General features: G+C 47.0%; 2 protein-coding genes across 2 annotated transcripts in view; both read left to right on the forward strand.

The window, feature by feature from the left end:
• Nucleotides 1–24,325: 24,325 nt before the first annotated feature.
• On the forward strand, nt 24,326–97,467 carry LOC147216376 (plectin-like). Its single transcript, XM_086178414.1, has 6 exons — nt 24,326–25,173; nt 84,594–84,655; nt 91,109–91,198; nt 93,291–93,395; nt 95,941–96,018; nt 97,163–97,467. The coding sequence occupies exons 1-6, from the start codon at nt 25,080–25,082 to the stop codon at nt 97,325–97,327; spliced, it is 594 nt and encodes a 197-aa protein (XP_086034540.1). The 5' UTR covers nt 24,326–25,079; the 3' UTR covers nt 97,328–97,467.
• Nucleotides 97,468–101,476: 4,009 nt separating this feature from the next.
• Nucleotides 101,477–143,687, forward strand: part of LOC147216377 (microtubule-actin cross-linking factor 1, isoforms 1/2/3/4-like) — a 107,037-nt gene continuing 64,826 nt past the window's right edge. Inside the window, exons 1-47 of the mRNA XM_086178412.1 lie at nt 101,477–104,234; nt 109,062–109,228; nt 109,324–109,436; nt 109,857–109,963; nt 110,835–110,954; nt 112,508–112,603; nt 113,007–113,134; nt 113,357–113,450; nt 113,562–113,716; nt 114,073–114,367; nt 115,144–115,272; nt 115,362–115,439; nt 115,615–115,776; nt 115,935–116,039; nt 116,395–116,490; nt 116,579–116,704; nt 118,912–119,064; nt 122,980–123,134; nt 123,229–123,355; nt 123,451–123,634; nt 123,729–123,895; nt 124,145–124,323; nt 124,934–125,072; nt 125,158–125,351; nt 125,430–125,589; nt 125,706–125,789; nt 125,928–126,035; nt 126,105–126,203; nt 126,316–126,438; nt 126,945–127,036; nt 127,548–127,683; nt 129,686–135,289; nt 135,786–135,941; nt 136,092–136,307; nt 136,394–136,567; nt 136,724–137,011; nt 137,735–137,884; nt 138,926–139,159; nt 139,244–139,429; nt 139,518–139,691; nt 139,786–139,953; nt 140,914–141,105; nt 141,213–141,386; nt 141,483–141,606; nt 141,712–141,911; nt 142,007–142,324; nt 142,599–142,765. Coding sequence (XP_086034538.1) covers nt 103,137–104,234; nt 109,062–109,228; nt 109,324–109,436; nt 109,857–109,963; nt 110,835–110,954; nt 112,508–112,603; nt 113,007–113,134; nt 113,357–113,450; nt 113,562–113,716; nt 114,073–114,367; nt 115,144–115,272; nt 115,362–115,439; nt 115,615–115,776; nt 115,935–116,039; nt 116,395–116,490; nt 116,579–116,704; nt 118,912–119,064; nt 122,980–123,134; nt 123,229–123,355; nt 123,451–123,634; nt 123,729–123,895; nt 124,145–124,323; nt 124,934–125,072; nt 125,158–125,351; nt 125,430–125,589; nt 125,706–125,789; nt 125,928–126,035; nt 126,105–126,203; nt 126,316–126,438; nt 126,945–127,036; nt 127,548–127,683; nt 129,686–135,289; nt 135,786–135,941; nt 136,092–136,307; nt 136,394–136,567; nt 136,724–137,011; nt 137,735–137,884; nt 138,926–139,159; nt 139,244–139,429; nt 139,518–139,691; nt 139,786–139,953; nt 140,914–141,105; nt 141,213–141,386; nt 141,483–141,606; nt 141,712–141,911; nt 142,007–142,324; nt 142,599–142,765 — 13,694 coding nt within the window. The 5' untranslated portion in view covers nt 101,477–103,136. The remainder of the gene's footprint in view (nt 104,235–109,061; nt 109,229–109,323; nt 109,437–109,856; nt 109,964–110,834; nt 110,955–112,507; nt 112,604–113,006; nt 113,135–113,356; nt 113,451–113,561; nt 113,717–114,072; nt 114,368–115,143; nt 115,273–115,361; nt 115,440–115,614; nt 115,777–115,934; nt 116,040–116,394; nt 116,491–116,578; nt 116,705–118,911; nt 119,065–122,979; nt 123,135–123,228; nt 123,356–123,450; nt 123,635–123,728; nt 123,896–124,144; nt 124,324–124,933; nt 125,073–125,157; nt 125,352–125,429; nt 125,590–125,705; nt 125,790–125,927; nt 126,036–126,104; nt 126,204–126,315; nt 126,439–126,944; nt 127,037–127,547; nt 127,684–129,685; nt 135,290–135,785; nt 135,942–136,091; nt 136,308–136,393; nt 136,568–136,723; nt 137,012–137,734; nt 137,885–138,925; nt 139,160–139,243; nt 139,430–139,517; nt 139,692–139,785; nt 139,954–140,913; nt 141,106–141,212; nt 141,387–141,482; nt 141,607–141,711; nt 141,912–142,006; nt 142,325–142,598; nt 142,766–143,687) is intronic.

Genomic DNA, 143,687 nt, shown 5'->3' on the forward strand with positions numbered 1-143,687 from the left:
GGGGAGAGGGGTCTCATCGTGGTCCCCCCTCCCTTCACCTCCTCTACCTCCGGGGCGATTTTTGTGAATTGAAATGATGCCCGACAATCGTAACTCATATGCTCCGATATTACTCAATTTTCCTTTTTTTTTACTTTTTGAAAATTATTTTATTGGCGTGATGACCGCGGGGAACCTCGTCCCCGTTCTCGTGATCGGCGTGCCGGATGGCCGGGCTGCGAGGCACCGAGCGGACACCCAGACTGGGGGAGGGTGAGGGTGGTCGGAGGTTGGAGGGCGGGGGTGGACTCTTCAGCGTCCGAACCGGGCGATGCATGTGCCTGTGTGCGTGTGTGTGTGTGTGTGTGTGTGTGTGTTGTGCGTGTGTGTGTGACAGTCCGCTTGTCCGCAGTCCCAATCCACAGAAAGGAATGTGCAGCGCCGCCCGACTCTGTGGCTGCAGCCCGACTCCGTGCAAGTGCGTGACGCTTGCACACGCACGTGTACACACGCACCTGATTTATTGATCCGTGCAAGCCTTCCCCCGCGCCCCCACAACCGATTACATCTGGAGAAGAGCCTCCATCATCACCTTCACCTGTCAGACAGAATGAATCCATCACAGCTGTATCAATGTCTGCCTGTCCATCTGTCCTTCCTCTCTTTCTGTCTGTCTTTATGTCTTTATGTCTTTCTGTCTTTCTGTCTCTCTTTCTGTCTGTCTGTCTGTCCTCCTGTCCTTGCTTCATGTCTAACTGTCCGTCTGTCCTCCCTGTCTGTGTCCGGGCCTCCCCTCCTGCAGCTCTGTACCAGATGGTCAACCCCACCATCTCCCTCCAGCCTTATGTTGGACCCTCAGCTTATGCTCTGTAGCTCGGCGCCACACAAACCACCGTGCACATGCACGTGCATGCAACCCCCCCCCCCCACCCTCATGCACACAATGCAAGTCCATTCTCTCCCGACCAAAACGTCCCCCCCTGGACTGACCTTAGACCCCCCCCCCCTCCAGCCCACCTCCACCCCTGACCACCATTGTGCGTGTGATGGAGGAGGGAATCCAACCCGTGTCTTCAGGATGCTTTTCCATATTTGCACAATTCCACCAATCAGGTTCAGGATATCCCCCCCCCCCCCCCCCCCCCCCCCCCCCCCCGGCGAGGTTGGAAGCAGCTCCACCTTCAATTGGACGGCGTGCGACGGTGCTGTTTTGTTCCTCGCCGTCCCTGCGGCTGCTTGGTATTCACGCCGCATCTTCTCAGCCGTGAGAGAAGAAGAAACCTAGAGAGAGACGGAGGCGCCGTAATCTCCTCTAATTGTCCGGATGGGAGTGCATAAATGTGTTTATTAATTTCTGTTACAAGAGATTTTCGGGTCATCGGTCTCAAAATAGTGTCGTTTCAGCCGGTCTCGTTAAGATCAGATGCTTTATTACAGGGGTCTAACAAATATGGAGCCCAGCTGTAGAATCTAAAAATATTCCTTTCAGCGGAATAGAGGGATCCCTCAAAGAACATGAGTGACTGCTTTTATGAGTCATTTTTAGATTTTATATTCATTCATTCATTATCCATGCTGCTTATCCTTCAATCGGCGCGGCGGGGTTGCCGGAGCCTATCATTGGCGTCATTGGGCGAGAGGCAGGGTTCACCCCGGATCGATCACGGGGTCACGTATAGAGATGTTCAACTTCTCACCATCTCATTCTTACATTATATAGAGAAGTGACGTGTTGGTAGATTCATGGCTTGTGAGGCACTGACTTCATCACAATCAGATTTACAAACATACGAAGTCGAGTGCAGCCCGTGCTCATCACTGTATCCTGCAGACGAGGAGTCCCAAGAAGAATCCTTGGAATCATGAGGCAGGAGAACTGCGTGCCTCACTTAGTGGCTCTTGGCAGCTGTTTTATGATCGCTCGGCACAAGAAACTACGTTGGAAATGTAGTTCATAGAGCAAAAGTGTTGAAACATTGTAATAGCGACGTTCAAAGAGACAGCAATACGGTCTGAGTGCAGAGCATGCCAGCTGTCAACCGTCATTGATCGATGTACGTTGAGGCTCAACAGTCCGCGGCCTCACCGCAGGTCTTTTCTCAGTATTTGAACTATCAATGTGAAAATCCAGCGATTTTGAATAAAAAAACAATCTACAACTGATGAAGTTAAATGAAAAACATCTTTATAGTGCAAATCACTGATAAATATAACTACTTAATTCCTTTTTTCTTTTGACGTTTTTTTCTTTCCAAGATTGTCAAGTGAGGCACAGCCTCTCGTGCCTCCCCTGACTATAGAGACATAAAACCATTCACTCACTCTTTCACATATAATATAGAAACACTGTCATTCAACTCTGAGCTGTTAGTATTGACCTATGTGTGTGTGTGTGTGTGTGTGTGTGTGTGTGTGTGTGTTTGACGATACATGATCTTCTCTGTCCTGCACAAGAAGCACCAAGGGCGCCATTCTGGCTGCTTGCTCACCTTGATCTTGTCACTTTAAGTGGGAGCTGGGTAGTGACAACTGGGCATGCCTTGCGTTTTATGAGCTACACGTTGTGTGTCAATCGCCATGCCGACTGGCGTGAACGTTTATCCCCAAACCCGTTGTCCCACGCTTTTTCACGTCAAACCTAAGACACCGTCCCTGGAAATCGTTTTCGATTTCGCCGCGCTAGAAACTTGAATCTCGACCAATCTGTTCATTTTAGGTGAAAACTTGCACGGAAAAGCAAAGTTGATCGCGTTGGACAACAGATGGGGATCATCGATGATCATATCTGTCCGCGAGAATGGACCAAAAGTTTGAAATTGTGCGGTTGCTGGACGGCGGGTCAGTCACAACACAATATTTGAAGCAATATAATTACACCAACGATGGCTGTCGCGTGGACTATGATCACGTTTGGGATCATGAGTGGCTTTCCTGGGAACACAGAAGCATTTGTTTATGCATAAAGTAGAACACACAATAGATTCCAATATCTCCTTTTCCACTGCGATGTGTCTGGGACAGGTCGTGTAGCTGGAGCAGTATTTGTACGCTATTTTTTAGTTTCAGTCCATATGTTGCTCATCATTCGTCAGATTCTAACTCCGTATCTGTCGGCCCGTTGATAGAAAGTTTGTCGAGTCTGTAACGATTGTGATTTTGTGTGGTTACTTGTTTACATTCGGGCATAATCGAGATATTGTGGGAGAGTCAATGAATAAACTATTGACTAGCGCAGCGGTTAGCGCTTCCTCCTCACTTTCTGTGCGGGGTCTCCATGTTTCCTCCCGGTTTTCTGGTTTCCTCCCACAGTCCAAACATGCAGGGGGTTTATTTCTGCCCCTAAATTGTCTGGACATATGAATGCGAGAGCAGTTGCATGTCTGTAAATGATATGCAAATGAAAGAGGGAGCGGTCGTATGTCTCTATTCGTGGCCCCGTAATTGGTTCAGGGTGAACCCGGCCTCTCGTTCAATGACGGCCGGGATAGGCCGCAGCAGGATGAGCGGTATAGATAATGACTGAATTAATAGCGGGAAGCAACCTGACACTTATTTCGTTGCCATGGAAGTGGCTGACCAATACATTGGTAGATAAAAATACCAAAAGGGTACTGAGTACTAAAAACAAGTAGTGACCTTAGTCTCATCTAAGCTGATATGTATGAAGTTTTCCTCTGCAGTTCCCACTTGTTTACCATGTTAATGCGTTGCTAAGCTAATTAGCAACTGTCTGAGGCTCAGTGCTCAGAGAGACACCAGAGAGCAGCTTGAAATTACGATATAAGAAATTCAGCGACGAATGTGAAGCTGTTTCTCAGAAGTCCGGGAGAGGATGTTTAGACCGGATGAGAACTAATATCTTGTGTATTTTTTGAAACGATGAAAGAAATCGATGCTAATCCGAGAGGGCTCGTCGCTAGTCTCGAATTGCCGTGCGAGTGATGACCGTAAACGCGCAAGGTCAAGCGTTTTATCGTGTCAACGGCGTCCGCTCGTGGGATTTAATCCGGCGTGAATCTGAAATCGGACCGCGAGAATCACGAGTGTTTTTCCGCGCAGGTAGCTCCGAACCGCCCAGTTTTGTCAGGCGGAATCAGGCATTATGTCTGTCTGTTGAACACCAGTGTCAGCGAAAACCCCCCGTCACCGTGCAGGAATGCTGCTCTGGAGTGACACAAAGACGAGCGGCGACCGTTGCGGCCGTTACTCGGCTAACGTCTGTTTTTCTCTTTCTCCTTCTCTGGCTCTCCTTCTTCCGTCAGCTCGTCTCGGAGCTGCGCGTTTACACATCAGGACTTCCAGCTCGTGCACGAACGCTCGTAAGCGTCCTCGTAAGCTCTGATGCGGCGCTTGAGATCCTGTAAAATGCTCCCTTGTGAATACACTCATTATTAGCTTTTTTATTAGTTTATGAGTTGTAAAATAGCTCAGAGGCCTGCAGAGGAGTCATTAATAAAACTGTACCTTGTTGAATTATATTTTTGCATATTGAATGGTTGCTAGGATTTATCTCCTCATTCATGTACATTGTTTTTGATACAATCCTCACAGTTTTTTATATTTTTATTATGAATAGGATAACCAGTACGGACCATCCACGAATGGATCGTAACAACAGGGCGCGCTTGTCGGTGCCTCGTGGCAAAAAGGTCCCTGATTCGATTCTGTGTGGAGAGACATACAAACGTTTACCGTCTCATTCGCACATCATAAACAGACGCGTAGCCGTTCGCTCCCTCATTTGCAGGGACTCTAATTTACCCGGTGTGTGAATGTGAAAGAGAATAGTTGCATGTCTATATGACAACGATTGGTCTCTATATGCGGCCCTATTATAGTTCCAGGGTGAAACTGGCCTCTCGGCCAATGAGAGAAAGGACAGGCATTCCCGCGACTTTCAAAACAGGATAAGCAGCATAGGGAACAAATGAATGAATGTACGAACAAACAAACTAACAAACGAACGAACGAACGAATCTTCGGAAACGTCCTTTATGAGTTTACCCAAATGAGGTGGGAATTCAAAATGCTGTTGCGGCTCTTCTTGATAATCTGAATGAATGAGTGGATTATGATGTATTGTGCTGGTGATGTCTAATTTACCAACTTATTTACCAACATGCCATATAACTTGGAACTGTTAACAGTAAGAGTGTCAAGAAGAAAACCTAAAAAATACCCATACAGTTCATCTCATTTCCACCCTGCACTCTTTTATAGCTATTGCAGATTTTTGTACATATTTTTATTTGTATTTATACTGCCTATTTTGTACATACCGCTATTTGTATAATTTCCTTTTTTTTTTTAACCTACAGTAACTTATTCCTTTCCCTGTACAGTGAGCAATGCCAACCGGGTAACAATTTTTTCAAATTCGGCCCATAAAAAGCGATATTAGCGGCGTGTGCATCACGTGGTTTACCATCCCTGCCGTGCACAGAGGAGGAAGCGTGAAGACCTTGTAAAAGGATGCTGAGGTTGTCAGGAGGTTCTGGAGCAGTGGTTCCCAAAACTACGGCTCGGGGGCCGGATACGGCCCGCCTCCACATTTTTCTCGGCCCCTGAACAATACCAGAGATGCATTATGATTTTTTTTTTCACGACTTGTACATGGATAGAACGTAACATTCTATTCCATCCTTCTGCAGTCTGTGCCTTATCTGAAACCCCTCCCTCAAAATAAAATCTTGGACACACCCCTGTCAAATAACACGGAATGATGGTGAAAAGATTAGGTAAGCGAAAAAAAGATTCAGAATGCAGGGTATTTAACCTGCAGTGGACAAACGATTTTTTTTTTTTCAATTCAAAGAAAAGGCTGTTTGTCTCATCTGTCAAGAGATGAGACAAAGACATTATTCATTAATAATGTTATTATTTATTGTCTGATTTTTTTTTTCCTGTCATGATCCCAGAAAGGGTTCATTTTTGGTTATGTGTGTCTTTCTGGAAAACAATAAATGTTGACGTTTAGACACCTCTGCAATCGTCACACTTTTTGTTGCCTGGATGGATCCGAGCTACTGAACAGCCCGGCCATTTGTGGAATATAGACTTATAGTAGTTCATTAATAAACGCCATTCAATTAGTAGGTTCGACGGGCTAATTCAATGGTGATAATAATCAACGCGTTTTTTTTTTTGCCGCCTGGTGAACAGCAGCTCAGAAAGCTGGCTTGTGCAGGATGTGGATGTGCACGCGTGAGTTGGCTTGCCTGACATTGAATGCGTACTGGACGCGATCCTGCCGCCTCTCTCGTTTCTTCGCGTTATAGCTTATTTTTTTCTTCCCCCAATTCGTTGTAAAGCTCCTCTCCCCCCGTCGTAGAGCTGTAATAACACGGTGCGCCTCGGCAGCCTTTTTCTATTTATAAAAGCCTTCTTTGCAATGACTCTGTGTCATCGAGCGGCGCGGAAATTGACTTACACACACAGACGCTCCGCCGGCACCAGTGAGAACCTCAAACACACCACCAGAGAAGCGGAGAGGATTCTGGGAAATCTTTAACCCCTTCCCGGCAGCGTTGCCGTGGAGACGAGAGTGGATGGCGGTGGGGAGGCGGGGGTTGGGGTTCAGGATGTGGCCTTATGCCAGCGGTCTACCCAGGGGCCAGCAGCGGGAGGAGGATGAGGGTTTCAGATGGAAATCCCAGGCGTTTTGTTGGACACACACACTTCACACAGATGCAGGCGTCGCTGAGGTCACAGTTTAGTCTGCCGCAGCCTGAGGGTGAAGAAAGACGGCGTCCCTGGCAGCCGAACCGCCGCGTTAATAAAAACAAAGTATCGGGGGTAGACTGTCACTTGGTTTAAATGAGCTTCGTGAATCACTTTTAATAACAGAACGAGAAATAAAGGGACATTGACCCCGAATCGGCCATCTATAAATGAGAGGGTGAATGGCTGTATGTTTATATGACTAACGGGATGAATGTTACTTTATCGCATCTGATTGAATGCGTGAATGGTTATTTGTCTCAATATGATGTGTGAGAGAGTTTGTTTTCTAGATCAGTGTTTCCCAACCGCTGTGCCGCGGCACATCGGTGTGCCGTGAGAGATCATCAGGTGATCAGCTGATCGGTATGAAAATTATTTATCCAACGCAAATAATGTCTTCCTATGTCTATGTGGGCAGTGCACCCATTCGATGGCAACGGGTAGTGAATTTACCTGTGCATCTGTGTATCGGAGTGATTGGTGACGCTTTGCGTGATACATTTTTAAAATAAAAAGCACTCGTATCTGCGTAAACAAACAGGCAGGATTGTTGACAACTACCAAGACGAGTGAGAAAGCAGTGAAAGCTGCTACAAAGTTGATGAACTCATCTCTAAATCCAAACAGCCACACATAGTAGCAAAACATTAATACTACCTGCCGGCAAAATCATTGTAGAAGAAATGCTCGGCTCTGGCGTTGATAGAGAAATAGCCAGAGTTCTCTCAAATAATACCATTTCCAGATATATTGATGACATGTATTCAGACATTGAAATAAGTGTTCTGGAAAAGTTGCATATCAGTGGGAAATTTGCATCGCAACTTGACGAATCGACAGATATTAGATACATTAGATTTCACACTAAGTAAATTGAGACTACGGTTTCATTCTAATTTGTTAAAAACTGTTTTTGACATATCTATTTGGTGGTGTACCGTGTGATTTTACTAATGTAAAATATGTGCCGTGGCTCAAAAAAAGGTTGGGAAACACTGATCTAGATGACATGTGAAGGATGGAGTGAATGCTTATATGTTTTGGATTTTGTTTGTGTTTATGGAGTGAATTGTCCAGCGACAGCCGGGACAGGCTCCGGAGTGCAGGACAAGGGTTATCGATAATGAATAATTGAATAACGTTATACGGTACTATCTTGCAGGATAAGCTAGATAATGAATGAATGAGTGAATAGTTTTATTTAGTACAATCCTACATCTTCTGACTTTGTCAACCTCTCCTGGTTGGACTGTTCTGTGGGAGCAATATATTCCTGTCTGTTTCCTTGTTAAAGAATAGTTATTTTGTCTTGATATATTTTGTCTGGCTTTTGTAAAACGGCAACTTTTTTGTCTCGCCGTGTTTGAGCCCAATCCTGTAACCTGCTCTAAGCGGGGGTCAACGACCCACCCGACCCTTCTGGTGTTCTGGAAAATATGCAGACTGCTGTGGATCATGGAATTTGCTTAGCAATGTATATATTATATTTCCTCATGAGTTCAACGTACTTGACATTCATAACATGTACACAAAAGTACTTGCTACAGTTCTCTAACAAATATACCGATCCTACAGGGCAGTGGTCCCCGGACCAGTATCGGTGTGTTTCGTGGCCCCTGGACCAGTACGACTGTTTCCGCCTTAATACTGCCGCTATTGTAATTGCCTAATATAAAGTGTAATGTTATATTCAGATTAAATACTGTAAACTGACAAAGGTTTTATCATTTGAACCCTCTCACCTCACACATAAATGGCCCCTAACAAAAAAAGAATAAGAATAAGAGTAAGAATAAGAATAAGAATAAGAATAAGAACAACTTTATTTATCCCGAAGGAAATTGTTGTGCTAGTTTCAAGTAAAACATAACAACAATAAATAATAGTAGGAAATTGTATAAACTGTAAAAAGAAAGGGGTGGAATAAGAAATACAAATAAAACTATAAAGTGTCAAAGTCAAGGCTATAAAGTGTTTTGAGGTCTGAAGTGCAAAGATTTGAAGATTCCCTGCAGCTGAAGGAAGAAGGTTGAGGACCGCTGCTATAGTCTGGCCTTTCCCAAATTTCCAAGAATCCGTTAACCCCAACTCTGAACAAGACACTAGCTAAACCAACTAATGAGTTAATATAGTCAGAAATATCAAATATTTATCACTTGAAAGTATCCATAAATACGCATAAATGGGTTCTAACCATGGATACGTACCGTTCCCCTTGATTCAAGAACAGCCTCAACTGCTTTTCCTATTTTCTCCTCATTCGGGGAAATATTCCACTTGTAAAGGAGGTTTAGGAAGATTCATTCATTCATTCCCTGTATCGCTTATCCTGCAATCAGGATATCCCTGCCCATCCCTGCTGTCATTGGGCGATTATTGGGTTTCACCCAGGATCCGTCGCCACTCAATCACGGGTTCGCATATAGAAACGAACCGTTCGCGCTCTCATTCTCAAGTCATAAAGAGATATTAAATCGTTATCGTACAAGTCATGTACGAGACTCCTGCATGTCTTTCGGATGGCGGTAAGAAAGTGAAAGTGAAGTTCCCGGATATTTACGGCTCCTAGATAAAGCGTCCCGTCGACCTTTGTATCGACCTCATTTCCTGCTGATGATGAAACAAATCCACGGTATCTCATAAACAGCACGTTTGTTTATCCATCGATTCTATTTTGTTTTCGGAGACACCTGCGCAACAGCTGTCCGGCTTTTTTCCGATGCGCGAAAAAGCTGAAAACGGTTCCGAAGCCGATGTGACATAAATCAAAACGGTGCGGAGTCGAACGTTAACGTGCAAGAAAAGCTGTGAGGGAATCTGCAGCAAAGGTTATCTGTGTGGTGAAGTTTGGGCCGGGATATTGATTTACTGATGCTTTGATGGACAGATCAGGACATCAGGGCCCCCAGAGTAAACACACACACACACACACACACACACACACACACACACACACACACAAACACGCATGCAGTCTCCAGTGTCTGGTTTCAGCACATATTTACTGTTGCATTTGCGTTGAACTGAATGCCGATAAAGCGTTATGGGAATCGGAGGGCAAAGACTGATTAGTAGCCGATAAGCGAAAAATAAAAGAGCAGACGGAGCGAGAGGCGGCTGAGCGGAAGGGCGGTGAGGCCAGAATCGAGTGTTCTTTCCCGTTTTCGCCGGCGTATCGACTCCTTTTGGCTTAAAAATAGAAACGTCAGACGAGTTCTGAATCTCTTCCGCTGTCTTTAGCCTGTCCTTCGTCTCCGCTGATAAAGAAATCCCTCCTCATCGCCGGCTTTTACGACGCGTGGGAGTTCTGAGCTAATAAAAGTCTTTTCATTTGACGGAAACTACCTCACTTAGTTACTAGGCGTGAAATAGCAGTTACAATAACTTTACAACAGCTATTCCTGCTAATAACTAGGGCAGTGGATTATAAATAACAGTTAATAATATAAAGACTTGTTGTGTCATCACTCACTTCATGTCAAGTATATACCTGTATATATATATATATATTTACAGTATATATATATACAAGCATATGTGTATATATATATATATATATATATATATATATATATATACAGGTATATATATATATATGTATGCCACAATGGAGTTCTGATATAGTAATAATAATAATAATAATAACAATAATAATAATAATAGTAATAATGATGATAATGACAACAACAATAATAATAATAATGATAATAATAATAACAATAATAATAACCACAACAACAACAATAATAATAATAAAAATAATATAATAATAACAGTAATATAATCATAATAATTCATATTATTTGAAAAAATAACAATTAAAATAAAAACAATAAAAGTGAGAGTGCAGTTGGTGTCGGATGGAACAGGCTGCTTTGTGCAGATGTGTTTTGAGTTTGGGGGGGGAATGAATCGATGTTTTCTGCGTTGGGATGGAATTCCAGCAGCAGAGCTGCCGAATGCTCTGCTCCCCTCAGGAGGGAGCAAGGCGGAGGGGGACAGATGGAGGAAGTGCAAATGCGGAGGAGGACGGACAGATATGGCGGGGATGAGGTCGTGGATGGCCTCGACTGTTAACAGGGTGATTTTGAATTGAGCGGTTGGACGGAGGGGGTTCCAGTGATGCGTGCAGCTGAAGGATTCCTGAGATGTGTTTCGTCCTGACGGGAAGTGATGAGGCTGTGGACGAGGATGGCGGCGGTTGAGGGAGGGGCGGAGACGATTAATGGTTTGTAGACTGAGCTGTCTCAGTTGAAAAACTGAGACAAGCTATCGGCTTTTGATGTTGGATTTAACACCAGTGAGGAGAACCTCGGTTTTTGCTACTATTAATTTAAGGAAGTCTTAAATTAGTGGATGAGGGAGTGGATGAAGGTTCCGTGGTGAAGTGTTGTCCGCGTAGCAGTGGAAATGAACAGCTGGGGGGTTCATGGGGAAAGTGATGTATCTAATGCTGGCTTTGCATCCAACAGTTTTCCAGATTGCAGACTTAAAGCTGAAAGTTGGAAGGACATTTTTTGAGTCTTATGCAGTCACAGCTAATGGATAGGATCGGGAATGAGTCTATCAGAGGAACAGCACATGTAAGATGTTTTGGAGAGAAGGTCAGAGAAGCCAGACTGAGATGTTTGGGTCATGTACAGAGGAGGGATAGTGATTATTGGTAGACAGATGCTGGAATTGGATCCGCCAGGCAGGAGGTTCAGAGGAAGACCAAAGAGAAGATTTATGGACGTAGTGAGAGAAGATATGACGGTTGTTGGTGTGAGAGAGGAGGATACAGAGAATAGGGTTAGATGGAGAAGGTTGATTCCCCTGAAGGGAAAAACCCAAAGGAAAAGAAGAAGACTGCAGTCACAGCGTGCTCTTGTCAACTTGGTCATAGTAGTATAAGGTGGTAATCTGAGCAGTCTTTCCTAGTCTTGTGTTTATGACAATACCAAATGTGTTTGACGTTATCGCAGGTTTTTCAGTCTTGATGGTAGATGAGCTCTCACAAAGCTAGAAACAGGAAACCTGGTAGACAAATAATCACCAGAGCGGTGTTGGCGGCAGAGACGATTTGTTTGCTGTACAGATGAACAGGAACGGCAAAGGACGTCCGGATCTAGTATGGAGGATCTAGAAAGAGGAGCTGACAGTGGAGAAGGAAAAGCAAAGGAGTGAAATAGCAGCGGCTCTGCAAACACCCGGGGAAAACATGGCATGGTGGGAACAGATTTCTGAAAGAATCTAGTTGTAGTCTGGTAAATAAAGACCCTCTAAGATTCACAGTCTTTGTAAAATCTAAGTCTTGAAACTCCAAGAAATAGTCTTTAGCTGTGAGCAGGCGTGAGATCGTAGTTTTACACGAGTTTTTTTCCAAATCTTTTCAAAGTGTTCATTCAGAAATCCATCCATTCAACATGTAATCCATTTATCCTGCATTCCCCTTTTTGTTTCCCATATAATCTTCTCCCATATTTACCATTCACTAATAAATATTTCACAATATGTCCCGTCATAGATATATAACCTTAATTGTCTTTAAATGGTAGAATAGAGTAGAATATTCCTTTAATTGTCCCACAGCGGGAAAATTTCAAACACTCGTGGCAGAAAGTGATAATCGCAAGAAAAGAAAAACTAAGAATACACAATAAACAGTGTAAACAACATATATAAACAGGTAGGGCTTGTATTAACAAGTCGCGTCTAAACAAAATGACAATTTATAAACAGTATATACGGCGCAAAAGTTGCGACAAGCAGCAAACAATGGCGATAAAAACATATTTGGTTTCCGAGTAGCGGTTTTGTTAGAGACTGAATGAATTCACACTTGAGTAGATGAATAAAAGAGTGAATGAATGAATAATAAAGAGCAGAGCTAGGTAATAGGCTACTTTAGGGTTGTCAAACGTACGGCCTGCGGGCCACTACTGGCCCGCCAGGGGGTCCAATGCGCCCCGTGGAATTCATATACAATCTGAAAAAATACAACAAAATGCTTTTTAAAACTAAAAATGCAGTTTTTATATTGTCTGCTAGGGGCGCACTGTTTTAGTCACGATGTTACGCCAGCTTCTGGGTCTGTAAAAAGCATTTTTACTTCTTATGTAGATTTTTATAATCGACCTGTTCTCCTTTACATGAAAACAATGACTTAATGTTACTCCTAGGCAATTACGCTATGATTTTACTGGTTTTGCCCCATGACATTAAATTAGGCCCAAACGTGGACTGCGGACCAAAATGAGTTTGACACCTCTTGGCTACTTAGAAAGTGCTTTACAGTAGATAGCATTCATGCATTCACACACATTCAGGACACGCCAACCTTCCGTTTGCATCGGAGAAGGCGATCCGAACACCTGTACGTGCTCATTCCACATGTAACCGTGAAGCTGCCAGGGGAAGGGAACATCACTATCGCAGACTCGGGTCTTGCCAACCAGCTCATTCTGGGATGGAGGCGGTTTAAAAACGGCACGCACCAGTTCCCAGAGTCACAATCGGTCACCCCGTCCTCCTCCATCTTCTGCCGAGGGGTCGTGGCCGCGGCTCACTGAACTTTACGATTCTAGTCTAGACTTATTTAACCGTCTGGTTTCTTTCCACCTCCCGATTATCGCGTCACTCCTGCTGTTTGGTGAAGCTGCATCATTCATGACCGATGACGTCCGGGCGGCCATGAATTATACATCATCTCCTCCTCTCTAAAATGCCTCCTTCTGCTCTCCTTCTTCTCCTGCTTTCTTTCTTTCTCCTGACCTTATTCTCTCCTCCATCCTTTCGTTCCCCCTACAGCCCCCGAGGTGAGATGGAGTCGTCGGACGACGACACTTTAAGCGAGCGCTCCTGCGTCAGCGAGCCGTCCTTCCGCAGCGAGCGCTCAGGGGGGTCGCTGTCGCCGTGCCCCTCCGTCCCCGTCGGCCTTCCGGGAGACACGTTGCCGTGGAACCTGTCCAAGCACGAGAGGAGGAAGAGGAAGAGCCAGGATTCGGTGCTGGACCCTGCAGAGAGGGCGGTGGTGCGCGTTGCAGGTAAGACAGGAGGTTGAAAATCTAAATACACACACACACACACACACACACACACACATGCAGTCATTGGGGTCAACTGAGGTATCCATTGATCTGTTCATTGAAGCCTTTATCAGAGAATGTCTGTCACTCGTGTTGATGAATTATCAACTTATCTCCATCCCAGAATGTAATGCATATCATGTACACGTTCACATGTTAAAGGTCCCCGACCGTCGAGTCCAAAGCAGCTCCCGATGTAGCTGTAGATATTTTTTTAATCCTCACTTTCAAATAAGGCTACATTCATGTTCCCCTCTGCTTCTTGCCTCCTGGTGTTTTCAAATCCCTAAAATGGGTACTTCTGCAAAACTGGCTGGAAACGGTAGTATTCCTCCAGAGTTTACATTAGCTTATCCAGGCCAGCCTGCGTCGGCTGACAAGCCGGTCGCCTCCTTCTGTACGCTCCGTTGGCTCGGCCGACGCAATTTCTTCTCCTCCACTGGCAAAATATCCATCCATCCTTATTCTGACATGCACTTCCTGTTTCCGCTGCCCTTGTAGTTCAGACGCCGTCCATGTAGACTTTGGGCACCTGTGTTCTTTATGCTCACGTTACAGACGTCAGCCTGGACTTCCGCTGTTCAATTCAACACGGAAAGAACAGATGAATCCCATAGACGAGGTTGTTTCTCTTAATATCATGCAGATTGAAATGTGTCTGAAGCCGTCTGGGCTGGAGATGAGCTGTTAGTAGGTGCACCAACATGGATGGATGGATGGATGATAGATAGGTACAGAGATAGATAGATAGATATACATATAGACATATAGATAGACACACATATATGAATATATGCATATATATCGATACACACATATATACATATACATGTAGATATATCAATTTATACATGGACATATATCTATACATGTATACAAATACACACAGACACATATATATACATACATATGAGTACGTATATTTTCACATATAAGTACATATAGATAGATAGATAGATAGATAGATAGATAGATAGATAGATAGATAGATAGATAGATAGATAGACAGACCCTATGTCGGGCAGGAGGCCTAGTGAAGATTTTCAATATAGTGAAAAAGGACAGGAAGTCAGTTGGTGTGAGAGAAGAGGATGCAGAGGAGAGGGTTAGATGGAGGCAGGTGATTGGCTGAGGGTTAGATGGAGGCAGGTGATTGGCTGAGGGTTAGATGGAGGCAGGTAATTGGCTGAGGGAAGTAGCAGAGAAGCAGAAAAGAAGAGGAGTTCTGAATGGAAAAACAGAAGACACAGTAAAATGTCCCGCCAACATTATATTATTTCCATACGCGTCCTACTGATCCTTCTCCCTAAATCGATATACTCATCTGCAGTAGCCAGGAGAGGAAATACGCAGGTTTATTAATCGACGCTGCCCACCCACCTCTCTCCCTTTTTCTTTTTCTTCCTTTCCTTTCTCATCTCCTCTCACTGATGCAACCCGGAGATGGAGCAGAAATGTAGGTTAGCCGTTCCTCCAGAGGAGCCGGGGGTTTCCCTGACAGCTCGTTGGAGCTTCCCCTTCCTCGTGGACGGGGCAGTGATGCTTTCACTGTTTTTATCGAAGGCTTTTTTTTTTTTTTTTATCCTGCGCCTGACACAGAAAGCGCATGTCGCCGAAGATACGTCCCAGGCGGCTGTTTCACAGCGCACCTTGCAGCGGACGCAGCGACAGATGAGTTAGATGACACAAAATTACTGTCGGAAAATCAAAATGAGTAATTGACATGAACATTTTCGGATATTTATATTAATAAAGCATATACCACCGCGGGATGAGGACGCGTTCTGCAGCTCTGGTCTTTAAAAAATAGATGTTTATATGATATTCAGGTCACAGACTCAAACCAGATTGGAAGACATTTGAAGGCTTGAATGAGATTACACTATCAAATGTTAAATCTTTTATGCGGGGTTTGTAGAAACAAGCAGTCCCTATATCAAAACGTATTTATTACTTTGTTTTTGCTTTTATTCCCTGATTTAGTCCCTCAAACTGCACTCAGGGCTCACCCCAGACCGGTCGGCAGTCGATCACAGGGCCACATATAGAGACATCAAACCAATCACCCTCTCATTCATACCTGGACAATTTAGGGTCTCCAACGAACCCATTGCGGGTTTTTGGATTGCGAGAAGAACCACCCACGCAGACACGGGGAGAACATTTAGACTCCACACAGAAAGCCCCGCTGTTTGAATTAAACCAGGAACCTCCTATGCCTTTTTGTAATACAGTAAAAATATACTATGTATCGCCCACCTCCGTTATATATTAAATCAAAAGCTCAAAATGTTTATACGTCTGTGTTTGAATGGCGGTGGTGTGGGAAGCCGGGAGGAGACGGCAGGATCGGAAAGTCCTGCTTGACAGGGAGAGGACTTGCATGTGGGTCAGGCCAGAAAGACGCCGCAGAGTCTTCGCAGAGTCGCAGGGGAAAGTGGAGCGGCAGTAAGGGGGGGGGGTGCACGGCGGTTACAAGAAAACTCCCGGTTCGATTCCAGCAGGGGAGCTTGCTGTGTACCGTCTCTGTTTTCTGCATGGGTTTCCTGCGGCTTCTCCGGTTTCCTTCCATAATCCAGAAAAATGAATGAGGCTGATCGGAGATCCTAAACCGGCCAATGGGGTGAAAGTTTGCGTGTGATCGGCTGGCGACCGACCCTGTCGTCCAATGACCCCTCCTCACTCTCCAGTTTGACAAATACAGAGAATGAATATAAATTTGGAATATCTGAGCTGCGATGTATTTTATACTAAAGACACAGCGATCATTAACTTTGGACCTATAAATGACAAAATAATCACCGTTTGTTGCGCTGCCCTCTTCAAATCAAGCAATATTGCACACATTTGCTCACACATCCTCTTTATCTTTACACATTTTTTTCTTCGCTCGTCTGGTTTACGTCATCTGGATGGAGGTGCGGTTGAAATCCACAGCGGGCTCGCCCTTGGAAGTGTTCTGGATGTGACTCCAGTGTGTGTGTGTGTGTGTTTGTGTGTGTGTGTGTGTATGCAGGATAGTTGTGAAACTGAATGAATATAAAAATGAAATAGATATCATGCTGCTTTCACCTGCTGGTGAAAACTAATCCCCAGCGAGTTTGTGCATCATCTCTGAAATATGTCAAGGCTCCAACCATAGAAGGTGAAATGAGGCAATGGACATGATCTGCGTGAAAATTTGGGGGCTAAAAATGTATCACCTTCTGAATAGTGCATCCCTCAAGTAAACTGGTTAAACAGATTTATTGTGGAATGTGCAGGATTTAATCAGATTAAACTTAATGTCATAACGCCCTCGTGGAAGACACTTTGCTCCCCCAATCCAACAACATGCAGGAGGTTCAGAGGAGATCCTTTATTGCCTGGAGTAAATAGTTGTAAGTCTCTGGATGATGTATGAATGAAAAGGTAAAAATGCCTTTTTTGCTTGTTTTGATTGACTGGTGCCAAGACCAGGGTGAACCCTGCCTCTTGCCCCGATGACAGCTGGGACAGGCTCCAGCCCCCTCACGATCCCGACCAGAGGACAAGCGGAATAGATAATGAATGAATAAATAAGTCCAAGATTGGGGAAAACAATAGTTTCCTGAATCGGTGCGATGGAAAGCGTTTATTGATTTTGTGTCGCCTTGGTGGGTCGGATGCTGAAAACGTGACTTTGTCACAAAACAGTCATTTAACTTGTTTAAGAGAGACGAGTTAGAAAGTTATTCTTTCTTGTATATTTTGACCCTAACAGTAATATTGGAGTTGAACATTTTAAATTAAATTTAGACTTCTCCGTTATTGTAACCTTGCCATTTACATCCATGATGCCTCTCCAATAATACGTCCGTGGACGAGAAGTGGGACCTGGATGCGCTCTTGGTTTCCGGACCCCGACAGGACGGGACTTTGTGTGTATGTGTGTGTGTGTGTGTGTGTGTGTGTGTGTGTGTGTGTGTGTGTGTGTGTGTGTGTGTGTGTGTGTGTGGTGACGTGTGACACCGCCAAATCCTCTGTGTAAGCATTAGGCTTCGTGTTTTCTGGCTCAGGTCCCGTTGCAGGCTCGCTCAGGCGTGACAGCTATTGTGATGATATCACATTTTACATAATGTGGCCCAAGTGTTTACATTGACCCGAATTTCCCTTCAGACAAAGGCCGGAATGTGGGAAATGAATACACTGGGTCGGACGGGCAGGAGACGGAGAGCTTCGATTAGACGGTCAGAAACATCACAAAGAAGGTGGAATAAATAGTGGTGAGACCGACCCTCGGGTTAAGTCGGGTCAACTCGGATTTTATTAATCCGGCGCAAAATCACAACACGGTTGTCTTGTTACTCTTTCCATTTAGCAGCAATGCTATACAACGCATTTTCCCAGAGCCGAGACCTTGGACGGATCCAGCTCAATGTGGGCGGCCGTCTGCCTCGACCGGAAAATAGAGTGAGTGCGATAGAAAGAGAGGGGGTATGATGGGACAGCCACAAATGATTCTTAATTATGATAATTGTAGCGCTAACAGTTACATGCTAATAGCTGACATGATACAATAATAGCTTTAATATTCATTAAAGGAATAACAACGGCGGCCGGCCGGCAGGAACGCTGCAGTAGATGGAGCTACGCCCCCTGGGGACGTGCCAAATAAGAGACCTCAGGAGAAGATCTGAGTTTACCATCGTGCAGCGATGAAGGGATGTGAGTGCAGATGGGGTTGGAAGAGTGGGAGGAATGAAAGAAGTGCATCACCGGGTAAGCCTATGGCAGCATAATTAGGGGTTAGCCGAGCACTAACTATAAGCTTTCTCAACGAGAAAGGTTTTAAGCCTATTCTTAAATAAAGGAGAGAGTGGTCGCCCCCTGGAAGGAGACTGGAAGATGGTTCTAGAATAGGAATTGGATGCTTGGGCTTCCATTGTGCTTTTAGAGACTCCGGTGACCAGACGAAGCCCGGAGTCCCGGGATTATAGAGATGTAACCGAGTGGTGGGGTTAAGTCCGTTTTTGGCTTGAGTATGAATTCTGGTCAGAGAAAGCGCAAAGAGAAAAGTCTTTTTGCCAAACAGACAGCAGAATTTTGGGGCGGGAGTAACAGAGAAAGGCATGAGATGACTTGCAAAGAGTTGAGCGCTGAGTTCATCCCGGAGTGATGCTGGCGTCCCGACCGGACGGCCGTGTTCGGCCCCTTCCGCCCGCCCGCTGAGCGTGAACGTCAGTGAAACCTCCTGACAGCTGCTGCCTTTTATTCTCATGTTAATGAGCAAATCGGGATTTCAGAAACGGCAGATTCTTTTAAGAGAAAAAGAGCCCTGGAAGACCGGAAAGCAGAGATGTTGGAATGCGAGTGAATATTTACTTTTAGTCGTGCGCTTTAAACACGTGATTGTGAATTTCTTGGCGTGACGATCCGGGTTGACCAGAATTTACGGGCGGATGAAATAAATAGAAGCGGAACCGGATTTAGAATATTTAAGAAATCCTGCTGCTTTTCACATCAGAATAGAATAAAAAACTGAGAAACCAGCGTGTGTGTGTGTGTGTGCGTGCATGCCTGTGTGTCCCGTAGACATTCGTGCACGTGAATGAGGACCCCAGTCGCCTGTGCCTGCATGTAACTTAGGCGTCCGCGCTCCCGCCTGCTGCTCTCCCTCCCCCATTTCTCCACAGGCAGCTCAAAGGAAGGCCCTGCTTATCCCCCCCCCCTCTCCTTGTTGCCATGGTGACGTGGCCTCCTCTGTCTCCATGGTTGTACAAGGCGAGCAGAAGCAATGGCGTTGAGGCGCAGACGCTGAATATAAAAGGGGGCTAAACAAATAGGGAAAGAGAGAGAAAATATTAATTCCAAGCAGGAGAAAAGAGGGAGAGGAGTGAAGGCGAGGATAAAAGAGAAGGCGACTTTTGGCTGCAGAGAAAAGAGAGTTTAATAGAAAGAACTAGAAAACTTGGGGGGCAGGGGGTCCCCAACCCAGTTCCAGATCCAATATCTCCACAGTATGCTTAGAAAAACACCGCTGTTAAGGAGATGCAGCTTCAACGGACTGGTTTGCGGCGCTTCACCGTCGTCATCGTCGTCCTCGTCGTCGTCCTCGTCGTCGTCCTCGAGTCGACCGCCTCCCCCGTTATTACGCTGAGCTAATCCAAGTCACGCTGTGGCTCGCAGCAGATTTCCTCCAGTCTCTCGGCGGTCCGGAACACCCGGCTGCTTTTGTGAGGGCCGCGAGTCAAACCAGAAATGCAGACGGGGATAAAAAGATCACGTCGCGTGATGTAATCGGGGTTATAGCTCATTAATTATTCGTTTTCCACGAGGGACGCCACGCCCAACGCGCTGGCTCGCTGTGCAGCCCTGAAGTTGCTAAAGTCCAGTGGCCGCAAAGGCGTTTTCTTGCGCTGATGTGTCGAGGACTGTATGTCCTTTTGGCTCGTGGAGCGCATTCATAGTGCAGCTGGACTCGGCAGAACAGCGCACTCACAGCAACACACACACACACACACACCAGAGCTACGCTAAGTCACACAAAGATGATCACATAAACACAGAGAACAGAAGCCACAAACTGATGTGGGGAGGGGTTTGTTACAATGCAACATGCTGGACATTGTTAATACACAATAATGCATGCAAAGCGTATTACTCTGCACGCTGAGACATGGCATGGAGAGAAAAGGCCAAAGAAAAACAGCAGAGATTTGACAGTCGGCCGGGGCAGGTCCAATCATAGCTGGGTGCAGTTTCCTTTATTCACCACTAGATAGCGATAGCAGGGCAAGCTGTCCATTTCCCACACAGGCTCACTTGCTGGTTATTTCGGATTTCTCGTGTAATCCCAATCTTTCGCGCGTGTAAGAGCTAAACCGGGTCTCCTGTGTTTTGAAGTCCTGCTGGGAACCGTCCCGATGTGTCACAGAGACCTCGAAACCGGGGTCGCGGCGACATCCTTCCTATTTGTTTACGCGTGTAAGCTGTGTGCACGGGTGCCTTTTTTGTCCATGTGGAAAATGAAAGAAAAAACAACATGTCCTTTAAAATCATGTCATTTTGTGTGGAGTCTTCATGTTCTCCCTGTTTCTTCATGGGTTTCCTCCAGTTTTCTCCCAAAATGGTAAAGGTTGTTCTGTATATGAGGCCCCGCGATCGACTGACATTGACAGGCTCCAAAAGCCCCGTGACTCTGACTGCAGGTATAGATAATAAATGAATAAATGAAATATACAGTAGGGTATGTAAACCTACACGCGTAACAAACATTAAACCACAAAAGTTAAAAGTTTTTTTTGTCCATTTAGCAAATTGATTTCTTGGATTCCATATTGGTATCGACGAGGCAGGGAAATGTCACAGGTTTAAATAAAATGTAAGTGAACGTGCCGTTTTGGCTTGGCTTAGTTTATCTTTCAGTCGTTCATATATTATCTGCAGTGCTTATCCTGCACTCGGGGTTGCGGGGCAACTGGAGCCTATCATGTCATTGGGTGCGAGGCGGGCTCACCATCAACCTGTCGCCAGTTGATCAAAGGGCCAATTATGGAGACAAACAACCATTCACTCACTCATTCGCAGGGTCTCCAATGAACCTCCTGCATGTTTTTGGCTGTTTTAGCTAAATCCAAATTCATCTTTGATTTGCAATCAACATTACTTTCAAGCTTTTGTGGACATTCCCTTCTTAGGTTCCCTATTTCAGGTGAATGTGGCAGGTGATCCAACAACATGTGTTTTTGATATGATAAGAAATCACGTTTTGAAAAAAAGAAAACCGGGTAAACATAATATTCCCGACCCACAAGGTGACTGTATTTGCGTGTTGTGCTGGCGGTCCTCCATATGTGTCTGTATGGGATTAATGACTTAATCCCTCGACCATTGCAATAAGGTTGCTTTGTGTGTTTTGCCCTCCGGACGATGATGTGCTCAGATTATCCAGTGGTTACTTTTTAACCAGTAGGACAAGATAGACTTAAGAGGCAGGATCCGTAACATCAAATAGGCCACTGAGGCTGGACACGGTCGTTCTGCACGTGTGTTTATGTGCATTAATTCAACCTCAGAGATTAACTTTCTATCCATTTGCCTTTAGACTGCAACATAGAATAGATTAGAATAATATAGAATAAAATAGTATTTAGTTAAGCTAACAGTTTCCTTACACTGCAATTGATGTCCTTTTTATTATTATCATTATTTTTGTTATCATTTATTATTTTACAATACACACTTCAGCTTTTCCTTACTTTCAACAAGGCTACATAATCTGACTTTGTCATGTAGTTCATTGTATCCATTACGCCTGCCTTTTTTTTTCAATTTGCTAATTTTTTGGGGGAAAAAGAGGAATTTCCAATAAAAAACAAACCAAAGCAGAAACTGGACGCTCAACACATTGCTTTTTATCATAAATCGTAAACCGCCGTACCATAAGGAATATCAATCTGTGTAGAATTTCGTGAAATTAAGGGTTGCCTACTGAATCTGGCTCATGCAAATTTTGAGTCTGAGTGATTTCATATATTAATATATATATCGGTTAAAAATACATGTCTGGCTTTCTGGCTTTTCAACTGACTTCATAATTATAAAATGCAAAACATGTATGTTGAAAAATTTACTGGCTCTCACTCATAATAAGCATAATGAGTAGGTATTTTTACTATAAAGTACACAAAACTGCCCCGAGGGAGTATGCCGGGGATTACATTGTATTTTCTTCAGTTGTCGGTTGGACCGGCCAAATCTTAATTTTGGATTTTCCTCCCTTTGTTTTTGTTTTTTTTTACAATGTGTCACTGCTGTCACTGTTCCTACAATCTTCTGGCTGTCAGTGACTTTCTTGAAGATTGGTTTTTCAGTGATACATTGGAGGTAAAATCCTCCAAAGTCATTTGACTTTCAGCCACAGCGACAGCAGACACATACCTCCTTCGAGATTGGATGCTGGGAAATAGATTGCCTAACGTATCATTACTCAATTGTTTGTCTGTACTTGCCTTTATATGTATGGAATCCTAAACACTGCATCGGTCTTTGAGAATGTGTTTATTCCTTCTCATTTACAGATATGAATGAATATCAGAATTTTTTATTATATTTCCACTGCAACGTATCTGTGATACTTCGTGTAGCTGGAGCAGCAGTTTGTGCAGAATGTTGTCGCTGCTCATTTGTCAGATACTCCGTACTATTGGGCCGTTGTCGGGATGTTAGCGCGCAATGTTTGCTTATTTTATAATTGAGATACTGTGGGAGAGTCAATGAATGATCTATTGAATAGTGGGTTTCATGCCGACATGAGGGCCTTCTTATGTGGAGTCTCCATATTCTGCAGTATCCTTAACAATAATGATCTTCTAAATGTCATCAATTTTTATTCGCCATGCATTCTTTACAAAGTTCTATATGGACTAGAACTTGTACCAATGAATGAACGGATGTCTGTCAGTGGCTCCACTGCACGAGTGACCAGAGCCACTGTTGGAGGTGACGGTGACCCCTTCTTTGGTTGGACATCTTTTTTACAAAAAAAAAAAATCTGTCATTTAAGAGATGTGCTTTTTGTGATACCATCCAACCCTCAGTGACAGAGTGCTCGAGTCTTGCTACATTGAAGGAACATAATAAGCTATGCTATGGCTTAAGCTGTGGCAATCTGCAATATACATCCATGAATACTGTCAGGATCTGTTTCCTCCCCGTGTAGTGATGTTTTTGTCTTTTCTGCTGTTTTTTGGTGTTTATATATATATATATATATATATATATATATATATATATATATATATGTATATAAAATCTCAAAACTTTTGGCCATGCCTGCTGAGGCATCCGCTGATGGAAATTAGCTTGTGGTGTACAGACCCTTCCCTCATATAAGATTCAGGTTCTTGACTCAGAGTTTAGATATTTAAAGGGTTTATTGTGCATATTTCCCTGTACAATAAAATTATTATATTGCCCTCCACAGTGAAGCCAGATAGGTAGCACAAAACCCCAAACGATAAAAATGATAAGCATATTGTAGCGTTTTAGTCAGGGAAACACCTGTGTTATGGTAAAATGTCTGTTTAATGAGCAATAGCTGGTGTGGGCCACAAAAGCTTGCGATACAACAAACTGTTCCTGCTCAATTCCAGGTAAAAAAAACAAACAAAAACAAAAAAAAAACAGAATTCATTGCACCCCAAAGCACACCCACAAAATTCCCAGCAACCCCCAAAATCACAGAGAACAAGCATGAACATAAACCCTAACATTTGTGACTCGCTACAATATCATTGGCACAATATATCAATACATCCAAATAGTAAAGTAAAAAAAAAAAATCAAAACACAACAGTTTCTTCAAGTCAGTAAATGTCGGTAAATCCAGCAGTCACATTGTATTTGTTAGAAACAAAAACAAAAAGCTTGTTTGTAAATAACTGGTGTTTGTTTTTCGACAATCCTGCCACTGACCGGCAGCCGCCGGAAGGTGGGGCCGTAGTTTCATTTTCCTCCTCCAGCGCCTGATCGCCGTAAGTGGGGGTTTTTACGCACCGGCTTTCCAGATTCCCGCGGAGGAGGTTCCTGACGTGGCCGGTAGAGAGGGATGGAAGACAGAGCAGGGAGAGAAAGGGATCGGAGGAGAGAGAGAGAAAGAGAATGTGAGAAAGAGGAGAGCATTCAGTCAGACGCGGCGAACGGACGGTGAAGCCTGGAATAAACACGGCCAGCGTGCGTGGATCTCGACCCGGCTTTGCTCGGATCAAAGCCCGGGAACAGGAAGCCCTAGCCCGGATACAGATTCGCTCCGAGCCCGCCCCCTCCTCCCTACTTTTCCCTCCCTCCACCCGCCGCGCCGAATCAGGGTGGGAAGCGGACACGTAAACCCACCCAGCCCACCGGTTACGTCCGCTAATCTGGGGCGTGTGTGCTCGTTCCGCGGCTCCCTCGGCGGCACAAGAGGCTGCCGCGGCCGGGCGGAAGGAGACACTCGCCGAGCGATGCGGCTTCGCGTTCCCTCGCTCCCTCACGCCGAGACGCCGACTATGGATAGATAGCGTTTATGTAACCGACACTCTTGCGGGAAAAAGCACTCGCTTTCGGCTTTTGTTTCGCCCTTACCCTCCCATTTTTTTCCATTTTTAAATGATAGTGAACAACTCTTTCCACCGCGAGCCGCTCGGAATAGGAGCTAATGCGTTAGCCTGACGGAGGCGTCGCCGATACCGGACGCCGGCGAGGGAGGGGAGTTGACAGCGGCGGGCTCGGGGCTCAGCGTTACCGGAGGACTGCGGTCGTTCAGCAGGCCGAGCCTCTCCGCCGGCGAGCGGGTTAACGGGAGCCGCCATGGCCGGCTTCACCCCCGGGCTGCTGCCCACCAACCATTCCCAGGAGAAGGAATTCGCCCAGGCGTACGAGGACGTGCTGGAGCGATACAAAGGTAAGCAGGCGGCCGCGGAGGAGGTGTCACTCCCCGGCGTGGAGGAGGTGTCACTCCGCGGACGGTGGGGGGCACTAAGTTTCACTCGTGAACTTGAAAACCGCGACACCGGTCTCAATTTCACATATTTCTCATTTAATTTATCCATTTAAAGTCAGAAATAGGGACATTTGAGACGAGTGCTGCGGTTTCTTGTTCCGGGCCAGGAAATACCAGCACCAGAAGCTTGTTTAGTTTCACTGTTAATATCTTGGATAAACAAGCTGGTCCCTGTGGCTCTAATTGCACTTGAAGCAGGTATTTTATTTGTTGTAGTATTTTTTAAATATTTCACACGGTTGTTTGTAAACACTCGTGTGCCGTTGTTGTTTTTGTCTCCAGAAACAAGCAGACAACAGTTTTATAAAGTGTCCTGACTTATAGGAGGGGGGTAACACACACCCACCCCCCTCTTAATTCCTTTGGCCTCAGTGTTTGCTGTTTGTCCTGTAAGTGTGTGTGTGTTTTCTAAAGGTTGAGCTTGTCAGGATATTTTGAGGAGGGGGTAAAAAAAAAAATCCCTTTCTGTTTCCCCCCTGTAGCTATGCTGTTACCTCCAGATGATGTTTCATAATCCTCAATGACAGGGGTGCTTTAAAAATGAATGCCTCTACAGAAATGGACTGGGCTTGGGAAGGGTTGGGGCTTGGTGTGTGTGTGTGTGTGTGTGTGTGTGTGTGTGTGTGTGTGTGTGTGTGTGTGTGTGTGTGTGTGTGTCAGAAGGATAGAGAGATGGGGGTGATGGGGGTGGTGGTGCAGGCAGCCAACAGGCTCAGGTCACATCTGTGATGCTGGCGCTGATGAAAAGAAGGTGGCTTTTAATTATTGATCGTCATAATGAAACTAAACTCCCTGGGTTTTGGGACCGACCCAGCCAGCTCTGGGAGAAAGGGGGGGTGATTGTGACACCAGAGGAGGCTCAAATGAGTTTCACGATCCAACCAACCATCCATCTATCTATCTGCATCTCTAAAATATGGCACAAGCATGAAGATGCTTCCGGGGACAGTTTCATTGACACTCCGGCGTTTTTGTGCTTGTAAGCCTGAGCCTCAAACCCATTGAAGGAGAGTCAAAACGGGACTTTAGGGAAATGAGGAGGAAAAAAAAAAACATCAAAATATTTAGAGCCAAATTGCAACAGATATCAGGATATTTGTAGGTATGAAAACACTAGATAAATAAACGTGTCTCCATCAAAATTACCTTGATTGTTACCTCTGGGTGCAGCGGTTGTCATGAAATCCGGTGCTGTCACTAGTCACTAGCCGGTGCTGTCACTAGTCACTAGCCGGTGCTGTCACTAGTCACTAGCCACTAGCCCTTTAAATGCATAATGTATATATTTTTTAATATTGCCATAACTGCTTGCCAATTAGTTGCCTTTCATTTGTTATCAATTGGTAACATTTCCAAATTTTTTCTGCAATTTTCCTGCAAATTTTCTGGTTTACCTTCAGTAACTTCAAGCTAAGGTATTAAGCTTCAGCTTCAATTGCAGTAAACTTTGCCTTTTTGTTGGCATGTGCTGCTTTTCTTGTCTTTCATCCTCATTTTGTCGCACTTGTTTCTTGGTAACCTTTTCCAAAAGTTCTCCCTCACTGTCAGACAAACAATTGCAGATTTTTAAAAAAATGACACAAACACAGTCAGACTATTTTCAGTAAATGTTGCCTTTATTTCAATTGTAGCAAACATTCCTGGAATTTCCCGTTTTGTGAAACCCAGCACATCAGTCAAATCTCTTTCCTGCAACAGGAGGTTTATTCAGGGCCCCGGCAGGCATGAGGAGTAAGAGGCAGTAAATAAAGTTAACAACACTTTTATACAGGGCGAAAGCAATTCCCACTACGTACTTCAGTCTGGGTGAACAGATGCTTGTATCTTCCTGACACATGGGGAATTTAGACGGTGTCTGGCGTTAACAGCTCATTAAATGCTTGAACAATCGAAATGGTAAAGGTGTTGAACTTCTACAGGAGATCCATTAATCCTTGTTCTCTTCATCACTCTCTGTGTACCTCTATCGCACAGGATTGTACATTTGTCCTCACCGCACCAAATTATCTCAATCGATCAAGGTGTTTGTCGTCAATAGCCGCTCACCATATTGTATTTGTTTGTGTCCTGTGGAGTTTCATCCATTGATAAACAGCGCGTTTTATTATAGCATTTCCCGCAGGAGAGCCCAGTCATGTTTGCAGAGTTGAATGAGGGTCTCCCGGGGCCTGGCGGTCTATTAGAAATCTTAACATATGGCGGCAGAAAAACGAGACGGATGGTCAGTCGGGCCTGTCGATAACCTCAGGCACCAGCTGCCGCCCCTTCGTATGGATCTTGCGATCAATATATCGGAAAGCCCCCGGATGCGTTTAAAGGGTAAACACAGGATCCCCCACCAGGACCAGTAATCCATGGGTGGTTTGAGGTTGGATCCAGATGTACCTTATTATGTAAAGCCAAGTCACTGTGAATATTATTCTAGAATGAGGGATCTTCTTGCAGCTCTGCAAAGTCAACATGGCGTTGATGAATTCCGCCATCACTCATAAAATCTAAAGTCAGACTGTAGGCTTCTGGAGTGAGATACAGGTCAGAACACAAACTGTACGAAGAGATCCGTCATTTTTTTTCCCGAGACGCTAAATCCTGATAGACGACAGAAATTACTGAAATGTGCGGATGAACTGCCGAGGTCATCAGACATACGGTCTGTTTTCCGAGGCCATATTAAGCCTGTAAAGCTGTCAGATGTGTGTGGTCTCCCTGAGTCACTCCTCTTCAGCAGCACATTTGATTTGTTGTTTTGTAACGCGGAGTTCACTGCTCACGTTTGTTGGTAGCTTTCCTCCTGTCCCTCTCCTGCTTTCGTACCCTCCCATACGACTTTATATTTACTTATTTTTCGCCATCAGCATGACCCGTAAACCGGTGTGTTTGTCTCTGAGCTTTCTTTACCCTGTCAGCTGTGCGTGAGTCACTTGTGGCAGTTGTCAGGAAGAATAGAGGAAGAAATGTGAACTTGGCGTCCCGCGTGGAGGATCACTTGACTGTAAGAGGAGGAGGGACATTTGATAGAGCTTAAATCATTCACGGGGGCCGGGGGGCTATTTGTCCGTCTCCCGGCTCGCGTGCTCTCGTGTCGGTACGCCGAGCCGCTGTGCAACAATGACAGGATATCGAAAGCAACAGTGACGGGGTCACATGGAAAAACACTGGGACCTGACTCACTCACTCACTCACACACACACACACACACACAAACATGCTGGAAGTCAGTGGGACAGCAGATGGTTTGGGGCAGATTGACAGCAACATTTGAGTGAAGCCTTAGAACCCTCAAGTTGCTCCATAATTATTACAATCACACACAAACTCGCCATCATTTTTTTTCGTAAATGATCCGAAGTCAAAGTATATTGTTTTCAGTTTGTGTGCATTCACTGCCCCGAAGGAAACTTGGCAGGAAACCGAACAATTGTACATTTATGAGAATAAGAAACCAACCGCCATAACTTTGCCCTTCTCAAATATAGACTCGTGTGTGTGTGTGTGAGATTAAAGTCAGCCCCTCGCTGGCAGATTGTTAGCATAAACAGGTTTTCATTACACTCATTAAAACCCAGTTAATTTCATGTTGGATTTGCGTGCCGATATCTTAATTCTAAGTCTGGATAAACTCAGGATATAGATGGCAAACAGCCATCTATAATACATGTTATGTGTGCGTGTGTGTGTGTGTGGCCAGCAGGGTCGACCAATGTAGCAAATCTTTGACTGAGAAAGGCTTTACGGTCGTCTGTCTGTGTATTTAACACCTCAGCTCATCAGTCTACCCGCAGTGCCAGCTTCAGCCAGATCACGCTCCGTGTGTGTGTTTGTGCGCGTGTGTGTGTGTGTGTGCGGACTCTCTAAACTGCTATGGCAGTGAAGCAAAGGAATCATTCTCCACCTCTTTTTTTTTTTTTCTCTGCCCATCTGTACCGTTGGAAAGTGGAGCACATTAGTTCATGTAGACACACAGGCAGTTTTAATGTAAATTAGCACGGATGGCCCTGACACACACACACACACATACAAACTGATACTTCCTGACAGAGTTGGACCTTTATGCCAGCATTACTCTTCTAAAGAGATTGGTGTCTTCTCAGAGGAAGTGTTACAGACTTTAAACACCCTGTGATAATGCTTAGAACAAGTAAAGAAGTAAATAGTGTCTTTCTAAAGATAACATTCAGCAAACAGTACTGTTTTATAGTGTGTAACAACCAGCTGCGCAAAAAGCATTAACTTGCAGTAATGTCAGTTTAACATCAACAGATGTTACTTATTAAGTGCCAGTGTTGTCGCTCAAAAACTGACTTTGGGACTCCAAACTGAAATATCATCTGTTAATTCTGCACGGTTGTGTGGAAATACGCAGGGCAACTGAGAGTGAGCAACTCAGCATCTAGACGGCCCCGTGTCAGATAAGATATTCTATATGAGGATGTGTTTACTTTTCACAAGTGCCAGTTCACAATGGTGACCGCTGAGGTGAAAGCCTCCGGCTCTGACACTCCGAGGTCAGCGAAAACAGGAAGGATGCAGAGCGGCTGACATTTGTATAGAGACCGGAAACAGCAGGGAGTCTCTCCCTGGATCTCCAGGTCTATGTTTATACCTGTCCGTCCTGATCCTGCTTGCTCAGCTGACCGAGCGTCCCCCGGTTCTATCGAAGATGCGTCTCCGACTTGGCCCGTTTGCCGGCATGATGTCAGATCTTCGCAGCCGTGATCCGGTTCAGAGGAGATATTAGTCCTTGAGATTATGGAAAAACTGCTCCACGCTCGGGCGGCCTGTTATTGGCAGAGATCGTCTGTGACATTGGAGGGAAGAAAAGAAATATTAGGAGTTATAGGAAGAGGGGGTTTAAAAAGGCTTATGCTCTGCAGCTGGAGTCTCAGTGGAGGAAATGATGAGAGACTGAAAGAGCCAGAGAGAAAAAATAAAAAGGTTGAAATCAAAACAACTTTCCTGCATCTTGGAGGGAAGACAGTGTTGAGGCCAGTGGCGCGGAGAGAGATGTTCACGCAAGCTAACGGCGGGTCGGAGAGCTGGATCGTTACAGCTGGATTTTTCCATGTGGCCTAGTTTTTCCACTTTCAGCTCCCTAGCCCCGGCTCTCATCTCACAGTAGATCTTTGCCTCCAAGAGCACAACTTCCCCTCCTCCACCTCCATCTCTTCCTTGGTTTCTCCTTTCTGTCATCTGGCACAGTCACACCCATAAGATTTCCGCACTTGTATCATTCGCCATCTCAACTCTCTGATCAGCAGCCTATAGTTTGCATGTCCTCCGTTCGCCTCATTTCATGATCCCTTCATTATTGCCTCTCTCCCAGCCTTCCTCCTTCCGGTTCGGTCGCATTCTTCGGCAGCACCTGACTGCGATGTCAGGAAAAGCAAACGCAGCCAGAGCTGCGGCACGTTCCGCGGGGGGAGGGAGGCAGCAGAGCCTGCAATGACGACGACAAGAGGAGGAGGAGGAGGAGGAGGAGGGAAAAGGTGAACCAAATGTCTCTCAAGCATGGGAGATTTCCTGAGCGGGGACGTGCTCGCATCCCTGCTGGGACAAAGTACTTGTTATTGATGCAATTAAAAAAAATTGACGTGATCGGAACAATAAGACAAGAGGGAACCACAAATATTAATGCACAGGAAATCAAATGAACATTACATCAAAAAGAACTGACAATAGAGGCCAGTGTCATCGACAGCCACAAAAGGTCTCGGAGACAAAAGAATAGTCATTTTTAAAGCTAAATATTCATCACCACCTCCAAATTATAATTGAAATAATGGCAGTTGTGATAATACCACAGTGAGTGGAAGGGAAATAAAAGACCCGGCAGACCATAAATAAGAGTATTATTAATTATTTTCAGAGCGGATCTGCCATATTCATATCGGCTAAACGTGAAAACAGCAGGGGCATGTACAGTAGGTAATAAGAAGTTAGTCTTCGGTTGGGATGTCTCTATGCCAGGTCTCTCCTCTCCCCCACTCGCAGCTCACAATGGGCCCCCACTCTTCAGCCTTCCAGCTTCTTACATAACCAGCACCCAGCTGATTTTTTTTTTTTTGTAAGATAATCAATGCGCGTCATTGTCCGTGTTCGTGTGTCAGAAGAGAAAATAGAGTTGAATGCGAGGTCCTGAGCCATCGAGTGTGAAATATTCACTTCAGTGTGTGTGTGTGTGTGTGTGTGTGTGTGTGTGCAACAGCGGTAGCCCTCTCCTCTCTCAGCACCAGACAGGGGGCTGCATTCACAGTGGCCACTGGGCGTAGACTGTAACAGTGAACGCCGCACGGCTGACCCACATCTTTGCTGCTTTCCTCCAGTGATGTGCGGCGGCCGCTGACTTTCCTCCTCAAATTTGCATTGATGTGCAAAGTTTGATCCAAAAAAAAAAAAAAAAGTGTAACCGTTTCGTACTTCTGAGCCTCTGTCTTATTTTTGGTTTGGAGCTGAACCGCCCCCTTAAGACAGATACAACCACAGTCTGTTCAGTAAACCAGGGTCTGACGCAGCAAAGATAAAGGCGACTGTTAAATAAGTTTGTATTTAATTCCAGTGTCCCAAAATTAGAACTTTTTATACCACAACAATTAAAGTTCATAAAAAATAAACACGGGACAAATATTCTAAGGCAATGAGCTCTGATCCCCTTCATCACCCTCAGGGGTCATATTTATGTAAAGTCCATCTGTGTGTTTGATACAATGTCAATGAAGACCAGACTGCTGCTCAGCCAGAAAGTGTTCTTTCAAATCGTCGTACGAAATATTTGAGCAACCAAAGAACCTCTCAAAAAATATCCTGCCATTGAGGGTCATCCGCTTAAACTGTCAAGAGACTAAACAAGTCAAGAGTCATTTAGAGGTGACCGTGGAGGGCCAGGTGACAGAGCTGCATTGTGTAAACACACAGGCGTCTCACTACCGAGCGCTTTGTTCTCCTAATCCGTCTGTCCTTTCCGCACAGTCGCTGGTCTGGCCCAGTAACCCGCTCGCCTGCTGGATCATGGATGCGGTGATTGCTTCCACCCCCCCCCCCCCTCACTATTTATACACAATACAAGGCGTAACAACATTGCAATATTTCCTGTGGAAAGTGCAGCACAAGGTGTGACACTGGCCTTTTTGTAAAAAAGGCAGCTCTGCACTCCGGTGTGTGTGCGTGCGTGGCTGCAGCAGCTTGGACACTTACACTGCAGGACACCTCAACTCTGATGAATATTGTACCTTATGCTTATCCTCCGCTGCTCTTTTTATGTTTTATTGATGGTTATTTATGTCGAGGCTTTGTAACATTTGGATGTAAAGGATTGGAGGTTACTCCTACCAGTGTTCTTCTTATGTACCTGCACCGGGGCCAGACAGGTGGACTAATATTGCAGTTCACGGACAGTGTACTGCAGACCAGTAGACCCCTCTTCGCTCTGAGAACAACTTCCCCACAGGAAAATCCAGTCGATGCACTTTTATAATCTGTTTTTTTCTTTTAAGTCACCAGTGATTTGTCTCTGGAAGGAATGCCTACCTTTTTAAGCACAATCACATCAAACCCGCTGTCGAGGCAACTCTTGAGTGGTTCAACCTCTTTGCGATGGCCGAGTCGAAGCCCGGACCTCAATCCAATTGACTTTTCCCAGGAATGACTTAAAGATCGCCGCACAACGTGGAACACGCCCGTCTTAAAGGACTCAGTTTTCACCAGCCCTGAAAACGGGCTGAAGTTCCAGCGATTGAGTTGTGCCAAAAGCAGCAGAGGTCAGCTTTACAAAGTGTATTTCAATTACCTAAAATAATAATTTGTCTAAATCCTTTTCCCTGTTTAACAGTGAGAATAGGAAACTGGGTGGAGAAGGGGGTTGCAGGGCTTCTGCACGTCTTACTTGGATCAGTTGCACGGCTCTCTTAAAGAAACAGCAGAAAGACAATAATAGTGGGACCTCTGCGAGACAAACACACACACACACACATACACATCAAGCCAGAAACAGTATTTTTGGAGTACATATTTTGGATTAGCTCAGCTGCGAGAGACAGCATTGCATCGGTTACTGTATGTCCCCTCACCACTTTCAATCTACAGACAAAAATTTATGACCACAAGCACCGCGTGTGCTTGTGTGCGTGCGCATGTGCAGTCATGTCAGCATGTGAAGACAATGCAGTGTAAGCAGATATGAACTCCAGGCTTGTCTGCTGTCTTTTTTTTTTTTTTTTTTTTTCTTTCCCTTTCTTTTAGTGTAAACATTGCACACAATGGATTCGTCTCGGACCGCTGGCTTAGCATTGTCCTACGCAATGAACTGAGATGTGAATAGCATGGACTAATTATAGTAACTGGCTTCTGGCTGTTTTATTGGCTTTATCGTTGAGAAGTATCTCCTCAGATGGGTATTTGGTGATGGGTGTGATGGATATTAAATGCTGCAAAGCTGTCAAGATGAAGAGAGACACAGGAGAGGGAGTGAGAGGACCAGTTGATGAATTAATCATGGATGCTGCTCTAAAAGCAATACAGGAGGCAGCGGTCAGCCTGCACAGAGCATCGATTACTCAACACACACACACACAGACTGAAGCAAACATGCATACACACACACTGTTTGGCGGATTGGTTCCCTCAAAGGCGACATGGTCTTTTGGGAAATTTGTCATTTTTACTGATTTGACGGTTTCCACGGAGAGTTAATCAATGCCATTTTTGGCAAATCCTCGTAAAGTATTTAGCGTTTTGTTTTATTCCCAACGGAGTAGAATTAGAGCTTAATTTGCAGATGCTGGGTGTCTTTCACGATTAATCTGACTCATTTCTTTACCCATTTTTATATTCTTTTGTTTATTCATGCATTCTCGACACCGCTTAACCTACAATCGCGGGAGGTGCTGCATTGACTCTCTAAGTCACTTGTCACATAGAGACAACCATTCACTCTCTCATTTACGTGTCATGTACAGACACACAACCTTTTTGAATGCCTGGGCAATTTAGGATCTCCAATGGAGCTGCTGCATGTTTTTGGACTGTGGGAGGAAAGAATCCGGAGGAAACTCGCGCAGACACATGGAGACTCCACACAGTGAGCTCTCTTCACTGTACTGGACCAGGGACCTTCTTGCTTTGAGGTGGAAGCACTAACCCTGTTGCCACTGTGGAGCTTGTTTTATTATCTATCTGATTTTATATGAAAGCGTGTGTGGCGCTCTCTACCTGTATTTGTGTTCCTACTTGGATGAATGATCGAATCTCATTGAATTAACTTTCATCAGTCTGGGGGAAAAAAAGTCACGTAATTCTATTTCAGCTCGCTCTGTTGATTTTTTGATAAGGTCACCATCACAACTCCGGGCGCAAATATTCGTACCGGGCCGTGTTTTGAAGCGGTCATTAAAAGGCCAGGTTTCTTTGCCGCTCCTAAATCCCACGAGATGAAAGGATGTGCTGAGTGGCTGTGAGAGTCGACCCCGGCTTGTGACTGAGAGGCAGAATGACTTTTAATCTGCTCCAATTCCTTCACACTGTGACTCTCAGCTGACTGCACTCACTGTGGGACACTGGCTTGCACAGTAGGGAAGGACTCTGAGGTATTAGGTTCTAGTACGCCAGAAAAACTTGGCGCTTCCAAACTACAGACGCTCCTTTCTCTATTTGACTAAAATTACGCAAATGAAATCAAATCAGCTCATCAGGGAACCAATAGGCTTGGCGTTAGGAAAAATATTTCCGCATGTAACTGTAGCCCAATGACTTTCCCCAACTATAAAAGTTGCTTAAACCAAACAGGGCTTGTTTCAATAGGCTAATTTTAGCACTGTAGGCCAGACAAAGTCATGCATTGTACAATGACGTCTGCTGGCAGCTCAACACGAATACCATTACCCGCACTAAACTCTTCACACACACACACACACACACATACACATTCACACAAACTATGTCGCTATGTGCATGGGTGTGTGTGCATTCAGACCCGTACATATAAAGGGTCACTCATGTGGCTCCTGCAGGTATTGCAAGTGACATTTGTCTGTAAATCACCCGTTCTGTCCCAAGCAAAGTACTGTATAACTTACTGTTTCACCTTTTGTGTTGTTTACAGTTCAAAACTGCCTTTTTCAAAATGAAAAAAAACATTATCAGCAGGTATGTCCAGCTCAGATATTATGGAAGAAGACAGAAATCCACTGGATACAGGACTTTTTTATTTAAAAGAAAAAAAAAAGGTGGCGGCAAACTGGTGATCTCTCGAGACCCTGTGAGCTCTGCTCTTTCCTGCTGTGTTGCACATTTATATCATTTAGTAAAGGGGATTTAAATCTGATGCATATCTCCTTTACAGACATATTTCCGGTAATAGCTTTAGCCTATCCTCATGAAGGTCTCCTTGGTGTGTGGATCCGATGCGATCGCTGGATAGTGAAACCAGGAACTGTAAACTTCACGATATTGTGGCGGTGTTAGGAGGTTGTGGTCGAGGAGTGGAAATGATTTGTGATGCCATGTGGGGGAAGGAAAAGGACCCGTTCTCTTTCTTAAACACACAATGCAAGGGAAAGACCTGAAGCTGTGTGTGTGTGTATTGGGTCCGTTACCTTGGAGAGTAGTAATCAATAACAGATTGCACTTCCCAAAGTAAAGTCTCCACACGGTCTCCAAATGTGTGGACCCACTAAATTTGCCCAAAGTGATGACAGGCGTTGTAAACTCAGGCATCTCGCATAGACGTCGGCGTTGCTGTCAATGGTTTCATTCACTCGCCATTTGTGTAATGCACCGACTGGTGCGCAGCAAAGAAAAAAAAAAAAAAGGCTCACCTCCAACCCTTCAGATGATGTGCTGCTTCAGGTCACATGCTATTTATGTTGCTGCTGTAATCAGTTAACACGGGCGCCGCAATGAAAGCCAGGAGTTTTACAGATCCAGGCTGTTTGTGAACTCTGGGTCACGGCCAGTGAGCTCCTGTTACTCATGACATCCGACCGGCGCTCCTGAGAGCTCTGCGAAGGCCCGGTCCCTATTATCTTCAGCTTGTGTCTCAAGGTTTATTATTATTATTAACAATCCTTAGGTTTCAACGCGCTAATGGTCTTGAGTACTTTTGTCGGTTCATCTGTGTTAGTTCTATTCCCGCTTAAGGCTCTGTCCTAGTTTGCTCTGAAATCAAATAAGAATGTTTACGCGCACCTTCTCTACGCTCTGTTTGTCACATCACACCCTGCAAGGCCTTTTTGTCAATAAGTGTGTTCGCGTGCCCACATTGGTGCTAGGATGCAAGGATTTTCTATGAAATCTGGCCGCGAGGGGGGTAATCTGGTCCGTGCCGGCGGGACGTCACACAGACGAGGCCCCATCCTTACCCCAGCAGGGGCCCAGCCCTAATCCCATTCCGCCACTTTACTATACCAACATCATGGCGTGGAAGCAGACCGGCCCCCCGCCGTAAAGGCCCGCTGCCACTCGTAGGTACGTTTTTACCTTACTGATTGAGACCGTCTGGCACGTGGGTTTTGTTTTCTATAATTCCACTCTAGGAGACACAGAGTGTGATTGAATCTCTGCATGAAATGACTGCCGTCCAGATTGCAGTTACACATGTTGGTGATAAAGAATAAGCTGGGATATTGGTGATAAAGAATAAGCCGGGCAGGTATTATACGCACCTGCCCCCCCCCCCCCCCCCCTCGTGGAGGTTCTCCCTGCACTCCCTGCACCTGCACGTCGAAAAGGAAACCCCTTCCCCTTCACGGCCGCTGCAATAGAGGTGCAGCATTTAAGTGTCTTTCATCGAAATGCAGGGCGTTGAAAATCCCAACAATCCCCCAACTCCACCTCCACTTAAGCTTCTTGCCTTGTTGTTATTATTATTATTATTATTTTTTACTTTTTTGTTAGGCGTAACGTCCTCCTCCTTTCCCTCCTCTCACGTCTGCTTGCAACATAAAGCACATAAAACACAAAGTTACGACCAGAGGGAAATTAAATAAGCACTGCAAAAGCAGATAATTACATTTATTAAGGATTCAGCGAAGAACATTGAAAAATGGCTTTAAAATAGCTTTTTTTAAATTTTCTTTTTTAGGGGGAATGTATTTATGCCGCATTATAGTTGAGCTTACATCTGTTTGATCTGACACCGCTTGACTGTAATGCCTCCGGACATTTTATGGCTCGTGGCTTCATCTAAAAACAACCAGGATTAAAAGAAAAGAAAAAAAGATATAATTTCTGCCTTTTCCTGTTTTGCTGCCAAAACCCCTCTAATAGGATCTTTCTTGTTTCCAAGCTAAGATATTTATCTCATTCACAGAAAGAGCAGGCTGAGGACCTGAAAACATGTAGCCTTGGGTCCTGTCTGCCCTGTGCGTTTACCTTATTTGACTGTGCGCACACTGGTGTGTTTGAAATGTCATACCTCAGTAGTAACACTCTATTAAATATATTCTCCCGACTCACTTGGTGTTAATAATACAACGATGAAACTGCATTCTTGCGCACGCCTGATCAAACACACAACATCATATTGCTCTTTTTGACACACTTATCCTCGCTCTTGTGATTTTACTAACGGAGTGTTCTGGTTTTTTTGACGTTCACAATGCACCTCACTTTCATATTCCTCGCGCTCTGCACTCAGCAATGCATGACAGCGATGCAGACACATCTTCTCCTAGGTTCCTGGGCTTTCTCATTTCGCATGTTCCCAGAGGGCGTCTCGCCACGCGCCCGCCATTATTTGTTTGAGTTGTTTCTTGTATCATGCCGGCTATTTCCTGGTCGTTGTTAGCGCCGCTGTTACTATTGCTAAAAGGTCGGTCGAGACAGAAGGTTGCCTGCGTACAGCTCCGATATGTCCAGGTTTTCCGCCTGGACTTTCTACAGGGCAGATTTTCTCCACCGCTGTCACCAAGTGCTTGCTGATCAGGGAACGTTGGGTTTTTGCAGATCATGTGGAAAGTGTTATCAGACGGCTATGTTTTGATTTAGCGCCAGATAAATAAAATCTGACCCAAGTTTTGACTTCCGGCATTGGTTTCAGAAGCAGTTCAGTATTCAGGAGTCGTAGGGTGTGTTTTCTACCCCTGATCGCTTTGCTTTTCTCTCCTCTGCATTCCAAAATATCCGTTCTGTCTCTCAATTTCCCATCCCCTCCATTGTTAGCGGGTCAGTAATCAGAGCGGGAGGTTAATCTGCTGCCGCTCCAGCCACTTGTCTTAACAAGCTTTGCTCCCAATTGAGGAATTCTAAAATTATATTTGGCGTGCGTGTGTGTGCGTGTGTGTGTCATATTCTGTTCAGGTAACCACTGGTTATTTTGATGGGCTGAAATCTGCTAATTTCTGTGCTGCATGTCAACAGCACGGTTTTTACTGAACCCGGATTTATCCAAGTACTTTCAGTGCGTCGCTATGAGAAAATTAAATGGCATAATAAGTCGGCCATTTTCACATACCACGAAAACCATAATAAGGACATTATGATTTTGACTGACTATGCCGGTCCTAATGGGCGACATGATACAGACCAGTGACTTATTTAAGATGCTTAACCCCCAAAGACCTTTTATTTCATTGCTGGTTTTACAAGTTGCCTGAACTGTTCTGTCTGCAACCCTAACCCTGTTACAAGTTGACCCATCATCAGTATTAGCTAACGCACGCATACGAAGGTTCATTGATATCTTTAATGAAAGGACAAAATAAGAATATAACCTTTACAAATCCACGTATCGATACCCTTTTCAGGAAAAGCACAAACATTAAGTGGATAATCTGTATTGAGTGCAGTATTGTTAGCTTCCAGTTTAGATCTTGGAATTGCAGCTCCTGCTTGTGCATTGTTGTGCCCGCTTGTTAGTGTTTTACCAAGTAAAGATGTGCACACAATGCTGCTGAATGCGTGTAAATAATTAAACACGTGTGTGCGTTTGTGCGTGTGCGCCTGTGTGTATAAAGAGGTTGCTCAACCTGCTCCATCTGTCAGAGGGTTTTTGCACCCTCTAATCACTAAAGGGCAACAGCGTGCAGGGCTGGAGACCCCTGCGCTCACTGTGTGCTCGGACCCCGCTCTCAATCCAAAATCTAGCCCCCCCACACTCCCATCAGCGCTTCACACATTTAGTTCAAAACATATCTGGATGCTTAAACATATCAGGTTGACAAATCGTCATCGGTCTCTGAGATCATTAGGACTGTGACAAGTGGTGAAATCCTTCCTTTATAAACTTAAAGGCCCTCCATGTCGTTCTGTGGCCTGATCCAATGTAGGGATAATAAAAAGAGGGACAGAGGAGGGGGAGGGCGGCGCTGCCCTCCACGATAGAAGGTCTCCCGGATTTCCCCGTCTGTTACCCCTCTCCTGCTAATCCCGTTCCCTTCCTCCCTCCGTCCCAGACCGACGTTCCCTCACTCGGCCTCTCTTCATCTAAGCACGTAATCACATGCAGGGTGGGGGTGGGATGATGGATGCATGGATGGAGGGTGTGAGGGATGATGGCCACCGGCTCTTGAAGGTGTAAAGTAGATTCAGGAGGGGAGTGGGGGCTGGGATTAAGTGCACACATGGATGTAATAGTCACGTACTAGCTCGAGTGCAGTGGTAAATGTATCAACATATCTATCCATGACCAATATTGCCTGACTGTTATATTGCATTGCTTGTTCTTTCGCATTGAGAAACAACATTGAATCCAGAGTCTTTTTTTTTTTTTTATTCTCATGCAGGTGAATTGGCGGTCAGTGAAACTTAATCAGCAAAGTTATTAATATATTTGTAAGCAGCTCAGATTTGCAGTTGAACTTTTCCTCTCCAGCCTGTGAGAGTGCATTGCATCACCATATGTATCAGCTTGCTAAAAAGCTTGTAGTACATTTAAAATGTATAATATATCCATATGTATTGGTCATCCTCAATTGCGGACGATTATGATTGACATTGTTTTTTAAGGCTGGTTCACGCTCGCGTTACGTTTGTAAGCGGGTTTGTCCGTTTCAAATGTCACCGCCCGCATTCCCATGCGTACTTTATTTTGCAATAGATCCGCTAGAGGGCAATGCAGAGATCACATCGTAATTCCGCATTCTGTTTCAGACACAGTCAGCGCAGTAGACGCCACTGGTCTGTGTCCGGCATGTGTTCAGAAACTTCTTCTCCCTGGTTGTACCAACACCATGTTGTCTTCCTCTTCTCCGGTCACACTTGAACATATCGTGTAACACTGCTTCCCCCCCCCCCAGCTTCAGCTGGTACTGCTCTGTTTGCGGCGCTTGGCAGCTTTTGGCTCCCGAAAAACGCGCAGAATTAGAAGATAGACAGAAGGCTCCGCTTGTATGTGGATTTAACGTTGAGCCCTCAGCCCATATCCTGTGGACCCCCATGGGCGAGAGGAAAGGCTTATGTGGTGTCGGGACTCTTTTCTCGAGATACTCACCTCGGGAAAGGCGTTGGCCGCGTCTGTCAACTATTCACCGTCTCCTCGGTCTGTTTAGGGTGTCAATAAAGCCTGGCGTTGAGACCGGTGGATGGCAAAGATGCAGCCAGAAAGGGCAAAAGTGCACCAAGGGCGGATTTCAGATGGAAGAGTCACTGTTGACGTCTTCTTCAAAAGATAATTGTTTTAAACTTTCAACTGTCGTGATTGGACTTGTCAAATAACGCAGATGTCTCCACGGTGGATAGGTCGAGACTGGCTGCTACCGAGAAAAGAAAACTGCTAATTGATTTGCCAGGACGGAGCGGCGGTGCAGACGGGACAACAAGCGAACGCTCTGTCGAAGGCAGGCCCCTCGGGCGATGCATCGAGAAGGAAATAAAAAGTTGATTGTGAACGCAATGCACGCCGCCTCCGTTTCATCAAGATGCTCATCTTGATGAAACGGCTGTTCTCTCGTCATCGCTGCTTGTGATCCTTTGGATCCTGTTCGAGACCCGACATCCAAAGCAGGATCCTAAAATGTTTCCCTTAAGGGGCTCCAATGTGACTCCACGGTAAGAGAAATGGGTCTCCTAACTGAAAAGGTTTGGATTCTCCAGCTCGCTGGTGGATCACCTTTCTTAAATCCTCCTCGATTTCCATAGCTGTTGGTCTCTTTAGCCCGGCACATGCTGTGTGTATTCATCTTCTGCATATTTATGTTCATACTCATTAGCTGAACACACAGTTGTTTTTCCACAAACCATTCTGCTTGAAAAACAGGATAAGGAAGACCATGGCAAATATAGTTTGTGAGTTTTCCACCCGAGGAGACAAGTGTCACCGTCGATCTTTACACACACATTGCTGAACATATTCTGTGTGTGTGTGTGTGTGTGTGTGTGTGTAACATTTCCGCAATAAAGTTGCGTTTGCCCGAGCTCTTTTTCAAGCCCTGTTGATTGTCACTGAAAGATATCCACCAAGTCCTGAAGGTGTCCGGGCAACTTGGCGGGCTACGTGTGCGTGCGCTCGGGGGAACGCGTGCGTGCGCACGGGGGAACGCGTGCGCGCAGCAGTGATGCAGCAGAACAGAGCAGGAGTGAGGCCGGGGAACATTCCTGAAATAACAAACATGACGAAAGGAGGGAGGAGAGGGGAAATTGGGTCTCTTTTCTTTAGCTCTTAAAGAGGCAGCTTGAGGTTTGGAGTGTGAACATGTGGATAGAAACAGTTTAGCGCACACGCACACACAGGTTACATCACAACAAAAGGTTTGATGACGGTGGTCTTCAAGTATATCTACCTCAAAGTTGACCTGGTTGTCGGTTGCGACTTGGAATCTCCAAGACATCCAGTCCTATTGATGATTAAAATCTATCCATCGGAGGTTTGTAAGTGTGGCGTCCTCAAACGGTTCTGTTTCTCATTCTAATGTTCATTTTTCCTCTGACGGTCTCACCGCCCCCCCTTTCCACAGGCCTGAGCCCATGTTAGTATTTCCGGATCAACATGGCCCCCACCGTGTTTAATAAAGTCCAGCAGCGGTTTTCATATTTTGGATCTGTTCATGAAGAAAGTGGGCGCCACGGGCATGCAACCTTCTGTTTCTTTCGGCTTCCTTATTGATCCAATCTGCCGCATTTCATTGGTGGCTTTTAAAGATCAGCATAGCGTTCTATTTAATTTCTCACAGAATCACATTCATTTTTGTCTGTCAGCTTTTCCGCTGCCGTTTGTCTCGATACATTATTATGAGATAGGAAGGTTATACTGACACGCGTTTGAAATTGGTCAAAGGCTTCGCTTCCATCCCATGCGTTGACGTTTCCTCGTTCGAAGCCAGATGGCAGCCGGCCTCTGCCCTCCGCCTCCATCCTGGAAGTGAGGATATTTTTAAAAGATGCTATGAATATTGAATTAGGGTGCGGGTAAGCACAGACTGTCCCTTTTTTAATTTTTTTTTTTTTTTTTAAGTGTGAGTGTTTGTGAGTTTGTCCTCACGTCTTGTGGTTCTCAAAAATCAGGTCACCCTGTGGCTGAATGGCTGCTTACATGCTGGAACATGGAATAGCGCTCGGCCATGGATGCAGCTCGCGTGTACTCCAGTGGCATCGGCGGGAACGGCACGGCACGTTCACTGCCAGTGGTTTCTGTTTCAGCTTGAAAGTTTGAAGGGGAAAAAAAACAAAACAAAAACACCCATGTCTGGTTATGATTTGTCATCGGCGCCAGCGTTTTTCCCCTCGGAGTTGCGGGTCAGTGAGAATCCTCCCAATGTTTGTGCTGGAGCCGTCAGCTGCAAGGGAAACAGATACAGCCGTAACTAGCGTAAATGAAAGGACGTAAACCGAGGCGCTGATCGACCCTCCGTCGGGTTTCTACCGTCCTCACCTTTTCATAGGATTTGTTGCGAGTGAAGGCACTTGCAAGGGCATTAATAGTGCATGTGAGCTGGCGCCGCATGCCCGCGCCGCAGCAGCGGTGTCGTCCAGTCGAGGCTTGCACTTTCAAAAGTTAATCCGACAGACGAGGCAGAGAGGGGTAAACACACTCACGCACAGCCAAGGCCACGAGTGTATGAACCCCCATGTCCCTCCACACCCTGCCAAGACTGACATATATTCATGTATCATCTCGTGTAAACTGTTCCGCCGTGCCTACATAACATTCGCCTTCTGGGTGCTTCCAAAAACCTGTTTTCAACAGTGACGCAGCTTTTTTTTTTTTTTTTTTTTTATCAGCCTGACAGCCGCGTCATTCCATCCTAATGCTGCGCGTCCTCATAAAGACGAGGGAGAGTGAACGCACAAATGGTTTTTGGTGTGTCAACACCTGGAGGTTGATCTGTTTGACAAATGTTTTGAGTGTCTGGAAGGGACTGCTGACTGTGAGGATGATTTGAGTGCTGACAGTGGTGGTGCAGGTCAACACACGGCTCTCGTGTTTTGACTCACACTAATGGAAGTTCCCTGAGGTAGTCTGAGGTCCGGGGTGTCAAATTGATACCAAACGAGTGAAAACTAACGCTTAAATATCTGGCTGTCCGTGGAAAAGTGAAACATTTACATTTGAATGGCTGGAATAAAGTTAAGTCTCGTATAGACATTTGTACCGAGCAGTGTGACTTTTTATTTGAACAGAAGTAATTAAACTTGATTTGTTTTGTCGGAACAATTTTAATGAATAATCCATGATAAGCTATTCCATTCAGAGTCGAATGTTTATCCACGAGTAAGGAAAAGTCCATCCATTTTTTTTTCCTCAAAAGATTCATTGGCGTTTTCATTTTAATCTCCTTACATTTGTCTGTTTTTCTTTTGGATTCTGTCATTGCTTCCGTGAGCATACATGCTCTCGGAATTTTGTTCAACCATTCACCGTCATTCACACACCATCTGAACATTCAATCTCTCATTGACATATCATGTACTGACACTCAAGCATTCATTCTTTTGCACGTCTGGGAAATTTAGGCTCTCCGACGAACCCTCCTTGCATGATTTTGAACTGTTGAAAGAAAAGGGAGAACCTGGACGAAATCCATGCAAACACCAGAACATTCGCTGTTTCCTGGTTTTTCTCTCCCTGTCTCCTTGTCCTGACCTCTCGTCGGGATTTTTAAAATAAAGTAATGAATATTCATTTTCGGGCGGCAGTAAACACAAACCGCTCCGGTTTATGGGAATGTTAATTCAGCCTCAGATGCCGTGTCTTGAGAGCAAACAGTATTCACTTGCCGTATAACTTAAAATCTATATGGCAGTCTCGTAAGTTACCGTTTGATAGATTTGAATGAATGATCTCCAAATTTTAATCAGTTTAAATGCACAAACAATAACCTGCTTCTTTTGCCAAGACATCCTGCTCTTGGGGCTTCTGGATGGCGTTCTGTGTTTACAGACAAATCTTCAGATGGACGTCACGCCGTTGCTTTTCCTCACGGTGACCCAGTTGTATCACTTGAGCTTTGAGGGGCCCAGACTCACGTTTGGTGTTTGTGTGTTTTTGTAAAGTAAGACAAAAAAAAAAAAAAATTCTGCTGTTATGTAAGACTGTGAAATGCTGCCGATGGGAATATACGGTTTGTACCGCCGTAGGGTGTGCGGTTGACTCCAGCGCTCGACTGCTAAATGTATCACCGCAGAAGCACTGAATTAATCTTGTGTTCTTAATATCCTTTCTGAAGCTAAAGAGCCCCGCCCCCAGCGTGGATATCTGTTCACAGGCTGCTTTCAGAACGGGGGGGTAGAAATACACAGCGGACTGCATTAGTCACGGTGCATTGTTTTAGTTTGGGACCCACCATTCTCTGTAGCAAGCACAACGGGAGATTTTTCGGAGTATTATGAAAAAGGAGAGGAGGGACGCTAATTACCTTGAGGGCGGAGGAGAAGCGATGAAACAAAGTTGATCCCGTTGCTTATTCTTATCGAAACTGTAAACAAGGAATCAATAGGAATCCGCCACCGCTGAATCATCAAAGTGATCTAAGCCAGAATGTTCTGGAGTGTATTCCAACATGATGCAGAAGCAAGGGCGGATATATGATCTGTGAATTAGAGAGTCTTCTATATGTGGCTCTGTGGTTGACTGGGGAGTTGGGAAAGGCTCCAGAGCCCCTCCGTCCCTGACTGCAGGACAAGCGGCAAAGATAATGAATGAATGAATGAATCAACCTCCATGATGGATTTGACGGTAGTGTTTGAATGTTTTTCGCTCTGTGAATAAATATCCTTCCACAAAAATGAACATCCATGTGCATCAGACGGGCAGAGGTTCATCATATGAACGCAGAGCTACAGCTTATTTTATTTTTTTACAGACCTGTTTCTTATGTACCCCAGAGGGAGGTCAAAGGTCAGGGTCCACTGCTAAACAGCTGGTAGTGATTCAGCGTGATGCCGCAGGACCTTCCCCGCCTCGACCCCACGATCTCTCAAGTCACGTTGTGATACAAACATACAATTTGTTTTGCCAGGGTCGCTGGAGGAAATTTTAAAACCAGACCAATTTCCCCATTAGATTATCAAAAAAAAAACAAAAAACCACGGCACAGGGTGATTTCCAGCATGTCAAATAAGCCGGAGGAAACCATGGCCTTCGACAAAGTCTGAAAACAAAACCGTAGAAATTTACCCTGTAAGAAAAAAAAAACGACTTTCACTTCCACGGTCTTTTTCCTCACACCTATATGTGAGAGCGGCGCAGTTGGATCATGGCAGGGCTCCTCCAGGGACGCGGTTCTTCCTTTAGGAAGCCCTTGCGCTTGAAGTTGCTGCTGCATTTAACCCCCTCAGCGGCGCGGAGGGACGGATGCCGGTCTTTATCCAGCCTCCAGGGTCTTCCCCGCCTCCACGCCGCCCGGCAGCGTCCCTCCAGGAGTGGGCGGGCGTGAGCGGGGCCAGATTGCAGCCCCCCGCACGCCGGACCATTTCCCCTTTCACTTTGTTCACATCAATGGGAAAGAAGAAGCGGTGGAAGAAGAAAGAAAAGAGAAAGAGAGGAGGAGGGGGGCCGAGGGCGACAAAGGCCAAGAGAAAGGAGCGAAGGGGAGAGCGCAGAACGGCGGTGTTTGTCCGAGGCGAATGAATGAAATCATTATTTTTTGACGCGGAGGCGACGGGGCCGTTCCAGCATGTCAGCAGCCTGTTTGTGTTTTAATCCCTCGTTCATTGTGTTTGCTCTTGTCGCCGTTTACTCGCGCTCCTGTTAGTTTTGCTTATCTTTTACCATAAACGTGTTTTATTGCTCTTTTCCCCTCCGTCCCTTCCCACTCATCTGTTCTCTCTCGCATGTGAAACCGGAGAAAATCGTCCATTTGACCGCAGCGCAGGTCACGGAGCTCCTTCCCTTAAATCTATTTTCATTTCCTATCGCTTTTCTCCGGAAGCACAGGAAATGACAAACAAATAATGTCCACCTCTTCTTCATGGGAAGAAAACAAAAACCCAGCCAGATCTTATTTGCTGCAAATAATAGCTGGCCAAGTTTGCAGCAAATTCAGTGCCGCGTGTTCATTTATTGATTTATTTTGAAGGAATTATGCTAAAACTATCAGATTCCTTTTTTTTTTTTTTTTGAAGGGCATTAACGTGTCGCGTTGAAGTTTCGCTGTGCAGCAGTGGCCCCCACTGACAACACGTGGTAAAACACACAGAGCTGCTTATGCCAGGGCGAAAGTAAAGATTTCAAGATGATCGAAATAGCTGCTCTGGTCGGGGGACTATATTTTCTCTATTGCTTTTCAGACATGCTCAAAATCAGAAATGCTTTGTTGATCCCAGAGAAAAATGAGTGGCCTCAGATGCTCCGTAGAGGAAGAAATAAAATAAATGAATAGGAAGAGTTGAGCGGGAATACATTAATATTGATAACAAAGATTGTAAAATGGTTTCAAGATTAAAGATAAATAAGGTACAAGTAAATTGTGAACTCATAAATAATGAAATCAACCAATTATATTATCGCACAATAAACAATGAATGAATTATGGCGGTAATGATGACACAATTGTTGTATTGACTCTTTCTTATCTGCTGTTTTCAGATAAGAATGTCTTTATTTGTTATTCATCTATTTAAGCGAATACATTTTTCTCCGGCGTGTGAAGTCGACTTTTCGGGTTCTCACAGATCTCACCTGTGCGTGAGACGACAGGAATGTATAGGTTTTGTGTCATTTGCTGCTGTGAGAGCAGAGGAAAGAGGAATCTGGAGGAACGCAATCTCGCCCCAAGACACATCATCTAACAGTTTTAAACTCCTTAAAACATTAACTAAGAAAAAAATAGAACGGCGTCACAAAGAAGGAGGGGGAGAAATGAGCGAGTTGACGCAAACAGAGGAGGGAAACGGGGAGCAGGAAAAAGGCACGGGGAGCGAATGAGTTGAACAAAGGCCCTGTTTCGCAGCATCCGTTCTGCGGCGGTCTGTCCTCTGTGTCGACTCTCATGACTTCCAGGCGCGGGGCTGACGTGTTTACCGCCACATCAGCGAGGCTCGCGCAGTCGCATATTTCTGCCGCTGCTCAACGTCTGAGAGGTAAATGGCCCGTTTGACGTCCGTGGGGGAGTTGGACGGCGGGGTCTGGCATCACGACTGCTTGAATTCCTCTCGCGCTCTCGACGCTAAAAAGCAAAGCGACCGGATTCCTCCTGAGGTTCACCGGCTAAAACGATGCCGTATCGAGTAAAGGAACGGTGGTCGGGTCTATTCAGGAGCCAGTAGCAAATGGCGTGACCCATCTGAGCCGTTCCCTCGCCCTTCCTCGGCGTCACCATGTCTCTGACATGTAGGACGTCTGTGGAAATACCATATATTAGAGGCGTTACGGACTGAGACAAAAGAGCTTGTCGGCGCTGAGCTACGGCGTCTCGATGCAACATCTGTAGAATGAGCATTTCGGGGATCTTGCAGTATGCCGAAGCATTTTTTTCTGTGAGGCATGAAGCTGCAGGAATGCATTGCATTGGAAACACGCAACGTGCACATTACCCAGGGGGAATATCCCATTACGTTGTAGTCAAGCAGGCAGGTTCAGCAGATTCCCTGTTGTCCAGATACACCCAGACGAGCATGATGTTGCCTGTCGAGGTATCGATACCGAGAAGTGCATGTGGTTCTCGCATGCTAGCGTCTGCAGTTTGCGGTCATGAAGCCCCTTCAATACCGTAGGAACTTTTTGGAGATCCTAGAACCCTTTTGAGGAGCGGGGCTGTTTTTCCATGGGAACCAGGGTTCATGGACCTCAGTTCCTAGAACCACCTTAGCTCCTACCCTGAGGCAGGGTCTTTTAACTGTTCCACTGAACTCATATGACGTAAGTGGTTGGTCGAACTCATGAGGCGCGCCCACCCATTTTTAAAAACTAGCAGTTCCTAGTCTGCTGTCTTTGTGCGACAAAATGGAAAACAACCAGCGAGAAATTGACCGAGGAAAAGGTCCGAGCTCTTCTGTAGTGCGCTAACTCGAGTCACTTACTGCAAGTGCGAATGCAAAACGAAAGGCTTCTTTTGGAGGAGGGTAGACCCTTGAACCACTTCCCAGCTAGCATTTTAAATCGCTGCGTTGTACAAGCATGCCAGTCTGAGAACGGCGGGAGGGACAGGAGGCGATGCATTCACTGATTGCGGGGAATCGGACCCTTTTTCCTGCCAGCTTTTATTTGCAGATTACAGTAGCCTTGATGAAGTACTCCTTTTACAACAGTGTAATTGCATTGTAATTTGACAGTGTATTGGCAAAGTGGCCTGTTCAAGTTGGTCACCGGTTCCATGAGTAGCGTGCACAGTGAGTAAGGCCCATAGGGAGAGGTTTTGACAGGTGCGCGGGTGCGACAAGCCGGAACCCCCCCCCCCAACAACAGGATACGGGTGACAGGAACAACTGACTCATGCCCTGCCCTTCCTGAAAATGCCCCTAACAGCGGCGAGTGAAAGATGATCGAGGGATGTAAAGAAGGGAAAAGCGCCATGACGCCATGAAAGATTGATGGTGCCGGAAGGGGTGTGCATGCGATACATTTTACAGTTGTTGCCGGCCCTCGCAGTCCACCTGTCTCTCTCGGCGCACCCAGTCAGCGATACCCCTGCCCGGAGTTCCCCTATAGAGGAACTCCAAACCTGCTCCTCTGCTGTGTTCCCTCAAATTCGCCTCACTTCCATCCACAGCTCTGCTGGGAAGAGGCATGACAGCTCCCACTCCAAATCTGCTCAAATTAGGCGATCGGGTTGATCGGATTTCCAAACAGGAAGTGGTAAACGCAGAGCTATGCGGCACAGCTTAACTCACCAGAGGCTTCAGGAATGATGCGACAAGTATTTTGGGTTAAGTCACTCAGTCCATCCAGACAGCCTTGACTTTCACGCCCACACTTGCCCCAACGATACCCCGTCTTCCCCAGCTGTCCGCTGTCACAGGGTGTGTCCTGAGCGTGCCGGGTGCAGTCAGAATGCTGTTTTGCATCTTTTGCATTGCAGGGCAGGGGTGCAAACTGAAACCCTGCCACAGAAAAAAATAACGTCAGCTCTTGGATCCGGCACTGATGGTTTTACTGGAATTTGTATTTCATTTCAATATCGCAGGAGGTTTTGCTTGTCATATTTTAGATGAAATCATCTGAAACAAAAACGGAGAGAGAGGAAAAACCCTAAAAGTTTACATGTTCAACTAATTCTGCTAATTCAGAGTGAGGGACTGAAACTGTTCCATGTTTCTCGCACAGCCTGGAAAGTGTAGATCAGGTATGTCATTCAGGAGCTCGCCTGAGAGGGGATTTCCACTGTCTCAGGGAAACAGATCGTTTCTCTAAAACCCGACAGTAACCCTGTCTTCGGTTGCAGGCTTTGGCAGGGAACGGGAAGGATCGCCACCAAGCGAGCGCGGGTGTGCGTTTCTTATAGACCTGTATATTTTTACCTGGAACTGAAACCTCGGCCGGTTTGCACGGTATTTGTTCAAACCTGTGGTTTACAGCGAAGGTAGCTTAGCTTAGCACACTTTAAGACAACACCCGTTGTTGACGCTTGCCAAAGCTGTGTTGACCCTTGAGTACACAGTTTGTTTGGGCAGCATTCATTCGTCCATGTCGGGCTGTGTGGTTATTGGACACCACTGTGATTTACCTTTGCCGCTTAAGGTTAAAAAGGATTATTAAAAAAAGGAGTGACTGGTTTGGGGCAGTTTAACTTTACTTTTCGTTCAAAAGTCACCACAATATCTCGATTATTTATAAGTGTCCACAGTGAGTCGTGAACACAGCTTGGCCGTTATTGGGCTGCTTGTCGTGGCAAAACCCATATTCGGAATCAAATTTGTCGAATGTAACATAAATTCGTCTGTTTTATAAAATAGACAGAAAAGAGTTTATTTAAACGATTGTTTGAAAATGAAACTCAGCTGGAATGGGGCTAAGCCTCCCGGAAGCCTAAACGCTGAGCGATGTTTTTGTGTTTCCCTGGGTTTTTCATCCGTCATCACTTCACTCTAATAGTCCAAGGACGAATATTTCGACTTGTGATTCCCGGGAGTCAGCTCTCGCACCCCTCCCTGTCCCCGCTTCCTCTTCTCTTGCAGTTTGGCCAGGCCTCTGAATGACGGCTTATTAATTACACTGACTAACGCAGCGAGGAGGGGTGCCGCGGTGGCCACAGTGCAGCTTCAGTTCCAATACACAGATCCTCTCAAAGCGTGACCGGTCTTAACGGTTCCCCCAGGCTTGTATTCTGGATTTCTTAGAGATTCTACCTTGTCGTCTTTCAGAGTATTGGCTGTGCGCGTGGCAGCAGTTGCACAAACCTTTCTCTTTTCTTTGATATTTTTATTTATCTCCTCTCTTCGCCTGAGTCGTTGGAGAAATTAAGTATGTTGTAGGATGCTGGTATTGTTTGTGGCGTCTTTTCTATTTTCTAGTTTTGCAGGAAAAGGGCAGTTGCTACTCTGCCAAACCCGGTCATGAGATCATTCCTGGACTTGCTTCAGCGGCGCTCAGTGACGATAATCAAAATTAACCGCATCGATTTCCGACTTAACGCACCACAAAGCTAGAAACCTCCCGATCGATCCCGCCGCGAACTCCGAACATAACAAAGTAGATTACATGGCACTTACGACGACACGTTTGCGGCATCCCAGGCTTTGGGGCCTGTCATTGGGTGGCATTAATGATCTGGCAGGCATTAAGTGAATTTGACAGCCTGTGGTCTCACAGTAACCCATGGCAGCGGTGCCTGGTGCACCCACTGCCCTGACTGCCTGGTGCAACAAAGATCTTCAGTTGCATGCTGCTTGCTCATCGGCCCACCGACGCACATGAGGTTAAACTCCTTGGGTGCTGTTGTTTAGCTCCGAAAGGAAAGGACTGTCAACAAATGTTCTTTGTCACACCCGGTATTTAAACCCAGAGACTGCGTTGTAACGTTAAGATGTTTAGTGCCGACCCCGTTCCTTTTTAAAGCAGATCCCCTCTGCCATGAATATGAACGTGCAAATATTTTAGTAACTCCCCGCAGCACAACTCGGGGAACCTCCGGGGGAGGCTCCTCCCGGGGAGGCAAAGCTTATTGGATTCAGAGACCCTATTAAAAACACATCTCTCTTGCTCTGTCTGTCACAATTAGCAATTATCTGGTACACACAGACACACACTACTACTGTATCTTTGCAGCAGATAAGTGATAACACATGACCCGCCGTGAGAAACAGTAGCTTTCTCTTATCCAGTTCAGGAGCCCAGGAGGGCTGTTTATCACAGGCCTCTGCTGATGGGGACTCACAACAAAAACAGTAGTAAGTAGTAAAAGAACATAAAGGCCCGTTTTGAAGTCTCTGATTTTAAACATGCATTGCAGACGCCTGGCTCGTAAATTTGAGCGAAAGCAACTTTCGTGGCGTATGTGGTTTAAGCAAAGCCCGCTTATTGGGCGAGAGGCGGGTTCACCTTGGACCAATCACAGGGCCACTTATAGAGACATGCAACCATCAACCCGTGTGAATCGTTTGTTTGTTGAATTTAGAATTTTCATCCATCAAATACTTCCTTCCTCCTCTTATCCATCCTGGGATCACTTTCTCCTCCAGTCCTTATTTTATTATTATTATTTTTTTTTTTATTTAACCGCATTAGGTTTTCTGTCAGTCCCACCCACGCCACCTACCCGCTCATTCACAGCTATTCCCGGCTTCTCCTCCACACCTTCAGCCGCATTTCAACTTTCCACCCACCTCGTCCTCTCACCAGCTCTTTATCCATATTCAGACCCTTGTGTGTGTGTGTGTGTGTGTGTGTGTGTGTGTGTGTGTGTGTGTGTGTGTGTGTGTGTGTGTGTGTGTGTGTGTGTGTGTGTGTGTGTGTGTGTGTGTGTGTGTGTGTGTGCGCGCATGTTACACTAGTTTTATTTTAGAACCGCCCCCTGTCTGGTTGTCTGCCTAGTTGTATGTAGATTCAGCTTTACAACGGTGTTAAAGTTCTCCCATGCAACATTTCTCATATCACTGCAAGCGCTCTTGATACACTGATTTTTGATGCTGTAATGTAATTATAACCCCCCTGTTTCAGAAGTTCTTAGGCGCTCATGTGTATTTTATTTTCATGTTTCACTACAAATCTAATCAGTGCTGGCATTTGTGTTTTAAACTTAAGCTCCCCAAGCCGCATGCCCGAGTGCCATTGGGCAAGACGCATTGCATGGCAGTACATCAATGTGTGGGTGGACGGCGCTTTGAAACCACGAGGTGTGAAAGCACCATGAAAGCAGAGACTTGGTTTTTGAAACAAATAAAAACTCAGGCTTACTTTTGCTAAGAAGGACGCTCGCGTAGTCCTGATCTCCAAGGTGTTTTTAACCCCGACGCGGTCATCCCGCTGTTGCGAATGCACTCGCAAAGCAACACCTGCAGTCGCAGGAGCACAGAAGAGAATCAATTGCACTAACTCTTCCACCAGCCAATAGTTCTTCTTCTTCCTACACCTCCTCCCCCCTGGGCCTCACCGCTGCACTTATCATTAAAGAGAAACAGCAGTCGCGATCAGCTGGTCGACAGCGGATGGGGAGGATGGCAGGAGGCTTACCTTTGAATACAGGTTGAAAATGGCAGAATATTTTCTTAGTCAGACAGAAGCAGACGGTTGAAGTCCATCCACACACAGAGCTGGGTATTTAAAAAAAAAAAAAAAGGAAACAGGGTAACAGCATGCTGATAGAAGTAGAAAGCACATCTTTGTGAGTGTGTGTGTGCGTGCATGTGTGTGTGTTGTCAGGACAGCGCAGGTATGAGATATCTCATAACACTGATCTGCTCCGGCTCAACCCTGAAAGCGTGGACAGGCTTGTTGAGGCCTGCAGTTGGACATCTTGTTTATGGTGTCTTGGAGGTCCGCGTGTGTGTGTGTGTATTTTTAGATATTGTGAAGAGCATTGTGATTGCTTGATTTTTACAGGAATAATCAAATAAAGCTGCCCCCATTCTACATGATCTCTCTTGGCCACCGCGTCGGCTCCTTGCCGTTTGGACCCAGAGGTGCTTATGTGTGCGTCTGGCTCTTGTGATCTTCTCTTATTTATTTCTTTCTTCCTCTCTGCATCACTTTTTCTGCTTCATATCAGTCTTTTCATCTCTCTCCACCTCCCCCCAGTCTTTCTTCCCAGGGTGAGGCTCTCTCTTCTCTACTCTAACAACCACTGCGCTTCCCCGTGCTTCTTCTGACCCTAACCATTCTTTTTGCATGTGACAATTTAAGCAATTTCATTTTTTTTTCTGTATTTGAGAATGTCATTTTTTTTTTTTTTTAAATCCTTCCCACTGAACTTAATTTTTCTGAAAATTGATAATTCACTTAGGATTTGAGTACTTTCATGCATTATTTATGGATGGAGTAGTTGGTTTGAGAGAAAAGGATGATAGGGTCAGATGGAGGAGGATGATTTGCTGTGGCGACCCCTGGGGGGAACTGAAATAAAAGAAGAAATTCTACAGTGCATTGTGGGCCACTCAAAAGGTGTAAGAGAGAAACAGAATCAAATTATAAAAATTTGGAAATTGGGAACAGCCAGTGTGAACAGGTGGGTTTTGAGCAGTGATTTGGAAAAGAGTCCCGAATTCCTGGTCTGTGTTGGAGGAAACCAGAGGGGAAGGGCTTGGCCCCGCCAAAGGCCGACGCTTGCTTTTGTTCATTTCGCTCATGAGTCAGTGGAACAGAGAATGAAGGAGGTCAGTGACAGTTGAAGGAATGAAGTTATTGACTAATTTGTAGATGAGGAAGAAGAGGATTTTGTACAGATTTTGTGCAGGGAACGGCGTAGGTGCTAGGTGCTAGGTGGGTAATCAGGCAGCTGCAGTTTTTGGAGGTCAGCGGAGGGAAGACCTTGGGGGATACTAACACAGTTGTCACATTTAGAGGTCATGAAGGTGTGAATGTGAGGGAGATGCAAAGATGGGAATGAAGTCCTGGTGAGGGATTTGATGACAGGTTGGAGTCCATTATGATGCACACTCAGGGGGAGGGAGTGACGTCGTGTCCATATTTTAGGACCTCCAGGTGGACTTCCAGCCCACTCACCCGCATCTACAGTCCAGAGCTTTGTCAGGCCAGGGACAAAAGGAGAAAGCTGTAGAACCAGGGATCTCCAGTACCTCGTCCGGATTGTTTCCGCGCCGCTGCATTGCGGGGGAAAAACCTCCAGGATCTCGTATCACCCCGCCTTCTCTCTGTCTTAGTGTATCTTAGAAGCCTTTAGCTCCAGCTTCTCCTGCAACTCCCCGATGGCAAAAACACAAAGGCCGTCCTTTCAGCAGGGATTGAATCTGTCTGTTACCGCAGCACCGAGAGAACTGGAGGAACTCCAAGTGTAATCCGATTGTCGGCTGGTCACCGACTTTCCTTTCTCCCTTCACTCCTTCTGGCGCCCCTCTATGCCTCCTTGACCCGGCTACCCACATGACCTACATCTGCTATTTTACTCCCCCTAACTCGTAATTTCGGTCTCAACTTCTATAGTTCTTTCACACCCTGCGGTTTCAAAGCGCTTTGCACTGAGTATACCGTATACATGCACACCGGTGGTGCCATGCAACGTGCATGTCCTACTGTTGCAGGAAGCAACCAAGGACAACATTGAATCGCTTCCCCTGGCATCAGAAAAGTGTGTGTTATGAACGCACCTCACGTCAAACGATCCTTGTCTCTTGTTTTCTGATGTTTGTTTGTGAGACGGATGACATCAGTCGCTGCCTGTTCCGATTCCCTCCTCTGTCTCTCAAAGAGACTTCTGGGTTTATACCTAATTTCCCTGGACCTCTAAACACTTGTTTATCAATATATCATCTTGGCCTCAACTACATTATGTATCAATAACACAGTTGTTTTTTTGATGATTTCAAAACCGCACCAATTTTTTATTGATGATAATATATGTGTGTGTGCATGTGTGTGTGTAATTTGATTTTTTTTTTAACGAAAATTAATGGGAATCTGTTTCTTTTCTCTTGCATGTTGCTGCTGCTGCTCCCCCTGATGACTTCAATAAAGGTAAATAATTTTTTTTTTCTTTGTTTTTCAAATTGCGCGTGCGTGCTTGCGTGTGTGTGTGTGTGAGATGTTTGACTCACTGCCAGTGATGCAATGGTCAAATCCAGGTAACCTCCACAGTCGGGTACTATCTTTAAAAAGGCCCCAGCTCTGTTCCATCAAAGAGGATGAGGGTGGAAAAGGTGGCGGGGGTGGAAAAATCCTACCAGCAGTCAGCTGCTTTCCTGTCGCTATGGCGACCAGTCACACTAGCACCTTAAGGAGAAGTTCGTATGAATCAGTGTGTTTAAATGTGCTGGCCAATGCCGTCAGCGCAAAGGCTCATATCCAGTAGACGGTGTGTATCTGTCCGTGGACGTCTTTCCAGAAACATTGTTTTTCCTGATCTCGACTAACGAGACGACTAGCGGCTTGTGGTCCCACGCACTTGTTGATTGTTGTGTCTGCTGCGGCAGAAGGCGAGGGCGACGCGGTTTGAGACAGAAATCTGAGTGGCTCAACCTTCGGCGAAGATAAGAGTGGCGGAATTCCGGGATAGGCATCGACGGAACACCGTGGTTACCACCAGACCTCTATCAAGATCACGGCCGAATGCCGAAGTCTAGTAGGAAGAAAGAAAAGGAAAGAGAGAATGTGTAGCGGCATCAGCCGCTGTCAGTGCCACTTCCAGGAACTGTCCTGCTCCCGTTTGATTCCAGGAACCAGCCTCCTCCGGGGGAACTTTGGAATTTTGCATTCTCCCAAGGAACCGTGGTAGTGCACTTTCAGCGCCACATTCAAAAACAAACCATCCTGTTTAAGACTAATGTGATGCAGCGTTCATGTTCTGGACTATCGAATGGCTTGAAGTGTTCTTATTTCCTGGCTCCGTGCTTATTTTGCAGAAAATGTTTGTTTGGCTGAGAAACATGGAAACCCCAAGTGGTGTAGTGCACTAAAAGAGCTTGCTGGTCAATTTAGCTGGTTTTGCAAGAAAACAGCTGACAGGTGACCGCAATAGTTTTTAAAAATAGTGCTCTGCAAGAAGTATCTGGTCATGGGCGTGTCGTAGGAGTTCCACCAAGCTCTGACTTCACGTGAGAACTTCATGGGCTGAATGATTTATTGGAAGAAGTAAAAGTTAAATTACAGAGTTACTACAGATTTCTGTATATTTTTACACATGGAACTTGATTCTATTTGAATGCTTTAATGTGTTTTCGGCGATTGTTAGCATCGATTCTTATCATTTTTCTCGCTCAATCCAACCAAAATGTGAATATTCATTTTAAAACGGCAGAGATGATTGTCTCACCTTAATTATTTTGTCGCGTAACCGGCAATTTCGTCGACACTAATTAACCCCGTTACCTGCTATACCAGCTTTTCTTCTCCACGTCACACATCCTGTTGCAAGAGGACCGAGCCAAGTTCCAAGTTTTTTTTTTTTTTTTTTTACGTCATGGCGCTCATTCGCAGCCCACTTGTTCCGCAAGCCGAAGTCCTGGGAGTAATTTTGACACAATTTGCGCCGGTTGCCATGGCGTTAAACCTCACCTGACCCCGTCTGCTCTCTTGATCATGCACATGGTGTGTGTGAAAGAAGCTAATTATTTACCGTTTGGTATTTTCTTGCAACCGAGGAAGGACACAAACTGCAGGACGAATGGGATGAGGTTAATAGACAAATGCCAAATGCACAGGTGGAATATATGTGACTGGCTTATTTGTTTTTCTAACTTTTGATCAGGCTTTTATAGACGCAGGAGTGATAGGATCACCTGTTTTGGTCGTAAAAACCTCAACGGGATATCAGTGTTTTCATTCACGCAGCTGTCGCATGAATGCCCCCCCCCCTTGTACTGAGACACCGTCGGAATCCCAACGTGGCGGAACCACTGACAGCCGGGGGAAGGCGTCCACATCAGAAGAGTGGTGAGAATTAGAAAAGGAAAGCGGGTGCTCGACAGCCTCGGCCTCCACCTCTGTAACTCGATCGCAAGACAAACGAGTGACAAATATGTGACAGTCAAGCAGTCATTCATAATCCCAGCAGCAACAGGCCACACCGCTTTAAAAAAAAAAAAAAAAAAAAAGAAAAAGCCACAGCTGAGTAATAAAAACACGCCCCTTTTTTTTGAAGAAGGAGGAAGAAGAAAAAAAAGAGAAACTCTTGCCGTCTTTCAGAATCCACAAGTTAAACACATGCTTCTGGCAGTGGCGGTGACATCACCCGCCTTGTGGTCAAAGTCCAGTTCCTCTATCCGGCTTAGAGCTGCTAACACGCCGCCGCGCTCAGAGCGACTGTCAACGGCGACACACGCCAAGAAGAAGAATAAGAAGAAGAAGAAAGAGAAGCACGAAAGAGATGAGGGATTATCTCCGTGATTGAGGATGGCTGTTCTTTGACAGCGTGGATCTTCTGGGCGTCACGGATCAGCTTCCCCCTTCTCGTCTCTCTGACTCCGTCCCTCCACCTTCTTACCAAGTCTAGGATTGACTTGGAGCTCCCCCACCCCCTCCTTTTAGCTACACGTTAGCTACACCTTTTAGCTCCCTTCTGGCATCTTCTTTCCTCCGGGGAGGGGATGAGCTCTACGGCCGCGTACCGGCAGTTCCTCCAGGACTTGGAGACAAAAAGAGGTTGGTGCCCCCCCCCCTCTCTCACGAACCGTCACCCGCCTGTGTTACGTTTCTTAGAGGTTCTTGCTTTTCTACTATTCTGTCGACTCGACTCAGCCGTTTCCCGGGAAAAATGACATCGTGCACCTGTTGATAGCTCCTGAGGGCCATGAATCACCTTCTAGCTCATTATGGGTTGGGCCGTGAATAGATGCCATACCTGCTCTTCAGGGTAACCATCTCAGCCCATTTGCGCGCGGGTCGGAGGAGGAGACGAGAATCTGTTTTCCGCTCCTTCCGTGAGCCTTAAACATCGACAAATTTTTGTCGGTCTTTCCTCCGGCTTCATTCGGCGGTCGGCCGCATGTAGCTCTCAGTCTGTGTTTACTCTGCATGGAGGCTGTGCCACTTCCAGATAAGATATAGGTCAGTGGAAGGACGAGCGTCTGCAGCCTGTGCGTCTGCAGCCTTGTTGCGATCTCCCCCCTGGGGGCTTCGGGGACATTTTTCCTCGCTCAAAGGTTCTTGGTAGCTTCTGGGGGGGCCGGTCGTGGATCGGCTAATTGTTCACACCGATGCCGGACACCTGATCCTAGCAGCTCCCCTGTGGGAGGGCAGGGGATTCTCCAGTCCAGAAGCCCATCGTTCCTGACCCTGTGTATTTTTGTGGCCCCACGGTCATCGGGTGTTAAAGTAGACGGCCTTCTGTGTGTCTCTACACCTAATTACTTCTGTAATATAGTGATGATGGGCGTGCAGGGGTTTTCTTGGTCATATTTTCTTTTCCAAGCTGTTCATACAGCCTCATGTTGCTTTACGCGCCATAGAAATGGATTAATGATGCTGGATTAATAATTTATATGAGCCTGTACAGTTATTGTGATTTAGTTGTTCTTCTAGGCGTGGTTCATCTAGCAATTATTCCCTGGGGTAAAAGCTTATTATCATTTGCCTAATTATAAATGTCGGAGTGAGGCGTGTGTGTTCGGTGCATTCACGCATGCTCTGACTGACTGCACACGACTTACCACGCTCTCTTGGGATGGAGCTCATTTTTAAATTCTTCTACTACTTCCGTTCGTCGTCATCCTCTTTGCATGAAAGTGCACGTCCGGCCATATGTGTGTGTGTGTGTGTGTGTGTTTGGAGGGGATTTCCCATGAGAAGTGTGCTCGGTGTCACTGCAGTTGTAAGCAGTTGCAGACGGTTGCAGGCGGTTAGCGATCGGTGTAAACTGCAGGAATCTTCACGAATCCCCACCCCCATCCTTTTTAGACATGTGAAGAATTCCCCAGCAGAACCTCTGCCCCCTGTCATTCAGCATCTCCCTCCCTTTGTCCTGAGGCTTCACACCACCGCGGCCACACCTGCTGCCAGCGACCCCCTCCATCCTTTACCCCCTCCCAACAGCTGCTCCGCCCCGCGAGCCTCCCCGCTTGTTCGTGTCAGGCTAGCTTAGCATCACCTGCAATCTCTGTTAACCTTCCAGAGACGGGCGGAGGTCAAACTCCCTCATGGCGAGCGAGCGTAAGTCAAACACCGGAGACTGTGGCATTGTTCCAAGCACTTCAGATTTAGTAGCATTGTCACCCGGGAGGAGGATCAGGCCTCTGCTCTTCGTCTCTGTGCTTCTGCATGACGTAACCGGGATGGATCGGGAATTAACCAGGTATTAGCATCTAGCTAACGTGCGGCGCTGCCCTCAGGCACTCGCTCGAAGTTGTCACAGCACATCGTGTTGGCGGTGGGGGAAAAAAAGAAGGTGAGGGCGCTAATGGGGCGAAAAGATGTGAGGCGCCGTCTTCCTGCTTGTGACTTAAGACAGCGCAGCTTTATTCGTCCACCGATCTGTTTTAACACGCCCGCACCCACGAGATCAATCATCGCACGGATCTGAATCCGTTCCCGACCCATTCCCATCTTCTACTCTGAGCTCTTCCATTCATTTGCTCCCCTTTTTGTTTCGTCGTGACAAAGACATGACATGACGAGTGCACTTCCCCAGGTCTGCTTGTTGTTTTAGGGCCTCTTTATCTTCTCGGACCCGTCACAAAAGAGTAATGGCTTTCCGGCGGAGGTGTAATGCAGAGAGGATGGAACCTGAATGGGTTTGCAGGCCGTGACAGTGTGAGGAGCTCCGTCGTGATTTGTTCAAGGCGGAGAATCCAAGCGCTTCAATTCTCTTCTCACTTTCTTCACGTGACTAAGTGTACTGTCTTGCAGGTCAACATACATGTCAGGTCGGTTTGTGTTGACTTTTGCATGCGTGTGTCACATCAGAACCTCTGTCAATGTCCCCCTTGCCAACAACAGAGGCTTTCTTTCAGGTCGGCAAACCGAAAGACCAAAGTGCACAAGTATGAACCATGAATTGTTTGCCTTTTGCTAACTATGGTTAGCCAGTTAATTAACTGTCAAGAATTTCTGTTTTTTATCTGCACTGATGTGAGAATCTGATGCCTCTTGTGTGTTTGAGTTTTGAATTATTTTCTATTTCAGTCTAACTGTTTGTGAGAGCATTAGACACGTCTTCTAAAAGACATTTCCCAGCTTACGTTTTGTGTTATGCTAAGGGGTGATATAAAGTTCAAGGCACATCTATTGCATTCGAATCTGTTCCTATTTCATACGATGACCGGGATTCATGACTAAAGATAATGCATTTCAGTGTGACGGTGAGTCAACTGCCAAGGAAATGTATATTTACTATTATTGACGCACTTCCTGTGCACCCGCGTGTTCCCTTTGCTACTTTTAGCCACTGCAACACCACTAACACCTTTATCTCATCTCCAAAATATTCATATATATTGTAGATACAACACATCATTTTCTCAAAATATTTGTCTTTTGAGGGGGGAAAAAAGCATGTCACTGACTAAAATGATCTTACTTCCATATATATATATATTTCTTCTTCTTCCTCTCCTTTCGGCTTTTCCCTTTTACATAACATTGCAGTAATTTGGCAGACGCCTGGAGATAAAGTCAGACTGAGATGGTTTGGACATGGCTAGAGGGGTACGGTGAGGATCTGGGCGGGAGGATGCTGAGGTTGGAACTTCCAGAGACAGGTGGTCGAGAGGAAGACCATAGAGAAGATTTACTGATGGAGTGAAAGAGGACAGGAAGTTAGTTTGATGTGACAGAAGTGAATGCAGAGAATGGGGTTTGATGGAAGCAGACGACTGGCTTTTGTGACCCCTGAAGGGAGCAGCGGCAAGGAAAAGGAGAAGAACCCGAATGGAAGTTCCAATGCGGCAGTGCGGTTCAAGCAGCCCAAAAGAATTCTCTCTGACAAGTTGTAGCGCCCAGGAGTCCAGGCTGCGGTGTGTGTGCCTTGTAGTGCAGACGCTAGCTGACCAAACCAATCAGCCATCAATGCCGTCTCATACAGGAGGCCTTTGTTTCCCGGAGCGGCGAGCTGCGACTCTCAGCCAGCAGGACTGCTCCAAACAACACTGAACCGCCATGTGTGTCTCCATTTTGCAATAATCCAATCATATGAGTGGTTTTTGACTTTGGCGTAAGCTTAACATTAGCACCATTGTTGTCTGACTGTCATGAGTTAGTCTTTGGCCGACGCAGTCATGGGTATAAAGTTGTTTTCAATTGGATTAGTTTGGATTTGAGGGATGAAGATTTGGATTATAAGTGCTTTGAACACAATGCATTCGTTACCTTGAATCTGACTGTCTCCGTTTGAAACCCGTGTTTTCTAAATTGAGATGCGATTACATCAATGAAATCTGTTGTGCTGTGTGTGTTTGTGTGTGTTTCATTGAGGTGCATGGGTTAGGACTTGTTTTGCGTGCAACACAAGCACAGGTAGATGAAGGCAGTGTGTGGGGAGGGGTACAGGTAAACACTCCTGTTTGTTTGTGGAAGGTTAATTTGAGTTGCTTAAGATGTCGCCGCCAACTTGTAAACACACCCACACGAAGTATAATGCCTCACAACAAATTGACAAACTAATGCTGTTATGCAAGACTAGGCGAGACAAGTTGGCAACCACAAATGAACACCAATTCTTGATTTCATGCCACTGCAAAGTGAATGTCAACACATCTTGAGAACCTTGAACTACAGAACATAATGGCCTTGTAATTATCAATCATTTATACAACCATTCATTTCCTCATTCCCACTTCATCTGATGACAGGGAACATGTCATATTGAGGCATATAGCCATTCACTTATAAATCTATTCCCTCTCTCATTCACACATTTGGCCATCTTAGGGCCTCCTATAAACAGACTGCATGTTTTTGGACTGTGGGAAGAAACACCTCGCAGACACTGCAGAACTCCACACAGGAAGGGCCCCCTGTCGGAATCGAACCAGGGACCGTTCTAAGGCCGCGGCGTCAGCCGCCCTTTGAAACAAAAAATTGAACGTCATCATGAATTTCAGATGCATTTGAGAGACTTTGCTCCCGAAGATCCAGTTGGCTTGTCTTGCTCGTCTGGTTATCATCGCGTCTGCATTTCAATCCACTGTAAAACCGCAACACCCCAGACGGCCGTAAAGCACTCCGATCCGATTCAAGCGGTTCGAGTGGATGTTAGTTTGCCCACATACCTTATGATCTTTGTTGAGTAACACATGCTCCATGCCGACTCAAAAGCTTAGATGACCATTAATGACATTACCAGATCGGAGAAGGGAAACGAATAAATCTGCGGGAAAGTTCCAACATGGCCAAAAATAGTCCTTTGTTTGAGTGAACTAACAGTTAAAACATGACTTCAGAAACCCACCAAAAATGATTGTTTTTGGCAGTTTATGATGAATAAATAGGGCCGATTTAACTCTCTAATGTGTCTTTAAGTGACCCAACGCAAGATAAACGACTCCACTTCAAGGGTCTACTCAGCTTTACTCAAGGAACCAAAGTACGGAAAAAATACGTTTTGGCCCGTACGCATGATCATTTTGAAATTCCAGCCCCGGCTCCTGTAATAAGGCTGTAACAGACCCTGGTCGGACCCGAGCATCAATATTTCATCGAAACCCAGTGCTATTTTGAGTTTTGCCATCCCAGCAGAAAGTCCCGCGCCCTGTTATATTTGGCGATCATTATGCAGCACTGGCTAACATTAAGCCTTATTTTTCATAGATGAAAGTTTTATTTTAAGTTTTCATGTTTCTAATGCAGGAGTGAATATATCCGACTTATATACTCTGGTTGAACACCACTGAGTGCCAACCGTACGTTTGCATTAATAATTTTGCAGGCATGCACCAACAGAGATAGCTAATGGTCACATCGACATCCCAGCTCATGAAAACATGCACCAGCTCATTTATCAGTACAATAATAATTCCCGTGCCGATAGTCCTAAATGAATATGGCGGCTCTGTGGCGCAGTAGTTGTCCTGTTAACCCGTCCAGGGTTAACCCCACCTCACGATCAATGACAGCTGACAGTCCCAATCCCTCTAGGACCCAGTAGGAGTGCAAGACAAGCAGAAAGGATAATGAATGAGTTACTGAATGCTGCTGAATAAAGGCTCGCTATTGTCAAATGATATTCATGCTGAACGTGCGGTGTAATCAGAACATGCCTTTTAATAGTCTTCAACAGAGGATTTAAACCACGCAGTATTTTCTGGACTAAACCTAAAAATATTACTGGTGATTGCATTACTGAGTTAAATAATCCGCCATGTAGACAGCATAAGAGGGAAAAGTTAGGTAGGTGAAAGGCTAAAAGTCATGGAAATCAATGAAGATGATGTAAAGATTTACCAAAAACCGTTAGTAAATGTGTTACATTTTATTTGATGGCTGGGAAGGGTCTCCGCCTACCAATTCGGGTGCAAGAATGAATAAAAGTGATTTTCCTGTTCCTTCAGTGTTGAAAGATGAAACTGCTCGGGAACAAAGTGACTCTCATTTCATCCTCCTCCCGTACCCCGAGCAGACACTCGCCACCCGCCTGAACTCAAAATCCCGTTGATCAGGTTACGTAAACGTCTGAAGGTTGTTTTGTTGCTACACTAATGTGAGAGCAACCTTGGGAACCAGAATTAGGCAGAGGAGAACCTGGTGCAGGAGCTGGGGATGAAGATTATGAACACCATCGTAGCAAACTAGTCTGCTTTTGACCAAATTATGAAGCCTGTTCTTCATAAATACATACATGGGGATTCTGATGTTCATTTGAACATCATTTGAAAACTTTTCTTTACAATTCACATAACACAGCACATCTTTCTCTAAGCTTTGCAACATGTGCAACACTCCACTCACTTGGAGTGATTTTATTAGATTCTAAAATAAGAGTTTGACTATCTTCTTCGTACAATTATATTAACCGAGTCAGTTGGCATCAAACTGCCAATGGTCCGACGGTGATCATTTTTTGTGAGTGCATTTACAATGCTACGACATGGATTTATGCTTTTGTTTCATCGATCAATACTTCGCTCCTCCTGTCTGCATGACTAAGTCTCGTTGGGCAAGACACTGAACCTAGAGTTGCTCCTGATGGTCTGGTCAGCAGCTCTGCTGCCCTCGGTGTGCGAATAAGGGAATCAAGTATAAAGTGTTGTGAAAAAGCAAGGTTGCTGAAGGCGCTCTATAGCTGGAGACCATTTACCATTATATATTTAGGGTATGTAGCTGTGAGGATGTTGAGGTTCTCCTTGGGAGTGACGAGGACAGATAGGATCAGGAATGAGTCCATTGGAGGGACAACACATGCTCTGGAGATAAAGTCAGACTGAGATGGTTTGGCCATGTCGGAGAAGGGATAGTGAATATATTGGTAGAAGGATGCTGGTTTTGGAAGTGCCAGGCAGGAGGTCTAGAGGAAGACCAAATAGAAGATTTCTGGATCTAGTGAAAGAGGACATGAAGTGAGTTTGCTGTAGCCTATAGCCAAAAGGCTCAGTTTCCACATTTACCTTTGCGATTAAAAAATTTTTTTTTTTTAACCGTAATAGCAGCAACTCCCAGACAGCTACGTTTCCATTAGTCTTTAGTTAACATTGCATGTCATCATAACAGGCTAGCACCTTGCATGGCAGCTCTGCGTTCAATCACCGCTAGGTGATTAAAAGCACTATATGTGAGGCTTTTTACCATTCAGTTGTCTGCAGCTCAGCCCAGGTTGCAGTGAAGACTTGATAATAATACGGGGTGGGGATTCCCTATTCTATTTGTGGCACATGAATAATTTATTATCATTCATTTTTGTTTTACTAATCATGGTAAGATCTAAGCAAGCCTGTCATTTTGCCACTTCCCGACACCCAATTTGAGTGTTTCAGTGCCAAGTAGCCATTTAGCTTGGAGGTTGTTCTTGTTCTCAAAGGTAAAAAATCTTTGCAAATATGAACACGAAAGAGGATTGTGGCAAAAGCAGCTGTGCGGGTAACAGCAGCCGGAGGAATTTTCATATTTGTAACCGCTGTCTAGCAAGGACACACTTTTACGTTCCAATCTTTGTGAAGCCCGGCTAGAGCGGCTCTAATCGCCAGTATCCATTGATCATACACTCAGTGATTACTTGATATCTTGAGTTTCAGATATGTATTCACAGTTGCGAATTCATTCATTGGCCGCCAGTCATACCCAAACATTGGTTAGCCGACTCAAAACAGCAACGGTTCAAGACGCAGGGGCGCGGACCAGACGTTGTTAGTGATCTTACAAATAATGTGACACGCCCTTTTCCCTAGCTTAAGTGGCCAGTTTGTGTTTTACAAGTCTCCGAGGTTTTGATGTCTTCAAGTCTTCGCTGGCTGATCAACAACGTCTTCCCATTTCTTTCTCACCTCGCAACCCGTCACAAATGAACACACACACTATGACATTAGGCCAGATGTAATGACAAGATAAGACTCCCCTCGTCTTTATCAGCATCGCACCGACCGGGGCGTTGCCTCCGGTAGAGCACTGGTGTTTGCTACACACTGAGCCTATGCTGGTATACCAGAGTACATAACTGCCCTTTAAAGTTCTCCAGTCGCGGCACTGCAGCGCCCCCTGAAGGCAGGGTATCATCACGGATTCGCAGTAGTAACAGTCCTGGGGTTGAAGGGAGTGATACCGTTATGATGAACGTCCTCCATGCTGCTTAAAGAGACGAATGTTTCCCCGCGCCCACACCTTTCCATTAAGACGTGCTATTAGCACTTTGTCGCCACCCCTTTATTGCCGTGTCTTACATGCACCGGCCTTGTGCAGTTAACTCTCAAGCTCAGTCGTCTCCCCCAAATGACAGACCCGTAATCACTGCATGCAGAGAACATGCTGCAATTAGTGTGCGTGTGTTGCTAATGAAGTGAACATGAGCTACACACAAGAATGTGTAGGTGAGAGAACAAGCTGTTGAAAAGCACATCGCAGATAGGATTTATTCAGGATAGGTTGCTTTTCTTTTTCCAGCCTATGGTGAACGAGTATCATGGGATGCGTTGCAGCAGTGATCGACTTTAAAGCGCTCACATTTTGATAGTTGCAAGTTCACCACAAGTGCCGTCGCCCCAGGCAGCGGGGGCTTGGTAGGAGATGAAAACGCAGATTTGTAGGAGAGTTGGGGAGCTTTGGACAAGCAGACAGCCTCGGTCATTCATGTCAAGGTCTTCCAGGAAGAATCGGAGGAAAAGGTGACTGCATTCTGCTGCGGTTTCCGTCCTCGCGTTGCTTTCGTTTCTATTCATTCCTTCGTTCGCACATTTTATAGACATGCAACCATTCACACGTCCAGGCAATTGATGATGACAATGAACCCGCAACATGCTTTTGGACTGTGGGAGGAACCCGGAGGAAACCCATGCATGGAGACACAGAAATGCCCCCTTGTTGGAATCGAACCAAGCACCGTCTCGCTGCGAGGCAGAAAAATCCCGCAACCACTCTGCAGCGTTTGCCCGTCATTCTCTCAATAAATCTATCATCCAGCGTTCAGTTGAATATTGCAATAGGATTTTTTTCCGCATCCCCTCGGCACCTGACGCTGCATTTTTCCTGGAGCTGCTGCTCACCGTCTCTCACTGTCTAGAGAAAGTAGACAGAGAAGGAATATTTGCTATCATTCAGCTTGCCGAGGTACACTTGGTTTTTGTCTTTTTTCCACCCAGAAAAATGCGGCTTTCAACTGAAATCCACTTTATGATTTAAATGTTGATGCTACCCGAGTTTACCTCCTATACATAAATGATGCTGCTTTCCCCAGAGGAGGAAGCGGAGGTGGGTCGATGAACAGAGAACCTGTATAAATGCCATATGTAATTCCTTCCACTGAGAGAATGAGGATGGCCTCCGCTCCAATCACGCCTGGAAATCTCATTTGCTCCATAACCTGAGTTAATCAGGTTTTTAGGTCATCTTGTGGCAAATAGTCCTGCAGAAGCATTGGTTGAATTCCTCTCGTCTTCCCATGCCGGTTTCACAAAAAACACTGTTTTTCTTGTTTCTTTTTATTTTTTTGATTCTTTTATATATGTTTATTCATTGTCTCGTTTTCCCAGGAGCCCTGGCTGAGTCCAAGGAACGTTGATTCGATTTGGCTGCTTCCTCGCCCGCTGCATTTTTCGCATGATAGCTTTAACCTGTCGCGAATGACGGTTCCGTGAGTCGACATCGGGACTTCTTGAACGGACACGTATCCTCCGCATTAGGCCCTCACTGTTCTTTTTTTGTAATTATGTCTTGGCCAAGTTGTTGGATTCCCTCCGAGGGCGACGTGTCCTTCTGACCAGACCCAGTTCTGCTGGTCACAACGCTCGGCCACATTAATGATTGACGTCCACTGTGGACAACAACGGTTTATTTTTACCTTATCCTGAGTCATAGTTACCCAACATATTTGGACGGGCAACAGAGGTGTTTTGACGTCCATTAGATTAAATGATTAGTGTTGCTCTGTCAATGTCCATTATAAAAGGGCTACAGTGACGCAGAAAGGACAGAAGTAGATAACCGTCTTCAAACAGGATATAATGTAATTGTCTAATGGAGAGCGATCCATGGCGCTTTAGGCGATCCACCCTGGACGCGACTATTGACTGAGGAAACTGATTGTCCAACCAGAACCCACCTGATGCAGAGCTATTTGAATGCAAATGAAATCATGTCGGCGTGTTTGAGGCGCGTTCTGCTTTTTCCGTTGTCACGCAGCGCCTTCACCAGGTTGCCCCGGTAACACTTGTTTGTGACTCAGCCGTACCCCTGTTGTCACACTTGCGGCCCGTCCCATGCACGTACGGCTCGACAAACCAGGTCAAACCCCAGATTGAAAAAGCTTGGGAAACCACATTAGTCAACTCTGTAATTTTTATTTTTTGTTACAACTACCTGTATAAAAGAGAAGCAATCTCTTTGGTGCACCTACTGTTTGGGGGGCTTACTTACAAGATAGAAACTTTTTTAGTGCATTTGAAGCGCATGATACCTGTTATGTTGAATGGGGAACATCAGCTCTGGACATTGGACTCTGTGTGTGTTTGCATAAAGATGTGTGTGCATGATGGTTAGATGGTCAATCAGCCGAAAGAGTTTGCATAAGCCGTGTGTCTGCAGGCCATTGTGCTTGTTTGTGTGTGGCTCCAAGCAGAAGAGATACTGTCTCCTGAAGCGTTGCTCAGTTATCACCCAACATCAGTTTGCATGACGTTGGGATTACGACATGTGGCTCACTTGTCGGGACCAGCATGAAATTTCATTGTTTTGTTCTCACGAGGTATCGAAGTCCGTTTTCCATGAAGGTGAATCCACACAGAGCTAAAAGGCTGAACAAATATTTAGATCCTCTCCGCTACGATTCCACTCGGCACCGCTTATCTTCCCTTTATTTGCTCGTTTCCTAAATGCGCTGCTCGAGTTCTATCCCAGATCATAAGTCCAATTTTTATCCGTGTATTTTAGCTGAGGTGATTGCATGAATAGTAAATCTAAAAAAAAAAAAATCCCACAAAAACTATTTAAAATGTCAATATTGAAGCAGTGCGGCTGTAGTGACTCAACTGTTGTCATTCACAAAAATAAATCGCTGATCTTATACTGTTCTGGAGAGGAGAGAAGGTTCGACTGAGATGATTTGAACATGTATAGAGGAGGGACAGTGAATATATTGGTAAAGAGTGCAGGAATAGGAGCTCCCAGTCAGAAGTTTAAAGGAAGACCAAATTCTGGACGTAGTTAGAGAGGATATGAAGGTAGTTGGTGAGAGAGAGGAGGATACAGAGAGTAGGGTTAGATGGATAGGGTTGCTGTGGCGACGCCTGAAGCCCAAAGGAAAAGAAGAAGGTACATTATATCAGAGCTGGTGGAAGTAATGATAGATAGATGGCAAACAGAAGGAGGTGCTCCACCTTCTGGCCGTCCGAAGGTTTCGACGTCTCAAGCTTTCATTGTTTGGTGATACGGAGCTTTCACATTCCCTACCGCTGTGTGCGCACCATCTCTATAATATGATCATGGTCCTAATTGAATATGGTGGCACGTTGGCGCTTCTGCTATGTGAATGAGAGAGTGAATGGTTGTATTGACGGTAACTGGTCTAGAATGAAGCACCACCTCTTGCCCAATAACATCTGAGTTTGGCTCAAACTCCTGTAATCGTGACTGCAGGATAAGCGGTGTAGATAATGAATGAATATACCTGAAATAGTGAATATAAAGTGTCTGTCGTCAGAGAAAGCTGTATTATATTTTTGTTTTCTCCTGGCATGTAGCGCTCACCTGTAAGCGCTATGGAAACATTGTTTAGCGCTGTGCTTCCATTAGCACACATTTGCAGCCTTTCCCCTTCCTCACATCTGTCCCCTCTGACGTCACCGCCGCCGCCGGCCTCAGGTCGCACCTCACCCCACCTCCGTGCCCCGGAGGTGTGCGGACGGCGAGCCAAAACCCATCTCACCCGCAAGCTTGTCAAAAGAGGATTACTGTCCCATCCTGTAACACGGACTTACCCCGATGAACGTGCGCAGCGCGGAGCAATTAATGCTGCCATTGATCACCTTCCACCTTGTTGTGTCTGTCACGCAGGGGTGCGCATACACACTGTTAATGTGAGAAGCATCGTGGCTCAACCTCCCCCCCCCAGACACTCTTTCGCAGTTCCGATGATCCCCGGTCAACACATTAACACGTCGCCCGCTCAGATCATTACCTCACCGACAGCCAACGTGCGCCGTGACACGCCCGCACCTGGCACACAGGAGCCCCGCGGGCCTATTTATATAGCTGATCCAGGAGACTCGGTGCATTTAACAAGCCTCTCTCAGACAGATTTACGGATAGAGGTGTCTGAGACAAACGTCCGGCCCGCTGGTTGAAAGAGGGGGATGTTGCTTGTAATGCTAAGAGGCGGGATCGCACCGACAGCAGGCAGACACAGTGGTTTGTGACCAAAAAAAAAGAGTTTAAGTTCGTGTAATTCGTATAGAGACCGACCACTCATCCTTTGATTCACACATTATTTTGAGATATTCAACCATTATTCACACGCCTGCGGAAGCGAGGGTCTCCAATGAACCTGCAGACACTGGGACCTTCTTGCTGTGAGACAGAAGCGCTAACCGCCGCGCCACCGTGCTGCCCTGATCCACATTTCTCCTCGATTTAAAGACCTGAATATTTAGATGTTGTGCTGAGCCCCGTATCCTAGAGCACTGGATTGATTGGGTGTCTCTTTTGAGACGTGGAGTTGTGAGCGGAGTTCCTCCGCGGCAGAGACTTAAACGCTGACGTCAAGGTGGTCGGAGCCGTGCGACAGCCTGATAATTATGGCTTCATCGGCCTGTCGGGTCAAGTGCCGCAATTATGAGCCGAGGAACGGGACGGGGTGCGGGGGGGGGTCCTGATTTTGAGGTGTCCATGGCAACGATAACAGCTGGGGTTAAAATGAAGGGCCCGGTTACCATGGTTATGTGTCGGTTCCCCTGTATTTGCGTACGCTCTTCACATTCTTTACCCCTGCCCCTTTTCATCCTGCGTGTTTTTCCCCGAAGCCTTGTCGTCGTTTCCCACCCAGTGACCTTATCGTCCCGGCGTTTTCATTACTCTTCCCCTTGCGTTAGCTGCCCCTCCGTCTTCCTCTCATTGATGTTTGCCTTCCCCCTCACATCCCTTCCGTCTTCATCACACCCTCCCCGCGCCCCTCTCACTCGGGCAGAACAAACGCCAGAGCCCACCCAGTCTGAGCCCCGCTCTCCGCGTCGCCACTTTATCTCAATTTAAGTGCGATGTCTCTTCTCTGCACTCATTCATCCTCTCCGGCTCTTTGTTCCGTCGCTCCCCCTCTCCCTCCCGCTCCTCGCCACGCCGAAACTCTAAAAACCAAAAGACGAGGCTTCTCTTTTTCCCACCGGGTCATAAATCTATACCTCTGACTTCATCCCTGCCTCTGTGACCGTCCCTCCCTCCTTTTCCCACCATGCATTCATTCAGCTCCTCTCTCTCTCTCAACAGCCTCTTCGCTCTTCCCTTGCTGTCCGTCCTCCCTCTTCATCCTCCGTCACCAGGAAATCAAATCAAAATCAATGTCAAAATCATTGTCACTCAGATAATTTGCATCTACCGACGATGTCTAAAATTAACAAAAATGCACTGTCGTGATGAAAAGGGTAATCGAGCGTCAGCACTCCAAGCCCTCGTCCTCCATGCTCTGACTGAGAAAGGGGAATAAACCCCCAAAGGTCGTCATCTCCGTTTCCGTGTTGCCGCTGACTGTCGAGGTCACCGGGGTCACGTTAGATTTCTAGCCTCCAGCACACACCGCTCTGGTTTGTGTGCAGGAAAACACACACGCAACCCGTCAGTGCCAGACTCATTGGGCTTGCTAAGATGACAGATTCCATCATGGACGTTACACAGTCACTTATGAAATGCGTTGTTTTTAGATGCATAAACACAGAGGCTTTGCAGATTCAAACTTCTACACTTGATTCTGATTGGTTGATTTTTGCAGGGGGAATCTAAACGCACTGTCCACTCAAGATTACTTGTTTTTTTTTTGTTTTTTTTTTTGAGAAAATAAGTTCCTGCAGGCACATGTTACCACTCTCATTAATGTAATACAGTAATATATAGCAAATTTAGAGGCTGTGAATAATTAGCCCAGTTTGGCTTTCTGAAACAATGAGCTATAGCAATAGTGGTGTGTGTGCGTGTGTGTGTGTGCGTGCGCGGGCGGGCCTGGCCTACGAACCTTTGCGGTTTCCTCCACTATGCATTTTATCTTTGCTTCCCTAGATTTCAGGCATTCTGGAACAGACTTTGGGATCTTCTCTTCATCACGTGTACAGACGTGACGAAGCTAGAATCAGCATTGATTGTAAGAATCGCCATCATGACCTTGTCACTATAGCAACCAACCGAGCAGAGGTTGCCACCCCCACAGTGACTGAGGCTGCGTGGTGTCACCATGTATCATCACTTTTACAATTGCCATCATGGGTCATTGCTGGGCTGTCAGCGCTCACCACGTGTTGGGTGATCACACGGAGGTCGAGGACACCAGGAAGAGCCTGATTCACTTTTAATAAAGAGGGGTCGAATGGTGTGTGTGGAGGTCGGAGGCCCTTCGGTTGCTTCAGGGTCCCTGAGGAAAAGCATGAGCGCGTCCCTGGGGACGCCATGGTTGACCTCCTCCGGCTCGTGCCACTGCCACCTGGCCCGGCTGATTGTTGGACCGGTGATAACAGGAGATTTTTTTTTTTTTTTTGTCAGTACAGGAGTTCCTGCGGTGCGTGAAAAACATTTCATATCATTACTTGATAGAAGCCACAAGTTGGCATGTTGAGATTTGGAGATTCTGGACTGTGGCTTCAGCGACTCTTCACTGGCTGTCATTCATTGAGCTAGGCTAACTAATGTAGCATATATGGTTAGACGGTAGCCTCGGGTTTCCTTTACTCATCATGGGCTCATCGCATCTCAAGTCATTTGTTTTGTTAGTATTGTCGTGTCCTTGAGAGAACACGTGCTAATCCGGCCTCTCCAAGTTGCCGGGGGGCCACGCTCATTCCCCTCCTGCAGTCCTAATCTCTTAATGGCTTTTCGGGGTGTCACTGTTCGTCTGTCCGTCCGTCTGACGACTCCTGGCTCTTGTCTCCCCTTTCAGAGCCGGCGCCGTGATCCGCTTAGCTCTCCTGTCAAAATATAACCTACTTAACTGTCAGTAACCTTTATGTTTTCAACCCACGCTGAGGTAACAGCGATCATGAGCTGTCACTGTCTTGATTATGCAAACTATTACAACCTTTGTGACGTTCAAATGAAAATTCAAAAATATTGTTTCAGCAGTGAAGTTGAGTGCCATGTCCAGCTCCTCCCCTCTGATTGGCTGAACCTGGACATCATATAGTAGCTCAACTGCTCGCGCCTGTCCGACCCACCGATGCCAAACCGGCAGAACTCTTAAGTGTCATTGCAGACTTTTGACTGGAATTGTTTCTGGGTGATTTCGATCAGCGGACAAGTTTGTCCTCCTTGTAAATCTGTTTGTGGATGGCTCAACTTCAAAAAAAACAAAATTACACTTACGGACAATCTGAAGATGCCTGCACTCTCTCTGGATTCCAGAGAGCTTTTTTACTGGGCTTTGTGAGCCTAAAAGAAAAGAGGATGCAAAGATGTAATTGGAGACTCTGTGTTGTAACCAGGCCCAGACCGCCCCCTACTGGAGGAGTTAGGCATCTCCAGCACTTTCGCTGTCTCCAAAACAGTCCGTGCTTCAGCCTCTACTGCTCAAATGCATGCACACGTACACACACACTTGTTTCACCCAACCCCTGTGTATGTATGGGATCCGGTCTGGACCCTCCTCCATGGTTCAGCGGGCCATTGTCCCTGAGGTCATCTCTGGTTCTGTGCAGCCGCTGTGGACAGAGAGGCGGGTAGCCTCAATATGTTTGTTTTTTTGTTTGTTTGATTTATTTTACACGCCTTAACAGGTCACCCTGAGTGCTGAGACCCCAACTGATCGATGCAGATGGTGCTCTATTTCTAAGACTCTCATTATGGAGCTGCTGCTTTTTTTTTTTCCTCCCCCTAATATTTAATGTAGGGCACGGACTGCTGATTGGCTCAGGCTTGATTCTGCAGGCTCTTTTCTTTCGTGATATTTTTATTGAATGAGGAATTGAAATTAAGAGTTTTTCACAGAGGGTAGAAAGCCTCAACTTTAAACCCACAGAGCACATTCCACAGATGTGCATGCGTGTTTGTGCTTGAACCCGTCTGTGTGTGTGTGTGTGTGTGTGTGTGTGTGTGTGTGTGTCAGGGGTGACCTTGCACGGCTCTCAACAAAGGATGCTGACTCGGAGAATCAAGTGGGTGAAGGGGAGGGAGGGGGTCATCAGGGTTGGAGGCGCTGGAATACTGTAATAACAAAAGGCAAGGAAAGTTCACAGAAAACCTAAGGCTCACAGTCGAAGACGCCGTCCGCTGTGTCTCTGTTTTTATCTGTAAAAGACATGAGTTCGACCTGTTAAAAAAGTGAAAGCAGATAGAGTAGTGACTGGACGCATCAGTCACAAATGGCCCTGTGTGTGTGTGTGTGTGTGTGTGTGTGTGTGTGTGTGTGTGTGCGCGTCTGGATGAAAAGCATCATTCACTTGGCAACACAAACAGCCTATACAACACACCAACACTCTCCTCTGTTTCCTCTTCTGTTTTCCAAACCCTTGTTCTTCCCTTCAATTGAATTCTGACACCCTACCCCCCACCCAATGCACCACCCCCCTGTGCAAAGGTGTGTGTGTGTGTGTGTTTACACGCACATGGTTACATTCTACAGACACAGCATTTTGCAAGGGTAGAAGATTTGACCCCCGACCCCCGACAATAGCGCTGCTGTATACAAAACAACGGGTGTGCCTTTAAAATCCGACAGCAGGGAATGCGTGTGTGAAGGGTTGCTCTTCCTCAGGATCATTCACATGTTCATCATGGAGAGATCGAACCATTCGCTCTCCCATTCACCTGTCACATAGAAACCTATAACTGTGCACTCCCCTGTGCCACCATGCCAACGTTTTAGAAGAGTATTTGTTTTCAGTTCTCTCATTAAATGCTTTTTTAATATCCGCATAATTTGGCCAGCGATTCACCCCGTTTGAAGGCAGTACAAACAACTACCGGTTTCTGAATAGCACGAATTGTAGCAGTAACCAGCTTATAGCACAGAGCGGCCTGGGGTGGGAAGGTGCTGCAGCGACTCTGGTTTTTGTGGCACATTTAAGAGTGCAGCGTGCGCACACACACACGTATGCTGGTCTCCACTGCCCCACAGTGGCGACATCGCGGCCACCGCAACAGAGGACAGGCGCGTCACATTTCTCCCAGTCACTGCTCCTCCTCCTCTGTTCCGCTGCCTCCTCTGTTCTCTCTCCGCTGGTGTTTCTGTTTTTATCGTTCCCTCATTTGCTCCGTACATGTTGCTGTCATTCCTGCAAACAGATGAGGTGACGCTTTTATTTCCTCTTAATTATTAAAGGAAATTATTCTTGTGCCAAATTTAACACACCAAGTCCAGATTAAGCGCGGTCTTCTCATATTTTCAAGCAATCATGTTTCCTTGGCAACAGCCGGTGTGGGAAACAACGATCATTAAACTCCTAAGCTGCATGGAGCCAAAACCAGAGGCTGGATTTACGTTCCAGCATTTCAAAATATAAACTCATGATCGCGAAACACCAAAGTCCAGCAATGACCTCAGCTGATGAAAATAATGGTTAAGCATCTCACTTATTCTCCTTTGTAATGAAAAGCGCTTAATGAACATTCATCTATTCATTATCCATACCAATCATCCTGCACTCAGGGTTGTGGGGTTTCCAGCTGTCATGGTGCGAGGACGGTGCTCGCACTGGACCAACGGCTAGTCGATCACAGGGCTGCATATAGAGATGTAGAACCATCCACTGTCATTCACATATTATCTAGAGTTACACGACCTTGAACTCTCTAATGTACACGTCCCACCTCTCTCATTCAGTCATATAGACCAGGGGTGGGCAAACGACGGCCCGCGGGCCACATCCGGCCCATTGGGCTTTTAAATCTGGCCCGCCAAAGATTGGGACAAAATTCATGTAATTCATGAATGATTGAATGTGGAAGCTCAAACAGCAGATTATTTCATTTTTGGAGCTACTTCAGAACCCTTGACAATTTTCCTGAGCTGAATGACACAGATTGAGCTTTGTGATTTAGCCTTTACCGTGGACATACTGACACACATGAATGGAGCTACATGGAAAAAAACTGCTTCGTGCATGAAATGCAAGCAAACGTCAGAGCCTTCAAAACCAAGCTGGTTTTATTTTCAAAGCAAATGTCAGACGAGTCTGATACGTACTGTGTACAAATGTTTTTGTTTTCTTTTCTTTTTTATATGTATCGTATCTTGTGCTGACCCGGCCTGTCTGTCAAATTTTTTTAAGTCAATGCGGCCCCTGAGCCAAAAAGTTTGCCCATCCCTGATATAGACTTATAACCATTCATTGTGTCACTCACACATCTTGGCAATTTAGGGTCTCCAATGAACCTCCTGCATCTTTTTGGATTGTGTGAGGAAACCAGAGAACCTAGAGCAAACTCCACACAGAAAGACCTCCTGACGGAAGCGCACCAGGAGCCTTCTTGCTGTGAGGCGGAAGCACTTAACCACCCTTGTGCTGCCCTTCTCATCAAATTGATGATTTTTTTGTGTAGATGATGCTAGGATGATTGTCAGGTCCTCAGGTCGGACCAACAAACACATGCACTTCCCCTAGGTTGGAGTGACTCAAAGACCCCCAGTCTGCAGGCTGAATCATGCTGACTCACAGTCTCATACATGAAACACCACACACACACACAGACTCCGGCCACCTTCCTTGGTTTAGAAGCTCTCTCTCAACATGCCGTCACCATCAGCAGACCCGGTTCAAAGATAGCTGTTAAATAAATGTCACAGCCAGGATGCATTGCTCACTCATAGCAACAGATATAAACACCAAAACATGCATGCTTACGAACATACACACACACAAACACAGACACTCTATCTTCACACTATTGCCAGTGTATCCGTGCAACTTCAATGTCTTTTATAACACAAGTATCCATACAGAAATTAATAATTTAATATTTGGATATTTTTACATGTTATCACACACTGTGACTCGTTGCCATACCAAATGCACAGGAAGTTGTGTGTGCGCGTGTGGTTTCCTTCCCAGAGGTTGAACCAACCGAACAGCTTTAAGCAGCATTCTGGCTCCGAACTCTCAACCGTTTTTTCTAACGGTGCGCCGAGCAACGTCTACAGTCTGGTCGCTTGTTTCAGGGGAAAGGAATTCACTGGTGGAGAGCCGGAGTGCGAGGGAGCAGGAGGGGGGCGGGGGGCATCTGAATGGAGAGAAGGGCTCAGAAGTTGTTGGTCTCAGTAGTTATTGGTTGAATGCAGAGAGATGCTGGAGGAAGGACAGGGATGTGTGTGTCTCGGTCTGATTGTTGCTCCGCGGACATCTGAGGCCGTACATGCGTGATAGCTGCGGGACAACATGGACTTCCTGACGGACCCGGCGTTCCTGGTGCCCGTCGTGGTGGTGACTCTTCATTTTCTGACCGCCGCGGGATTCCTGCTTTACTGCAGGAGAAGAACCCAGACGTTCGAACGAGGTAAAAGCCCGAAAGCGCGGACCGCCGAAGTTGCGTCTGTTTTCGTCCCGGCCGCCGCTTCGGCCGACCCGTTGTGTTACCGATATATGGCAGGGCCACGTGCGGCCCCGTTTTGGCCCGGCCCCCTTTTTTGGTTGTCACTTTTGCTTTAATGGAAGGCTTCATTTGACTATTTGTGTCTCTTTACTTGAAACACTTTCAGGATTTCGTATTTAAAATGTTGCCCTGGTTCCCTCCTCTGGAACAGTCACGGCGGTTTTATCAGAATTGTGCTGCAGGAAGCATTATGGCCTTTTTTTCCACCCTCTTCAGCCAGTGGACCAGAATATTCCATATTTGGTGTTTATCGAAGAAGGGAGTTTACGTGGCCGCCGTGTGACTCCGCTGCCTATTTTCTCATCAAACCTGGATGTTCCTTAACGTGCGTGCCTTCTGCCGCTTGCACAAGCGCACCTCACTATTACACTTGAGCAGCAGGTCGCTGTAAGCGGCTCAGCCCAGTCATGTGTCTGATTATTCCTAGGTAAACACAGATTTAGCGTGCAGTTACAGCATTTAACGAAGTCCAGTTTGTCCCTCGACAGGCTGCACGATGGACCTACAAAACCTGGCTCTGATAATCATTACATAACACGCTGCTATAGACTCATGTATGGTGTGTGTGTGTGTGTGTGTGTGTGTGTACAGTGTGTGAATGTGTTTATATCTCGACGCATATGAAAGAGTTTGTGAATGGTTGTCCATAAATGTGTCCCGGCATTAACCCAGCCTCTCGCCCAATGACAGCTGGCTTCGGCTCCAACCCCCACTGCCATAGTGAGTGCTAGATAAGTGATTTAGATAGTGAATTTATGAATGAATGATGATGCAAAAGTGCTATTTCTTCATTTCCCTGATACTAAACCAGGAGTAAATGGCAAGAAAGCAAAGCAATATTCTTGTTTTATCTGTTTAATTTTAATTTCTGTGTCTGTCTCACTTTGTCCCGCATTGTTTCTTTGTGAGCGTTTAGTTCTTCAAATAAATCCTCATTAGTTGATTTCAAAGTGCTTGTTCTTCTGTTATGCAAATTATGGTTAGTTTTTGGGGAATTCAGCCGCTGAGTGATTCCAGTAGTCCGCTCAGCTCAAGAGTTTCAATTTTTCTCAGGGGCTTCATCGCCTCCCCAATGTCTCGCTGAGCCACCATCAGCATTGGGGTATGTTTCAGTCCACATGGAAATCATCCAAGGATATCCACCTCAGTCTAATTCTCACCTCACATGCGACCACACTGGGATGGAGACCATGATTATCACCCTCTGACACCGTTTCCAAAGAAACACAGGAAGGATTGAATTCAACCACCATCGCTTTCAATGACTCGCATAGTTTTGAACTTGATTAATTGATTTTTTTGTTTTGTATATATATATTACGGTTTCTGCTGGGTTTGTTTACTCCTAATTTTTACGCGGACCTGTCTGAGGTGCTTTCGTAGGTGTCGTATCTGAGAGAAGCAAACGTATTGCCCTTCGATGGATCAATAGCCACTTTTGGCTATTTCTAGGAGCTGTCCAGCTCAGTCTCTGAACCGCTGGTTGTAAGAACTGTCCGGCTTGAATCTGGCTCAGAGAACTACACTTTTCCATGGGAACCTTTTAAATCTTGATTCTCCCAGGCAGTAAAAGACCACGATAGCAACTGATGTGATGCAAGCATCTGGGACGTGCATCTTAAGTGTCACACTCAGAAACAAACCGGCGCGTAGCAGAGGAAAATGTTGGAGAACATGCAGCGCGAAGATGCCACAGCATTTATGTTCTGCAGGCCAGGAAAAATAACCAGTGACTATCCAATGGATTGAAGGAGTTTAATTTTCTCGTGCATCGCTAGCTATGTCCTTATTTTGGCCAAAATAACTCAATAACCCAGGTCAGAAGAGTTTGGACCTCTACATCGGCCATTTAGCCGGTTTTGTCCATTTTATCGCAAGACAACAGCCGACCAGTGACCACAGTACTTTTTAAAAACTGTAAGTGTTTTGTAAATTATTCACCAAATCCCTACATCACACGAGTTCCTATGGAATTTAAAAAAAAACCTGGCCTCGGATTGAATTTAAACCAAGGGCCGTGGTCACTGGTTCCTCTGTTGCTGGAAGGCACTGACAATCAGCCTAGTTCCTAAAAGTTTCAAGGAACCACAAAAAGTTCCTACAGTGTAAAAGAGGCTCATTTCTTTATCATTTAATAAGCTTGCATTGATTGGATGGCGTCATCAGACGTGGTTTATGTACTGTTTTTTTTTTTTCAGAACCATTTCAGTGCCATTTCCATCCAGTTTAATACAGTTTTAACTTCGGCACTTGACATGACACGAATTAGTTTACACAAGAGCTTCCCCTGAAGATCTGTCTAGATGGACTGACACAGATTTGGGTGTCAGTCCCTCTCTTGTGCCCGCCGGACGTATCCGCCGCGAGCTAGCAGGGGAACGACAGGGTCTTTGTATTTGATGTCCTTTTCTTTTTTCAAATTGGGTAACTGTCCAACCGGTGGCGAGCTTGTCCCGCATGATTAACATGCACAGTTCATAGCGGAGGAGGAGGTGGTGGGGGTGGAAAAAGATGCTGGAGGAAGTAAAGTGGGATGGAGGCTGGTGCCAGGATGTCACCAGTGAAAGGGAGGGATGAAGCCTGAGAGCCCGAGCTACTGGCTGAAACTGAAAGAGAAAGCAAAAAAGCAAAAAAAAAAAACAGAAATCGGGAAAGATGACGCAGCACAGGAAGAGGAAGCCTATGTTTTTTTTTTTTTATATATAATTTATTCAGAGGAAGAAACTGGAACAACGGAAGACAGCAGAGGGAGAGCGAGAGCGAGGGGAGATTAGAGATGTCAACGGGAGCGGGGGATAAGCATTAGAAGCGTAAGCTCCGTCTGGTATTTTTAGTGCGGACGGTCCCTTTCTAGACATCGCGCAGTTTTCTCCGTGGAGACGCGGCAAACACGAGGAGGGACACGACAGCGAGGAGGAGGAGGGACGAAGAGGGAGTGGTGTTTCTGCAGGAGGGGAAACGGCGGAGGGAGACTCGTGGAGACTCGGGCCAAGGCTGTGAGGGTCACTTTCTGGTCCATTCAGGTGCGAGTGTCTGGGACGGGGTCAAAGAGAGATGACCCTCAGTCACAGAGACGTCCCCTAGAAATAGGAGCGATCCTTCTGGAGAAATAAAGAAGAATCCTGAGGAAACAGAACGTTAATTGCGCGGTCGATTAACACTTATAATTTGTTTTGTTACAGATGGAATTGTATATTTATACGGTCAAAGTGGTGAGGTTGTGATATGAACTAGGAGCGGGACTCAAAAATGTTTCTAATTAGAGGCTCTGTAACAAATTGATAGAAATCAATCGCATTTTAATTTTTGAGATGAGAAACAAAGAAGTGTACGTTTGTTCGGTGGATGAATATATGAATACATGACCTTCAACTTCAGAATCATGTTTATTTCCCCATCGTTCTGCGACACAAACCAATTGACAAGTGCAGAAAACACATCTGTATCTCCTCATCATGACCTGTACTACTTCCCTTTCATCCTTATCCAGCTGCTGGATTTATATATTTTGTCTTTCTGTGTCTGTACAGTGAACATCCCTGACTTGCATGCTCATAGAAAGTTAGCAAAAGCTATGTGTGTGCTTGCACAAAGTTATTCACCTGTCAACTATTCAGCTTTGTGCACGTGCAAAGCTAGCATTGGCAACCTCTGTGTTCGCACAAAGCGAGCATTAGCAACCAGCATGCCTGCACAAGGTTAGCATTTCAGACCTGTGTGCTAGGTCAAAGTTAACATTGCCCACCTGCTTGCTAGCTCTGAGATGTTTAGTGTTGATGTGCTAATGGAGGTGCTAACGCGATACACAAACTCCTTCACTCGTAAAATGTCCAAAGAACAGCATTTCTGTTACTACCTCTATCTGGAAGTTTCTCATTTTTAAATTTCTGTAATCTGTCTGGAGCTCGAGCGCAGAGAGACGGTCCGTAGTGCAAATTAAAGTGCAGTTAAAATGCGTGAATCTTCTCAATGCATTCTTTTAGGTTAGTCGATTACTCAAGTCCTAGCCCTAGTACATATCACAAAAATCACAATCAGCCCTCCAAATAGTGTTGATACTCATTTCTGCTGCATGTTCTGCCCTGCCCAGAACAGCAAAACTATTCAGAGAACACATCAAGGAGGAGGTTTCATAAAAATCCGAATGGAAGTGGCGCAGGACGGCCTCGGCCCACGATTAGATCGTGTGTTTCCACGCCGATGCCCGCTTTCGTCAGATCGAGTGCTAAAAAGTGACCCTGTCGGGTGCCGGATCTCCCCGAGTTTGTCAGCTTCTTGAAGGGCGGGCGGGAAGTGAGAGATTACTGAGCTCCTTCGCCAAGCTTTTGCAACCTCAATTGAGAAGAGGGTGTGTGTATGTATGTATATGTGTGTTTGCATGGTGTGTCACAACCAGGCGTACGTGTTTTCACACAACTGCACGTACAGGTTGGATGACGCCATCCTGACGTAGCACATAGAGAGTGTGGATTTCGCTTTAGATCAAATGCCCATTTTGGGTAGATTAAAGAAAAATATTCCAGAATAATCTGTTATCTGAGTGAGATAAATAGCAGCGAGGCAGGGAGAGAGTGCCACTGGCTGGTAGGCAAGCAGAACTGTGAGCAGAGACTGAAAAGGGGAGGGAGAGCGGAGGAGGAGGAGCTCCCTCTGACATCGACACACGTGTGAGAGTGACTGCTGCCGGGACCCAGAGAGGGAGAGGAGCCCGGCTGAGTAAACAGCCTGCGAACATGGCAGCGAACGCAGCGACGGAGGAGGGTGGGAACGGGTGAAATCAGACCGGGGACGGCCAGAGAGCGAAGGGCTTGGCGGCGGTGGCTCGCCCTCGCAAGCCCGCCGGAGTCGTGGCGGCAGCCTGTTGCCAAAGTCCTCTCGCTGCTATAATTAGAGAGCGTCGAGTGCAATCGAAGAGGACAGGCGGGCGGACTGCAGCATGTGGCCCGACTACAGGAACGAATGTCACCTCAACGCTCACCTGTACTCCCTCATGTGCTGTGCAGGTCAGTGTGTCTGTAGCCTAGCTGCGCCGTTTGTCGCATATCCTCTTGTTTACAAGCAGGCTTCTGGGAGAGGGGGCTCAGATGTGCACACGTGTGTTTACAAGAAAGTTTGTTGAATGGTGTCGGGGGGTGTGTGCGTGTCCGAACGACGAGAGTCTTTCTGCGCTGGCTGTCGCTCATCACCCAGGACGCTGGTTTGCAACTTGTTTCCTGGATGGAATATGAAAATCAACAGTTGTTACACGGCCGTTACCCGGGTAACGTGGAAAACGCCCGAGATTTTGCCCCCGAGCCGGTTACAAACTCAGCCACCCAGGCAGGTTCGGGAGGCGAGGCGAGGCGTGTTGCAGTGGTGAAACTATTTTGCAAGAGGATGATGAAATTCGTCTTCTCTGTCCACGCCCGCCCCCTACTCTTTTTGTGTCAACATTTTAACGTATCATACACACATGAGTGTATATGTGTGTGTGCAGAGTTTATGGCCAGTCAGGATTGACCTTGACTTTTATCCAGTTGAGATATCTGACCCAGTTCATTCAAAACTCAGGAGTGTAACACTCGAAGGTGTCAGGACTTTGAATGTGTGTGTGTGTGTGTGTGTGTGTGTGTGTGTGTGTGTGTGTGTGTGTGTGTGTGACTAAGAGATAGGGATCATGACATGGAGGAAGTGAGCTGACAGCTACAATGTAGCTTGTCTTTGCCAATCCTCTCCATGGCAACCACAACACAACTGGGAGGAGGGAAAATACCTTCTATATGCTGCGCACCGATTGGCTGGATTTGGATACAAGTTTGATTGAATGGAGGGAAATCCTGTTCACCAGCTACTGTTATGCTAGAATTGATACACGGTTTCTCTAATATTTACAGAATATACGTATGATTGAGCATGTATATAGTCTATTATAGTGTACATATTTAGTATTAGACTGCTTCTTTCTGTGTCTCAACCTATGAGAATCCATAAGTGGAGGGGTGGGGGGTGGAAGAGGGCCCTTTCCGGGAGAAGGGTCTGCTTCCATCCCAGACGTGCTGATAAGAGCGGTGGGAGGAAGAAAGGCTTTGTCTCAGTGGAGGATGGTTGGTGGCAGAGGGTGGAGATAACAACGCCAAGTCCCAGTATCAGGCTCTATTCCCGGCCCAACTGCCTCACTCTTCTGGCCCGCGGAGGAGGCTGGAGTCAGGGACAGTTGGCTAGGTGAACACACAGGCGACCCTTTCTAGATTTATTGGTTGAAGGGGAGGAAAGGTATCACCCCTAAAAATGAATTGATAAACGCCAAGACGAGCAGCTTGGAGGCTGGAGAGAGTTCTGTTACAAAGGCTGTGATTGGCTAAAGGGATTTGAACTCAAAAGCGCTGGTGTGATGGAGCGCTCCGTGTTGCAGCTTCTTTGCCGTTTTCTGTGAGTTTGTGAGTTCTGTGTGTTTGTGTGTGAGACAGACTAAAATAACTGAGTCGTGATTCACAAGTCAAGCACAGTTGAATAACGACACTGCGTTGCCCTGCCCTGCTGGATTGGGATTATATCATTAACCTCTGCCCTGTCTTCTCCTCCACAGATGAGCGCGACAGAGTACAGAAGAAAACCTTTACGAAATGGGTCAACAAACATCTCATCAAGGTGCGTGTCCTCCCGTCCTCCCGACCCTCACCCACCTCCGGTTTTCCCCGCGGCTTTCTCCGAAACCACGTTCGCGGTTGCCGGGAGACAGCTTTACCTGCCCCGGTGTGTCACCGTCCTTCAACCCCGAGGGACCGGCCAACCATTACCTCTTTGCTTTCTGTGTCGGATTAATATCTCATTGAATTAACTTTGAGATGCTTACTGGATTTGAATATGGATTATTGACAAGACTACAACCGTCCCTGTAAACTTAGAAAGCTTTGATGACTTACCGCGAGACATGAAACTCAAATGTCTTCGCTAATAACCAATTTTGCACCTGCACAAGTACGTTCATGCCCGCCGTGCGATCGAACCACAGTTTGTTGTCTTAGGGCAGGCGGGGAGATGGGTATGCAGGGTATTTCTGTCACGTGACACAGGGGCGGCGTGTCTGCCTTGACCCCATAACTGCGGCGGGTGTGCGTCACAGCGGCCAGTCTGTAACCCGGGCCTCAGCTGGCGTCGGCGCTGGCACCGCCATGCGCGGACAATATAGGTCACAGAGTCGTCTTGCGCCGCGAGCCCTGCTCTCTGGCAGCGGGAATCAGCGGTTTAAGGGATGAGCTCCGGTGACGAGCGGTGTCGCTCATCGCTGATTGGCCGGAAATCAGCTGGAAACTAAATCCGCTCAGACGTGGTGTGAATGACAGAACACGATGCAGCTTTGTTTTACTTTCAATGCCGAATCAGTGCCTCTGAATTTTGAATTGATCGGTGGACTGAAACACATTATGTCCAAACCAGGGGTTGGCCAAGTTGGATCAAGTTGGATGTCAAAATGAAATTATTAATCACATATGCACGTGTGTGTGTGTGTGTGTGTGTGTGTGTGTGTGTGTGTGTGTGTGTGTGTGTGTGTATATATATATGTGTGTGTGTGTATGTGTATATATATATATATGTGTGTGTGTGTGTATGTATGTGTATATGTGTGTGTGTATGTGTATATTTATATGAATATATGTATACATATATACGTATGCACACACGTGTTTGTGTATATATAGACGTGTGTGTGTATGTATGTATGTATGTACGTGTGTGTGTGTATATATTTACATGTATGCATATATGCGCGTGTGGTGTATAAAAATGTGTGTATACATACACACCATGTATATGCAATTGTATCTATATACGCCACGCCGCCCCTAATATATATTGACACAACATTTGCATATGTATGTTTGTGTGCATATGTTCATTTGTGTGCATATATACTTATACATGTAAACGGGGGACACAGTATGTGAATTTTTGAGCCCTTTTTTGTGATTTCTTATTTTCTTTGAACATTTAAAGAGGTCCATTGTTCAAGGTCTTTTCTGTTGGTTACTTTGACGTTTCTTTTTCTAGCATGTTGCAGAGTTATAAAGCAGAAGACCTTTGGTCTGAAAGTTGTCTCCCATGTTCTGATGGCCAGTCAAGCACTGAGGGTGGGGGAGGGGATGGAGGGTGGAAAATATATAAGTAGCAACAATTTTATATGAAACGCCACTGCTGTTCTCCCACAGGTCGTTCTTGTTAATCAGCCCGACATTAATAGTCGCAGGGCGGGAGCTGCGTTTAATAAGAGCTGACCTCTTTAGCAGCAGTGAAGTCAGACGCTGTTGGATACTTGGAAGATAAGGACATGGAAAGACCGATACCATGGGAGGCTTGGGGGGGGGGGGGGCGGGTCTGTTTGTTTTGAATTATGCTTGTTTGAATATCTGTGGAAATATCCGCTATGGAACGCGGTAGCTCAGTATTTGACAAATAGAACCGTCTTAGGGGTTAAATAGCAGCACGGCCCACATCATCTCCTGATTCTCTGCCACGACTGTTGACTCCATAAACCCCAATTCAGCAGCCGGGACACACACAGGCCAGGGGCCGGGGTGTTCAGGGGGGAACGATAAGGAAAGACAGGGTGGGGGACAACCAGTGAGAGAGGGGGTAGGAAACTATGGCGGTGTGCTCAGGAAGCTTCACTTCCTGTTGAGTGACATCATTACCACTTTATTTATTTGTCTGTTTGTTTATTCATACATAATCTATATACCGCCTATTCTGCACTCCGGGTTGCAGGACACAAAAAGGCCCCCTGTCTGAATTCAACCAGGGACCTTCTTGCTTTGTGGCGGAAGGGCTAACCGCCGTGCCACCACGTCCTCATCACCAAGCACCCAATGCAACCCGAGTCCCTTGTTTTATTTTTTTGGGAAAAATAACTAAAATCCAACGTAATCTAAAGATTAATTTCTGCGCACATCAATTGACCCACACTGGAAGTGAAAACCGCCCTTTGTTTTTTTTTTTTACATTTTCAACATGGAGTGCTCCAGCAGGGCAGTGAGCCCAGCATGGTCAGGAGGCCCAAATATCTTGACAGCCCTTGAGTTAAAGGCTCTCCTCCAGTTATATCTGATGTCCTCCTGAAGGTAACAGTTGAATTCCAACCTGCGTTAAGTGAGAATAATAATACTTCTATATATAGTAATACAGAATATAATATTTCTGTCAACTGTAGTCTATGGTGGGTTTCCACTGTGGCTTCCTAATCGTTTCTGAAGCTCCCCGTCCACTACTCCCGGGCTCCTGGACTTTCCTACAGGCTCTCAAACAGTTTCCAGAATAATCGTGTGCATTCCGACATTGCTGAGCGAGTTGGAATGTTGTGAGCATTTCTTAAATATGGGGTCAGCTTTTCTCTTGAGGGTACAGACTCAAGGTATTCTCACTGACTGTTACTACTACGAGTAGTGTTGCCGCTGATAGTACTTAGAGTATCAGCCTTGATAACAGTATCTAGCTGTTTGTTCATATTGCACCTCTAAAGTTAGAACCTGCTTCCAAACTCTTCATGAGCTAATTCATGCAAAACCCCATTCAGATAAACAAACAGTAAGTAAACGTGAAACTCTAAACAAGTTTGTTCAAGATGGGCAATAGTCATTATTTTGATCTCCATGTCCTGACAATTAATTGTGTTTGGCAAGTATCAGTGTGGTGTTTTTTTTTCCCCACGTTTCAACATGTCATCCTACGTTAGTAGTGTATTTCTGTGGTGCTATTATTAGATGGCTGAGAAATATTAGAAGATTGACCCTTAAAAGTGTCTACAGTACCATTTTTGCTGGGAATGTGTTCAGTTTTCCCAAACCTTGACCTCAGAAAGTGCCAGATATGACATCAGGCCTAGATATTTGCCATCTGCTATCCCATTACACTTCTGAAATCGCTTCAATCACTTCTCTGTTTAAAGAAACATCCGTTGGACTCTTACAAGGGTAAACCAAAGTATTTTTCTGACCGGTACTTGGTCCCCACTCATCCTTAAAAAACCTGGAATGGAATTGAGCGATTCCACTAACTTGTGGAAATCGAAATAACTCTTCAAGTATCATTTTATTTAGTGTATTTGTCAAGGGAACATATGCAAAAACATTAATCCCATATACTTGGAAGAGATGCTTTGAATTAGCTTGAGCTAAAGCTAATTTTCACCTGTTGGACTGTGCTAGTTTGAAGATCTTGAATACATTGATAAAATATTGAGTTCTCTCTGGAAGAAATAAGTCAGTTATTCAGTTTAACAGTTGGTCTGGTCCTCTTTTGTGTTTTACAGACGATTGCGTGATTAATTCCTGTAAAATAGCGGTAGAAAACCACAGACATAATCTCCAGGCACGTATCAGTGTTGGGGGGATTCCTGTCCGTCACACTGTGGAAAATGTCCTTGGAAATCATCACAGAAAATAAGGGGATGGCTCATACTCACTGTCTCACACACACACACACACACACACACACACACACACACACACACACACACACACACACACACACACACACACAGTCATATCTAAGTCAGAAGCACTGATCTCCATGTCCTTCAATGTGTTAAAGAGTTTTGAGAACAGACGCTATTTTAAACTGGATTACTCGGCAGGGTTCTGTATTTCCTGATAATTGGAAAGGGCTTTTGTGTGTGTGTGTGTGTGTGTGTGTGTGTGTGTGTGTGTGTGTGTGTGTGTGTGTTCATGTAGTGGGGTTCCCGTAAGCTCATAATACACTTAGGGGTGACAAGGGAGCTGCTCATTCATGCTGATTTGGGACACACGCCATGATGCCATTGGACCAAAGCGGTGCCCCATTTCCAGTTGTGTGCTTACTTCCCATCATCTGATTCTCACACACACTCACACACACACACACACACACTGACTCCAACTGCAAGCAGCAACACCAGAAAGACCAAGCTGCGCTGAGCACTTTAATTTAATCAGCCATCTATGATGCGGAGCTCTGGTATTGTATGAGGAAATCTGGAGTGGCAGAGAAGTATGTTAGACTGGTGCAGGACATGTATGCTAGCTGTGAGACAGTGGTGCAGTGTGCTGTAGGGGTAACAGAGAAGTTCAAGGTGGTGGTGGGACAGGGAGTGGAGATCAAGAAGCTTGAGGTTTTTAGGTACTTGGGGTCAACAGTCCAGAACAGTGGAGAGTGTGGAAAAGAGATGAAGAGATGGGTTCAAGCAGGCTGCAATGGGTGGAGAAAAGTGTCAGGGGTACTATGCAATAGAAGATTATCAGCCAGAATGAAAGGAAAGGTGTACAAGACAGTGGTGAGACTAGCGATGCTGTGTGGACTAGAAACAGTTGCGATGACGAAAAGACAGGAGGCGGAGCTAAAGGTTGCAGAGATGAAGATGTTGAGGTTCCTGTTTGGGAGTGACCAAGATGAATGATCAGGAATGAGTCAATCAGAGGAACAGCACATGTTGGATGTTTTGGAGAGGTCAGAGAAGCCAAACAGAGATGGTTCGGTCTGGCTGACAGAGGAGGGATAGTGAATGTATTGGTAGACGGATGCTGGAATTGGAGCTGCCAGGCAGGAGGTCTAGAGAAGACCAAGGAGAAGATTCATGGATGTAGTGAGGGAGGATATGAAGGTAGTTGCCGTGAAAAAGGAGGATACGGAGAATAGTGTTAGATGGAGAACGTTGACTCACTGTGGCGACCCCTGAAGGGAAAAGCCGAAAGGAGTAGAAGAAGCAATCTATGATGCGCCAAGACGGCACTGAAGATTTTCAGCCTTCACCCTTTGCTATATTGTGTAGATAAACATGTCAAGGTTCCCTTTAGGAGTGAGGAGGATGGAGAGGATCAGGAACAATAGACATGTTAGGTGATCTGGAGATAAAGTCACACTGAGATGGTTTGGATATGTACAGAGGAGGGACAGTGTAGATCAGGGCAGAAGGATGCTGAGGTTGGAGCTGCCAGGCAGTGGTCTGGAAGAAGAACAGCGAGGGTGTTTATGGATGGAGTGAAAGAGGACAGAAAGGTGTCACTGAAGAGGATGCACAGGAGAGGGTTAGATAGAGAAGAACACCCTTGGCTGTATTGCCCTCTTGTGGTAAAATTAGCCAATAGCTTTTCTAGCTTGAGGCCTCGACTGCAGTCGGAGCTGTCATTCCCAGCGGAGCTTCAAACCCACTAACGCAGGTGGACGCCTGTCCTCCTCATCCAGGTGCATCCCAGGATCGACACCGGTAACTCTGAGCAGGAGCGACCTTTACTGCCTCCGGTCTCCCCAGTCGTAACACCTGTCTGCTGCAGACGGAGGAAAAAAGAAAACCTTTTAAAATGTTTTATTTAAAGCAAAAAGGTTGGGTGTCTGAAATGGAAAGTGGTCTGTTTCAGAAGGCTGGAGAGGGAGAGAAACAAACTGGGCAAGATGTCGCATTGACCTTTTTACCAACGCCGTCACATCGGTTTTAATACAAAAAAAGAGAATCTCACTGTCCGCCCATCTTCTTGATTTTTGTTCATTCCTTTTGCTCATTCACTTCTGAGTAACATCAGATTAATATTAGCATAATCATCTTCAAGAATTAAAGACTGTGTCGAGAAACCACTCAGAAGTGCAATGAAATATGGCTTTATTTTGTCGATAGCCTACATTGAAGGCCTCATGCGAGCGACCGCGGCAGGATTTCATGGAACAAAAAGGTGTTTGAAACGGTCCCGATGGGGAGGTGAAGATAACGTATTCCTTGTCAACCTGATGCAATTCAACGTGGCCTTACTGTGTGGGCAACTACCTTCGGGCCATGCTTGATACTGAGGGGTATCTGAACATGACACTACATTTCACAGAAAACTGACAAGCATGACTGACTTGGTTCCCCTGATACTTTTGTTGACTCCAGCAGATTCTCCATATCATAAAGTTCCTTCTTAATAAGGCGTGATCCCGCAGTCAACATACATTTGGTGGTTGTCACGTCAACTGTGCACTAATCAGCTTGAGAGATGTCAGGAGTGTTTGAATCACCATCAGCTCAACACTGAGGTCTAATCCTTTCTCTTTGTCTCTCCTCATCCCTCCCCCTGTCCCCTTCCACTTGTCCTACCGAAGATGAGGAAGCACATCACTGACCTGTACGAGGACCTGAGGGATGGACACAACCTGATTTCCCTGCTGGAGGTCCTCTCCGGCGTCACTCTGGTATGGAATTGTTTTACACCTGGCATCCGACTACCATAGTGTCTAACGCCCCAGTATGCCTGGAAAGTAACATCGAAGTTGGGAAGCTTTTTATTCACTTCTGAAGCTTTCAGACTGTCTGAAGGCCCCCCCCCCCCGACCCCTCGGGCGAGTGCATCGTCACGTCACCGGATGTTTTTAGCTCACGGCGAGAGCAGTGTTCTAGTTTGGGTTTCCAGTGGCCTGACGGGGCCCCGGTGCGATGATGTAAGAGTCTTAGTGCTAATGCTGACAGGCCGTCTGCGCTGTGACGCCGTCTAGTTGAGTTGCAGACGGGGACAGTCGGAGAGACAGACTGCTGACCGGCACTAGAACACTTTCATCTTTTAACCTACTTAAACTGACGCGCCAACACTGACTCAGTAATACGTTCCACTGTTACCAACGATTGCGAGATGCAGTCGTAGCTGCAGGTATAACCAAGACCTCTTCCAAGTTACTGCGAACAATAGCTGCTTTCAGATAGAAAAGTTCTCCAGCTCGTATTTGTTCCAGCAACTCGCCTCTTCCTACTTTTTAGAGTTGCATTCTCATAGGCAGTAAGGGACAGTGGTAGGTGCTGGTGCTAGCGCCACACTCAAAAAAAACAACCCAAAAGACACTGAAGGTAATGAAGATGACCCGGACAACAAGGAGAGCAAAGTACGTGATTTGTATTAATAACCATTGACTGTCAAATAGCTTAAAGTGTTTTTACTTCCTCCCTGTACTGCTTCTCAGCGTGAAGAACCTTGCTGTTAGCGAACCCTGGACTTATTTTGGAAAAAGTTTGTGTTACTCTGAGAGCCCTCTATGGCATAGCTACGTTGAAGAGCTTGGACCCCTTCACCAGTCCATTTCTCACCGGTTCTATCCTTTGTTGTTGCAAAAAAAATCTGTTCGGTGATCACGATGTTTTTTTTAAAAATGGTCGTCTGCAACAAGTATCAGGTAATGAGAGCAGCTTATGAGTTTGACCAATCAACGAGGACCTACGTCACAAGTTCCTCTGGAACCGTAAAAAGACCCTGTCTTGGAGTAGGAACTAAAATGGTTCTAGGAGCTGAGGTAAATAGTCCCTGGTTCCTCTGCAGTCCGAATGCACAGAGAAAAGGCCTAGTTCCTGAAAAGGTTATAGGAACCGCAAAAAGTTCCTACAGTGGGAAAGGAGCTATAGTACAACAGTCATGCACTTAACAAACAGGGGCAACCATTAGTAGTTCTACAGCAAAATTCGAGTTCTGTTATGGTTATAGGAACCGTCGATAGTTTGGCTGACTTGGAGGTGTAACAAGACCTACGCATCATAAACATCACCATCCAGACACAAAAAAAAAATTGGGAAGACAAAAAGCAGAAAGAACATGGGGGTTCTGCGCAGGACCAGAGCAGCACTGAAAAACAACCCGGCAGTCAAACCAGTGTAACAGGAGAAAGTGACGAGGTTGAAAATAACAGGAGTGAAGACAGTGGCCTCTGACTTCTTCTCCATGAGATGTACTGCTTTAATATCTGCCAGCTTTTCATTATAGCCTCCAAACTGAAATACCTTTTAGAATGGCTCAGTTCTCTGGGGGAGATGACCAGCAAAATCATAGCTGTTTTAAATGATGTATTGGCCGTACACAGATATGAAGGACGATCAAAGCTGAGAGTCTCAACTCCCCACTTTCAGCAGATTTTAATGAAAAAAAAAAAATAATAATAATAAGTTATGTAATTATTGACTGTGAGATCACAACAAAGAGCCAGTCTTTTCCGGAAAGGCTTATCTCATCGCCCTCATTTGTTTCTCTGGAGCCTTTTCAGATCCAATTCCGGCTCAAGCACCTTAAGTGTCACTCTGCTGCCTGTTTTATTATTTATGTTTCTCCAACAACTTCCACAGCCCTTTTGGTGATGGACACAAATATTTCATTTAATTCCCTTTATTTTCTTATCTTTCCAACAGTGTTGCTTTATAATTTATTCCCTTCCTCATTCTGTCCTTGTTCATCACTGATTCTCATGCTCCCCATCTTTCCTTCCTCTCTCTCTCTGTCTCCCATTTCTTTCCGTCCCTTCCTCGCTGTAGCAACAGAAGACCGGCCCGAATATGAAAAGGGCATTTGCCTTGCGGGCCCCTCCTCTCATCTTGCTGCGAGGGGAGGAGGAGGAGGAGGAGGAAGGAGCTCAGGGAGTATGTTGAACCCAAACCCCCTCTCTCCAACCGCCACCGCTTTCACCGTCTCACCCCTGACCTCTGACCCCCCTTTTCGGCTTCACCCTCCGTCTCGGAGCTGTGAGGCTGCATGAGACTGCTGTGCCACACACACACACACACACACACACACACACACACACATACACACACAGGACTACTCAAATATTTACATTCAAATTTTTTTTTCCCCCAAAAACAATCTCCATGCATACCAGACCATAGGAAACATTGTAGTACGCATGCCAGTCCAGTAGATGGCGCTGTGATTATGTGATCATCTAAAATGTGATCACGCGTAGATACACTTCCTGGCTCGATGCACTATAAAATATGTGTATAACAGTGAGAGTAAGCATCAACAATGCGGATAATCTAGTCCATTGGAAACGTTCAAGTTATATTCGTTTTGCGAGTTCGTAGCTCAATTTGCACGCATATCAAATTAAATTTCCCCTTTTAAATGTATTGAATCGCTATTTATCCATTCCAGTCGCTCACTGTTGTTACATGTTTTAATGAGAAAAATGAACTTTATCAATAACAAATGATGTATAAACCATGATAATTCATAATAAAAGAGAATGCAAAGAAATAAACTAATTTTCTTAAATGTGTTTATAATGAAGATATGATGAAGATGCTGCCAGCAGCGGAGGAGATTGGGAGAGTTTTTCATTTCGTGCTCTAGTTTAACTTACTTTCTACACACTTAATGCACGATGTATTGCTAGATTTAACGTCCACACTTTGCTACACTTTATTGTTTAACTTAATCTAGCCACGGAGTGAATGTTTTTAGGCGACAGCAGTGGCCACGTCTCAACCATAGTGCCCGTGCCCGTTCTTGGATGGAGACGGAGGCCTTTTGAAACCCTTCCGCTCCGTTTCCATTTTGTTGCCTTCCCGGTCGCTGCGATTCTCATGTAGACAGATGTCCAGAAGTGCTGTGCTTTGCCCCAAAAAACAGTATTGTTTAAAACAAGGCTTCGCGCCATGAGAACATAGTAACTTTTTCTTTTTGTATAGTCAAATAAATATTGAAAGTATAAAATTTAGGAATTGAGCTTTATCGTTATTAATTATGGTGTTTCAGAGCATCTACATTTTTTTTCACTTGTTGGCCTTTAATCATTCTTACAAAGGGCTGAAAAGAGTCGACCAATCGCTTTGCGGTAGGGGTGATTGTACGTCACCAGCCGTTGTGAGCAGAAGCTATGGATAATTACTGGACTAGACAAAGTAAATGACGTAAAGAAGATAAACAGATAAAATAGCTTTAATATTCATAAAAGAAAGAGCAATGCTGGAAGCCTGGCGGCACACTACAGTAGATCAAGCCGTGCCCCCTGGGAACCTGTGAAATGAGAGAGGCCAGGGAAGCAGGACAAGATATGAGGCTGCTGTCATGAAGTGAGGGAAAATGAATGCAGGCCGGAAGGAAATGTATAAATATTAGCAGAGTAAGCCTGTGGCAGCTTAGCAAGGGGCTTGCCTAGCATTAATTATAATGTCAAAAAGCACAAAAGTAGCCCCTGCGTCCCTGGAATATAGAGATCTGACCAGGTGATGGGGTTCTGAGAGCCTTCCTGCCCATCTCTCACAGGAAGTGTTGCACGGCAACCTCTAATATGGAATAGAGCGCCTCATGCCAGGCCGCTATCGATCAGTCCTGCTAATAATAACCCAAAGAGCCACTCCAGTGTTTCCCACCCAAAGGGGTTCCGGGGCCGTACGTCACCAATCAATATTTTGTTTTTTCGGAATGATGTGATCGTGAGTCATTTATATCTTCTTGACCACAGGTAGTTCACTATTTTCATTAAATATTCATATACTCATTCATTCATAACACACATATGTATGATGATAAAGGATAACGAATAGTTTCACACCTAAAGTTGGGATTAAATGCTTCCAGAGCTGCTGTCCTCATCCAAAGAGCTCCTGCAACAAGAGCTGTGATGGACAAAATAGTCTGTGAAAACGTCCGTGCTTCACTTTATACAAGCACATTGTGGGAATTCAGTAGAACACACACGCACCCACCTCACTGATCTGGTGTGCCCGCTCTCTTTACTAGCACAGTGTGAATTAAGTGGTTGTTTACAGCAAGAGTGTGTAAATGATATTTGTGTCTGTGTGTGTGTGAACCTGAACTTCTCACCTCATCTTTTCCTCCTCTCTGTTCATCTGTTCTTTCACTCACTGTCTGTGTACAAGCAGCTGTGAGTCCCGAGCAAAGGGCAGAGAAACAGTGGTGTGACGTGAAGCTTGCCCCTCTGCGACAGCAGCATGGTTTGAACCCGGTCTGAGCCACCGCTCTCGGCACGTCTTTAACAGGCGGCATGACCGCGCTGGGTTTTGACGTCACTTCACCGAGGATTTTTTTTTTTTCATGCCGCTTCAGCAACAAGTGTTGCTTTCGCCCGCACTTGTGTCACTTGAACGACGAACGAACCCCTCGAGTGACTATGTCTGGACGTCAGCCCCTCATTATTTCCTCTTCCGTCTTCTTTTCCAGCCGCGAGAGAAGGGCCGAATGAGATTTCATCGACTTCAGAATGTCCAAATTGCGCTGGACTTCCTCAAACAGAGACAGGTACCGACCCAAACACGCAATACACCTTTGAATAACATATCCATGTAATCTTAACTCAATAATTTAATATCTGGACAGTAATGCACTTAAAATTCTGAATTACTTCTTGTATATAATGCAATACATTCTTACATTTTTTTATATCTAACAATAACCTGGAAAAAATGTAATCAATATACATAAGCAGTTATAGAAAAGAGCTTACAATGTGGTAATGTATCAAACTGCCATACTTTTGCTAAGGTTACTTTTACCTCTTTTACAAAATCTGGTTTCACACACTGTCTTGCTCCCAACACACACATGCATGCATATGCGCACACACACACACACTCACACTCTCAAGGATGCTCTAAAGTTACCACTGTTGAAAAATATTTTATTCATCAAATTAGGTTTAAGGTGCAGGTATGTGTTAGCGATTATTACATTAACATTAAAAAATGACACCGTTAGCCTCCGTTGGGTGAAAAAATACCCACAAAAACAATAAAAAAATAAAAATAAAAACACCTTATATTGCTTTTTACAGTATAAGTCAACATCCATCCCTGTGCAACCGAGATCCAGCTCTTAGTCCGCACCAATGTCATTGGTGCCAGATGGTGTATTACCGCAGGGGAGCGAGCCGCGGCCTCCACCGCCCTCCTCTGCTCCCTGAGCTACGTGGCGTTTCATTAACACCACAAAAATCAGCTCGCCGTAAAAGGCCACCTTGACGATTGGCTTTGCACCGAGACAACAGCTCCCCTATTCGTCCCAGCGTTCCTCCTTTTCTCTCTCCACATCTTCCAAACCGCTTGAAAGACTTTACTTGTCACTGGCGGTGGATCAAACACCCCTTTTTCCATCCTGAACCCACAATAATGAAATAGAAGGACACTTATACAGTTTTTCTGGAGGTAGTAATGTTCCAGAGGAACTGAATCATATTGATCCAGTTATTGTTTTGATATATCACTTGAAAATCATGACATTTGGATTTTGGCTGAATATTGGATATATTAAATTTTATATCATCGTGTTTGGTCCAGATGCATCAATGAGTAATATGTGGGTTTTTATTGACTATATAAAGCAAGATTCTTTCAGGCAAAAAAAAAGAAAAAATAACCCCAGAGATCTTTCTCCCACCAATTTCCAGGTCAAACTAGTAAACATCAGGAATGATGACATCACTGATGGGAACCCCAAACTGACACTTGGCCTCATCTGGACCATCATCCTTCACTTCCAGGTCTGTGCCTCGTTTCCTGTCTGCAACTCAGTTAATATTCCATTAAGCCACGCTGCTTCGCGATTTCCCTAATGGGCATCAGCAGTATCTAAGAACACATCCATCTTCTAGATAATACCTCCGCTTGATTATGCATTAATGACATTATGTTGTGTGTCGTTTACACTGGAATTGAATTAATAGAAATGCAAACTAATGAAGTCGAGATGTGTTGCCGGAAGCTCCGAGCCAGAGGTAGTTTGGCTGCGTTACACGTGTCGTGACGGTATACACTGGTGCTTTCCTTGACAGGAAAAAAATAATTTCGTCAGCATCTCTTTAATTATGTAACCAAAGAAATACTGAAAAGTTGTTTCGCAAATGTCTTTCAGTTCATTTAACTTATTGAGTGAGAGAAATTAAGTCTAGGTTTTAGGCTTGAAATGCGGTTGAAAGTCCGAGATAAGAACATCTGAGAGGTGGTCATCTGTGCTGGAGGATCTGGATTTATCCGTCTTCATCGCTTAGAATGTCGGATTGCATATTTCTGTGGATCCAAACAGGACTAGGATACTCTGAGAGAAAATTCGAGCAGTTTGGACTCCAACCCCTCGTCCTAGATTTTTCGTGTCCCGCATTGCATCAGGTTTCTCATTTCTAACACATCACAGTGGGCAGGTTTTAACTTCATCGCACACTCCATTTAAAATACGAAGATGGTGCACACACTGCTGTCAAGAAAAACCATTTTGTTCAACACTACCTACAGATTGCAATCATCTGACACGGCATGGGGGCAGATAATGGCTGAAGTTCTGTTGCATGACGACCAGTAACATGAGAACGCTTTAGCGATCGTGCAGCTGCTTCGCATCTCCAAGTTTGAGTTGAACCCAGGTTCCTGTCGCAGCATATGTTAAAATGATGTGTCTTGAGGGAAACGATGCTCCGGTAGCGTCGGTCTGGCGTCTAGACGTGGCGTCACCCAGCCCGCGGTCCCGGCCCATCTCTTTTAAAATGACCGCAGCGCAACCCCTAAGCCCGCTTTCTCCGAGTCTCCGATAACTCGATGGACGAGCTGCAGTTGCGGGCTGTCAACCGCTAGAGCGTGCTGCGACGTGACCCTCGGCAAGGTGAGGCCGCCAGGCGGTTGCCGTGGAAACAGTAGCGCATGACACCCCAGCAAACTCATTTTTTTTTTGCGAGCGTGAGTCAGCAGAACACGGTGTCGGCGAGGGAGGGGGGGAGCTAGGGGAAGAAGTGATGCAAAGGGAGGAGGAGCAGGAAGGACACATCCTAGTTGTGCTGAAACAGGCTAGCAGTGGAGGGCAGAGCTGAAAAATGTGTGTGTGTGTGTTTTCTGACATACGCTGAGAGATTGAGCTGGGCCCGCAGGGAAGCAAATGGCCTTTGACTCTCCGGATGTGACGGAGTTCAGCGGGCGACCGGCTTTAAATTCAATCAGCAGTGAGAATTTCCAGTTGCGCCGAGTCCCGCGGCCCTGCGGGGGGACGAACCATGGAGCAAAGGGCCATCACACAGCGAACGCCATCTCGAGGTCATCGTTCCACCCTGACCTTCAGCTTTTCAGTCGGTTCACGAAATGTAGTTTGTGACATCGTGTGGATCACACTCGGTGGAGTAGACGACCAGGCGCTGCCTCTTTGAAGAAAGGAGAACTGACAAAGTCTGAAAGCCAGATGCGTTATCGTCCGCCGAGTGTGCTTGATGCGCACATACTCCGCTTCGGAGGCCCGTGGCCCAGATCAGCAGAGAACGCTATCTTTTCTGAAAGTATTCCCAAAAGCCCCTTTGGTGAGACCATTATCATTTCAGCGTAGAAGATTAATTGGGAAGAGAGAAGAAAAAAAAAAAAGCCTTGAGGTCTCCGCAACCAGGATGTGCAAATGAGCAGCTCTCCACTTCAGCTAATTATAGGAAGCCCCTCACCGAATGATCATTTTTCATTTGGGGCACACAACTGTTGCTGTTCATCAGCCAGCCGTTTGTCGGTCTAATTCCAAACCCGCGTTTGTCGCAAATCGCAAACACGAGTACGTTCACGCCTAAGGAATCCCCTCGAGGCACAAGCGTGAAACGACAAACGAAGAGCCTCCACATGTAATAATAGCACTGACCAGCAAGTATTCGGCCCCAAATGTCGGAGATACCGACTCCTCCGACAGTCAGTTCCCCGCCCCTTCGAGCGCAATGACAGAAACCGGTTTGTCCTTCTGTAGTTGATCATGCAAACCACTTGGTGTCAGCAGATAGCTCTGTAGAAGAGATGAATAGTTCAACCCTTAGACTGATGTGAATAATGTCCATGTTTTTGTATTTTTTTGTGTCCACTCATGGTCGATGATGACGTTCTCAGTAGTGAATGCCAGTCGTGGACCCACGTGGTTTAAGTTTAAACCGACTGCCGGACGAGTTAATCAAACGGCCGCCCTGGACGTTCCGAGACTTGGGCGGCCACCGGCTCCAGATGCGGGTGGCGGTCCGATTACCGCGGCTCGTGGCGCAGAGCCACGATAAAGGGATGAAAGCCCCGGGGGATTCCATCAGCGCTTAGCCCTCCGTCGGCTCACGCGTCGCCGCAACGTGTTGGGTCCATCTGTGGTCTGCATCCTACGCAGGAAAAACCGTCGTCATGTGACGCTGCTGGTTTTGGGTCTTTTCGTGCATGCCGCGGCCTTTTTGAATGCACGCAGCACCGGGCCTTTAAGTGACGTAGGAGGGGAGGAATCCGTGGATGAGCCTTCTCAACCCGAACCCGTGCAGTTATTATCTTTCCTCTAGAAGATGTTGAGCAGACAAGTAAAACAATGGCAACTGACGGCGGGTGGTTTTAGCTAAGTGCCAAACGCTCGTAGATTAAAAGAATCTGGCTGCCGGGGGGCTTCGGGCGGGGTCTAATCCAGGGGATTACGTGCATTTAAAAAACCCAGGTGGTTCAGCAACCCGATGCCAACTGCCGCACATTCGGTATTCGATTGAGTTTTTCCTCCGTCGATTATCCGCACGAGTACGATGGAGATGATCCATTCCCGTTGGTCACTGAGCCGAGAAAGGTCAATACCTTAATCCCGGTCCCTCTAGAATATTTGCGCCCATAGCAACCGATGTCACTTCCCTCGGTCTCTTCACAGCCTCTGCCCTCCTGTGTCTTTCCCTTCAAATCTCCCCTTTCGCTCTGTAACCCCCCTATCCTCCCCATTTAATCCGAATTTTCAATCCAAATTTATCTCATTTATTGCCTGAGTCTTGACGGGCAGGTGGACAATCGAGGGACGACGGGGAAACACACTGTTTCCACCAATTTACAAAATCTGATTTGTTTTTTCCCCGTTTTGTTCGATTTTCTCCCCGCCGCACGCCGCTAGCAGAAGCCATCGGGTCAAACGTGTGCGCGTGCGTGCGTGCACGTGCATCGTTGCGAGCGCGCGTTCTTCGCCGGCACTCCAGTGAGAAACAGGAAAAGAGAGACGGAGAGAGAGGGCAGGACTAACAAGGAAGCAGATAGGAGGAGGAGGAGGAGGAGGAGGAGGAAAAGAGAGAGCTGAGGGAGGGGGGATTGCGAGAGGGGAGAGTGTGAAGCTGCAGCGCTTCTCTTCCTCTCCCTCTCTCTCTTTCGTTCTCTCACTGTTTCTCTGGCCGCGGTCGCAAGCGAGGGATAAAGCGGAGGAAGCGAAGCCGGTGGAAAGAGAGGCAGAGCCGGGCCGGCCGCCGTCACCGGAGCTCCGGGCTCCTTCCGATCCTGCAGGCCTGGAGCTCCACAGCCGGAGGATCCGCACCGGGTGTAGGCGTACGCAGGGGAGAGGGGGCCGACCGGAAGACCACCCAGCCTCGACAGCCGCACAGGTTCCCCCCACCCCCACCCGGTTCCGTCGGATCGATTCCGGCCGCGCTCGTCGGCGGGATCCGCCGCCCCGTTTTCAGGAGGAGACGCCCCCCCCCCGCGTTTCCCCGGACCCGTTCAGGGCGCCGAGTCTCGTCCCCGCCGATGCCGCGCCAAGTCAGAAGCTGCCCTTCAGTGGAATCCTCTTGGCTGCGCTCCAGATATGCATCTGTGCACCGAAGCGGGCCGACAACCTCGACCGGACTCGGACTGAACCCCGGCCCCGCCGCCCGAGGACCGAACCCCCCTTCAGGGTCATCTCCGGAGCCCTCCTACTAATCAGATCCAGTGGTCTCAAGAAGCCATTAACAGGCTTAAAAGCAGCGGAGGAAAGGCAAAACAGATGTCCTTTTTTTTTTTTTTTTTTTTTTCCTCCCCCAGCATCGGTGGTATAATTTATTCAGGGTCCAAATACCCCCTCCCACGCCCCCCCACCTCTTGCAAACTGTGGATTAGGCTGGGCTGTTGCACCGTCGCACTGCGCACCACCTGATGAAGAGAAGGCTTCCCTGAATAACTTGACAGGTTGACGGAACCCAAAAGCGAATTCTCAGTATTCTTCCCTCCGGGACTTTGACGTGGAAGAGTGTACGGAATCTGCCGTCTGGCACGCATGGGGGACAGGCATGGGACGCTAAAGCTGTGCGGGAAGCGTCAAGGAGAGCCTGTGTGTGTGTGTGTGTGTGTGTGTGCATTCAACAATCTTTTTTCAAAGCTGGCCTGCTTTGAAGGTCCACGGCAGCATTTTCCCCAAGTTGAACTGTAATGGAGTCTTTCCACTGGATGCCGGAGGCCGATCGATGGGAGGAATCACTCGGATGCCATTATATTGACGACAGGCTGCCATTAGGAGGGGGGAAAAACCTCAGCGCAAACTGGAAGGATCGGTCTGTCATGTGAAACCGCGGCTCAATAGGGAGGAAAAGACCGCGGGAGGAATAAATAAAAGAATCACTGATGTAGGAAGCCAGCGCTCCGGGTTCTTAACAAGCTCTCCTCGCATTGGCTGAATCTCCCAGCAATCCGAGGCAGCACTGGCTGGCCCCGCCACCACCATCACCGCCGCTATGTCTCAGCCAATCTGCACCACCGGCTGCCTCGGCGCATCAGAAACAAACAGCTCGCCGTCACAACGAGGGCGATCCGCCGCACCGACGTCGGGATTACACTGACAGATAGGATACTCCCCCCCCCCCCCCGGCGCGTTGCGGGTTCGACCCCCGCGGCAGACCTCGCCTCGCTCCCCTTAGCGCCGTAATAACGTTAGCGCAGCTGAGAGGGGCATGTTTAATTCATGAGCTCAGGTAGCTGCCGTAAGCCCGGCTAAAGCCGCGTCACACTGACACCGTGAACGATTTTGTATTCATCACCGCGTCGAGGAATTCTATTGAATCAACAAGCGGGCTCGGGAAGCCTTCCTCGTCGTCACACTTGCACTTAATGCAATGTTTGCCAAGCAGTCGGAGCATCGCTGATGAATCGAATTACGCTGAACCGAGTCTCCAGCAGCTCTCACCCCCCCCCCCCGACACGTTTTATTTTCTTCCGTGTGACTAGCACACGGTGATTTATCACACCGCTGCTGATAAATTTATTCCGCTTCCTCTGCCGGCGTCCTCGAGAAGGGACAGAAATCTTCTGGGATGGATTAAGACGAGCAGCCACCTGCCGGCACGTATCGCCGCCTTCCCCCCGAAAGCAGTGTCTCCCCCCCCGGCAGGGGCAGGGCTCCCCGATGAGCCTTCGCCACCAAGTCAAAGGGGGATTAAAAAAAAAAAACAACAACAGAAAACTGGCAACATGGCGTTCGGGACGTGTCAGCAGGCGGCGGCTTCCAACCCGTGACTGAACCGATGACTGCCTGAGGAGAAATCTGTTGTCCTTTCTTCAGTGGGCTCGTACACGCCCTCTTTGTAAATATCCAAAAAAATGCAAGGGACATTACCGTTATCGCCCTAATTTCACGCGACTGTTTAGAGTTACTTTATATTTCTTAAAAAAATGGGAAACTCGATGGGTTGCGTCAGGCCACCTCGAGAAGGGGAGTTCGTCGGAGCGCCGCCGCTTTCGCCGAGGAAACGCCGGCGTTTCCGGCGCAAGCACAAGGGCAAAAAGAACCGGAAGGGGGAAATCGACCTGGAGGACTCGGAGCAGCACAGGAGCCCCGAGCTGGAAGAGATCGAGGAGGAGAACGAGGACGAGGAGGAAAGGCCCAAGGATGTGGATTTGGACGTTAGCAAGGGAGCGAGGGCCCGTCGGGCCGCGCCGGACGCGTTGCATCCCGCATCGGCCGTACACGTGAGCTCTCTGTCCCCGGCGGCCGTGGGCCTTTTCCTCGAAAGAGTACCGGACGTGTCGCCCAATCCCAGCCCGGCGTGGAGAGGGGTCTTCTGCCTGCCTGGAGAGGAAGACTCCGCGACCATAGACGTCTCCAGCATCCCGAGCCAAACCACCGACACCACGCCCGTCATGGCCGCCCCCGTTCTCTGTAGCGGCACCCCGGGCGGAGGGAGGCTCTACCGCGTTAAAGAGAGAGCCCAAGGTATCGTGGAGAAGCCCTGGATACTCAGTCAAAGTGAAGACAAGGTGGACGCCGGAAGTGCCGATGGAGTAGGAAAGGGGCCGGGGAAGGAGAAGGGACGAGCATCGGAGGCATTTAAGGCGGCGCAGGCGCCATCTCGGAGGGAGCACAAAGGAGTGGTACACATCAGGGAGGTGGACGGGAAGCTGTGCGTGGTGCGGACGGTATATCCCAGCGGATATGTTTCCCCCGTGTGGAGGGGGGACAGTGACAGCGAGGTGGAGGTGCGCAAAGAACCCCCCGCCCCGTCCCCGGTCACCGAAAACATCCTGAAGGTCCAGCTGTCAGAGGACAGAAGAGGAGACGCTCTCAGTCGGATTCAGCTCCAGGAGGCTTTGGCCGCCGAGGGATTTTGCCTGGATACCCCGCAGCCACAAGAACAACGGTCGTCCCTTTTCGAGTCGGGATACGCCAGCGATCTGCCGCTGACCTCGCCGGAAACGGCGGGCACGACCCCCAGCCAGACAGACTGGGGAGGGCTGACCAGTGGCTCGTCGGAGCTTCTGGACTCTGTGCTGGTGAGTCCTCCCTCGCGGGCGGCCGGCCTATCTGAGACCAAGCGGTTACCGCCTGTGGATGTAAAATCCAGCAGCCTCGAAGCCCAGGGTTCGGAAACGGGTCCACGCTGAGAAAGTTAGATGGGAAATGAAGAAACCCGGTAGTGAATCGGTTGCTTGGTGTGGATTTCTTTGGGCCTCCGGCCGCCTCTCTGTGTGACCAAGAGCCATTAGGGTTTCCAGGAGCATCTCCCTCATTGTGTCCAACCATATTTCTTGTCGGCATGTTATCGGCGCTTGAAAGCCACCAGGTTTCTCTTCTTTTTCTTTTTTTTTTTTTTCTCACCCCACCCCATCCTTCCTGCCGCCGTCCTCGGAGTCCTAATCATCACGGTACAGGCTCTTTCCCCACGACCAACCCCTTGAAGGGTTTTTCCCACTGCGTTTTATTTTCGCTCAGAGTTCAATAGAGGCGGCCAAAATATATTGCGAACCCTAAATATTTTATTTGATATGATAAACAGTCACGCTGTCACAGGTTCCTGCTTCGAAAGAGTTTTTTTTTTTTTTTTTACAAAGGAACGATGATCAGTATTCCTTAGATGCGTTCCTGTGTGCCCTTCTCCTGACAAGGTTTTTTTTTTTTTTTTTTTTGAAATGCGCATCCATCAGTGGCGCGGGCCGCCTCACCGGGCCTGGACCCGCCGCTTCTCAGGCCATCCATCATGGCGTCCAGACCCATTCTTCATCCGCCCTGTTGTTTATCACAAGGAAACTCACAGCGTGGCGTTACAGAGGCTTTTTTTTTTTTTTTTTCTTTGGCATCGGTAGAGGAGTGAAACAGTTCATTTATCTTCTCGCTCTGTATTTCCCCTCCACACACTCCCCGAAGAGGCCAGTGTTTTGAAAAGATGGCCTGACCGGTACCCGGCGTCGATGTCTGCCGTCGCTGCCGTTCTCTTTCTCGTATTGTGTTTTGCGCGCACAAACACGTCTTACACACTACGAGCCGCATCGAGGGGTTCGTCTCTACCAGTAATGATCTACGACGGAGGCGCCTCATCCCCAGCAGCGCCAATCTCGCCATATCTGTGCTTTGTCTAGCTGTCACCGTGTTGTCGCCGGTCTGAAGTGATGATCGGTCATGTGATCCCACCGTACCACGCAGGGGATCTTTGTAATCCGCGAGGGGTTATTGGCTTTTTAACTTTTTTTTTTTTTTTTTATAGTATACGAGGAAGTTTAAATCCTCACAAGACTCTCAGCAAAATTAAACCTGTGTGTTTTTACCCGCGTTTTCAGTTGTTGAATATTCAGCAATTATCCGCTTGCGGGTATCGCCTTGCACCAATCACAGGGCCAGATAGGGAGACATTGAAGCATTCACTCTTTCATTCACACTTCTGGGAAATTTTGGGTCTCTAATGAACCTCTTGCATAATTTTGGACTGTGGGAGGAAACCAGGGGAAACGCTCACAGACACAGGGAGAGCACGGAGACGCCGCATAGAAAGGGAATCCAACCAGGGACCTTCTTGCTGTGAGGTGGAAGTGCTAACCTCTGTGTTCCAATTTGATTTCATACATTTGGAGCAAACACAAGGAATTCTAGCAAATGAGATATTTATTTGTGCACAATTCCATTCACATCTGTCACGCACAAATTTTGGGGCGTCATCAGTCCGGACAAGGTGAGGAGACCGGACGCAACTCCTTCATTCTCCCAGTGCAGTCTTCAAAATGTGGATTCGATATTTTGGTTCGTTTCTCAAAGACAATTTCGAGTTCCCGCTCACGTGTGATGAGCCACTTTCATTTCAACATGAGCCTTAGTTCTGTTTCCCGTAATGTGAGATAAACGCTCGTGGAGGTTTTCCCGGTTCCCGCGCTGCACGTTTATTCGTCGTCTAAAAAGACACTCCTCCTCCGCTTCCGACTGCTGCGCGGTGAGAACAAACCCAGTCCATGCACCGAGTTTTAAACCCCTATTTCGTCTCAGAACATCGGCGGCTCCATGTTGTCAGGAGAGATTTGTTCCCTGAGCTCAGCGTCTGAAGTCCCCTCCACCACCATGACACCCAAATCTATTGGAACAGAAATGACTAATTCAAGCCATGTAGCTTCCCATATATTGTAACCCCAGTGTGGAAACAAACTGCATCTGGCACACACACACACACACGGAAATGCCCCAGTCCCATCTCGGCTACGGCCGCATTTGTTTTTCTAACGTGGCCATCAGGTAACGCCATTGTTTTTTTTTTTTTTTGTCTCTCTGCGACTCTGAAAATGGCGTGCTGTTTCCGATAACCTCCTTCTCCTTGTTGTCGTTTTTTTCTCTTTTTCCCTTCTTACCGCCCCCCCCCCCCCCTCCCTTTCTGTCTTTGGCCGCTGCTGCAGTCTCCTGGCACAGATCGGACACATCGCGACGCTCCACATTAGAATCAGGGACAGAGAGGAAGTCAGCGATTGAGAGACAGGGGAAGAGCGAAATCGCTCGGCGTGCCAGGGCATCTTTACTTTTACAGCGGCGGCGTCCGTGTCAGTGTCTGGACGGACTGACCCCGAGAGAAGGGGGGGAGAGGGGGGAAAGAAGCGGGCACGGCGGTTAGCTTTCTCAAATGTGGACAGATAAAGTAGCCGTCGGTCTCCGAGGCAGCCAGTCGTCCCCTTCACGCCGGCCAAAACCAGCTCTGGAAGCGCTTTGTCTGCAAAGCGGCCTCCAAAACGCACCCGTAATTTTGTTTGTCTGTGTCCCGAGTCAAACGGCTGTTGTTGTTACACTCCAGCGACTAGACAGAGAGATGAGATGAATTCAAGTATTATGACAGTGGAATGGCAATCCCAAAAATTTGTGTTCCTCTTTCGCAGCCAGTTTGCACAGAGGAATTTCCAGAAGTCCGGCTCAGAGCCTTCAGATACTCGGAGACCAGAGAATATGAAACAAAAAATCAAGATGGTTTCTCAAGAAGTTGCAGCTCGGTTGCACATGCGAAAAGTGGTCACCCTGCACATGTGCATATGTAACACTTATTTACATGAGCACACACACACATATGGGTGCACTGTAATCACTTAAACATATACATTCAGATGTCAACTGTCTGTCATCTGCTACAGTGTTTATTCAACGCATTTGTGCAGGTTCCTCGTGTTTAGCGGGACGGGTAAACAGTCGGAGATTTGTTCTGCGTTTCAGAACATCAAGATTTTTCATCTTTGTTAACAATCTTTGTGTGTGCATGCATGTAAGGAGCCTATCCCAGCTGTCATTGGGCAATAGGCAGAGTCGCCAGTCCATCACAGGGACACATACGGGGACCATTCACACCTCATGTAGAGCAGCGGCCCCCAACTTTTTTTGCACCATGGACCGGTTTAATGTCAGACAATGTTTTCACAGACCAGCCTTTAAGGTGTGGCGGATGAAAATATATTATTATATGAACTGGCTTTTTTTTTTCCTTTCCAAATACTCCAAAGGCTTGTTTGTGCAGGGGGCTTGGTCTCCAAGTGGTGAAGCAGTTTTGAAAGCTTCTTTGCCTCATTGGAGAACCCGTCTGCGAATATTATGCATATCGTAATCCATACAATCCATATTACAAGTAGGTCTCCTGGTATTGTCTGTTAAATGCATTTTTCTTAGTGGTCAATGGCTCCTCTTCTGTCTCCTCACTGAGCCTTTTCCCCTTTGCAAAGAAGGTTTACAAAGATGTCTGTTTTTTACTCATTTTGCCAGCTTGTTTAATATTAGCGCTAATGCTTCACGCGGACATGCATCAAGAGTAAGTCATAGACGGATGTAATAGAGAATTCTGTCATTTTTCAAAATAACACATTGTTTACACTCGGATAATAGATAAAATGGAAATAATGTAAATTTTTTATTGTGTCTGTGCGGCCAATACCAAACGACCCACGGACCGGTGGCGGTCCGCAGCCCGGGGGTTGGGGACAGCTGATCTAGAAACATGCAAAAGAAGAGCGGAAGGAACTATTCAGCTTCTCAGAGTTTTGACAGCACTCATATTTTCAATTACTTTATACAGTGATCCCTCGCTATAACGCGGTTTACTTTTCACGGTTTCGCTACTTCACGGATTTGCATCGTGCATTGTGTTCTGCATTCTGATTGGCTAAAAAGTCACTCCGCTTCCTCTCTACCCGTGCGTCAATAACGTTGCAGTTTAATATGTACACAGCTTGCCAAATTTACATTACGTACGTGCAAATTCTCTTGCTATTTCGAGTTTCTCTAAAACCCATAATGTTGACAAAATGCTCTGGACTGACAAAAGCACCTGCGGCAGGGCCCAAAAGGCAGCGGAAGATGCTATCTATCGCAGATAAAGTTAAGCTTCTGGACATGCTAAGGGAAGGTAAAGGCTATGCGGCTGTAGGTCGGCTTTACGGAATTAATTAATCTTCCGTTCGTTCCATAAAGAAGGAAGAAAAAAACATAAGGACGACAGGAGCAATGTATAATAGAGTATTTAATTGTATAATAATTGTAAAAAAAAAAAAAAGGTTTCTACTTCACGGGTTTTGCCTATCACGGGTTCTTTTTGGAACGTAACCCCCGCGAAAAACAAGGGTATACTGTATATCGTGTCTTTTAAGGTGCAGTATGGAATTTGCTGGTTTGACTGGTCCCACGCTACCATTCAGGTTCTCTTTGCATTCGGACACAGCGTCGGACGATTCAGCGTGGAGTGTAAATGAAGCAGATTTGTGACGGCAGTGCGGATCGATGAGCGTCCGAGGCAGAGCGGACGAAAGAGGATTATGTATTCTCACCATATATCCTGGTCGTAACCGCTTCCCTTTCCGTTTCTCTCTCCTGTCCAGATCTCGGAGATCTACGTGAGCGGCGAGTCAGCCGACCTCACCGCCAAAGAGAAGCTGTTGCTATGGAGCCAGCAGGCGACAGAAGGCTACCCGGGCCTCCGCTGCGTCAACTTCACCTCGTGCTGGAGTGATGGCCGCATGTTCAACGCCCTGCTGCACAGATACAGGTACTCGACGCGCTCCCCACTCACTTTGGCAAACCGAGAGTCTTTTAAAAAACCTTCGGCGGCATTTCGACTCCCGGCCCTCTCCGTGTTCCCAGACCCGATCTGATCGACATGGAGACCGTGTCGCGACAGAGCAACCGCGAGAACCTGGAGCAGGCCTTTGAGATCGCCGAGTCGCTAGGGGTGACCAGACTGCTGGACGCCGAGGGTGAGACCGTAAAACTGCCGCGTGTCACAATGGCAACGGTGATCGTTGCATTTTAAATAATGGGATAAATTACCGCTTTGCTTTTTTTTTTTTTTTGGAAAGGATCCTCCATTAAGCCACCATGAAAGATTTAGTTCTTTCTTTTTGGAACCACAGCAACCAGGGAACGCACCATTAAGCTTTGATTATTGATTTTTGGATTCCAATGTTTCCAGCTCCATTTGTTCCATGTGTGCTGCTCATACACTCGCCAGAAGCCGTTGGGCTTCCGGTTCGTAAACACATTACGAACTGGAAGATCAAAAACAATATGGGGAGAACGGACAGCGCTTTCTGCGAATTAATTTAAGTCATGCAACGGGATTCCTCTCCCCGCCAGTATTAACATTGTGTACATTTTCCATTTCCGTCCTGCGGCAGATGTGGATGTACCGTCCCCTGACGAGAAGTCGGTCATCACCTACGTCTCCTCCATCTACGACGCCTTCCCCAAAATACCCGAAGGAGGAGAGGGCATCGGCGCTCATGTACGCAAGTTCCTGTCTCGCCCTTTATTGCCTCTTTTCATCGTTGCACGGTTGCGTGGGTCATGAAAAAGGAAAATCTTGCTCGGCACCAAAGTTGAGCGCAGAATTTTCCTTTTCCAAGACATTTTCAAAGGGACATCCAGCAGCACTTGTTGGACATACAAGTAATAGTACCAAAGATGCTAAAGATACAAGCTACAGTGCTTAGCGTTTCCGCCCCAGAGGAAATAGGTCCCCGGTTCAATTCCGAAGGGGGGGGGGTTCTATGTGGAGTTTGCATGTTCTTCAGTTTCTCCTCAGTCCAAAAACATGCAATAATCAGTTGCCCACGCCTATGAATGGTTTTATGTCTGTATGTTTGGCCCTGTGACTGACCACTTGAACCCCACCTCTCACCCAATGACAGCTGGGCAAGGCTTCAGCCCCCCTGCCTCCCTGACAGCAGGATAAGCGCCATAGATAATAAATTAATGAGTAACAGACGCGTTCCGCAACCATGAAAGGAAAACAGGACAGTCATTTCAAGATTAAAAATCCAGAAATTGACTTGAAAAGAGGATTTGATGAAGATCCTGACGTAGCAGTACACTTCGACCGATTTGGCTGCAGTGAATGGGTAAATCATTTTAGTACCTCGCCACACCGGAAGACTGAGGCCCTCTTATTGAATCAAAGTCCGGGTTTAAGAGTTCAACAGAGTGCGGAGGAGAGCAGGAAATGTAATGTTTATAAAACCGATGTTGCACTCGTCTCCGCGATGAGCCACAGATGAATCCGTTACGTCATATCAAATATTTGCTGCGTGTTGCATGTTCAGTTTTGTTAGTTTCACCATCGCTCGCTTCTTTCTCTCTCCCTCTCCTCCCGTCAGGAGGTGGATCAGCGCTGGTCTGAGTACCAGTCCAGGATCTCCTCCCTGCTCCAGTGGAGCCGCCACCACACCGGCCTCATGGCCAATAAGAGCTTCCCTCAAAACCCTGTGGAACTCAAGGTGAGGGATCACACCTTCCTCTTTTTGGGATGTATAATACAGTTTAGGAGAGTTGGTACAAGATGTAGTCGAGAAACATGGACTGAAGCACTCCTCTCTAACTGGGACCTCATCACCATGGTTACCAATGCTTTCTATAAGATCAGCAGTATAGGAGGCTTCTGTGACACAGACGAGGTTATTTAAATGTTTTTTTTTTCTTCTTTTTCCCAATCCAATACATTTTGCGTTAAATCTTTCATCATATATTTCAGATATGTACTGAGCTATCCCACCTAAACAGTATAAGTGTGTTTGTGTGTGTGTGTGTGTGTCCATACCTGCAGTGAGCGGCCATTACTATTAGTCAGTGTATTTACAGCTCTGAATGAATCGCGTTCATGTTTATGGCCCCGCTGACACGGAGGTGCGAGGAAGACGCGGCGCTGCAAAGCAATTTCCGCACAACCTTGCGGGAACACATAAACGGGCTGAGGGGGTGACGGATGGATGATTTCTAGATTATCAGACTTGATTTGTAAGTTGCGGAGAGACGGCGGGTCAACGGTAACGTTGCCAATAGATCCAAAATGGGTAGAATTGGTTCACGGCGAGCAGCGTTGACATTCAGGGAGAAAGATGAGGTTGATGTTTGAGGAGATACCGAGTACTTATGAAGACAGCGGGAAAAGGAAGGATGCAGGAGGAAGCGGTCAAACACATAGCATGGAAGCAAACAATGAGAAAGGGTACAGATGAGCCTCTTCAGAGTCACTGTGTCCACCCAAGCTTTTATTTCTAGTAACAGGCACCGCCATTGTCAAGTTATCATATGGTGGCCGATCACGACACAGTTGTCCGCTGACATTTTCCATGTAGAGCAGGTCTGGACCACCAGATGATTGACAGAAAACCCAACCTTCCCCCATGAGCAGGCACTCAGTGACAGCGGGGAAGAAACAACGCCTATCACCGGTGCGGAAAGCTTGGGCCGAGCCCAGCTCGACGTGGCGGCCTTCTGCCTCTACCATTTAGGGGTAGAAAACGAGAGAGAGAGAAAATGAGATAGAGACAGTGGGGAGGGACAGCCGCAAATGATCCACACTAATTATATTAACAGTAGCGCTACTGGTTACATGCTAATAGCCGACGTGATACTGACGTGATAGCTTTAAAATTCATAAATGAAATAACAACGGTGGACCACTGGTGAGTCGCTGCAGCAGATCAAGCCACGTCCTCCGGGAGCCTGCTAAATGAGCGAGCCCGGGGACTCGGGAGAAGATGTGATGTCACTATCACGCAGTGTTGAAGGGACATGAGTGCAGACAGGATAGGAAGACTGGGAGGAATAAGAGAAATGCATCATGGGATGTCACCCAGCAGAGTAAGCCTATGGTAGCATCACTAGGTGCTAACCTAGCGCTAACTATCAGCGTTATCAAAAAAAAAGGTTTTGAGCCTGTTCTTAAACAAAGAGAGGGTGTCCGCCCCCCCGGTTGGATACAGAAGAGGAGCTGAATATCCGAAAGCAACGTGTTTAACCACCTGTCGCATCTGCCTCTATTTCCCAGGCACTTTACAACGAGTACGTCCATTTCAAAGAGACAGAGATCCCTGCCAAGGAGGTAGAGAAGGGCCACATCAACCATCTCTACAAGCTGCTAGAGGTAACCACGCCGATATCCTGTGGGGTTAGCGCAGACGAGCAGACGGTCGAGCAGAAAGCGAGGAAACGGTGACCGGAATGCGGCGGGGTCGAGCTTGCATCACGCGTTATGGCTCAGGGGGCCCCGGTGGGGAATTCGGTAAGAATGAGATTCCGTCTGGAGCAAGTGGAGGGTTACATCTCCCTCCTGCAGCTACGGCGTTTCCACCGCGGCTCTGTTATCAATGCAGCGGCTTGTTCGCACGAACACAAACGCACGATAGTCCTCAGTCAGCTGATGTTTCTGGTGCAGGGCGCCACTTATGACTGCTCATAAGTAATAGAGCTGGGTAACGGGACTCGGCGAGCTCCATCTGAGGCATGATGGGATGTTTGACTCTTGCTCTTGTCATTTGTGTTCCCAGGTATGGATAGAATTTGGTCGTATCAAACTCCCGCCGGGTCTCCACCCCAATGACCTGGAGGAGGAGTGGGGCAAACTCATCCTGGAGATGCTCGAAAGAGAGAAGGCTCTACGGCCGGCGGTGGAAAGGTACACGCACACACACACACACACACCTGAACTGATGCACAAATTCTTTTGAAATGTCAACAATTATCGGGTTGGATTTTAATCAAATGAAAGGTTACATTGCATTTCATGTTTACTCAATATCCCATTTTCTAATGTGTGTGTGTGTGTGTGTGTGTGTGTGTGTGTGTGTGTGTGTGTGTGTGTGTGTGTGTGTGTGTGTGTGTGTGTTCCTTTCTCCAGGCTTGAGCTGTTGCTTCAGAGAGCCAATAAAATCCAAAATATGGCTCTTGACTGTGAGGAGAAGCAGACCCTGGCCAAGAACACGTTGCAAGCTGTTAGTCCAGACCTTCTCGTTATTTATACCTGTGTGATTTACACACACAAACACACACACACGTATGGAAATCTCACCGCTTTAGCTCATTCCATTTCTCTCCCCGTGCAGGACATGTCGCGGGTGGAGAGCGGGGAAGCTGTGCAGTGCGAGACCGAACTGGCCTGCTACCTGCAGGACTGCGAATCTCTCATCAGGCACCTCAACCAGGAACTGAAGGTCCTCCGGGATGAGAAGTACTACCAGGTGGAGCAGCTGGCCTTCAGGTGAGGGTGTGTGTGTGTGAAGGGGGGGGGGGGGTTCTGCTACATAAACAGTAGCAGAAGCAACAAACTGCTAATCTAAAATCCTCTTGTGTCCGCTTGAAATTTTTACTGAAGAATGAAGAGCACTTGGTATTTTCCTGCGCAGTTTTGCCTTTTTCTGCATCAGTGGTGCATCACCACAGAGAGGATCTATAATGAATGTAACCTTTTTGAAGATGTTAAAAAGCACCGGTGGCCTTTAACAACATGTAATCTCATCAATCGGCCAACCTTAACAATAGAAGTTGAAACAGAAAATGTGATTTTCAAAATAATCTTGTTACCTGACCTTTCGTACTCAATGTTTTTATCCACAGAGTGTCGTGCCTGCAGGAGGAGCTGGTGTCCCTGAGACTCCAGTGCTCCAGCGTCTACAGGAAGGGCCACTTCTCCCAAACTCTCGGGAACACGGGGGCCGAGTCCGGCATCCAGCGGGCCAACACCTCCGGCCTGTCGCTGGGCCAGACCCTGCTGGGAGCCGTGGGCGCCACGGGGGCGGCCCTCCTGCGGCGACCCATGGCACGCTCCCAGCTGGTGGCCATGTCCTCGTCCGAGGACGAAGGCAGTCTGCGGTTCATCTACGAGCTGCTCGGCTGGGTGGAGGAGACGCAGGTGAGTCCGAAAGGGCGGGCCGAATTGCGGCAGTACACGGTGCTCGACTTCTTTCTGGGTTAGCTTAAAACCCATTGTTCTTGCTGTGCGACTAGCTTGACATTTGCCCGCTGCGTTTTAAGCCGAGGCTCAGCCTCCGCTGTCACTTTGTGTCCTTCAAATGCTACACGTTGCGAGGAGGTGCCGTTTAAAGTAGGAACAACATCTCAATATGATCCCACCGTTGCTGTTTAGGAAAAGGAGAAAAAGCAAATATGTTTATAAGAATGAATGGGTCCTTTTTAAAATGTCATGAATATGAAGCAGGAGATTTAATGTCATTACTACGTAGATGTGGAATGCAAAAACATACATTTGGAATGCGGGGCGGCCGCGGCTCCGTCGGCAGAGTGGGTGTTTGAATGGGTGAAACAGTTTGGTGTGCCGGCTGAGGCCTCGAACCGGTCCAAGGTCCCTGGTCCAATTCTGATTGCTGGCCTTTCTGTTTGGGGTTTGCCTGTTTTCCCCGTGTCTCCCTCCCAAAGTCAAAAACATGCAGGAGGTCCATTGGAAACCCTAAATTGCCCAAATGTGTGAATGAGCAGCTGACTGGTTGTATGTCTCTATTTGACACGTGAATGGCGACCTGTCCTCGGTGAAACCTGGCCAATGACAGGAAGGAAGGATAGAATGAATGCATGAATGAAATTTACAATCCTCTAAATCTTGGCTGTGACTCAAAAGACCACCTGCGCCCACGTGCCGTTTATTTTTTTGACCGGTTTATTTTCTTCCAGGAGCTGCTGGAGCACGCCGACTGGGGAGCCGACCTCCCGTCTGTGGAGGACAACCTCCAGCAGCACAACAGCATCCACACCTCAGTGGAGGAGCTGATGAGCAGCCTGCAGGAGGCGCGCAGTTATGAGGTAGCATCTCCATCCGGGGCACCTCGAGGACTCTGGGTTTCTAACCTGCTCTTCATTCTAAGGAGTTTTCATTTTACTTTTTCCTCCAGTCCAAAGTCTCTCCCAACTTCAAGAGTAATTATTCCGAAACCCTGGCCAAGCTGGAGCACCAGTACTACAAACTGCTGGTAAGTTGCTGATCAAAATGACGTCGCGTCCGAGTGATAAGTGCGTTCGACGATTCTGCAAGCCTTCGAGGTTAGAAACCGACAGGAGGATTAATCCACTGCACACCAAACAGGAGTGTGTTTTGAAAGCCGCCGAGCAGGGCGCTGATTATGTTTGTTGGCGCGGTTGCCGTAGGAACATTCGTCATGGCGCCTGCGTAGCCTGGAGAGCCTGCACGCGTTCGTGTCGCACTGCACCGAGGAGCTGATCTGGCTCAACGAGAGGGAGGAGGAGGAGATCGCCTTCGACTGGAGCGACAGCAACACCAACATGAACGCCAAGAGGGAATCCTACAGTGTGAGTGTGCGTCGTAAACACTCCTGTTTTCCTTCCTGAACTGGACACGTCAGAAACCTCAGCTCAGATTTTCCCGCGGTTATCCGTTTTTTTTCTCGCATTTACGGATTGTTTCATCCACCCATCTCCATTAACCACCCTCCCCCTCTTGTTTCCAGGAAATGAGGTTAGAGCTGGATGAAAAACAAGGCGCGATGCGGTCACTCCAGGAAACAGCCAGCCGCCTGTGTCAGGAGAACCACCCCGCCAAGCAGACGGTGGAGGTGAACACAAGCGTTCCCTTCTTGACCTCGTGTTTGTCTGTCGACTGCATCACTTGATGCGATACTCGAGGGTTCACCGGAGGCTTTTTTTTTTTTTTTTTTCCTTCCGTTTTCCCGTTGAGAGGAAACCAGGCGGACCGAAGTGCCCGCCGCCAAGCCACATTAACCACATTCCCGTTATTTATCTTCGTCCGACGTCACGGACCTTAAATAACGAAGGCGGTGCGGAACTGAGCATTCAGTCGTGGTCTTCTTAGTCACTTTATCCCATTCATGTTCTTAAACGGATATAACATGTCTCCTCGTTCACGCCAAAACCACACGTCCGGTCTCACTAGCCTCCATGTGATTGCAGGCGTACAGCGCGGCCCTGCAGACTCAGTGGCAGTGGGTGGACCAGCTCTGCCTTTGCGTGGAGCAGCATCTCAAGGACAACACGTCGTACTTCCAGGTGAGATGTTTGGGGGGGGATCGTTCTCAAAAACAACAAAAATCGTCCTTGTCTTCGCAACACCGATGGTTCCTATTCTTTCGGGCAGTTCATGAGCGACGCGCGGGACTGCGAGTCGTACCTGCGGCAGCTCCAGGACACCATCAAGAGACAGTACACCTGCGACAAGAACAGCAGGCTGAGCAAACTGGAAGACCTGCTTCAGGACTCCATGGTATCTTTGCGCGCACACGCTGGGTTTCATCCAACCGTCACAAGGCAGAAAGGATAGAAAGTAGTGCCAAACAGGTTTCCATTTGGAAATAAGATTCACCAGCTCATAACTTTACATGTAAAATTGACGATTAAATCCGCATTCATATGTATACAGATCCCTGGAGCAATGCATGTTTTGACTTTGCAGACACAGGGAGAACATGGAGACTCCTAACAGACCGTGTCGGTGTCAAACTAGGAACCTTCTATCTGTGAAACGGAAGTGCTAACCACTAATTAAGTAAATAATGATGAAATAACAGTATTGCGCTTACACACTCCCCCCCCCCTCCCAGCCCGGGACTGTGCCTGGGCAGCTGAAGCACGCACTGCATGATAAGGGAGCTGCTGGTACTTTTGCTGAATCATTCCCTCCCACCCCCCGTCTGGCACATTCGTGAAACTGCCACGTTCACACCTGCTTATTTATACACACACACAAACACACACACATGTATACACACACACACACACACATAAACCTAGGATTGGAAGCAGATGGCAAAGACAGTGTGGGCAATTCTCCACGGGTCACAGAATCTAGCATGTCCTTTCCAGTAGAAGTGTGTGTGTGTGTGTGTGTGTGTGTGTGACGCAAACCCCTATTTATGCCGCAGATAAGTGTGATTTAAGCATTGTTGCATAAAGCTTATGCGAGTATTGCAGTGTTAGCTAACGTGTTACCCGTGAGCTAACGCGTGTTTGTCCACCCGCTGGTGCATTAATGTTCAGCATAGCTCTTTCCCTTGGTTGGGGGGATGGAGGAGACTTAACAAAAGCTTATAACAGAGGACAGAGAAGAGGACATTAAAACACTGTTGCACGTCTGTATGACATATGAGTAACCTGGAGCTGTTTGAACGTTTAAACGTCCAGCGCAGTCAGCGCTTCTAGCCCATGGCAAGAATGTCCCTGGTTCAATTCCATTCCATTCCATTACATTTGGTAGACGCTTTTATCCAAAGCGACTTACAATAGAGGACATAAGGACTGCAAATAACACTTGCAAATACAAGATGCACAGGAAATATACAGAACAGTAAGCTTGGGTTAGTGAGGTTTTTTTTTTTGTTTGTTTTGTTTTTTGACAAAGACGTACACATATAAACACACAGACTGTATCGCCTAACTTGGTGCCTAACGTGATCTGGGGCAGCTCCAGCATCAGCGCAGTAAATAGTCCTGAAAGAGAAGAGTTTTTACCTTTTCTTGAAGGTTGAGAGAGATGATGCTAGTCCTGTTGCTTCTGGAAGTTTGTTCCACCACTGAGGTTGTAGAACTGAGAACAGTTTTGCCTGAGATTGCTTAGAGGGAGCTAAAGGTACTGCTAGTAGATTTGTAGTAGAGGAACGCAGCTCTCTGCCGGGAACATAAGGGCTTACCATTTCCAATAGTTTCCAACATGTAAGATCTCCATGTTCTCCCTGTGTCGGCCTGGGTTTCCTCCGTGTTCTCCAGTTTCCTCCCACAGTCCAAAAACATGTAGGGGGTTCAGTGGAGCCCCTCAATTGTCCAGATGTGTGAATTAAAGTGAATGTTTGTATGTCTCTCTATGGTCATGTGGCCCTGTGATCATGTGACCCCACCTTTCGGCCAATGAGAGGCCGGGATTGGCTACAGCAGCCCCGCAACTCTGAGTGCAGGATCAGCAATATAGATAATGAATGAATGAATGTTTGATTAAACCTCGCCCTCCTGCCATTTAATTATCTTCCACTCTGTTTGCCATCTATTTTATTCGCTTAAGGCTTCTGGATGTTGTTTTCATATGATTGATAAATTTCATAAGCGTTTGCTCACCAAATCTAACAGAATAAAAAGCAGCCATTGAGGTTGCTACACACGGTAAATCATTTATACATTTATTGAAAATAATTCATTGCCTAAGAGGTATCAAATTCCACATACGTGATTCATGCAGCAATGTATTCATTTTGTCGGGTCGTGATTTGACCCGAGGCGACTGCGCTGACCAAACACCATCGCTGTGGGAAATTCATTCCAGGGGTGTAAACTTATTAACCGTCCCCGTCCTGATCCGTCTCAAACTCTTTTTCCATTTGTCTCCCTCTATCTGAACCTCTTGTAGTCTTGTAGATTTGGTTTTGGAGTTTACATTTCCACACGATCCCTGGCCTTTTCGCTGAATGTCGAATCCCTCTGCAGGAGGAGAAGGAGCAGCTGATCGAGTACCGCAGCACGGTGGCCAACCTGGTGGGCAGGGCCAAGACGGTGGTGCAGCTCCGCCCACGCAGTGCGGAAATCACCCTCGGAGCCACCACGCCCATCAAGGCCGTCTGTGACTACAGGCAAATCGAGGTACGGGACTCAGTGCAGGTGTTCTGTGGACCTGTCTTTTCCTTCTCCAAGCAGCTGTTTCTTTCCGTTTCTTTCTGCTCCCGGAGCAAAAAGCGGACGATTTCGCGCTCTGGCCTCTTGCTTGTTTTGCAGCTCTTTGTTTCATTAACGTATCGGCAGATAACCCAAGAACGCGATAGCGGAAACGCGTTGAAATTCAGCGCTCTGGTCACTACTGACCTCACCTCTCAGCTTCCCTTTCCCACCTCCTCTCCGAGTCCCCAACATGCGCGCATCTATTTCTGGAGCCACTTTAGGCCAGCTGGCCCCTCCATACCTTTCAAACACCTCCTTCATGGTGAAGAATACAAACTTGATGAACTACAAAATCCTGGCTTTTTTTTTTTTTTTTGCTCTGTCAGTTCCAATAAGTCAGAAAGGCCGTGCGTGTTAAGTCGAGTCCGCGGCCTTTAAATTTATAAGCACTTGGCGACAGCAGCAATGAAACGCCACCACAGACAGATCCCGGCTCGATGCCTCGAGCCTTCTGCCTCGACCAGTTGGGGTAGAAAGAAGCGAGAGAGAAGGACAGAGATAAAAAGAAAGAACGCAATAGCGACCGATGAGCTATGAGGGTTGGGAGGGAGAGACACAAATTATCGCTTACAAATAACGACAGTAGCGCTAACAGTTACATGCTCAAAGCCGACCTGATATAGTCACAGTTTTAATACTCATAAAAGCGATAACAATGATGGGCCGTTGCAGTAGTCATGGGACATCCCTCAGCGAAGTAAGCTTAGTGCAGCATAACTCGGGGCTAGCCTAGTGCTAACTATAAGCTTTCTCAAAAAGAAAGGTTTGAGCCTCCTCGTTTACATCTTATGCACCTCCCGCCCCCACGGAATCTGAACACGCGTTGCAGTGAGCACATCTCCTCACCGCATGATGGTATCAAACCACCGAACAGGCACAGACACTGGATTTTTCCTCAAAAAAAAAATAGCCCAAAGCTACCGGGCAGTAAAGCAATGACGGAAGTACTGTAGTTGCTTTGTTCTCACCTCTTTTCTATACTTTACCGTCGGATGTGGCGAGCGAGAGTGTCCTCCGCGTGCCTTCCCTTCCCCCCGGGATCCCACAGCCAATAAATAATGCACCTGTCCCTCGGAGTGTTCGGCCCCCGAGCCCGGCGGGCGAGGCGCGGACATTCGGCTTATGCTGCTATTTCCGTCCGCAGTCATCCCCACCTCCGCTCGGCGAAGCGGAGCGTATGAGAGGCGTCGCATCCAGGTGGAGGAGGGGGGAGGGAGTCCGCGATTTTTACTCTCTTTCTTTTATAAGTTATTCCGAGTTAAATCTGTGTGCGGATTTTCACCGAACGTCTGGACCGACTTGCACAGTACCACAAGTAATCTTTCTCTCCTTCACTTTCCCGTGTCTTCTCCTTTCTCTCTGTACCCTCCATATGCATTTTTATTTTTCCTCCTTCCCCCCCCCTTCCCTCCCCCCTTCACTACCTCATCCCCCCCTTTCCTCCACTCGTCTGTCGGCTGGGCTGGCAAGACAAACGTTCAGGTATAGCTGCCTATATTTTTCCCTCTCTCACCTCAGACTCTCACACCGCACACCCACCCTTTGGTTGCCCCTCTCACATCGGCTGACCCCTCCTCGCCGGTTTTCGCGGCCAGTCTTTCCCCGGTGGTGTCGGGCCCGCGCTCCGAGGAAACCGTGTTCTCACGTGTAATGCAGGTCATTATTGATCGGACGCCTCCAATGGCCGCGGCGGGATGGAATACACCTTCATTATGTGACCTGCTTTCTAACGGACGCTTCCACGCGACTGCGATCACTATGAGATATATATATCTATACTGCTCAAAAAAATAAAGGGAACACTTGAACAACACAATGTAACTCCGAGTCAATCGCACTTGTGTGAAATCATAGTGTCCACTCAGGAAGCAACACAGATTCATTTTGACTTGTTTTAAGGACATTACATCAAAGTTGGATCAGCCTGGAGTTTGTTTTTACACTTTAATTTTGAGTGTGATTCCTAATCCAGACCTCCATGGGTTGATACATTTGATTTCCGTTGATCATTTTTGTGTGATTTTGTTGTCAGCACATTCAACTGTGTAAAGAGCAAAGTATTTCATAAGAATATTTCATTCATTTAGATCTAGGATGTGTTTTTCAAGTGTTCCCGTTATTTTTTTGAGCAGTGTATATATAGATATATATATGTATACGTATATATTCATTAATATGCCGTCGATCCCCGGGCGAGAGGCAGGGGGTTCGACCTTCAATGGTCACCTGTCAATCACAAGGGGCGCTCACTCACCTGGTGATTGCAGAGGCTTCACTTCACCTGCTGTGTGTTTTTGGACGGAGCGGAAAATGTTTAGACTCCACACAGAATGGGCGCCAGTCAGAATCGCACCAGGAACTTTCTTGCCCCGCCAATTCAGCTGCTTTATAAACACAGACTGATTTATACAGATGAAACTGATAAAGACCGAACATATATACTATATGCATACAGTATATGATCCATTTGATCAGTTTTGAATCCCAGCTGAACACCAGCTATACTCAGGTCTGGGACACTGGAGATTTGAATTGGTTTTTTTTTCCAACCCTAACTTTAATGTTTATTTTTTCTGTTTGAGTTTAAACAATAAACTGACGTCCACTTCTTTGTAGCGTCCGGCAGCTCCAATTTATAAAGCGGCTCATTATGATTACAAACCTTCTCAGTGGACGAGCCTCGGGTAATAACAGCGGTAGTGATAATATCATATAATTTACAACATACAGTGATGATTCACACCATATCCATTGTGACAATGCAGATACTGTAGATCAATGCATTTTGTGAGTGTATCAAATATAGATGTAGATCCACTGATAGCGGTTTCTTGAATTTCTTTTGATTCTTATGTGTTCAAATCAAAAGGCAAATGTACGGCACCCGAACCTAGTCTGGTACGGTGATCCTGGGCGGGACCGAGGTCAGCAGATGAGAATGGGCGGCAACCAATGAGTGAAAGTTTACACAACTGGCTCTATTTTAATGCAAACTGTCAAAAGTAGCGCTACTCTAATGCTATTTATCTACTTTTCATGCATTATTTGTATATGCATTTATGTACATGTGCAGTCTTGCATTACCTAGCGTATTAGTGTGTGTGCGTGTGTGTGCGTGTGTGTGTGCGCGCGTGCACGTGCAGGGCTGGGATGAGAGAGCGAGGCGGGGGATGGGAGGCGGCGCCGCCTTTTAATTTGCAGCCCTGAACCCTTCCCTACCAAAACACACATCCACAGCGCACTCCCGCGCTGCTTTGATCAAAAACAGCATGTCAGAAACGTCATTCGTTTTATTTTATTCATTTTTTTTTTTTGAGTTATTGGTGAATAGCCACATAGGGTAATTCTAGCTACCCAGTCCAGATGTGAATCCAGATGTGAAATCCGCTGCAGTGGTGGCGCGTAGCGCTTCAGCTAACCTCAGCGCTAAATCATTCACAAATAATGCCATTCCTTGATATCGGTTTCCTTCTTTTTTTTTTTTCTTTCTTTCTTTCCCGCCCCCTATTCTACATGTTTGTTTCGTTCTTCTGTCTCCTGTCTATATTGCCACATACATTTATTCCTGTTTTATGTTCGCATCAACCCTATCTTGCCCTCGAAATCAATTTCTCCCTTCTTTTTCATTAATGTCTCCCCCGTCTGGCCCTTGCTAACACTGATTCTACTCTCACTACTAATTCTTCTACCCCTCCCCTCTATTTCCTCACGCTCATCTTCCTCTCTGCTTCCATCCTCCGTCCATTCTCTGATCTCACCCACCGTTTGCTCGGCGTCCCGCCACCGCCCACCGCCCTCTCCTCTCTGCTCGTACGTCTCCGCATCCCCGCCCTCTCTCAGATCACAATAAGCAGAGGCGAGGAGTGCGTACTGGAGGACAACTCCCAGAGAACCAAGTGGAAGGTCATAAGCCCCACGGGGAACGAGGCCATGGTCCCGTCCGTGTGTTTCTCCATCCCGCCTCCGAACCAGGAGGCCATCGACACGGTCAGCAGGTAAGGATCGGTGCGACCGGACGCCGTCGACTGGATTTTGGCGCTTTTGATGCAGCGGTGGGAATAAAAACCTCCGTCGTGTGTGTGGTTGCAGGACAGAGCAGCTGTATCAGAAGGTCATGTCTCTGTGGCACCAGCTCCATGTGAACATGAAGAGCGTGGTGTCCTGGCACTACCTCCTCAAAGACATCAGGACGGTCTCCGAGTGGAACCTGGACACGGTGAGCGTGTTTAGTAGTCACTCCTTTTACACAGAAAGCGACGATTGTATCGTCTTCCTTTTCTAATTTTCGTCCTTCGGGGCGCGATCGCACAGGTCCGCTGTCAGTCTCCGTCAGAGCGCCAGCAGGTCCTGGATCACCTGGACTCCCAGTTGGCCGACTTCCTGTCCGACAGCAGAGAGAGCTCCCTGTTCACGCCGGCCGAAAGACAAGAGCTGGAGTCCGACGTGCAGCAGGTCCGCCAGCGTTGCCAGGACCTGCTGCTCAACATGGAGAGCGGTGAGACTGCGCGGACAACTCGTACACTCACGCCGAATACAATATTGACACGGATGCGCTGACCGGCGAAACTCTCGCTCGCCATCATCCGCAGTGGAGAAGGACGAGTCGGTGTCCCGCTCGTACTTGTCGGAGCTGCAGAACATCACGCTGCGCATCAAAGAGGCGGAGCAGAGGCTGATGAACGGGATCGCGACGCCGCCGCCGAGGGGCGCGTCAGCCAACGCCGCCGACAACTCTGTTCAGATCACGGAGCAGGAGGTCAGTGCACGCGCCATCTGCTGGCCGTTGTGAGACACGGCAGCAGCGAATGAATTTTTTTAGAAACGACTGCTTCTGAAACCCTCAGGTGTCAAAGTACCGGAGGTTTTGAGAAAATAAATGCAGGTGTTACCTGAGGAAATCGTATTGAATGTAAAAATGTTTGACTTCTGAGGGGCTCTTGGATACTAGGCTCCATGTTGCCGCGTTCTCCGGTGACTTTTTGCCTTTCTGTCGAACCCCGAACAGAAGCTGCAGCACGAGCTGGACGACCTGCGCTCCCATCTGGGCCACATGTCCAACCGCTGCATCGGCTTCTTTGAGGAGAAGCCGTCCTCGTCAGGTGTTCCTGCCCTGCGGGCCGAACTCAGTCAGGCCGTGGAGAAGATGGATAAACTGCACCACCTCTCATCCGTCTTCTTAGAAAAGTGAGCGATACATACTGTATGTCTTCCTCTTTTCCCTTGGGCTTTTCCCTTCAGGGGTCGTCACAGCGAATCAACCTTCTCCATCTCTGTATCCTCCTCTCTCACACCAACTACCTTCATATCTTCTCTCACTACCTCCATAAATCTTCTCTTTGGTCTTCCTCGAGACCTCCTGCCTGACAGCTCCAATGCCAGCATCCGTCTACCAATGTATTCCTGATCCTGTCCATCCTCGTCACTCCCAAAGAAAACCTCAACATCTTCATCTCTGCCTCCTGTCTTTTCGTCATTGTCACTGTTTCTCAACCAAACCGCGTCGCTGGTCTTGACCACCTTTCTTTTCATTCTGGCTGATCGTCTTCTATCACACAGTACCCCTGATACTTTTCTCCACCCATTCCAATCTGCTTGAACCCGTTTCTTTACCCCCTTTCCACACTCTCCGTTACTCTGGACTGTTGACCCCAAGTACCTGAAATCCCCCAACTTCTTGGTCTCCACTTCCTGTAGCCTTCACCGTTCAACCGGGTTCCTCTCATTCACACCCATCCGATCCGTGCCTTTGCAATTTAAAGTTCCGGCTAAACCTCCTCACCGTTTCCCTTCGCAGGTTGAAAACCGTGAGTGTCCTGGTGCGCAGCCTGGATGAAGCGGAGAGCCAGGTCAGAAAGTACGAGAGCAGGCTTAGCGAAGAAGATATCGTTCCCGCCAACAGGACGGCCATTCAAAACCTCTCCGATCAGCTTGGGGTGAGGTTTTTACACCGTAGTCGGAAGCGGTTGTGCAGACCGTCAACCTCACTCCCGTTCCCTCGTCGTCTTTTTACCCCCTTAGAGGTGGCAGGCGGAGCTCGGCGAGCAAGACGGAGTCTTCCAGTCTTTGCACTCAGAGGTGGGTAGAGCCAAAGAGGTGGGGACTCAACTCAGCAGACTCCACCCGGACCGCAGCCCCGAACTGGATCGCTACCAGGAGAGAGCCAATCAGGTCGCGGAGAGATGGAAGGGAGTCAAGAGACAAATGGAATCGCGGTGAGAAAAGCTAAGAGAATAAGCGCGCTTTTCCAGGTAGTGCAGGATTTGTCTGAACGGACTCCGGTTCGCCCGCAGACGGACGGATCTGGAGTCTCTGGGCTCCGTCCTGCAGCAGTACAGAGACGGCTACTCTGCGCTGATGGAGTGGATCGAAGAGACGACAGAGCGGCAGGAGAATACGCATCCCGGACAAACGGACAGCAGAGCGCTGTCCGAGCAGCTGGCCCAGCAGACGGTCAGTAGCCGCGAACGCCCGGAGTAACACCGGCTCAAGGATTCAAAGGAGTCCATCGGCTGTACGGATTTCGAGGTGGAGCGTCGACTGGCATTGTGACGATTCTCCTCTTTCAGGCGCTGGTGGCTGAGATCGAACAGAACCAAGCCAGACTGGACGAGTGCCAGACGAACTCCAAACAGTACTGCGCCTCAGTGAAGGTAAGCAGTAGATGATAACATGGATGTCATTGTGGGACAACCCCTGAGCGAAATGACCCGATAGTCGTCGCTACCGTGTTTGCAGCAGAGCTTTTTTTATTTCCTAACCCCCCAACTCCACCTGGCTCTGTCCTCCAGGACTATGAACTTCAGCTGATGACCTATAGAGCCTTTGTCGAGTCTATGCACAAGTCACCCGTCAAAAGGAGAAGGATGCACTCCTCCTCCGACGCCATTACTCAGGAGGTCAGTGCTCCACCGTTGATCCTCTGTTGCGAGGTTCACCTGTAACTGTACCTCTGTTTCTCCGTCCAGTTTATGGACTTGCGCACACGTTACACGGCGTTGGTCACGCTGACCACCCAACACGTCAAATACATCAGCGATGCCCTGAGACGACTGGAGGAGGAAGAGGTGAGGTGTTGAATCATCGCCACTGTCCGCCCCGCCCGACGCCAGTCACTTTTCACGAGCGCAAAGAATAGTCGGACGACACGGCGCTGAGCTGTCAGCTCTATCCCCGCAGAAAGAAGTGGAGGAAGAGAAGCAGGCCAGGGTGGGCCAGGTTTCAGACCTGCTGGGCTGGGTGCAAGGCCTCCAGGGACGAACCGGCGGCCCCAATGCGGAGTCCTCGCTTGCCGCTCAACAGGTAAACCAGAACGTGCCGACTGGGTTGTGCACGAAACTGCACAGACAACACTGCTGCGACTCGCTGCATGCAAATGACATATTTATACATTTCAGGTTTTATGCTGTTAAATTTCTGTCATCCCTTCACCCCCAGGACCAGTATCTGCATGCACTTTATACTCTATAGCTCAATGGTTTATTGTGCACTTCATTGTTAATATGCACTCTATTATTATTATTTTGTTAATCTCATGTCACCGTTGGAAAGTGAGAAATCTTCACGATCCCTCCGCGAAATTGACAACGACGCTGACTTTGAGTCTGATCTTAAACATACCATTATTTAGTCTTTTCCATGATTTAGCTCTCTTTCTGTGTATTGAGTAGGTTCCATGCGCTATGTTATATGCACATGCTGATATAAGATACCGCTCCCAAACGTCTCCACGGGCATCGCATACCGTTACGATGACAGGATGATGCTGTTGCAGTTGCATGTCATGCGTCTTTCTTGTTTGCCACCAGGCCATCAGCGAACAGCTAGCGGCGAAGAAGGACGAGGTATCGGAAGCCATACGGAGCACACAGGTGTTCCTGCTGTCTAAGCAGGCATGCAAGTGAGTTGACGTCCGCCATGCTCGCATCCACATCGACAGCAATGCGCTCATGTTGTTGAAGGCTTGACCTCAACCAAGTCCAAAATTGGTCAATGATCAGAAGAATTACTCAAGTTAAGAATAGACAATATATACTTCCTAATGAGCTTTCAATAATCAGCTCGGCGCGGTTGTGGCCGGTTGGTAGAGCGTGGCGTCCCTGAAATCGGAAGGTCAGCTCGTCCTGTCTGCATGCCAGAGCGTGCTTCGGCAAGACGCAGAATCTCAAGATGCTACCGATGGTCCGCCACCATTGGTTGGTGAGAGTGTGAGAACGGGCAAATGTAATCTAACAATTTAAAACCACAAGGTGAGAAAGTGCTCAAAAAAAGGATACCATTGACCTTCTAGCTTGTGTAGCTTTAGTCAACAGTGAAACTCCAAGTGTCATTCAAGTACATTCTAGTGGACTGCCCTTTGGACTGGAGCCCCCTACCTTCACCTGGTCTAATCTTTGCTGCGTCTCTTCCAGGCTGTCCCCTGAGGAGCGTGCACATGTGGAGGCCCAGCTGGACGAGCTGACGTCCACCTACAGTGAGCTGTGCGACAGCTCCACCCAGCAGCTTCAGCAGCTGGAGCAGCAGCTCGCCAAAGAGGAGGAGCAAAAGGTATTTCGGTCAGAGGGAAAGCAGACGGGTGGAAAACGTAAACTGCGCTCAAATGCTTTGAAAAGAAAAGCTCTCAAATGCGTCGGGCCTTTTGTAAAAATGTTGCTTTGTGTCTGAATACGCTTACATGTCGAACGAGTATCGGTGTGCGCCGGCCGGTGTGTGTGCGCGCGCGCGTGTGTGTGTGGTGCAGCATGCTTTTTGTTCACAGAGTGTGCATTTTTGACCAACATCACCACTGCTGACAAATGTCACACATGACTGGGTTTGTTTTTAACAAAAGTGAGAAGAGCCCATTCAGACGTGTTTTCATATCTTTTTCAAAATCACTCTTCCTCGTCGTTCGAGGCCAAAATTTATAAAAATGAATTCTGATAATAACCAGAAGACCAAATTGTCCTGCAATTTACTGTCAAGCCGGAAAACGTCTGAATCGGGCCTCAGCATGGAGTGTCGCACCGTCACATTGTTCACCTAAAGGCCTGCGGTCATGCCATTAACTCTCCACACCAACCACCGTCAACAGCCTCATCATCATCATCATCATCACCATTGAGAAAAAAAATACATCTGCTAATCTGCTGACACCCTTAATACATGGCCTAAGTGGTGCCACGCTGGGGCAGCTCCACCCAAACTCTGGGCGGAAGCTAGAGGCTGCAGTGCCACTTTTCCTAGAGGCGCAGTTAGTTTTCCCTTCGGGGTGCATCCCATTTTACTGTCATCCATCTCCCTAGAATAGAGATCCATGTCCAAATTAACACTGCAGCACATTACATCCCACTATTTCTTTATTTTCGTGAACCGTTATCAAACCATGCATTCATCTCCCGGGGGAGGTCCTCCACTTCTCTTTTTGCCGTTGTTGTTTGTGTCCTTGCACGAACGACAACCAAATCAAAAAGAGAACGACAGTGTGTGAGGACTCCAGGGTTCGCGCAAAACCGAGTACCAATGTGTTTGTGTACAAAGGGAATAAATTCAAAACACGCTTAAGTCTACTGTTTATCAAGCAAATGTTCACCTGGGTTAGAAGTGTATGTGCACCAGAGGCCAGCTATGCCAAAAAAAAAAAACCCCACACCATTTGAGCATGATGTGTCCAGATCACAAGAGTGTGTGTGTGATTGACATTTTTTTGGTGTCTGTTCTAATGCATTCTATTAATGTGTGTGACCAGCGTTTTGCTTGGAAAAAAAAAAAATCACTAACAGCTGCCAAAGGAGATTTTGGGGACGTCCAAGCTCTGATCCTCGGAAAGGATAAGACTGAGGGATGCGAAAGCAAAGCCGGAAGGATAGAGGCGACTTAAAACTAGACTGAGGTCATCAAAGTATGTCATTATGCAACGACAACCTGGATTGATTGGAAAACTATGTTGCATTGACTAAATTGGAAAAGTTAAATTTAAAGCTAGGTGTATCACAATGTTAATTATGAATTCATAAAGGGGTTGGACTTTAGGTAGCCATTATTCCCTCAAAGTTAGGAAGTTCAGTGCGAGGAGTCCAAATGGAGACTGGCATGCCAAATGCTAACAAGCTTCTCACCTGTTGCGCCTCGCTCTGCCGAGCCGGTTATTGTGTGTGCCACGTGACCAGCCCATGTGGTAAGTAGCGCTCGCTTTCATTCTTACAGTTGCCTGTCAATTTTCTCCCCTTTTTTTCCCATTTTACTGTCCTTTTCCCTTGGAAAAAAAAAAAAAGACGTAATATCTGCGACCCTGCCGTACTTGTGCAGTACTTTTCCTTTTTCCTACATTTTTGTTTATGTCTGTAGCGTTTGTTTGCATGCTTTCTGTGTTTTCTATTAGCTGTGAATTCTATTAGCTAAATTAGTGAAATCCTTGGTTCTATGTGTAGAATTTGCTAGGTTTCAAATGGACTGTCCCAACAAATTACTACTCTTTTATATCACTGTTGATGGAACACAATGCTTCATCTTTTTTAGACCGTAATCAAAACCAACGCCAACGTGATCACGTTTTCCTTTCTTTCCGCAGAGTCGTACTGCTATCGCTGGATTAATTGACCTCGGCACGGTGGAAACATTCCCAGTTTTCCAAGCAGCCCAGCGTGGTCTTATTGACCATGACACCTGCACTTCACTGCTGGAGGCTCAGCTTGTCACCGCGGGTGGGCTGCTCCAGCCGAACAGCCCTTTCAGTCTCTCCCTGGAACAAAGTTTGGTTCAAGGCCTGATTAGCAGTCAGACCGTGAGGCATCTCTCAGAGCTAGAGAATGCAATGGGCCTGATTGAAAACACCACCTCAGCAGTTGAGCAAGAACAAAATGTGCTCCCCGTTGCCAAAGCCATGGGAGCTGGGCTCATAAAAGAGGAAGTTGGACTCCGTATCCTGCAGATCCAGATGAACACCGGGGGGCTCGGGGACTCGACGGGAAAGATCCTGAGTTTAGACCAAGTCGGAGACATGGGACTTTTGCCTCCTGAAATTCTCGCCAAACTGCTGTCGAGGCTCGAGCGCAGAGAGCTCATCGATCCAAACACAGCCGAAAAGCTGAGCCTGGAAGAGCTACGGCAACGCTGTGGCCCGGACGAAGACTCGGGACTCCTTCTCCTCCCCGTCAAACAGCAAGCCGGAGGCACCGTCTGCCTGCGCTCCGGGAGAAAAGTTGGCATTTTCCGAGCAATCCAAGAAGGCTTGATCGACCGTCAGCTCACTGTACGGCTTCTCGAAGCTCAGCTCTTTGCTGGCGGTATTGCCGACCCGCGGTCCGGCCATCGCTTGACGCTCAACGAAGCGGTCCGCAATGGACTTATAGACCAGGACTTAGCTTGTGAGATGTTTGCACGACAGCTACGGAACGGGGGAATCCTAGACCCCTTCAGCGGAGAACGTGTGGATTTAGAGGAGGGTATTCACAGGGAGCTGCTCTCTTCCCGTTTGGCTGTGTTGGTCCTTGAGTCTCTCTGGACTTACATGGGAATGCTCTGGCCCGAATCAGGAGAGCTCATGCCTATTGTGGAGGCTTTTCACCAAGGAGCAATCTCAGGAGAGCTTGCAAGGAACATCCTAAAGCAAAGACACTCTATTGGGGCTCTCTACAGCCCTGAAAACTTCCTGGTGCTGCCACTCGACGAGACCGCGGAAGGTACTCTCGACCCTCGTGTTGGCAATTTTCTAGCAAAAGTCACAATTCCAGATGTTCTACTCGACACGGAACGGTCGGGGACTCCATTTTTGAACCGTTTTAGTTCTACAAGTTCCTCTCCGCCGCCTTCATCATCTCCCAGCAGTTCAGGACATGATATGACACCATCAGTCAGGATGGAACCTGCCGAGCAAGCGAATCAAAAACTGCTTCATCACATCATAACACACAGCTATGTACATGCTCACTCGGGACAACGTTTGGTCCTGCTTGATCCGGAGCTTGTGGAGTTGGTCCATGCAGCTGAAACGGCCGCTGGAAAGTCTGCTCATGCAAGTCAAGTTCAGCCTCTTAACATTTCGGCAGCAGATAAGCAGCTGGGAGACGTGATTTTGACAGATGACCCAGTCAGTGACAGACAAGCTGTGGCGGAAGAACAAAGTTCCCATGAAGTCACACAAAACGGTGATTTTCGGATAAAGGGTGCAGCCAAACATGAAGAAAGCGAGGAGAATGAAAATGTGATCTGTGATTCGACATTGATCGTTGAGACCAGTTCTGCTCCGCCAGCAAAATATGGGTCGGATAAAGATGTAAATCTGAAAGGCAAAACTCAACTTGAAATTTCAGAAGAAAGAACAGGAATAACTAAAGGTTCGGGACGCCACATCGGAACGGCATCTGATTCCAATGACACGGTCGAAGCACTGGCCAGGGATTCGCAGACTGAGCCAGATCGTACAAAACAAGTGGCATCAGTGAGCGAGGCCGGCTCACAGGTAGAGATCCCTGAACCACCAACGGAAGCGCAAAGTGAGGATGCCGAATTGACTCGGTTGGTTATAGAGCTGAGACAGGGGGGTCTGCTGACAGAGGAGGGCGAAAAGCTTCTCCCAGATGAAGCGGTAGCCCAGGGTCTTCTCCCCGGTCACACCGCAGTGAAATTAATGCGTGAGGCAGGATTGTTCGGGGGCTTCATTGATGTTAAAAGTGTCGAGTCTCTTAGCATGGAGGATGTAATGCAGGCCGGTTTGCTAGATGAAGATCTGATGTGGAGCGTCCTCAAGTCAGAAAAAACCCTCGCAGGGGTCGTGGATAGTGGGAAAGGGCAGATCTGTGGGGTGAGGGAGGCAGCTCAGGCAGGTTTGATCGACGACGACACTGCTACTCGACTGCTCGAGGCCCAGGTGGTATCTGGAGGTATTGTTGACCTAAAGAGGGATAAGAAAGTTTCTGTTACTCTAGCATCAAACCTGGGGTTGATAGATGCCAATCAAAGAGAACCGCTCTTGGCACTGGAAAAGGCGTACAAGGGAAAGGAAACAGGGTCCATCGCAGCTCTCACAAAAACCTCCCTACAGCTACAGATGGAAGGTGTTCTTGACCCAGAGTCAAAGTGTCCAGTTCCTCTGGAACAAGCTATCCAGAAGGGGTTAATAACCCCGGAGGATGCTTATCATGTGCTGGCAAGACAAGTGGCTGAGGGTGGCATCATACATCACGCCTCTGGAATGAGGCTTTCAGTTTCTGATGCTGTCGATCGAGAACTTGTTGAGCGTTCCGTTGCTCCCGGGCTGGAAGAACTAGAGTGGGTCTATCAAGGAAAACTCAGCCGTTCCTCACATCCAGAAGCTGTCGGTTTGCAGGCATCAACGGGAGCCATCTTTGACCCCCTCACCGGATGTAAGCTCACCTTGGCAGAGGCAGTTTCTAGGGGGCTCCTCGAAGAAACCATGGCTAACCAAGCCATGGCTTCTCCTTCAATAACACAAGGAGTGCTTGATCCCCAGACGGCGCACATCGTGCCTTATTCGGAACTTGTAAACCAGGGCAAGATAGATATTGAAACAGGTAAACGGTTCTTGGAGGTAGAACCGTTCAGAGGTATTCAGAATGAGCAAACGGGAACTCTCTTGACCCTTTCTGAGGCAGTTGCTTCCAAACAAGTTGACCCAGTTCCAGCCTCGAGGCTCCTCCAAAGCCAGGCTGACAGCGGAGGCATTGTTGATATCACTACAGGAGAAAGGCTTTCTCTTCCTGAAGCCTCTGAAAGAGGTTTAATTGCCGAAGACATGGTCAGAATTATGGCGACCAATCAGCTTGTGAAAGACGCTGTTTGTCCACAAGTCTGGGGTCGGGGCAGTTCTGTCGGCGTGACTCAAGGTAACATAGCTGCAGAGATTCAACAGAAATCGTCCTCAGTGGAGATAGAGGGAGATGAGGGTAGTTCTACAGCTCCTGCCTCATCATGTAGTTCATATAGCCCTGCTACATTGTCAGTGTCCAGCCTAGAAAGTCCATATAGCAGGTCTGATGCGGAGTCTTCAGCAACCCAGATTTCAGAGAAAGCTTTGATTTTTGCACAAAGCACTGCCAAAACCTGTACCTCTGAAGCACCAGAAAGCTCACTCTTTTATGACGCAGAAGAGGACAAAATGCTTTTGAAAGAAGAGATTCCAGCTGAGACGGACCAATCCCTAGACCTCTTGAGTAAATTTGCCTCTGATGTTGAGAGGAAGATCCAGCATGCCATCATGGACGTCATACCTCAGAGAGACATCGGTAAATCTCAGTTCACTCCTGAGCAAAAGCCTGGTGAACAGTTACAAATGGCTGTCAGCAAGACGGACGACGAGCAAAGGGAGAGCACCTTGAGAGATTCAGAGATTCAGTCACCTGTTCATGATACCGACGATGTTATGCAGGAGGAGAGCGGGAAGGGGCCGGCAGTTGCAGATGGGAAACCTGTGAGCGTTGGGAATAGGGATGGGAGAAGAAGTGATAAGAGTACACTAGTGGTATGTGATGAATCCCTACTAGGTTCCACAGGAGCAGACATTAGAGGTGGAAGTGAAAACAAACACGTCAGTGGAGAGTCTCAAATGAGTGAAGTGGAATGTAGCGGGAAGGACGGCGATAAACGAGTCAAGATGGAGAAACATTCAGACACTGAGATCACAGGTGGTGACCCATTATTGCCTTCATTGTCCAAAGAGACAGAGACCAAAAGCAAGAAGAAGAGGAAGAACAAGAAGAAAGGGAAGGGTCCAGAGGTACAGTGCGAAACACAGCCACAGGAGATAAAGCCTTCGCCTGAAATTGGTCAGCCTGTTGCTCACATCGAAGGGAGGCCTCAGGCTACTGATGCGCTTACAGCGGACGATGCACGGCAAAGCAAACATGAACTGCCAAAGAGTGATGTTCAGACTGTTTCCCCTGGTCCGTCCGAACACAGCAATACTGAGGCAGAAACCGACCGCAAAATCGAGACCGAACATGATGCCGTACAACAGCAAGTGGAGGCAGCGCGGTTCGAGTCAACGGTGGACAGAGCAATGGATGGTAAAACAGGTGAGACATTCAAGTCATGTAGGAATGAGAATGAGGAACACCATTCTGTGTCTCGTCAACTGGGCGTGTCAGACAGTACGAGTCCAGATGAGGGGAATGGAATTGTGCCAGACTTGCCTCAGCGGTCTCCTCTTCCGGACGAGGAGAAGGCAGCCCTAATACTGAAAGCCAAGGAGAGCATCCTGAAAAAGGTGTTCGAGAAATCGGTGAGCGACAAGCAGGCTGCTGAGGAGCTGCAGGCACTTCGCAAGGAAGCCGGGAAGGAGAGCCACAGCAGCAGACCCGGAGCCGGAACTCTGCCGGCAAAGGTTGAAGGAGGAGGAAGGAGCGATGTCGAAGAAGAAAGTGACCTGAAACCAAATGGTTCTCCCAAAGACATAGAGGAAGACGAATATGTTGAAAAAAAACAAATGACATTGGCAACGGCCAAAGAAACTACAGGTGTGGAAAGGCTTTCGCTTAAAGATGGCAAAGAAACTGCACTCTTCGAGGGTCCTTTGAAAGAGAAGAGCAAGGCTGTTGTTGACAACCAACAAAAAGGCATAGAGGGCCAGGCTGCAGAAACTCAGCCGTCCAAACGAAGCAAGAAAAAGAAGTCAAAGATTGCCAAAATGATAGATAAGGCTCCGCAGATAAACAGAAATGATGCCGATCAGCCAGCTAGTGGCATTACCGAACGTTTTGTCAGCGAAAAGGGAAGCCAAAAAGAGATCCCTCAGATTATATCGACTGAAGATGAGCCCGAGGACTCAGAGAGACCTGGTACTCAAAGCGAGGGACGAGAGCAAATGACAACAAAATACATGGGCGAAGAAACCCAGTATGACGAAAGTAGTGCTGGTGGTTCGACCCGCAAACCAGACCCTCGGCCAGCTTCCCCATCCGCGACTCCTGCCTCACAAGCGGGGCAAATATCCGATAAAGGCAAAAGGAAGAACAAGCAGCACCCGCTCAAAATCGAAAGAGAGGTCGTTCCTGACTCAGAAGCTTTAGGACGACAGCATCCGCAGTCTCCGGCATCTCCCGTCTCTTTGATTGTACAAGATGCTTCCGTCGAGAGTTTGGGAGAGCGGGAACGTGAAACTAAAGAGATCGAAGAAACCGAGTCAAGCAAAGAGGGAACAACGCCTGTGTCTGGCAAGGTGAGAGTTAGAAGAATTTTTAGGAACTGTTTGGTTCCAACTCCCAATACCCATCTGATTAGTGCCAGGCCACGTGTACCAACATGTCGACAGGTGTTACTGCAGTAACATGGACAGAGAATTGTCACAAACAGTTTTTCCCATCACCTCAAAACAAAAGTAGAGTTTGTGATTTCTCACAAATCCGTTCCCTGTTTTTTTTCGGTGGCGGAGCCAAGCCCTCCCGAGAATACTGTTGAATTCGGCTTGGTCTCGTCAAAACCGGTCGCGGTGGCAATGAATGGTAGAGGACCTCGACTGATCAGTGGAGAAGAATTAAGACAGGCAGATTTATCAGGTTGCCAGGCGACCATGCAAGGATAATCGAACGAACCTCGAATTTATTATATTATATATGACTTTTAATTTCCTACATATACAATACATATCAATATTAAGGCAAGGGCTTCTCAGAGCAGTAATATTTATCCTGCGTTTACTATTTCTTTCCCGACAGTCATCTTTGTTGCGTCAGGAGTTCTTGGAGCACGACCAGCAAATCATAGCTCTGGTCTCCATGGTGCGGCATATTGAAGTCCGACTCAAGCAGCAGCAGCAGCAGTCGGTCGGCCGCAGCCTTATCGCCTTGGATGACGTCATCAAGCAAACCGAGGTAAAGAAAAACTAAATCCAGATGCCTCCATAAGTCACAAAGTGTCAGGACACCTGTCACTGGAGGATACAAGGATTGCGCCGATGGAAACATTGTCCGATGACCAGGCGGCGTCAAGAAAGCGTTTCCTTTTTCTCTCGTGCCTCTCAGACTCTGGACCTCGAGCTACGCGACCTGGAGGCGGAGGTTAAGAGGGAAGTGGAGGCTGCCGAGAGCCTGTTGAAGCCCCAGCCCAAGGATGTACCTCCACAGCTCCTGTTGGCGCTGGAAAAGGATAACTGTAGCCTAACTCGAGGATATGAGGCTGCAAAAGCACTCTCTGAGGGCATCCTGCAGAGTTTACTGGCCCACAGAGATTCGTACAGGGTAAGAAAGGCCACGGTCGTCGTTGATCCTCCTGAGTCGGATCGCTCTTTCACCGTCACTGTATTCTGCAAATCTTTGTTAAATAGGATGCGGTAACTGCAGAGACAAAGTCACTTGGAGAGCAAGTGGAGAGCCTGCTCTCCTGGTTGAGGGAGACAGAAGCTCAGATGAATGGAGGAATGGCGGGGATGGAGAAACTGGAGAAGGCCGAAGGAGACGACGGCCGTGATGATCTCACGCAACAGCTACATCTCTGCGAGGTACTCTCAACTTTTCTTATGCAACGGAAACAGTGTTGGTTCCATGGCTTCTTGACTTTAGCGCTATGGTTCAGCAATTTTTTTGATCGTGGCGTCTTCTCGCCACAGTAATGCCGCCCTCTTCCTCTAGTCATTGTTCTTTTGCCTGTCTTTCAGGAGCTGCAGTCCTCCCTGTCAGCTCGCTCCAACGAGGTCAACAACGTGGCCTTTGACATCCAGGTGTTTATCTCCGAGCGGGCTCAGGACCTGGCGCCCGAGCAGAGCAGGCAGCTGCTGGGGAAACTCCAGCAGCTGCAGCGGGCCTTCCACCGCACCTCTGGCCAAGCCCAGGCCTGGGCCGATGCCCTGTCTGCGCAACGGAGGCGGGAGGAGCAGCGGCAGTCTAGGGAGAAAGTGAAAGAAGAGGAGAAGGACAAACAAATGCAGAATGCGAGGGAAAGAGAGGTTTGGAAAAACGCGACCGAGTGGTGCAGCTTCCAAGTCCAGCACTGTCTTACTAATACCTTTTTCGATGCATCGCTTTCTCACACAAAATGTCAACGCTCTGTAGACAAGCGGTCGAACACATACCGGTTTCATCGCACCTCCAAAGAAATCATCTAGTCCTTTGACATCAACCCTCCGCCGCTCTGTCCGCAACCGCAGTGCGACCACCTGCGCCGGCTTCGTATCCGCAACTCTGCATTTTCGACGTGTGTATCATTAACCTGTTTGCCTTGCTGTTCCAGATTGCCACTGAAGGATATCGCTAGTGTCACAGCGGTAAAGGCTAAAGATCCGATAGCCGGCTGCTAGCTGTTTTTTTTTTTTTTTTCCCCAGTAGAGAGACGGGAAAATAAAACACAGAGAAGGATGTCTGCGTGAATTCTCTGTGTTACGCTCGGTCACTGTTTCGATGTAAAACTGTGTGTGTGTGTGTGTGTGTGTGCGCTTTTGCGTGCAAGTGTGAACTCTGGACACAATCTGCTCAAAGCTTGGCAAAATGTGCACTACACTACACGTGCGAGGGGTGAAGTGACTTTCACTGTTGAAAGTTTATCGCAAGTGTTTCGACAAGTGGATTTTTATCATTTATTATTGTATATTTTTCCATTATCTTTACTCACATTTTTCCTTCTGTCTCGGGTGTTGCTTTTTTCGGGGGGGGGTTCTTTGTATTCTCATCAGGTGGTCCAACTGCAGAAAGCCGAATGTTCTCAGAAGTTAGAGGGCCTGAGTACGTGGTTGGCCGGAGCCGCCAGCGTCCTGGCCAATCAGCAAGGTGGAGCCAAAACAGACGATATGGCGGTTTTGCAAGAGAAGCAGAAGAAATTAAAGGTAAAGCACATTCAGAATGAATGAATTTATTTATTTATACGTATATATATGTGTCTGTTCTATAGTGTATAGATTACTGTTCTGTTACTGCTCTCTCAGCTAGTTTTCCTTTACAGTGATCTCTCGCTATAACGCGGTTTACTTTTCACGGTTTCGCTACTTCACGGATTTGCATCGTGCATTGCGTTCTGCATTCTGATTGGCTAAAAAGTCACTCCGCCTCTTCTCTACCTGTGCGTCAATAACGTTACAGTTTAATACGTACACGTACGTAAAACAGCTTGCCAAATTTACATTACGTACGTGCAAATTCTCTTGCAATTTCGAGGTTCTCTAAAACCCATAATGTTGACAAAACGCTCTGGAACGACAAAAGCACCTGCGGCAGGGCCCAAAAGGCAGCGGAAGATGCTATCTATCGCTGATAAAGTTAAACTTCTGGACATGCTAAGGAAAGGTAAAAGCTATGCGGCTGTAGGTCGGCATTACGGAGTTAATTAATCTTCCGTTCGTTCCATAAAGAAGGAAGAAAAAAACATAAGGACGACAGCAGCAATAAGTTTTAATAAGGATGCAAAAAGGGTTACATTTTCTCCCGTTTAATCCAATTACTCGGGTCGCGGTGGGCGGTGCTAATCTCCGCAATTTGAAGCCTTCTGTTCACATTGATGATTAAAATTATTATTTGACAGTACAGTACAGAAGTTATTTGTTGAAAACAAACGTTTCTAAAGTACAGTGCTTTTATTTGTGAAACAAATGATTGAGCCTGTAAAATGGTTTGCTCTTTCTTTTCAGTGTATAATAGAGTATTTGATTGTGTAATAATTGTAAAAAAAAATAAAGGTTTCTACTTCAAGGATTTTGCCTTTCACGGGTTCTTTTTGGAACGTAACCCCCGCGAAAAACAAGGGTATACTGTTTACCTCTTTTTGTTTCGAAACCATCATTCATTTGTATGTGTGTTGTATAAAAGTTAATTTTTTTTTTTTTTTTTTTGGAAACTAAAATCCTGCATGCGTTTTGCCCCGCTCTCTTTAGGAAGTGCAGAAGAACCTCCAGTCCAAAGGGGAAGGCATCGCCGAGGCCATCCGCTCCGTGGAGGACTTCCTTGCCGAGCGAGGAGAGAGCCTGAGCCCGGGGGAGAGGGCGAGCCTCCAGGTGGCGTTGGCTCAAATGAAGGAGCAGTACGGCGCGCTGACGGACTCGGCCGACGCCTCGCTGTCGGAGCTGAGCGCCACCATAAACACCACCGTACAACAGAACACACAACGGGTAAGTGTATACGAAACTGAGGGCGATTTTAAACCGCGGGATTGAAAGTACCCTCCATTTTTTTGTGATCAACTCTCTCCACAGGCGAAGGCGGTGGAGGAGCTTCAGGAAACCCAAAGCCAGATCGACTCCCTGCTGAAGGATTTGTCCGCCGTCGGTCAGCCAGACGAGCGGGGAGCGGCGGCGGCGGCGGCGGCGGCCCGAGACACAGTGGATGCCTCCTCCTCGCAGCCCGAGGGTGCTGTCATGTCCCACACGGAGATGCTGCAGGTCGGACCCTCGCTCACCGATTAAGTTGACGTGCGTCTCGCCGCTCGCCCCGCCTTGACGGCCGGCGATCTCTCCCTCCCCGCTTCAGGCCGAGCTCCAGCAGCTCCAGTCACAACAGGCTCAGCTGCTCCAGATCGCCCAGTCGGCCCGCTCCCTTCTGGACCAGCCAGACGCTACGGTTCCCCCTGAGGAGAAACAGCGTCTCCGTGCTACACTGGATCAGCTGCAGGCTCAGCACCAGGACAAGCTACAGAGCTGCCAGGTACTTCCTGGTAGTACCATACTACTAAGTACAACTACATCCAGTTATACAATCACAAGTTGCCAATGGCATCTTGATGAATCACTGCTTGCAGGACCGACTCAGGAAGTCGGAGGCGATGAAGGACGAACTGACCAAGTTCCTCCAGGAACATGGAAGCCTAGGTACCTGGCTGGAGCAATGTGAGCAGGAGCTTTGCGCCTTAGGGGAAGGAGAAACCGATGCCCAAGGACTGAAGAGCAGGCTGGAGGAGCATAAAAAGGTGCGTGAGGCGTTACCTGGATGTTTCCCGTACTGTGATCCAAGATTTTTTCCAATTTCACACGTAATTACTCATAGCAAATCCAATAAGCCGGTGAGACTTGTACCAAATCCCCCTGTGCGCTCTGTGAGATAGATTCTCAGCAGATTGCCGCCACGCACACAGCACAGAGTGCCAACGTCTTTTTCAGCCATTCCCGATGTAGAGTCGGCACAAGAAGTCCTGGAGAAGTAACACCGTAGGCGCCGGCAGCGTTCTCAGAGTTCTCCGAGGCTTGGTCCATCTGCTGAGAGTACTTGGGACCAGAGAGCTTTGTACTCGATCGCTATTAATTCGGCTGGCAGTTATATGGCTGCCTGACAAGGAGTACGAAGTAAAGATTCGTCAACCTGACAACTTAAACAGAAAAGAATTGAGGAGCCTCCTCCCGGTGTACTACATTGTGATGTCCGCATCGCAACTGCAGCTACTTTAGTAATTGAAGCGCAAAGTTGCCCCTAAGGTTCCCCGGGGCTCAGCCTCAGCTGCTCTGCAAGAGAAAGACATTTTGTGGACAGGGGGCCTGACACCGCTTTTCCTCTCCTTTTAGATTTCCAGCTCTTTATAAACCTGCAGGCTCAGACAGCTGCCTGTAGATGGCGCAGCAGCACTCTAGATATAACAAAGACGCTCCCCGCATCAGTGAACAGTTTGAATCAATTGCAGAAGACCGAAATTGTTACCGTTTGTGTTCCCGCCTCTCCATATTTGCTAGCCACCCAAATAGAATCCTTCGAGGCTGTTTGGATGCATTGTTATTACACAGCTCCGTTTTTGTACTTTTATGACCTGATGGAAAAACACCAAACCGCCCAATAACACCCAAGACAAGAGAGGTCTTCATGAAAGCCGCGGTCAGATGTTTATTTTTTCCCCGGTTGTGTCCCAAACTGACCTTCCAATGATCCGTGTTATTTCCAGCTCGCCGAGGACGTCATTTGCCACAAAGCAGACCTGCGGTTTGTGTCCATTTCCGGGCAGAAGGTTCTAGACTCCATTCAAGGGGCTCTGGAACAAGGTGGCGGCTCAGACACTGCTCTGGAAGCCACCAGACGTCTTGTCGCTGATGAGCTACAGGACGCCAATCACAGATACACATCTCTGCACTCCAAGGTTAGTGATTGGGGCAACAAATCTTGAGCCTGCCAGCATTAGCATTTCATGAATTCTTTACAGGAAAGCACACTTAAATCAAATAAAACGGCGCTCCAATATTTCAGTCATCCGATTTGGGCAACCGACTGTCCGGTCTGGTGGACCGATACCAGCACTACCAGGATGAGGTTGTGTCTCTACACTCTTGGCTGAGCACTCAGGAACAGAACCAAAACGTAGCCAAGCCCAGTGGAGAGACAGATCCCCAGAACCTGCAAAACACCCTGCGCCAAGTACAGGTACGCCACCGACCCCCGCGTCGTCGGATTTCGGAAGTTGGCCGATTGTCCGGCCGCAGCAGCCATTTCATTTTTGGCTTTGTCCTGTGCTCTTAGCTGCTGCAAGATGAGCTGGCGGAGCGCTCCGTGCAGCTGGAGAAGGTGAAAAGAGCAGGAAGAGATCTGGTCAGCGCCGATGAATCGCCCACCTTGAAAGCCGTGGACATCCTGTGTGCCGCCGGTAAAAACACCACAACGAGTCCTATCCAGATTGTCCGCATTTAACAGCTGTCAGTAAGTCTATTTCTGAACGCCCCATAATGAGAACGGCAACCTTCCCCTCCAGATGGTTTGGAGAAGAGGTTCGGCTCCCTCTCGGCGTCGGTGTCTAAGCGGGCTGAGCAGCTCCAGACCACCGTTGCCCAGTCGGTCAGTGTCCAGGAAGGCTTGAAGGGCCTGCTGAACTGGCTGGACAAGCTGGTCCTGAACCCCGCACCGACTGAGCCCACCTCACAGGCAGTCCAAGATGCCCTGACCCAGAACCAGGTCGGAGAACAGACCGAGGAATTGAGCATTTGTTTTTCGTTTTTTTTTCGCCAGGCTATATTAATTTACCCTATGTATCACTTGGTGCCCCCCAGAAACTTCGCCAGGAGCTGCTCTCCAGGCAGGGCAGCGTGGAGGCGACGCGGGACTCTATTTCCAAACTCCTTCAAAGCTCCGACGCCTCCACGACATCGGGCCTCCAGGGCGCGCTGGACGAACTGACTCAGAGGTACATGGCGGCACAGAGCAGCCAGGCAGAAAGAGAGGCGGAGCTCAAAGGCTTGTTGCCGAGGCTGGAGAGCTACGAGCGCCTTGGGACGGACCTGCGGGTGTTCACCCAGAGCCGACTGAAGGCGCTGAGGCCAGGGGGGCAGCCGGAGCGCAGCGTGGAGGACTTCAGGCAGACCATTGAGGTCAGCAGTGTCCGCTTTATAGACTGGGCTGGTGGACATCTTGGCTCAGCGTAGATTTGCTAAATCTGAGAATAGGGGTTTCGTGGTTTGCTTTCCGGGTAATCAAATCAGTACTCAAATATTTTCATAAGGTGTCAGTGAATTTGATCGTCTCAAACTCGCCGAAGTAGCCTACGGGACACAACGTCAATGCCGGCCTTTTATACTAATTTGGACTTATATCACCGCTATTGTCAGCCTCTCTGACACCGCTGTCGGACGCTTCTTTTCCCAGGAGGTCAAATCGGACCTGGAGCAGGAAGCTCCTCAGCTGAAGTCCCTCTGCAACCTCGGCAATGACCTCAGCACATCAAAAGCCCTGGGAAACACCCAGAGCTTACTGGACAATGTTAAAGCAGTGTCCGATGACTTCCACCAGCTGGAGGCCAATGTCAACGAAAAGTAAGCGGACCTTTAGATAAACACGTCCAAACATCAGTGGGTGTTTGTAAACTCCGGATTACACTGTCGCGTGTTGTTGTTTGAGTTTCAAAAGCATAATTTTTAATCCTTTTCCATGTGCAGCTCTACATGAGAACACAAGAGGCCGCCAAATCCAAATAGATAAATATAACAGGAGGCCGTTACTTCAGTCAATACTGTTATTAATCTGAGCTTCCATCGTGAAATTTTGCACGAAGGGCTGAGAGAGAGCGTCTTAAATGTAGACGCAGGTCCTTTTCATTTGTAAAACCAGAGCACTTTTAAATACTCCTCTGTGCTCACAGGTGGCATTTTACATTTTTTCCACTTGCATTCACTTTTCTCAACGTTGGCGGGTTTGACCCCCAGAGACCGACGGAGCCGTAATCAGTGCATTAAGACTAAGACGTGATTAGATTTGAAAAGGTCCTTCAGAATACTTTTGATCGACTCTCCAGGGCAGACTCTGCTCCTGGCATTTCTAAAATGTGTTGCTAAATCTGTTGCCGCGGTTGAGCACCAGTTGCTATGCCTACACTGTCTGACGTGATCAATCAGCAGCCTTACTTGAGATGTGTCAGCAGGGGGCTGGGAATTCAAGCGCCATCTGTCCGACTTTGGTTTATTGGATTAAACTCGAGTTTAAGTGAGCCATAAAATCAAAAACAATTACCTGGTTTAATGCTTGATATTAAGAGAATGAGGTGTTTTATTTATGAAATCATCATAAATCTCTAAAGGGTCACTTTGTGGACGAGAGCACCCGTGCAACCCGAGATATATGGTATGACTTTATTTCGCGGAATGTACTTTTATTTAGCCACGCATTACAGAGAACAATACGATGCACAAATGTACTGTATGTCAACAATGAGCCGATGAGAAGTCCCGGCGGGTCTAT

This window comes from Fistularia commersonii, chromosome 30 (assembly GCF_037954325.1).
Source record: "Fistularia commersonii isolate RoL2024-O1a breed Wild chromosome 30, RoL_Fcom_v1.0, whole genome shotgun sequence".
In the NCBI taxonomy this organism is placed as follows: Eukaryota; Metazoa; Chordata; class Actinopteri; order Syngnathiformes; family Fistulariidae; genus Fistularia; species Fistularia commersonii.

Bases quoted from the DNA above. Each gene is read 5' to 3' on its own strand.
- LOC147216376 (XM_086178414.1), top strand. From the start codon at position 25,080: ATGGCCGGCTTCACCCCCGGGCTGCTGCCCACCAACCATTCCCAGGAG. The intron at 91,199-93,290 runs GTATGGAATTGT...TCCTCGCTGTAG, and splicing joins TCCTCTCCGGCGTCACTCTG to CAACAGAAGACCGGCCCGAA. The intron at 96,019-97,162 runs GTACCGACCCAA...ACCAATTTCCAG, and splicing joins ACTTCCTCAAACAGAGACAG to GTCAAACTAGTAAACATCAG.